The 144,179-nt window shown below is 35.2% G+C and overlaps 6 protein-coding genes and 1 long non-coding RNA gene across 10 annotated transcripts in view; 4 read left to right on the top strand and 3 right to left on the bottom strand.

The window, feature by feature from the left end:
- The window catches only part of LOC108346219 (uncharacterized), a 4,326-nt gene extending 3,169 nt beyond the window's left edge, over positions 1 to 1,157 (bottom strand). For all 3 annotated transcript variants that reach the window (XR_001833784.2, XR_001833785.2, XR_001833786.2), the window contains exons 1-4: positions 843 to 1,157; positions 374 to 463; positions 172 to 291; positions 1 to 6 (exon numbers count right to left, since the gene is read on the bottom strand). The exon at positions 1 to 6 is cut by the window's left edge and continues 23 nt beyond it. This is a non-coding gene — a long non-coding RNA (uncharacterized LOC108346219). The remainder of the gene's footprint in view (positions 7 to 171; positions 292 to 373; positions 464 to 842) is intronic.
- Positions 1,158 to 2,711: 1,554 nt separating this feature from the next.
- On the top strand, positions 2,712 to 3,682 carry LOC128193961 (uncharacterized). Its single transcript, XM_052868164.1, has 2 exons — positions 2,712 to 2,931; positions 3,345 to 3,682. The coding sequence occupies exons 1-2, from the start codon at positions 2,712 to 2,714 to the stop codon at positions 3,680 to 3,682; spliced, it is 558 nt and encodes a 185-aa protein (XP_052724124.1).
- Positions 3,683 to 12,935: 9,253 nt separating this feature from the next.
- On the top strand, positions 12,936 to 15,607 carry LOC128194102 (disease resistance protein RUN1-like). Of its 2 annotated transcripts, none has more exons than XM_052868852.1 (4): positions 12,936 to 13,466; positions 13,570 to 14,653; positions 14,815 to 15,090; positions 15,181 to 15,607. In XM_052868852.1, exons 1-4 carry the CDS (start codon positions 12,943 to 12,945, stop codon positions 15,523 to 15,525), a joined length of 2,229 nt encoding a protein of 742 aa, XP_052724812.1. In that variant the 5' UTR covers positions 12,936 to 12,942; the 3' UTR covers positions 15,526 to 15,607. The 2 variants fall into 2 exon arrangements, with proteins under 2 accessions (XP_052724812.1, XP_052724813.1); XM_052868853.1 differs by having other exon boundaries at positions 15,251 to 15,421.
- Positions 15,608 to 23,798: 8,191 nt separating this feature from the next.
- LOC108346291 (uncharacterized) lies at positions 23,799 to 28,396 on the bottom strand. Its single transcript, XM_017585331.2, has 5 exons — positions 28,023 to 28,396; positions 26,821 to 26,981; positions 26,498 to 26,534; positions 25,840 to 25,942; positions 23,799 to 24,161 (listed from the first exon to the last, which is right to left on the bottom strand). Exons 1-5 carry the CDS (start codon positions 28,305 to 28,307, stop codon positions 24,055 to 24,057), a joined length of 693 nt encoding a protein of 230 aa, XP_017440820.1. The 5' UTR covers positions 28,308 to 28,396; the 3' UTR covers positions 23,799 to 24,054.
- Positions 28,397 to 72,863: 44,467 nt separating this feature from the next.
- LOC108319209 (uncharacterized) lies at positions 72,864 to 75,198 on the bottom strand. The gene is made up of 2 exons (XM_017550257.2): positions 74,990 to 75,198; positions 72,864 to 73,336 (listed from the first exon to the last, which is right to left on the bottom strand). Exons 1-2 carry the CDS (start codon positions 75,110 to 75,112, stop codon positions 73,061 to 73,063), a joined length of 399 nt encoding a protein of 132 aa, XP_017405746.1. The 5' UTR covers positions 75,113 to 75,198; the 3' UTR covers positions 72,864 to 73,060.
- A 26,337-nt stretch (positions 75,199 to 101,535) lies between these two features.
- Positions 101,536 to 102,858, top strand: LOC108319211 (uncharacterized). Its single transcript, XM_017550260.1, has 4 exons — positions 101,536 to 101,684; positions 101,797 to 101,943; positions 102,399 to 102,536; positions 102,624 to 102,858. The coding sequence occupies exons 1-4, from the start codon at positions 101,558 to 101,560 to the stop codon at positions 102,707 to 102,709; spliced, it is 498 nt and encodes a 165-aa protein (XP_017405749.1). The 5' UTR covers positions 101,536 to 101,557; the 3' UTR covers positions 102,710 to 102,858.
- Positions 102,859 to 114,684: 11,826 nt separating this feature from the next.
- Positions 114,685 to 115,734, top strand: LOC108319210 (uncharacterized). The gene is made up of 3 exons (XM_017550258.2): positions 114,685 to 115,037; positions 115,321 to 115,382; positions 115,474 to 115,734. Exons 1-3 carry the CDS (start codon positions 114,962 to 114,964, stop codon positions 115,654 to 115,656), a joined length of 321 nt encoding a protein of 106 aa, XP_017405747.1. The 5' UTR covers positions 114,685 to 114,961; the 3' UTR covers positions 115,657 to 115,734.
- Positions 115,735 to 144,179: the final 28,445 nt, after the last annotated feature.

Genomic DNA, 144,179 nt, shown 5'->3' with positions numbered 1-144,179 from the left:
AATATCCTGTTTGAATAAAGTAGCATTTAATCATTAGTTGATCAAAAGGAACAGTAATTCAAATCATTATTAGATCAATAATACATATTCAGAAAACATATGATATGTGCAGTTATGCACTCGAGTAAATCTGCCAAAAGATTGTTCAAGTTCAGTAGAAGTTTATTACACCTTCACAAGTCGATCTAAGAGATGTGCATCACTTTGTACATTGGCATCTGAGTCTGCAGAAAGCTTGCATAAGGCATCAAAGATCTGGTTGAAGAATATAATAAAATCTCCTCTCACAACCTAGCATCAAAACGTGATGACATTGGAGAATTGTACATTAGAGTATTGACGGATTATATAGGTAAACAAAATTGATCCCCACCTTTGCTATGTTGTATAATGCTTCACAAGCATAATAACGAACTCTGCTATCTTGATCGGCAAAGGAATTTAATACAGGAGGTACAATTAGCTGTCAAAAATGTATACACACATCAATTTCATCATTCTAGTTTAAATAATAACTTTTGGTTTATTTAACCTCATCCTAAAATTTTGACCCATGGGAAGATCAGCTTAACCATAAAAAAGAGAACTAGCATTCAAAAGTAATTAGCATGCTTCGTGTCAATAACTACAGTGAAGCACCTATTATATTTCATTTAGTGACATGCTTGAAATTGCAGTTTCATAGTGTTGTGGTTTTCGAAGTGCCTAGTGCTACAGATGCTAGAAAAATGCCGACTAAAGAATGTTTAAAACTACTGCAAAAGGTCATCATATCTGCTTATGAATAACAGAAGTTACTATTACACTCATGTTTATTTAATTGCAGTATTTCAATTACTTACAGAGAAACCTTCAATTACATATCCTGAAGCTGCTTCATGCTCACGAGGATCTCGTCGACGGCATCGCGGCACTAGAGGCGAAAGTCAGTAAAAACCTCATCGTTCCTACTCCGAGCGGTGTGGAGCTTCTTCGCAGGCTCACCGATGTTCATGTGCACGTCCTCTCTATCAGCTCTCCAATTGAACTCTCCATTCTTAATGCGCCTCTCTATTTCCTCCAAACCTTCGATAATGGAGTCTCTGTTGCTCGCGCTTATCAAACCCTAAACAAAGAACAGTGAGTGTTTCGCTGAACGTTGAATTGGAAGAGTGAAAGATTTCGTGACTGACCTAGTGAGCTATTATATTAATAATTTATATTGGTTTATGTAATTTAAAGTATAATTTTAATGTAAGGATTCTAACGTGATGATTATTAGAATATTAAAGTATTAAAGTTATTGGGATTATTTTAGAGTTATTAAAATTAATCCCTCTCTTCTCACTTCAAAAGGGCATTTTGATATTTTATTAAAGTTAATTAAAATATTATAAAAGAAGAAAAAATTTTACTTCATTAAGTTTTTTAAGAGATATAGAGAACGGAGCGTTCTCAGGAAAGAATAGAAACTGACAGAGAAAACCATCCTACAACTTCTATATCATCCAGAAGGCATTAAAGTGGAGTAAGAGGAGAGAGAACATTTGACAGGAAGAGACATGAAGAAGTGCACAATGGATCCAGGTTAGTTCTCTTTTACTGTGTATTGTGGGAATTGTGAGTATCATGAAAATTCAAGATCCTGTGTGTTGTTTTCATTTAATTGAAAATTAAAGATTTGCTTACAAGTGGTATCAGAGCACGGTTCTGAATTTTATGATTCTCCTTGAATGGTAATATTCCCTAATTTGAAACCCTAATTTTGAATTATGAAATTTAGGGATTTTAAATTTTCAGATGTTTAATTATTTTATTGGCATGAAAGAAAATCGATTCTCTGGAACGTGAATTTCGTTTATTATGGAAGCCGCAAATTTTTTATCCTTGATTGTTATTTTTACTGTTACACGTCCAGTGCAATGTGAATATGGCAAATTAAATTCTGCATGGTTGTTTCAATTCACTGTAACACGTGAATTTCATCCAGGAAGCTTTTCATTATTATTTGATTATCGCATTAATTTTTTTTTGATCTGTGCACAATTAAAGTTTTGAAATTGAAAGCCGTACAAAGTAACCAAATTAAATGTTGCATGAAAGAAAATTCAATGTCTTGAATTTAACCCCTGAAGCCGTGCATATAAATGTTTTAATTTGGTTGTTAAAGCATAAAAGCAACTTTATTGTTGCATGACTGTAACGTGCACATGTTTTCACAATAATGCAATTTATTGTTGCAACTTATATTATTATTATATTATGAACATAGTTATTGTTAATGCATTGAATGAAAATTATATGTGAATTAAAAGTTGTTGTTTATAGTATTGTGAAAATTATTCATAATATAAAAGATGTTTAATTATGAATATATATAATAATTAGTCATTGATGTAAGGATGTTATGGATTACCCAAAGGTGAACCATGGTTTATAATTGATGACATTAAAGTGAAACATTTCATGTACTTAGTATATGTTTGTATATCCAAAGATAGCATACATATAGTCTTAAGTATGATTGATTGTTTATTAAAGTATATATATGGAATTTGTCAGTTTAAGAATCACCCAAAGGTGAACTTAAATGAATGACTTAATTGGCTACCTATCAGTTTAAGTGTCACCCAAAGGTGAGCTTAAATGTATGACTAGTGTAGTAATTTGTTTGAATCCATTAAATTTAATCAAAGCATTGATGTATGAGCTTGTGTATTATTCCAGCTTACATGAATTTAGCAGGTTTGAGCAACAATGTCGTCAAGTTTAATGGGCTCAATTATGCCGATTGGTCAGAACAAATCCAGTTCCAACTGGGTGTTCTAGACTTGGATATGGCTATTATGATGGATGAAATGCCCGCAGCCATTACAGAGACCAGTACAAGTGATGAAAAGTCTCTTTATGAGGCTTGGCATAGGTCTAACAGGTTGTCATTAAACTTGATGCGTATGTCCATGGCAGAGAACGTAAAGTGTGACACCCGGGCACGGAGACGAGGGCGGGGAGTGACGCCGGTGCAAGAAGCATGGTGCAGGGGGCACAGACAAGGAGCGGCTCCTGGTAGCTTCGTGTGGAAGGGGTACATGGACGAATCGGACATACACCGGAATGAGAGGGATCTGGAGACTGTGTAGGTATGGGACTATACAGTTGAAGGATAACTTAAAGGAATTGATTTGGCTACTCATATCACCAAAATGCATTTACTTTTCGGTAGCCTGACTCATAAGAACTCCATGGTTAAGCGTGCTTAGCCTAGAGTAATTCTGGGATGGGTGACCTTCTGGGAAGTTTTCCCAGAAAGTGTGCGAGTGAGGACAAAGCACACTGGAAAGCCTCGTGGTGATCTGTGGGGGCAGTCGATGGTCCCTGTGAGTTGTCGGGACGTTACATAAAGCCTTCCATGCCCAAAACGGAAAACGCAAAGGAATTCATGAAAATGATCAAGGAGTATTCACAATCAGACATAACTGACAAGTCTATTGTGGGAACTCTTATGAGTGAGTTGACTACCAAAAAGTTTGACTGGTCACAGCCCATACATGAACATGTAACTGGAATGGCTAATATAGCAGCAAGATTGAAGTCAATGGGAATGGAGGTGAATGAGTCTTTTCTAGTACAGTTCATCATGAACTCTCTTCCTCCTGAATTTGGCCAGTTCCAAGTGAATTATAACACTATTAAGGATAAGTGAAAGTGAATAAGGGCGGTATCCAGAAGGACCAGAAATGTTTCTTTTGCAAAAAAGTAGGTCACTTCAAGAAAGATTGTCCGAAAAGAAAATCTTGGTTCGAAAAGAAAGGTACTTTTTATGTTTCTGTAAGTTTTGAAGCAAATATAGTTGAAGTGCCTAATAATACCTGATGGTTGGATACTGGAGCTACTACTCATGTTTCTAATATTATGCAGGGATTCCTTTCAATCCAGCCCATAAAAGAAACTGAAAAGTATTTATATATGGGGAACAAAATGAAGGCACGAATAGAAGGAATTGGGACTTACAGATTGATTCTAGACACTGGCTATTGTCTGAATCTTGAAAAGTGTCTCTATGTTCCTGGTTGTGTTAGAAATTTGATTTCTGTTGCAAAGTTGGATTGTTTAGGTTTTAACTTTAGGATTGAAAATGATATTTTTCATTTGTATAAACTTTCGTACTATTATGGTTCTGGTACATTATTGGATGGTTTATACCGTTTAAATCTTGATGTTAATTTTTCTGAATCCCTGTTTAATGTTGAACATGTTGTTGATAGAAATTCTAGTGCAGGAAAGGAATGTTCTGCTTTCTTATGGCATAAAAGATTGGGTCACATATCCAAAGAAAGGATGTTGAGGTTAGTAAAAAATGAAATTTTACCTCAATTGGATTTTGATGACTGGGATGTATGTATTGATTGTATTAAGGGTAAACAAACAAAACACATATCAAAGAATCCCGCCACAAGAAGCAGTCAACTTCTTGAGTTAATACACACTGATATTTGTGGTCCTTTTGACACTAAATCTTGGAATGGTGAAAAATATTTTATCTCCTTTATTGATGATTTCTCACGTTATTGTTATATATATCTATTGCATGAAAAATCTCAATCAGTGAATGCCCTTGAGGTGTTCATAAATGAGGTGGAAAAGCAATTAGATAGAAAAGTAAAAGTGGTGAGATCTGATAGAGGTGGTGAATATTATGGTAAAACGGATGAGAGTGGACAATATCCAGGTCCATTTGCAAAGTACCTTGAAAGTCGGGGTATATGTGCACAGTATACAATGCCCGGTACACCACAACAAAATGGTGTAGCAGAAAGACGAAATCGTACTCTTATAGATATGGTTAGGAGTATGTTAAGTCATAGTAATATCCCTTTATCTTTGTGGATGTATTCATTAAAGACTGCTGTATATCTGGTTAACAGGGTTCCTAGCAAAGCAGTTTCTAAAACTCCTTATGAACTATGGACCGGAAGGAAACCCAGTTTAAGACATCTTCATGTTTGGGGTTGTCCAGCAAAAGTAAGGTTATACAATCCACATGAAAAGAAACTTGATGCAAGAACCATTAGTGGTTACTTTATCGGTTATCCTGAAAAGTCAAAGGGATATAGATTTTATTGCCCTAACCATAGTACAAGAATAGTTGAGTCTGTAAATGCTCAGTTCATTGAAAATGGTCAATTTAGTGGGAGTGAGGAATCACGAATAGTGGACATTCAAGAGCATACTGATAGTGTTTCTTCTGAAGTTGTTATCCCTCTTGTTGTATCACAGTCACACAACAAGCAGAGACAACAAATTAATGTTCCAATCCCACAAAATGAACATATAAATGTTGAGCCAGTTGACAATGAGCAAGTCATAAATGAGCAATTGATAGAGGAACCACAAGAAGCAGCATTAAGAAGGTCTGTAAGGGAGAAAAGACCTGCTATTTCGAATGATTATGTGGTTTACTCTGTTGAACATGAATGTGACTTAAGCATTGATGAGGATCCAATCTCTTTCAGACAAGCCATGGAAAGTAATAATTCAGAGAATTGGTTGAATGCTATGAAAGAAGAGTTGAAATCAATGGATGACAATAAAGTATGGGATCTAGTTGAATTGCCTAAGGGTTCAAAAAGAGTCGGTTGTAAATGGGTCTTTAAGACTAAACATGACTCAAAAGGCAATATTGAAAGGTATAAAGCTAGATTAGTCGCCAAAGGTTTCACTCAAAAGGAAGACATTGACTACAAAGAGACCTTCTCTCCTGTTTCTAAGAAGGATTCTTTGAGAATTGTTTTGGCTTTGGTGGCTCATTATGATTTAGAGCTTCACCAAATGGATGTAAAGACCGCCTTTCTGAATGGTGACTTAGAAGAGGAAGTTTATATGGACCAACCAAAAGGTTTCACCATAACAGGAAAAGAAAATCTAGTGTGTAAATTAAAGAAATCAATATATGGACTAAAACAAGCTTCCCGTCAATGGTATCTAAAATTTAATGATATCATAACTTCGTATGGTTTTGTAGAGAACACCGTTGATCGGTGTATATACATAAAGGTCAGTGGGAGTAAGTTTGTTATTTTGGTTCTATATGTTGATGATATTCTTCTTGCTGCTAATGATATTGGTATGTTACATGATGTAAAGAAGTTTCTCTCTAACAACTTTGAAATGAAAGATATGAATGAGGCATCTTATGTGATAGGAATAGAAATATTCCGTGATAGATCACAAGGATTGTTAAGTTTGTCTCAAAAAGGCTATATTAATAAAGTGTTAGAGAGATTCAGAATGGAAAAATGTTCTCTTGGAATAGTTCCAATTCAGAAAGGAGACAAGTTTAGTCAAATGCAATGTCCCAAGAATGATTTGGAACGAAAGGCCATGGAGTCTATTCCTTATGCGTCAATGGTTGGGAGTTTAATGTATGCTCAAACTTGTACTCGGCCAGATATCAGTTTTGCTGTTGGAATGTTAGGCCGATATCAAAGTAATCCCGGAATGGATCACTGGAAAGCTGCAAAGAAAGTTCTTAGGTACTTACAAGGTACCAAAGAATACATGCTCACTTATAGAAAGTCAAATAATCTCGAAGTGATTGGCTATTCGGATTCAGACTATGCTGGGTGTGTGGATTCAAGAAAATCCACATTTGGGTATGTCTATCTTTTGGCTAGAGGAGCAATTTCTTTGAAAAGTGCAAAACAATCAGTCATTGCTACTTCCACCATGGAGGCTGAATTCGTGGCATGCTTTGAGGCCACAGTTCATGCTTTGTGGTTACGGAACTTTGTATCGAGGCTTGGTATTATTGACAGTATAGCTAGGCCGATAAGGATTTATTGTGATAATTCCGCAGCCGTCTTCTTCTCTAAAAATGATAAGTACTCAAAGGGTGCTAAACACATGGATTTGAAGTACTTGTCAGTCAAAGAAGAAGTGCAGAAACATAGAGTGTTGATTGAGCATATTGGTACGGATTTGATGATAGTAGATCCGTTAACTAAAGGACTACCGCCCAAAACTTTTATTGGCCATGTTGAAAGTATGGGCATTATGGATAAGTCAATGTTAACATGATGTTGTTATCTATCTATATAGATATGTATAGTTATATGCTTGTACTGTCATGACACTTGTGAATTCAATTAAAGTTATGTTTCTCTTTATTCTATTGTTATCCACATTAAATTATATACATGTATTATTGATTGTGGTGACATGATAGGTCTCCTTTAGAGACATGAAAGTTATAAGATTGATTAAAGTTATGTTGAGTTGTTTTGATTATGTGATACATGGAAGGAATCTTGTCGATCATGACTTTTGCCCGCCATGATCCGATTATTTCAATTCATATAAGGATGATGACTTGATAATTCTAATAAATGGTGCGCACTTAAAGTTTATTTTAGATCTTCAAGTCATCACATGAACCAAGTGGGAGAATGTTAAATTATATTAATAATTTACATTGGTTCATGTAATTTAAAGTATAACTTTAATGTAAGGATTCTAATGTGATGATTATTAGAATATTAAAGTATTAAAGTTATTGGGATTATTTTAGAGTTATTAAAATTAATCCCTCTCTTCTCACTCCAAAAAGGCATTTTGGTATTTTATTAAAGTTAATTAAAATATCATAAAAGAGGAAAAAGTTTTACTTCTGAGAACACATTAAGTTTCTGAAGAGATATAGAGAACGGAGCGTTCTCAGGAAAGAATAGAAACTGAAAGAGAAAACTATCCTACAACTTCTATATCATCCAGAAGGCATTAAAGTGGAGTAAGAGGAGAGAGAACATTTGACAGGAAGAGACATGAAGAAGTGCACAATGGATCCAGGTTAGTTCTCTTTTACTGTGCATTGTGGGAATTGTGAGTATCATGAAAATTCAAGATCCTGTGTGTTGTTTTCATTTAATTGAAAATTAAAGATTTGCTTACAAGCTAACATCGACGTATGCGCTATGCTTCCCTTTTATGTCTTGCTTGTAGAGCTGCTTGTCGAAGGAGATGGACTATGTAAACCTCTTCACGGCGTCTGTTACGCCTTCCTATAACTACTTCCATCGCCTCTTCACGGCGTTTTTTAAACCGATTATATTGTGTGTAGAAAAAGTTTTTCAGCATTATATTTTTATCATACCATTACTTTTATACTATAAGTTTAACGGACATAAAAATTTAATTTTTTTATACCTATTTTGAGTATAATCGGTATAAAATTTTTATTTCTTACTTTAAAATTGGTATAAAAAAACTTATTTTATTGTTATCATATCACTTTTTATACCGAATGAATTTTAACAGTAAAAAAATTACTATAAAAAAATATATTTTACGCTGGTGATTATAAATATTTAGTTCACGTATCACAAAACAACATTGGTGGAAGTTATATTTTACTCACCTCAAAACTTCCTTTTCATGTGTGAAACCCTCCAAGTATAATTTAGTTTATTGAAAATAACTTTCTTAAAAAATAGGAGTAAAATTTTATAATTTAATTTAAAATCAAACACAATTTTTCATTATTACTAGTTTTAAATTCATGTATGCACACAAGTTGTTAGCTAAAAATCAAACATATTCACGTAAAAGAAACCTTAATGATATCCATTTCAATAAATTGTGAGTGATGAATAATTTATTGTCCTTGGTTATGGTTGCACAACGAATGTTTAAAGGATAGGTTCAATATTTTGCCAAGACATTAAAGGAAGTAGTCTCAGCAAACATAGATATGTTAAAAAATAGAACGCCATGAAACAACAAAACAAAGTAACGGATTTTGAACTTAGGAGTGTAAGGAAGGAAGGATGAGTAGTCCTGAATGATTAAGAGCATATGCTTTGTGTAGACTAATTATGTGTCAAGTGTTCATCTTTGATCTACACAAGGCAAATTTTTCTTTAATGGATTTGAGTTAGGGACAAACAGCCACTTTGAATTTGATTGAAATATCATGTTTAAACCTTGTTTTGGAAAAACACACCGAGCTTGAAAAATGGAAAAATATGGAAAAATATGTGTGTGAATTAGAAAGAAATACGTGAACCATAAGAATAAGAAAAATCTAGTCAAAATGACTAAGTGAAAAAGTTAACATACCATAAAGATAGAATTATCTAATAAAGATGGGAAAATGTACAACAAAAATTCTTGAAATTTTAGATAAAAAATAAATCCATCAGTAAAATTGAATTATCGACGAATTTTATCGATGAATTTTAAAATTTTAACTACTAACTGACTTATTATCAACAAATTTTACCTATGGAAATTTTTTCGATAATACATATTTTATTTGGCGACAGATTTTTTTCAAATGTAAGATTTGCCTATAACTTTAAACCTTAAAATTCGTCAATAATTTAAAATTCCTATTACTGATGAACTTTTTCATCAATAAATCTGTTGATAAAAGGAATGACAATTTTTTTACCCAAATATGCAATGTGTATGAAAAGCTGGACCTAAAACGTTCACCATTTTTCTTCAAGATATCACATGTGGAGGTTCAAAGATTAATTTCAGAGATGAAAAGCTAAAAGAACGAAGAAGGAGAGAGGAGGAAGAAAGTGAATCGGTTCGAAACATTTACTGATGAATTTTCCTTTTGTAATTACCGATGAATTTTTCCTTTGGTAATTACCAATAGATATAGATTTTCGTTGGTAAATATTACCGACTGCATATTTACCGATGAATTTTGGCTTGTCGAAAAAATATCGTGACAGACATATTTTTAACATTTTCAACGTTATAGAGATTATCCTAGGTTGTAAAGAGGTAAGCAATAGAATGAAAAAGGATCAAGAAATTCAATAATTTGTTGCACATACAATATGTGATATCCTTTCTTTTTAGTGAGTATTGCTTGTCTTGAAAAACCAAATTCACTTGACAACCTAACTACTTTACAAGCCATAAAAACTCCTTAATGATCCTTGCTTCTTTTGAAGACGTAGTGTTTTCTATCTTCTCCTAGTCAGACTCTTCCACGACTCGATACAACAGTACAAAGTTGTTTTTTCCTTTACTCGCATTTTTCTCAACACACTAATGCAGGTAAGGGCTTCGACACTGATTATTTTGGAGATTATACCTTGGTTCTCTAACCGAAGCATATTCAGACAAGGTAAAAAATGTACAATTTTAGGCTTCGGGTCTTAATCGAAGCATATTCTTTAATTTCTACTTTAGTTCTTTATTGAATGAAGCCTATTCCCTATATTTTTTTAAAAACATTATTGTTTCATTTTCTTCTATCCTCACTTTCTTAGTATTTTTCACCCAAAACCACTGTAGAGCCACTATGCTCCCCACCAACAAATAAAGTCACCACCACCTTTCTCACCCTCACATTAAAAATACCTACATTAGGAAGAAATAATTATGAAATAGAAAAAAAAAAACAAGACGAGAGATTGAACCTTTAGTTTTTTTCGAAATGGGAAGGAAAGGGAGGCTCGTGACAATGTGGTGACACACGTTGCATTGGCTACGAGGAAGGGAAGGGAGGAGAGTAGCAGTGAAAGTGGCGACATGGAGGAATGATGCAGCATGAAGGAAATGGGCATAATGGCTCTACAATTGAGGAGTAGTGCAGATACACAAATTCAAAAGCCAATAACACATACATACCTTAGAGTAAAAAACATGCATACACAAAACCCAATTACATGCATACAAAAATTTATCAACCAACAAATGTCTAACCTGTAAAGTAGATTCGAAACGAAAGGGAGGAAAATCGAGGAGGGAACGACCTAAAATGTCTAAGCTGTAAATTTATCAACCAACAGACGTCCGTCCCCCATCCCCACGGACGTTTAAGGGGCTGAAGACAATTAATTCTTCAACCACCCCTTCAGCACCCTAAACGTCCGATATGGGGGGTCGGACGTCTATAATATTATAGACGTCCGAGCCCCTCCTGCACGGACGTTTAATGGGCTGGCAGGGGAGTTGAAACATTTATTTGTTTTAGCCTCTTAGACGTCTGTGCCCCTCACAACGGACATCTAGAGTTTCACTTATTTACAAATATGCCACCGGTCAATTATTTACGTTGGGGCTTTTGTGGACGAACGTCTATGGGGGGACGTTAAAAGTCAATTCTGCACTAGTGATTTGTAACCGACTTTGAAAAATATCTACCAAACTAATTAATTAAATAATGCATAAAATCCTCCTAAAAATAGGATAGGAATATATTTTTATTTAACTGATTTGACTCTTTGAACCATTGAGTCACAAAATTCAATAGTTCATACTGTTTCTCTTGTTTTTTAATAATGTGTTGTATTGTTGCTTGGTTTATACACAATAGATTTCAGTTTCTTGTATCATGTTTTTAAATAGTCATTTTTTAACAATGCTTAAAGATGGAGAATTCATTGATTTAAGATGGATTTTATGGAAGCAGTTTGGTATCTAACAAAGATAGTTTCTTCACGTAATTAAAAAAATGATAAGCTCCTTGACACAACTTCATAAGAAACGTAAAAAAAAAATTTATGAAGTACCTAGATCTTCCATTAAAATTTGTGTTAGAATGAAAGAATAAAGAAAGCGAAAAACTATGAATTCTACACAACATCTAATGTTTACCTCTAAAATCATGATTAAATATTTTTTAAGTGTTTCCTTTTGTAAATCTTTTTAATAGTTTTGATTAGAGATGTTAAAACGGGTAACCCGGCTCAGCTCACTACGAGTTGGTGAGCCAACCCAACCAGGCTCACTTATTAGCGAGCTGAAAAAATTCGAACTTGGCTCGACCCACCACGGGTTGGTGGGTTAAACGGGTTGACTCACTAGCTCATTTAATTATATGTTTTTCTTAAAATAAAAAAATTACAATTTTTTTAATTCAAATTTAAATAAACTTCACACTAAAATGATGTTAAACTCCAAAGATAATTCAAACTAAAAAAAATCATACAATCCAAGAGTTATCCAAAAAATTGTACAAAAGGCGAACAAATAAATTTTTAATATTGATAAATTTTGTATAACTTGTCTATTTATAATATTAGAGTCTTAAATAGATAAATCTATAATATTTTTCTTTGTTGAACCATTTTCTTCTTTATCATCATCTACAATATAATAAAAAAATATTACCTAATAATATTGAAACACAAAATTATAAATAATTTAACTAAATTAGGTGGGTTGGTGAGCCAACCCGACTCACCACAGGTTCAACCCGGATGGACCGGGTTCCAAGTGAGTCGTGTTGAAAACTAATCCACATAAAAAATTTATATTTTTTTCAAATCCGTGATAAGCCGGATTGGCTCATGGGTTACAACCCATCTTGACAACAGAGTTTTGATAGAATATCTTAATTTCTTTAAAAATCTTACTTAAACAACATAAATATTTTAATAATTAAAATCTTCATGTGAAAAAGTGTCTTTCTAAAAAGTGTCTTTTAGAATATTTAACATAAATCGTAATTGCAACTCTTAAAGTGTCTTTCAAAAAAGTTAACGCGCGCAGGTCGCAAAAAAATGAAGTATGAATAGCGAGATGGGTTCAGGATGAAAAATATCAAATATAAAGGGTTAAATATGTTTTTAGTCCCTAAACTATTGGTCGTTTCTGGTTTTCGTCTCTCTTTCAAAATAAGGTACAATTTGGTCTTTATTCTTTTCAAAATGTTGGTTTTAGTCATCGAAAACTAGCACCGCTAAAAATTTGGTCCTCGTTTAGTCAACAAAACGAGGACTAAAACAAAAGTTTCAAAAAGAATGAGGACTAAATTGTACCTTATTTTGAAAGAGTAACGAAAACCAGAAACGACCAATAGTTTAGGGACTAAAAACATATTTAATCCAAATATAAATGATATTTTGGGTGAGTGATAACGCAATTCAGGACTACATATAAATCATATTAATCTTTAACGTTTGTTTTATCTTTGAAGAGTTGACTTCAATTCCTTCGATGGAGTTTGCATCTTCTTCTTTATCATCATCATCATCTTCATCCTTCTTAACATCAGAACCCCATTTCATACACGATGTGTTCATCAACTTTGGTGGAGAAGAAATCGGTAGAAGATTTGTTTCTCATCTCCACTCTGTCCTTTTACAAGCTCAAGTCAAAACTTTTATTAGCCAGGAGAATCTGCGAGAAGGAATGAAGCTGGAAGAGCAGCTTCGAGAAATAGGAGGCACTAAGATTACAATAATTGTTTTCTCCAAATCTTACGCTGAAACTACCCGCTGTCTTCTTGAGCTTGAAAAAATCATTGAATGCCACCAAACTTTTGGCCAAATAGTTGTGCCCGTATTTTACGAGATTAACCCATGGGATGTATGTCATCAGATGGATGATTTTGGGAAAGCGTTGAGAGAAGCTGCACACAAAAGTTATTCAGGAGAACAACTGGACCATGCGTTGTCCAAGTGGAACCGTGCACTCACCACAGCTGCAGTTATGACTGGTTGGGAGCTCAGAAATTTCAGGTAAAAAAATGAATCCTTCCTACTTTCTTTGGTTTGACAGTGAATGAAGCATATGTTAAGGTTGTGATTTAATTTTGGTAACACATTATCATTCAACTTGAAGGCATGATGCTGCACTTGTAGAGCGAATTGTTATCCACGTTAAGACATTACTGGACTATAGAGACTTGTTTATTACCGAATATCCTGTTGGATTAGAGTCCCGCGTAGAAGTGATTAAATGTATTGAAAATCAATCCAGCAAAGTGTGTATGATAGGAATATGGGGAATGGGAGGATCAGGTAAAACAACCATAGCCAAAGCCATCTACAATCGAATTTATCGTGAATTCATTGGTAAGAGTTTTATTGAGAATATTCGTTATGAAGGAGGGTATGTTGCTTTGCAAGAAAATCTTCTTTCTGATGTCCTAAAATCCAAGTTGAAGGTGAAAAGCGTTGAGATGGGAATAATAACTATGATCCAGAATGGATTTTCTCGAAAAAAGTTGCTTATTGTGCTTGATGACGTGAATGAGTCTGCCAAATTAGAAAACCTATGCGGGAGTCGTGAATGGTTCGGTCAAGGAACTGTGATAATCGTTACTACTACAGATTTTCACTTGCTGAAACAACTCAGAGTTAATTATGTTTATAAAATGCATCTTTTGAACGAAAATGAGTCACTCGAGCTTTTTAGTTGGCATGCCTTTAGAGAAGCAAAACCAAGAAAAGAATGGAGTTTACTCGCAAGAAACGTCGTTGATTATTGTGGAGGACTACCACTAGCTCTTCAGTTCCTTGGTTCCTTTTTATGTGATAGGACAATAGAAGTGTGGGAAAGTGTATTGCTGAAACTACAAAGAATTCCCCCGGGTGAAATTCTGAGCGTATTAAAAATAAGTTTTGAAGATTTACGTGATACGGAAAAGGATATATTTCTGGATGTATGTTGTTTCTTTATTGGCAAAGACAGAGACTATGTCACAGAGATATTAAATGCATGTGGACTACATGCTGATATTGGAATAACGGTTTTGATTGAGCGGGGCCTCATAAAAGTTGAAAGGAAAAACAAGCTTCAAATGCACTGTTTGTTACGAGACATGGGAAGAGAAATTATTCATCAAGAATGCTCAAAGGAACCGGGAAAAAGAAGTCGATTGTGGTTGCAGGATGACGTAAAAGATGTACTGAAAGAGAATTCTGTAAGAACATTACTTATATAATTTTGAAACTTCTTTTGAAAGTGTTTTCTTTTTAAGTGTAATGCATGTGTTGTTAACTTGTTAAACTCAAGGTTAAGCATCAATAATCAACAATTATTTATGGATTTCTCAATTGTTTATCTTTGCTATATTCATCGCAGGGGACAGAAGCTATCCAGGGATTGTACCTGAAACTGCATTCCAGCAGTAGAGATTGCTTGGAAGCTCGTGCTTTCAAGGAAATGAAGAGACTAAGACTGCTACAACTTGATCATGTACAACTTAGTGGAGATTATGGGCACATTTCTAAACAACTGAGATGGATTTGTTGGCGAGGGTTTCCTTACAAATACATTCCAATCAACTTTCATTTGGAAAATGTAATTGCAATTGATTTCAAGCATAGTCGTCTCCAACTAGTCTGGGAACAACGCGTGGTATTCATTCCTTTTCTTTTTATTGGTTCTATTTATAACTAACGCATATTTTATCTTTCTTAATCTTTTGTCGAAAAACTATGGCTGCAGGTTTTAGAGCGGTTAAAATTCCTTAATCTTAGTCACTCCAAATACCTGATAGAAACACCTGACTTTTCAGGACTACCAAGTCTTGAACAGCTGATTCTAAAAGATTGTCCAAGTTTGATCAAGGTACACAAATCCATTGGTGATCTCTCCAATATAGTATTGATAAATTTGAAGGATTGCAGAAGTCTAAGGTATATCCCAAGAAAGGTAAAGAGGTTGAGATCTTTAAAAACTCTCATCCTATCTGGTTGTTCTAAGCTTAGGCTTGGAAAAGATATAATGCAGGTGGAATCCTTTTCAACTATAATTGCTGAGAATAGAAAACTGAAACAAGCATCCTTTTAAATTGTAAGCTCAAAAATTATCAGATATAAATCCCAACGTTGAATTTGAAGGATTATTGGTAAATATTTGCTTTTATACTCCACTTGTCATCTTTATTTACTTTATTTTTTTGTTTTAGTTGTTGAATAAAGTTTTAGTCAAAATAAATGCTCCTAAACTTCGGGAGAATAATAACAGTAAATTAGTTTGCGAGAATCTCAATTAGCTTTTTTGGTTTCTGCAAGTATTATAAGTAATTGGCAGTGCATATTGAAAATAATAACGATCACTTTTATTTCAACTGGTATGTTGTATCTCTTTCAGAATTTTATTTCCTCTGTTTTGTTTTGCTACCTAATATTATTCTGTAAAACTGCAATTGGTATCATAAGAACTCAACCTTATTCAGAATGAGATGAACCAATATAATTACTGTTGAATGATTGAACTTTTTCTTAGATATATGTTTTTTTTAACCATGAAAAATTATGTTTAGTTTCTTAACTAAATTATAAAATATCTAGTTCATGTATCATAAAACATTGGTGGAAGTTATATTTTAGTCACCTCGGAACTTCCTTTGTCATGTGTGAAACCCTCCAAGTATAATTTAGTTTATTGAAAATAACTTTCTTAAAGAATAGGACTAAAATTTTATAATTTAATTTTAAAATCAAACACAATTTTTCATTATTACTAGTTTTAAATTCATGTCTGCACACAAGTTGATAGCTAAAAATCAAACATATTTATATATACGTGAAAGAAACCTCAATGATATGTATTTGAATAAATTGTGACTGATGAATAATTTATTGTCCTTGGTTATCGTGACATTGCACAACGAATGTTTAAAGGGTAGGTTCAATATTTTGCCAAGACATTAAAAAAAGTAGTCTCAGCAAACATTAATATGGCCAAAAATAGAACGCCATGAAAAAACAAAACAAAGTACCATCCAACATCCTTGATATAGAACGGATTTTGAACTTAGGAGTGTAAGGAAGGAAGGATTGTAGGGAGGTTCAACACACACATACACATAGATCTCCATAGTAGTAAGATATTGTCCGCTTTGGACAAGCTTTCACGGATTTGCTTTTGGTACCACTCCAAAAGGCCTCTTACTAATGGAGGTATCTTATATGTATATAAACTCATATCCATCTCTTATTTTATCCGATGTGGGACTTTGTTTGTACCCAACATCCTCTCCTCAAACAAAGGATTATGGTTCTCCTACCTCCACCTCCCCTACAGTAGAAGTCTTTTCTTATCCTCGAGTACACCATGGTCAACACTGAGCGTCTCCTTGCCCTCTTTCACGATCCATGGTCACAACATTGAGCATCTCTTACTCTCCACCTCTCATGATACATTCGGCCACCTTTCAGGCTTCACCTTATTATGGAGAGACGTACTCGTCTAAGCCCGGTCACCAAACCTAAACCATGGGCTTTGATACCATTTGTAGGGAGGGACAAGACACACACACACAGATCTCCACACTGATAAGATATTGTCCGCTTTGGGCAAGCCCTCACGGATTTGCTTTTGGTACCACTTCAAAAGGCCTCTTACCCATTGTTGGGAATCCAAGTGTGAGTTTAAGTCCCACATTGGTTAGAAATGAGAAAGTGTTGATGGATCGGCAAGTGTACCGAATCGCACAAGTAATATAAAATGGTAAGACCAAGTATCGTATCCTAGAGGACTCTCGACACTAAACAGTTGTGTGATAACCCAATTAATTAAGACTTTTAGAAAACGAGATCATTGGTTTAAGATGCAAAGACAAAAAATTAAATATGAATACAATTGATCAATAGCAGAGTAACACAGAGATGAACGAATGTTGTTTATAAAATGAGATGAATATGTTGTTGGGGTTAGATTTCACTAAGTTCTCTCTCATGTATATAAGAATTCCTCTTTATGCATTAATGTTAACATCACTCACTACATTACTTAGGACCCAATCCCTAGGCGCAATAAGCCTGCCTTAATTCCTAGTTTGTGCAATTCCTAACGTTCTTAGAAAATTAAGTCTGAAGATCGAGAGCTTAAGACGACCAAGTACTGATACCCTCATCCCTGAGAAATATTACCCTTGGGAGAATTCAACAAGAACCTGAATTGTAAGGAACCTCCCGACACTTATGCAATTCATAAATCATGCAACTAAATGAGTTAAATAGAGTAAGCATTGAAACATATGAATTCCCTAACAATTAATGAATAAAGCATATAAAATTAAGAATTAATTCAAATACATGAGAGTTCACAAGGTTACATCATTCCCCAACAAAAAATAGAGTTTAGTTCCCCATAGACATGGAAAAACTAGATGAACAATGGAAAAGCATGAGATAGCAAAACCCTAAAAGTCAAGGAGGAAGCTCCCGCCCCCATATCTGCCTTCAGAGAGTAGAAGAGTGTGTTGTTGTGTTGCTCTAGCCAGAGATACAAAACTTAAAGCACTTGGGTCCTTTAAATAGAGTTGGAAAAGAGTAGAAACATGGCTCGTTCCAAAAGAGTCGAAACAGAGCAAAAACAGGACCATATCTGCGACGCACGACACTCGGGAACCCCATTTAAGGCGCCCGGGCGGTGGACGATCTCATGTAGGGCTTGAGCTTCAATTGGTCGCCCAGGCTTCGGGGTCCATCGCTCGGACAGCCTAGGAGGGCGCCCGGGCGACGGACGTCGATTTTTCCATGCTCAAGCGTCCTGCAGGTCGCCCAAGCTTCGTGCGGTTCCCCTTTCTAGTGTTTTTCCAAGCCTTTCTAAGCTCTATCTCCCTAGCACTTCATCTCTGCTTCCTGTATTAACTCATTTTCTATCAAAACAAAGGGAATTAGTCATAAAATCATCAAATTCAACCTCAACTCTCTTATTCACACAACTTAATGAAAAAGCACGAGTCCAAACAAGTTTTTAAGTTAAAAAGGTTACTTTTAGTATCAAAATCACATTACAGATAACTGTATTTTAAACCGTTATCCGAAAGTAAAGCAGTATATAAAGTTGAAAGACCCATTAACCAATTGCCTTAAGGTTTTGGGTAAAAAGTGGTATCGATCCCTTATATAGTTGGCTCAGATGTTATTGGTGTTTGTGTAACCCACAGGGAACCTCCTCCTCGATAGACACAACAAGGATGAGTAGTCTTGAATTATCTTTTTCAATTATCTGACTCATGCTTAAAATATTATTTTTTAGTTCGAGAACATGGTAAACGTCACTCATCCATCCTTCTCCATATGTCACATTGTTCCATGCCCTTTCACGGTCACCTTGACACAAATTTGGCCTCCACCTTGGTGAGTTTATAAAAAAGTTCTCGTTTCCACACATTGATTACTTTCTGCAGTATCTAAATACCATACTAAGTTGGTAGAAATCTCCTCAACTTTTGATTTCAAGCATGGTCCAATATGCAAATTCTCCACCTTCAACTCTGAGATCTTTGACGTCAACAGAATCCCCATATCTTCTTCATCTTCTTCTTTCGTAAGAAGGTTTCTCTCACTTTTCTTCTCAGCTCGACAAAATTTAGCAATGTGACAGGACTTACCACAATTGTAGCACTTTCTCGATCTACATTCGTTTGCATAGTGACCGTGATTGCCACACTTAAAACACTTCACTCCTAACCGATCTCCTCAATCTTTTCCTTGTCTTGGGTCGCGCTAATTCTGCTGACTGGTTTACTCTTCACTATCATTCTCAAAATTACCTCGGCCATGTTGTTAACTCAATTGCAAGTGTACCAAATCGTTCAAGTAATATAAAATGACCAAGTATTGTTTCCCAAAAGACTCGTGTAATACTAGTTAATTGTACTATTAACAACTCATATAGACTCAAGAACAACATATGAATTGAAAAACAAGTGCAAACAAGATAAAATTTCAACTATACAAGTTTGGACTTTGGTGTTTGAAGACACTTAAGAATGGAATAGACTAGAAATGATATGAAATGACATTGCTAAGGTTAGGTTTCACCGATTCACTCTTGTGCGTACACAATTTCATCTCCTTTCCATCAAATTACTAAAGTCAGTCCACAAAATTACTCCAACCCTAATCTCTTAGGTGAACGAGCCTAGCTTTCACCTATTAACTTTCAATGCCTTGATTAATTAACAAGTAAAACCCGCATTAAGAACTAGGATATAAGACAACAAGTGAATCATCTTCCATTCCTAGAATCCATGAACCACTAAGACTCTTGTTTCAAGTCTAGAATACACAAGATACATTCCCATAACCATGAATCAAAGATCAAACCATGAACATCTCTATTACACACAAGCTTTAAGATTAGAAACAAGAATACTAACAACTGATAGAAAAGGCATAGATATATACATATATATATTCGAATCATTCAACAAATACATAAGAGTTCAAAGGTTATATTTATCCCTAACAAGATGGGTTTGGCTCTCTATTTCCATGGAGAGCCTTAGAGCTTACAAAATAACCATGGAAGAAGAAGAAGTACCTAAAGAGGAACAAGGGAGTGTTCCCACAAACCCTAGCATCCCTCCAAGCTCTCCTCTCAGTGAAATCGTGCCTCTAAATCACCAAGACCCAAACCCCTTCATGTTTTAGGTTTAAATAAGCTCAAACTGCCACATTAGTGAAAGTGGCGCTCAATGCCCCTGGGGGGCGCTCAACACGAGCTACGCAAAACTGGATGGCACTCAACACCCTGGATGGGGCACCCAAGTAAGTTTGCGAAGCAAATGGCACTTAGCGCCCTTGAAGGGGCACCTGGGCGCGAATTATCAGCATTATGTGCAGCAGCAGGAAGAGTGGCGCTCAGCGCCCTTGAACCAGGGGCACCCAGCTTGAAAAAATCATGTTGTAGTGGCGTTCAACGCCCTTGAACCACGGACGCTCAGCGCCCTTAAACTAGGGATGTTCAACTTGACTCTGTTGCACTGTATATTTTTCTCTTTTTCTACAGATTTGCTTGATTTTGTGGTTGGTTCAGTCCTCTACATTGTTGGAGATTCTTCTGAGCATAATTTTAGCAACAAAATAAGGCGATTAGTGATGAATTTATATTAATGTAGCCCAAAATATAAATAACATTAAAACAAGATAAAAGAGAGGATTTAGGCAAGTAATAAGCTAAAGGGGAGCTGATTTTGTCTCTAAAATAAACCTTAGATAATGGTAAGAATTATCGTCTACCTCATCCACGGTCTCTTCGTCCTCTGCCTCCAGGACCTTGACTCTAAGTATTCTTAGTTCAATTCGAGTCAAAATGTGTTTGATCGTTGGGTTCTCTCTTTTTCTTCTTCTTCCTCAGTTCATGGGCCTTTAATGACCTAGTTAACTCCTCCACAATGAGAGTTGACAAATCCTTTGTCTCCTCAATAGTGACCATGATACTTTCAAAATCATCTGTCAGATTTCTCAAGATCTTTTCCAGAACCCGATTAGGAGGAACCTCTTCTTCGTTCATTTGGAGTTGGTTGGCCATCTTCTGCACTCGAGTTATAGACTCAGAAACTCCTTACTTTTCATCCATATCCATATGTTCAAACTCACTTTTGAGAGCTTACACTCGAACTTGCTTCATGCGGATATCTCCTTTGTATGCTACCTTCAAAATTTCTCATGCTTCTTTTGCTGACTTTGCATTAGCTATTTTCTCGAATCCCTATTCATCCACTACATTATACAGAAAGTACAAAGTCGATCTGTCTTTCACTCGTGTCTTTTTCAGTACAATAGTCTGGTTCACTGTCTGATGCTTATTATCCGTGGGTTCATTATACCTGTCCTCCACTATGTCCCATATATGTTGGGATCCAAGAAGAACCTTCACCTGTAAAGACCAATTGTCGTAATTGATTTTTTTTCACAATTATGGCACACTCATTTCGTTGACTACCTTTGTCATCTCTCTCAGAAAAATTCAAACACTCATTTTTTTCTCTTACATTATGTGACTCTCCTCTCTCTCTCATTTTTTCTCGATACTTAGAACATAAGACTCTGATATCACTTTGTTAAAAATTCCTATGCACACACTTAATGTTTTCTGTAAAATTGAGTCTGCTCTTTCTATTCAATATTGACAGCTTTTAATAGCCACGTAAAATGCCAAAGCCAAAGACCGTTTTACATATAAAATAATAACTAGAAGCATATCTATAAACTCATTTATTCACTCAGATTTACAAAATAATAACTACACCTAACAAATATCACGGTTGACCAAATATATTAATAAAAAAATATATAATTATGTTGGGAATTCAAGTGAAAGTCCAAGTCTCACATTGAATAAAAATGAGAAAGTAAAACAATATATAAAGGTAAAAGTTTCATTAATCCATTGTCTTAAGGTTTTGGATAGAAAGTAATGTTGATCCCTTATATAATTGAACTCATATCTCATTAGTATTGTATCTCCCAGATGAACCTCTTCCTTCCTCTAAAATACCATCTCGTCTGACACCATACTCATCTAATAATCCCTATTAGATGAATTCATCTTGTCTAGTTCTCCACTAAACAACTTCATTCTCTTAGTCCTTTAGGTGGAGCCAACCATGAATAATTCAACATTTTAGACTCTTCTTCACGAATGCTTCGTGTTTAACGAGTATTAGGCGTTCTAATTTTCCTACTCTTCCTCGTATCTACTAACTCTTTCTTGAGTTTAGCTAATAAACGTCTAGTATTCTTAAAATGACTAAAATAATTTCACAAAACTAATACCATCTCTTTCATTCATGTTTTTCTTCTATTATTCCAAATGCACTTATCTTATAATATTCTCTTATAATCCCTCCTCTGATATATGAACCTTAAATATTATAGAATCTTATCTTATTTATAACACTTTAATAAGTTTTTACTAAGATAAACTTAAATTAAATGTCTGATTTACTTCATCTTATTACTTATTATTAACAACATCATTTCAAATAACATCCCTAAGATAAATGAATCAATTATAGTGGTTAGTATTTTTCCTAACTTTCTTATCATTTAATTATACTATTCTAAGAAAATTTTATTCAAACAAACCTAATCTTGGTTCATTCATACAATATAGTCTACTTATATATTTTATAACTGAACTATTATTCTTCTACAAACTTTAACTTTCTAGTTTTTTCGTTTCATATTTTACCATCAACTCTTTGTTGCTGTGTATCTTGCTAATTTCTTAGATTTAAAAGAGAATGATAACGTGTAAAAAATGTTTAAAAACTAAAACTAAAACAATATCATTTTATCACTATTCTTTTCATAGACGTTATCATTTTGACTTTACTTTGTTTTTCCTACTATGTTTTATTATATGTCCTTACTTAATTAGAATTTTAATGTGCGAAAATCTAACAAATTGATAATAAAATTTGTGAAAAAAAAAACGTACAGTAATGATAATTGAGTGATGAGGTATACCATTAAACCTATGACGATCCTGTTTGTTTGTATTTATTTATTTAAAAAAGGTTTGTTTAACAAAATAAACAAATTTGTTTTCTAGATTATATATTCCGAAAATTTTCAAAATATTCCGAAAATTTTCAAAATAAGTTTTCTAAAATTTCTTTGAAAAGAATTTTAGAATAAAATTTTCTAAACGAATGATTTGCATTCTAAAATAAGATTGCTGGAATAAATTTTCCAAAATACATATAATACTACTAAACAAATTTTCGGAATATGAAATACATTTTAGAAAGTTTTTCGAAATAAGCTTTTTTTTCTTCTTTTTTTCAGACTTTTTTCTTCTTCCTCTAAAACGTTCTCCTTTTTTCTTCTTCCTCAACAGTGAGGATGATGAAAGGGACAACGGTGAAAATGTGGAAGAAATAGTGTGGTGAAATGATAAGGGTAATTTAGTCTTTTTCTACTAATGTGAGGGTGCAAGAAGCAATAGCCATTTATCTGTTTGTATAGTTTTCAATCCACGTGATCCAATCCAAGATCACTCTTGTCAATAGAGTGGGTACTCTGTACAACAGCAAGAGAGAAAAATGAAAATCAGAGAAAAAGTATTGTATAAATTGTTATCAGTTGTATGAATGATACAACTCTTATTACAACTTATAGACTGAACGAACATAGTTATTAGAAAAAAAGATGCATTAACTAAATTATAAAATTTAAGGTGCAGACTAAACCATAAAAAGTAAATAATCACTAACATCACCAGGAAGAGGATTGTGAAGTATGCACGTTTTATCAATTAAGCCACAGAGAGGTGTGCAGAAAAAAAATATATACAGATTAAATGAGTTTATCAGATAAAGAATTTCACCAGCTTCATTTTCGATAACCTTCTTAGAGTCAAAACTTTGAGAGACACAGAAGTGCAGGGTAAATGTCAGTGCACTTATACATTACATCTGTTCAGAGCACAACTCCTACATGAGCTTTAAACCAAAACAAAAAACGTTTTCCTCACTGTAAACACTTCCTGGCACTAGTTATATTGGCAGCATCATATATAGCATTGAGTTAGTGGGAGAAAAACTACACTATCCCTTACAATATTGTTCTTTCAACGCCTTTCTGTTTGGCTAAAATATCGATCAGTATCTAGCGGTTGGTTCCAACGGTTAGAATCATGAGAGTCAGGAACAGATCCTCCATGCATGGGTGCAAATGCTGCCATGAAGTAGATAGTGATAAATGATAACTGAAGTATATATGTATAAAGAGAAAAGTACTGACAAAATTGAATCTAACAACCAACAGAACACAATTTGCAGCTTAAGCAGAAGATAGTTTGCTTGAGATTTTTCACACATCACACGGTCATTTCTAGCGATAGTTAAAATACGTGATTTGAAAGAATAATTTCTTCGTTACCAATTGCTAGATTTAAATTTTGATGACTGAGGATTTACAGCACATATAAAAGGGTGAAATAGGCTTGTAAAACACACTGACATCACTGCTATGTACAAACATAAGAATATATTGGATAGTGGTATTCACTTAAATTGCTCCTCCAGTACAAAATTTGAAGCACAAATGATATGATTGTTTCAGAAAAAGAATTATATAGAAAACTATTTTTGGTCTCTAAATTGCTATTGACAATTAGAATACCAAGAAAGAGATTTAAGCATATTCATAGAGATGATTTTTCTCATATTGACCAGCTCTCTTAAATTAAAAATAAAGCCTAAGTGGTGAGCATCAACCAAGGAACTGGGACCTTAAAGCGCTAAGGACTTGGTAGACCAATGACGAGGGAAAAAGTACTAAGAAAGCAAATAAATCCACATTGGTTCAAATTCACATATAGAAGAATTGAAGTCCAAATTGGTCAACTACTTAATTAAACTACTTAATTAAACTTGAGGAATAAAGATGATGGATGGATTGATTTGCAGGACAGCCCATTTTCTACTTTTCCTTTCAAATTTTGTATGTAATTATTTCATGACTTTTGGTATGTTTTGGGTCAGCTTTTTTTTTTTCTTTTTTTCCACATGCTTCATGAGCCATTATAATAGTTAGTGGGGTTTTATTCTGGTGGATAATTAATTCCCACTAAATTAAATATCTAAAAGGAACTAATTCCCACTATCCACCAGAATAAAAGCCCCACTGAACACTATTACATTGGAATAAATAAATAAAACTGACCCAGAACACATCAAGATCCATATGAAGCTATTACATTGGAATAAATAAAAATGCAAATCAAAAATAGAAAACGGGTCTTGTCTTGTAAATCAGTCCATCCATCATCTTTATTCCTCAAATTGAATTAAGTAGTTGACCAATTTGAGCTTCAAGTCTTTCATATGTGAATTTGAACCAATTTGGGCTTCATTGGTTTTCTTAACGCTTGCCTTTGTCATTGGTTCACCAAGTCCTTGCTGTGCTTCAAAGTCCGTGTTCCTTGGTTGATCCTCATCAGAAGGAGAACAAAACATAAAACAACTATCAGACAAAAAGCCTAAAGCTCAATTTACAGGCTGGTAAACAAGAGTCATGTTGTTTGAGATACTTCTGTCTTCTACTAGATTCCGTTAAGGATTGGCACTAACTTGATTTATGGCACATTTAGCAAAACATCCCCATTAAACTCAACCCACTGACTGAGCTAGCTGAAAACTCACATACAGAGTATACTCAGGCACACTGGCTAGTTAGTCTCTCAGCATGTTCAACATTAAAATATCAAGAAATAGAATGGTTCTGCACCATGATGAGGTAAAAGATACCGGTGCTACTGTATAATGCGTTTTCCATTTTAAAGAATTTCACAAAACTATTTCATTGAGGATTACTAGACTTCAGAATGGTGTGTAACCGTCTAGAAACTAACCTTTTTCTCTCATTCTTCTCTCTCGGTCATACTCAAATTTATCCCGAAGAACGCTAACTTTCTCCAAGTTATCAGGTTGTCTGTTTCTTCCAAAAGTCTGGTCCTGAATGAGAATCCAATAATCAAAGAGACAGTATCATAAACGTATACTAAACATTTCAATCTTAATGATTACAGCTATCTCAAACAAATAGATCTAAAATGGGAGATTGAGTTAGAGTCAACTAAAAGCAAAGTGAAAATCAAATGATGCAGAAGATAATAACAGTGTTTTAATATCACAGGGGAACTTGTCCCAGTTAACACAAAAAAAGATGGCCTGTGTATCATTCCTTAAAAACTGGATACCAACAAGAACAAATTTATAATTTATATAATTCTTTTCCCATCATGGATTATGTTAAATAAGATCCCTCAACTCTCATGCAGGCTTTTTGAGTTGAAATTCCAACAGTCAAAGCCTAATAATCGGCAAACTTCAATATAGGCAAAAGAATTTTTTTTTTTTATGTAATACAAAATGGCAACATGCAATTTATTTCTGATGGCACTTTATTCTGCATAGCTCACTAATGGTGGAACAATATCCTTAGAATCAAAGATATATACAAAAGCACGACAAAAAGGCAACTTCTATACTATATTTATATCATTGTACCTTACTATAATCCATCTGAGGCTGAGGTCTTCTACTCCTGAAATGCCATATAGCAGAAAACACTAATATTAGACAGCATCTCCCTCGCCCCCCACAATTTTGAAACAGAAAATTCAGAACCATAATAATATAGCTAACACAAAAATAGAATCTTCAGAATCTTCAAAGAATAATTGTTTGAATAAAACTGTGCAAGATGACCAGTTCAGTCCTCAGCTTCATGCAAGTGACAGTTCAAGAAAAATATCATTTTCCCAAGACAAAAGCAGTCATAGGTCTTGGCAAGCAAGGAAAAGAGGAAAGAATCAATAATGGAGGCAAACCTGTATGGGGAGAAATCCCTATCATCATCTTCAGCAGACTCATAGTTCGCATGATCCTGAGCAAGCTTTTTGGAGTAACCCTCATCCCAATAAAGCCTCTCCCAGTTTTCTCTAAGTTCATTATACAGTTCCATGTACCTTTTACACCAAGGATCATGCTCCTTTCAATACAACGCAAGCTAGTTAGACAACAATCATGATTTTGAATTTTACATTTCTTGTTCATAAAAAAAGCATAAACTGACAACAACTACCAAGTCAACAATGCAACATAATTATAATATCCATCACATTTTCGCTCATATTAAGCAAGACAATAACCATGTAATGCAACTTATTATAAAAATTCATATTGAAAAACACAAAAATACAAATGGGATAACAATGTCTTAGGTTTAAATACGTTGATGGTCTGCGAAAATATCACAATATCTTGTTTCAATACCTATAAAAAAAATTATTCATTTTCAGTCACTACATTTAACAAAATGAAATGATTTTTTTATTTCATTACACAAGTTTTTAACCCTTCATATGGAAACTAAGGGTTTGTTTGATTCATTTCTCACCTGTTGATTTTAAAAACTACTTTTCCAAAATAATGTCAGACAACTTGGCAATCAATCTCTCATCCAAAATCTGTTAAGCTTTGCACATTGCTTCCAAAAAAACAAAAACAAGTGTTCAGAAAACAAAACAATAGAATCAGCTAAGAAATATTCTCTCACTTTTGGTCTAATTTCATCGAATTCAACCTCTCCCTCGATTCCACTCCTGCTTTGTGTCTTGCACCACCCTCCACTAACTATCTAGCAACTTGTTTAGTAGCATTTGAAAAATTACAAAACAGTTTTCGGAAGTAAAACTCAAATACACTCTAAACCTACATTTTAAAACAACTGACTTGGGTTGCAACATCAAGGCTTCTGAAGTCTCCACAACCACAATATCTGTCCACAATGACAAAATTGCAACCAAAGTTGAGACTAATATTTAAAACCATGAGTGTAAGAACTAAAAATCTTGTAAAGACCAAAACACAAAAAAGTAGCAAAACCTTGGTCTTAATCTCTACATGGAGTAACACACTCTGCAAATATCCTAATGCTGCACAATCCTTCTCAACAAAACTATTTTATCCTAAACAAAATATAATTATAAAATAAATAACAGAAAATCGAGAGAAAGGGTAAAGGACTAACGGATTCCTTAAGAACGAGGCGTGTTCGGCGCATGAATTGTTCTCTGAGCTGCTTGCGGCGCTTGTTGGGGATATTTTCTCGGGGGATCACGAAGCGCTCACGTAGCGGCACGTGATCGCCGATCTCGTGCATTTCGCCGTCCACCGCCCACCACTCCGACCGCTCCTCCGTCTTCCTCAGTGCCACCGGTGGCGACTTTGGTCGCGTTCGAGCGTACCGGAGCTGCCCGAGGAGAAACGGCGTCGTCAGTGGCCGAAGCTGAAACCGTTTCGCGACAGAGAGCATCGAAACAAAACCAAAAAGAGCAAAGAAAAAAATAAGGTTTAGCAACAATGGCTTTCTTTCTAGTGTTGTTATTTAGTTCGGTTCAGTGCAGGAGTGGTATATAGGTTCTTATTACTTTTTGCATAATTGTTGGTTAAATTACTTCTATAATACCGATATTTATATAATTTATTTAATTTCATTTTATATTTTGTAAATTAAAATCGATTTTATTCTTTCTTGTCACTTGGAACACACAACTATTTACAAAAGATTAAATCGATATTAAATTGGAAGAATTTAATTAGAGCTTTTAATAATATAAATATTTTGCCTCCCATTTGTTGTTGTGTTGAGTTCCAAAACCTTTCAACTTATATCACAGGCTTTTAGTTCACCATTTACCACCCTTTGAAGAGGAATCTTCAAAGAAATTCTCTCATAGACGAATATGTGAAAGAGGCTCTCTATTCTAATTTTCAAACCTCCCCTGAAAGGTCCAATTTTGACACAAAAAACAAGCACCCTTTAGCCTCTCCTTCAGAACCCAATTTCCATTTTTGAAACCAAACTTTCATCGAAGAACTCTCTGAGCTTATCTTCTAGCTCTCAGAAACATGCAACATGAGCGAGAGCTTCTCTGCCACCACAACCACCGCTACAATCATAAGCGAGATGAGAGAAGACGAAGCAACCAGCAAAGTCTACAAATGGAATCAGTCTTCGTCCACGACCCACGCCCCAGATAGCAACCTCACTGACAGGAGAAAGAGATCGTAAGGTCAAGTCTTCAGCAAGGAAGTCAGAGCCATCACGAAGGAGGGTGGAGAGAAGAAAACTACAAAAGAAATGAAAAAAAAAATAGAAATTAACAAGTAGTTGTGATTATGAAGTGTTTGTGATTGTAATAATGTGAAATTGATGTTCTATGTTGTTATGAATATGTGTGATGAAGTTGTGTTGCTGTTTGAAATTGAATTCAAACTGATTGTGATGAGAAATGGTGAAATTATTTGGTTTTATGCCTAGAATGGGGGGTTTGAAGGTGTGAGTTTGAGAATTTGGAGTTGATGTGAGGAAATTATTGTCTAGGTGTTGTCATGAGGTGAATTGGGACTTGTTAAGAAGGTTAGATGGTTGAAAACTATTTTGTAGCAAAAGGAGAGTTCCTTGTTGAAATTTACGAGGTTTTGAGTAGTGAGATTTTGGAGTAGTGAGTATAAACTATTTTAGCAGGTTGGAGGTCTATTGTTATACCTATTAGGATTATTTATGTGCTAAAACCAGTAAAATATATTATGAAAGTTTTAATGGCTTCATAAGTTGAGTTTTAGTCCATTTTAGGGATTTTAAGGGTTGGAAATGGAAAGTAGGATAGTTAGGATGAAACTAAGGTATTGGAGGGTGCTAACAAGTGTATTTAGACTTGTTTATGCATGTTGTAAACTGGTATGAAGGTTTAAAAGTGCAAAATTGAAATTAAGTAGCTTGTAGGAATGATTTGGGGTTTTAAAGTGCCAAATTGAGTTACAACAGAGTTTTCAAAGTTTTCTCAAGGTTTAAAGGGTTCTAGAGGTCTTTAGAAGTTGGGGGTAAAGAGTTCAAAGTGAGAAAATTAAGTCTTGATCTTACTGATAGCATTGAGCGCCCAAATTTGGGCGCCGAGAGCCTATTTCTAGAGGCGCTAGGCCCTGGGTGCTTGACCGATGCTGGGCGCCACTTCACCTGTTTTAGGGGGTTTTCAGGATTCTAGATGTCTGTTTTTTACGTTCTTTAGGTCATTTTTTGGGAGTTTTGAACCCTTCTGGAGTTGTTGGTGATGGTTTCAAATCTGTTTTCCTTTCCTAAGTATGAGTTTGAAGGGGTTTTGTGTTGTTTAGTGGTTCTTCTTGGAATATTCTTGTGTATTAACGTATATGGAATGGTTTCAAGTGTTTTCTAATGATTTTTTGTTTGGTTGTTTAATGTCTTTTATGGTATGATTAAAGATGATATATGTTGGTATTCAATGTGAAAGTAAAGTGACATATGTACATTTAAGTTGAATATGAATTATTTTTATAGTATTGAAAATCTTCACTAGTTTACCCTTTACTTTTGTAGTTTTATGATATTCACGTGTAATGATCATATATTATAAGTGAATATATGATCCTATAGGTGATAGTGAAAAACAACAAGTGAGGCTAAAAGTTCTTTTTGGTTTACATTGTGAAAATGTAATTAAAATGTATATTTTACATTAGGTACTTTTGTATGATGCAATACTTCTTGGATATGCCTAGAAAAGTTCTTTTTGGAAAACTTTCAAATAGAATGTAAATATTTGTATAATTGCATATTTAATGGTACTAATTATAAAATTAGTGGTAACATTTTTGCTAATTAGAGTCCTTATAATTAAAAATATTAAAACAATAATTTTTATAGTATAAAATAAACTAAATATATTAAATGACCAATGACACATTTTGGGTTGATTTCTTTTCGGTTTGTATTAGACAAAAATGTACTAATTAAAAACAAAAATATGTGAGATCCATGATAAAAAAAAGGTTAAATATGTTTTTAATTTCTAAACTATCAAGAAAAATTGTTTTTAGTCCCTCTTTCAAACTAAGCTACATTTTGGTCATTCTCCTTAAAGAAACCTTAATTTTTTATCCTCCAAAACCAATGGCATTCAAAAAGAAGCTGAGTTAGCTAACAGTGTGTGACACGTCATTTTTTTTTTCTGACACTGAGTAATTTTTTGCCTCCCTCATCCAATGCTTCTCCACTTCCCCCTCCGCCATCCACGACCTCCTCTTCGACCACGTCACCCACCTTTCCACCACACTCTTTGATGACTCTTCCTCCGCCGTCCCCACCGTCCTCGTCATCGTTCCTCTACTCCCCCTCTTTCCATAAATCCTTAGGCGTTGTCATCCCTTCCGCCCTCCACCATCACTCCTTCATCATCGGGTGAAATAAAAATTTTGATAGCAAAACACACAATTACTACTTACACATATCTCTTCTACTAATCTATAGGTAAATTGTGAGTTCAAGAACTCTACATACATCACATGAAACAATAGACTCAACTGGAAATGCAAACATCTATAACTCAAATGCACACAAGAACGATGATGTTCCTAATGTGAAGTCCGAACACATTTAGTCATCAATGAACTGTTTTGTATAAACATGGTGCCCCTGCTCCCTTGCATAGATGACCCAGAAGATCAAAGACAACATTACAGCGGCAGATACCAAAATCAATCCAATATAAATCAATTCATTATTTGTCTACAGGCCACGATAGTGATCGTTGTTGATGTCTGTGAATGTTTTTCGCACAAAAGTGATTATAGAATGAGATTGCGATCATCCTCGCTCTTTGATTCCAAAATTTGCCACCGGATGTTTTGCTTTTGTGGTCACGGGTTCTAAAAAAGTGAGTTAGGGTTTTGATGCGATCAATCTCATTAGGTTGTTGGCGATGATAGCGGATGAGGGATTCAGTTACACATGGTTCTTGGACGGTAATGGTAGTGCCCCCGATGACGACAAGTTTTGCATCGATCTAGAAATCGTTATGAGCGTTCTTGACGAGGACACTAATCCCTCTGAGGTATAGTTTTGTGCTTGCAACGAGAGTATAAGTGTGCGCCAACGATTTCTCCGAATTTTTCAATGCTGTGAAGGAAAATTATTGTGAATTCTGATCGGATCGAAGACGAGCGAAGAATCACCCGAGGACGGAGGAGTGAGGGTGGAGGGTGGAGGGCGGAGGGCGGAGGAGATGATAGTGCCTAAGGATTCATGGAAAGTGGGGGAGTAGAGGAAATCGGTGACGATGGCGAGGAGGGTGGGGACGGCAGAGGAAGAGTCATCGGAGGGTGTGGTGGGAAGGTGGGTAACGTGGCCGAAGAGAAGGTCGTGGATGGCGGAGGGGGAAGTGGAGAAACGCTGGATGAAAGAGGCAAAATATTACCTAGTGTGAGAAAAAAAATGACATGACACACCCAACTCAGCTTCTTTTTAACGCCGTTGGTTTTAGAGAACGAAAAATTAAGATTTCTTTAAAGAGAATGATTAAAATGCAGTTTAATTTGAAAGAATAACTAAAAACAATTTTTCTTGATAGGTTAGGAATTAGAATATTTAATCCTAAAAAAAATAATGTTCTTAGTATTCTTTTAAATCATGTTTGCTATCACCGTGTAATTATATTATTATTATTATTATTTGTTTTTTGTTTGAAAATATGTTATGCAATATTATCTTTAATAAAAATAATGATAATCATAAATAAAAAGAACCGGTTAACTTTCACAATAACAAATTATTTAGAATGATCTAAAAACATGAATGGTGATAAATATTTAAAATCTACTTTTATTAAACAATTAGACAATATTACATAAATAGTAGTGATAATCGTTGAATTTCAAGCTAAAGTTAAATAATATTTACCGATTAATTTTATAAACATCATTTTAATTGAATCAATTAACTTATAAAGTTTTAAAATTTAAATCAAAGGGCATTACATTCCATATTTCAAAAATTTAGAAAAAAAAATGTATTCACTAAATGTCATAATGGATTATAATGATTGATTTTGTATTACAATCAATAATGCTTGATGCTTAAATAGAATTGAAAATAATTAACTTTTCAATTTTGCAGGGACTTCTTATCTTATTTCATTTCCGCTGTAAACGTTGACAACCTATGTGCAATATATGAATATACTCACAAATTTAACCACATAGTCATATATTTGAGTAAAATTCTATAAACTTAAACGTAATTTTTGTTATTATTTATTATTATTTTAATTTTTTTAAATAGTTACTTCATAATCAATTATCTTTTAAATTTTATTCACATTCATTATTATCAAATTACCATAAAAGTATTTCAATAATTTATTATATCTTCTAATTTAAATATTTTATATTATCACATTACCTTTCCACCAAAGAATCTTATATATCAATTTTTCTCCTTATTTTGCTTTTCTTTATCTTATTTTTGTTTTTCACTTTCTTCCAAACGATTTTTTTTCTCACATAGCACACATTTCTCATTACGCATACATCATACTGTGTCTTATATTTACACAGATAACAACACACTTTTCTTTTAAGTAGAGAGTTCGGTTTGCGGGAAACCGAATTCTAAGTTATATTTTATTTTTCTTTTTATATTCTTAGGTCAGACTTATATATATTTATTTATATTTTTAGGTTAGAATTTTATATTTTTAAATTTTTATAAAAACTTTTATTTTTTAAGCATTTATAAGAAAGCATTTAAATGATTTTTTTTCGTAAATAATTCAATTATCTAATATGTTCATTAGTGTACTAAACATCATTTATGACTATTAAATTCACTCATCCATCTAAACTAAGAAAGATGAAACAACAACTTGTAAACTCATTTATGAAGTTTAGAAATATGTTTCTTTTGGAAAATTAACTGCATCTTATAGAATGGTCTAAAACTTATGGGTTTATAGTCATTTAAAAAACGTTATGAGCAAAACAACCACTAAATGTCAGAGTTAACATATAAACCGTTAACTTTAAGAAATTAACTACACCTAGTATTTCTCGCAAACTGAATTCTCAACTTAAAAGAGAGGTGTGTTATTTATGTAAATATAAGGCACAATATGTTATGCTTTCTGTAAGACCCATGAAAAATATTTACCTTAATAGTAACAATTTTATTATTAGTAGTAATAAATTTCTTTGTGAATGGAAAATATAATAAGTTTATAAAATGTGGAAAGATTAATAAGAAATTTTGGTAGCTTAATTGGTAGAAAATTTTGGTGTTAGGTTCAAACTCTTTTATACCTTTTTGTAAAAAAAAGTAAAATTAAATTTAAAATATTGATAATGGAGAAAACATTCATATTTGAAGGCATAATTGAGGAATCCATTATGTAAGTGATAATTAAGAAATTAATAAAATATATATATATATATATATATATATATATATATATATATATATATATATATATATATATATATATATATATATATATATATATATATATATATATATATATATATATATATATATATATATATATATATATATAAAATTGATGAATAGTAAAATTTGTGGACTATAAATAGCCATGAAGGGGGAGGCTCTTTTACACAAAGAGAGGAAGAATCAAGTGAGAAACCTTAAGAAATAGAGAAGAAAGAGTTAGGAACAAAATTTTAGTTGCAAGAAGAGTAGAGCCTCTGTAGGGTTTTCGGGGAAAACAAATTCGGAGCAAGAGAAGTCTGGAATAGAGGTAGGGGAGCTAATCCTTCTTATATATGATTTTTATACATGTTATGATCATGAATATGAGTTATGAACATGTTAAAATTTTGGTAATGGTAGTTATCTATTCACTTGTATAAATTTAGTTTTCATTGTTATAATTTTCTTATTTTCGAATTACTATGGTAAAACCTTCCTTTTGATTGTTTTTACCTTTGGATTTAGCTAAAAGTTTAATATATGAATCCTAAGACCTATTTCTTCACTTTGACCATTCGGATCATCAATTAGAAGTCTATACTCGGAGAAATAAATCCTACATGTTTGAGTAAATTAATTACCCTTATAATTTCTGAGTCCTCTCGGTAAAATATAGATTATGACCTATTTGACCGTTAGATCAACCTGCAAATTGGATATATGATTCTTAGGATATATTAATACACTTTGACCGATCAGATTTGTAATTGGAAGTCTATGTTTTGAGAAAGTAATTTTGAAGGTTTGAAAAATTTGATGAACACTATATTTCTGTTCTTAAGTTATCATGGTAAAAACTTCAGATATATTTCATTTACCGTTAGATTGAGCCCAAACTTTAGTATGTAGTTCATAAGACATATTAAGTCATCTTGACCGTTCAAATTTGTAATTAGATGTATGTGCTTAGAGGAATTTGTTCCGCATTGTGAGTATAACCAAAAACCACTTAAAATTTTGTCCCTGAATTACCTCGGTAAAACCTCAATATCTATCTAGTTAACCGTTGGATCAACCGGAAAGTTTAATATGTAGTTTTTAACACATAGTGAATTACTTTGACCGTTCAGATTTGAAATCGAAGTTACAGATTTAGAGATATTAATTTTGTATCTTCTTAGGGATCTCAATATTGCTTAATTTCTGTTTTTGGATCATTTATACAAAAATTATGAATTATAATTGTGATGATTGTATTTTATTATATTGGATTTGAATTTATGCGTCTGAACATGATGTGATTTATGTGGGAAGTATGTGAATGTATGAGATATGTTGGATTTACTGTGATAATATGATGGTATCTGGTTATTCATGTTTTGGGTTAAGTTTCAAAGTGACAGTATGGTTCATGTACGTAATTCCATGATCCTCAAGGAGAGGATACATGGTGGTGTCCTGGTAGTGTTTAGAATGAAAGTAGGAGCTCAGTTTTGAGGGTCATCCTGAAACTCCAATGGTCTTTCTTCTCATGTAGAGAGGATTGAACCATGTGGTGAGGAGTAGCAAGAGGTCCTAGTCTTGGGTGCTTCCAGTATGATCCAAGGTGAGTGATGACGGACTAACCTTATGAGTGTGGTAGGGTGGGGGAGCCCAAGTTTCATAAGCCACCACGAGTGTAAGACCCGCCATAGCTCGACTATCATTCTAGTCCGGACGAGTCGGTTTATAAAGTAACAAGTCTTGTGATGTCATTTTACCATGTGTATCAAAGTAATGGATGAGTATCTATGATGTGATTGTTGTATGATGATATGAGTGTGTCTGACATAATTATTATGAGGTTTGTTGAGTGCATCAAAGTAAATATGCATGTTTCATAAATGATTAGTTGCATGTTATCACCCTACTTGTTTGTGTTTTGTGTTTGGGTATGTGCGATGATCGTATAATTCGTTATACGGAAAGGTCGTCTGACTCAGTGTAAAAGAAGAAAGAGATAAAAAAATTCAAGTTATAGTTTTATAGTTGAAATCTAAACTTAAAACATGTAATATTACAAATACATAAATCATGAATTTTTAAGCATGAGAATCTGAGGTGCTATGGCAGAAAAAAAATCTCTTCCAAACAAAGCTAAGACTTTGCTGGGATTTTGATTTTTGCACTATTTTTCAATGTATAATTGTAATGACGTATAGATTTGTAATTTGTTTCATCCTTATTTGCTTCGATACATCAATTAGTTCTGAGCGTTGTGTTATGTGACGTCGTTTTCGTCGTTCTGTTTGGATCATCATATTGATCTGTCTCAATCCATCTCATCAATTGGATTTTCACAGTTTAACTAATAAAACTAACTGATTAATTCAGAAATCATAATTCTGATTTATAAATTTCGTAAATTAATAGATTACAAATATCACTTATACATTGTTAAATAAAACTATATTTTTGTTTTACTTTTTATATGTTTTATATTAAACTCGATTTATATAACCAATTTATTTTTAAGAGAATGAGCTGAGAGCTGAGTTCCTATTATCTACAAAAGATAATTTATATTATTAAAAAAATTATAAATATAAATATTTTTTTTATCTTTTTTCTGGCACAAAGTAAGTTTAATTATACTTTTTTTTTCTTTTATTTCTACAACTTATTTCGTATTAAAAAAAGTTTTATCTTTAAATATTTATCAATCGTTTTCAAAAACAAATAATAATAAAAAATTATAGAATAAATCATTTATAAAAATTAGAGAAACGCATAACACAATTAAAAAAAAAACTCCATAAAAATACAATTTTTGATAATGCAATTTTCTATGTTATTAATATTGTGATGTACGTAAATATAAATGTAAAAGTCAAACAAAATATATTATTATTTATCTACAAGTATAATTTTTTCTTAATTAAAACAAATAATAAAATCACATTAAATTTTCCTTCTAAATAATCTATATATAACATCTTTAACTTATATTTTTAAAAATTATATTTTTGTTATATTGAATAATTGTAACATTCCATTTTAGTTTTACTAAAAATACTACTAAAATTAAATTTATATATATGATAATGCAACCTCTATAATAAAACAAACATATGGGAGTCAAGATTTACACTTGTAAAATCATCTGACTTCCCAACTGTTTCACCCTCACTTCTTGCTGGAACAACGATAAAGAATGTCTCCCTAAGCTCACACCATTAAGGTGATCATCACAATATATATATATATATATATATATATATATATATATATATATATATATATATATATATATATATATATATATATATATGAACATTTAAACTTCATACAGAAGAGAAACATATTACACCAAAATAATAAAACATTTTATGCATGACCATGATTTAACTGGACTATCCAGACTTAGAATGAATGTAGAGCTATGAAAGGTTGTGTATTTGTGGTGACTTCTACTGTTTTGCAAAGTCATTGTCAATAAATTTCACCTATTTAACCATAACAATACAATTTAAGTCGGTAAATACATAAACTTTTTGAATTTGAATGTTAATAATTTTTATAAGTTCAATAAGTTATTAAATTATCTAGTTATATGTTGTTCTTAGCTAAAAGACGAGCTGCGTTCCACATTTTTTTATTGCATTTGGCACAAGATCGGCTGAATATTTTTCACATATTACTACCTATTTTCCACACGCAAGATCAGATCAATATTTTCTTTTATTTACGACACGTGATTGACCAAGATTGACACAATGTGTAGCACGTTTATTAATTGTTTGCTTTTGCTGTTTGAAATATATTTATAATAGACTTTATGTATGTTCATGATTAATATTGTGTTTGATTAAAGTGATAATATGGTTGTGGGCATGTATTATGATGGTGTTGAAAGAATTTCAAGGAGAAATTCTTTATGGTGATGATCTATAGTGTATGCGTTAACATATGGGAGGTTAGTAAAATGATATCCTGAACTCTAATAACTATTCAAACTCAAATAGAGTAGAATGAGTTATGTGGTGAGAGTCATAGGAAGTCTAGCTACTAGACAATTTAGTCTTATGCACCAAGGGGACTAATCTTGTAAGTAGTAGGGTGATAATTCTTTGTTTATGACTATAGAGAGCATAAATACTACTACAAGTACACACCTACATTAAAGTTCAATGTCAAAGACATATATATGGATAATTGAGTCTAGTGTTAATTATTTGTGTGAATATATACGAGTTATTGTATTTTATACATGTTTAATTTATAATTGATATAATTAAATAGCTTAGGACAATTCTTTTTGTTATTTTTTGTGTTTCTTATGTTTTATTTTTTTCTTTTACTATATTAGTGTGAGTAAAGAATTAAATGATGATATTCCTTGCAAGACAAAATTACCACTAAGTAGTTTTATAATTGGTTTAATTCCTATTTTGGTCCCACTTTTCGTAGGGTCTGTTCAAATTGGTCCTACTTTTTTTCAAAAGTTCACTAAGATCCCACTTTTCGCAAAAACGGTGCAAGTTAGTCCTTTTTGGTTACGGCGTTAAAAAACTAACGGCACAGCTGCCCAGCTGGAAGAAAACTGATGAGGTGTACATTTTTTTGTTGACGTGGCACTGTGAATTGGTGATTCATCCTGAGAGCAGAGGATTCATGGCTGTTTTACCCAAATTGAAAAGCAAAGTTAGGGTTCTGAAATCTAAAAGCAGGAGGTTTCAGCAAAGTTAGGGTTCTGAAATTTAAAAGCAGAGGTTTAGGGTTAGGGATGAATTCATCACAGAGTTGTTCTTCCTGTTCGAAGGCAACCTCTAAAGGATTTTCGCAATCCTCACACGGTGTTGTTTCCAGGGGAGTTCGGATAACCCCTATTTGTCACTGTGGTGATATTGCTGTAATGAAAGTTGGTAGAACGTCAAGGAATGCTGGGATATTTGGAAGTAGTGATATTATGTTGTGATATTTGGAAGTAGTGATATTATGTTGAATTCTTATTAAGCACTTTCCTTCATCATGGGGTGCCAAAACATCACTTCCCACCATTGAAACACCAGGACCAGCCTAAGAAAAGTGCAAAAAGTGCTTAAAACTCACCTTTTTGGCCAATAGTGACCCCAGTTTACCTGACTGAGTACCTGTGTTGGACTTTCTGTACAAAATCCAGTTTTCTCTCGGGTAATCGTTTACAGTGTCCTTGTAATCGATTACAGTGTCAAAAAAGGTGTAAACTTGATTTCTAAGGCATAATTCGAAAGGTCTTTGAGTATAGATTCCAACAAAACAAGAATCAACTCATTTGGAGTTCGATGGAGAAAGTTATGAGCAAAAGAACAAGCAAAGGTCAGAGTTGGCAAAAATATATGAAACGCTAACTTGAAAGAATAAACTGTACCAACTCAGATGTCCAAAAAATACAAATTAGTAGTCATTGGAAAGATTTTTGAGTCTAGTTTCTAATAAAAAAAAATCACATCATTTGGAGGTCGGTGGGAAAAGTTATCAGTAAAATAGCCAGCAAAGGTCAAAGTTGACAACATGTTATCTCACCCAAGTTGCTCATCTCATAAACATTGTTTTTTTCCTCCATCATGGGGTGCCAAAACATCACTTCCCACCATTGAAACACCAGGACCACCCTAAGAAAAGTGCAAAAATGCTTAAAACTCACCTTTTTGGCCAATGGTGACCCCAGTTCACCTGACTGAGTACCTGTGTTGGACTTTCTGTACAAAATCCAGTTTTCTCTCGGGTAATCGTTTACAGTGTCCTTGTAATCGATTACAGTGTCAAAAAAGGTGTAAACTTGATTTCTAAGGCATAATTCGAAAGGTCTTTGAGTATAGATTCCAACAAAACAAGAATCAACTCATTTGGAGTTCGGTGGAGAAAGTTATGAGCAAAAGAACAAGCAAAGGTCAGAGTTGGCAAAAATATATGAAACGCTAACTTGTGTGTGTTGAATTCTTATTAAGCACTTTCATTGTCTATGTTGAATTCTTATTAAGCACTTTAATTAAATATCTTATTATAGTTGTACTGATATTATGTTGTGATATTTGGAAGTAGTGATATTATGTAATTATATCTGTTTTTTGCCAGGTATCCTTAATATGTATTACAGTAATATACGTAAGGGACCACCTTCAACAATTTTTAAAGGAAAAAGGGACCACTGTGAACAATTTTTAAAGCAAAGGGGGACCACATTTAACATTTTTAAAACAAAGGGGGGACTAAAACGAACTTTATTGCACGAACTCAGATTGTTCACTCATATTACAACAACTGATATTACATCAACAAAACATGATGTTAAACACCTAACCCATTACATGAACAAAACATAAATTGCACATTGCACACCTAAGATCAAGCTAAACACAGCCACAATGTCATAATGTTCAACACAATAACTGTTAGAAGTTTGTCTTAAGAAGTCCCACATCTAAAGTGGGCAAAGACTTCCCTCCCTCATTTGCATATAAATAGAGGTGTAAGGGAAGGTGTAAGATGCACCAAATTACTTGTATCCTCCTTACTCTAAAGAGAGGGTGTTGTAATCTCTTCTATCTAGTAAATATTTTTCTTGACTTTGCCCTTGGTCTTGTGTTAGTTATAAATTTTCTCATCTTTAATTTTAGTTGTGTGTGCTTGTGTTGTATGACTGATACCCAACAGTGGTATCAGAGCTATAGGTTTGTATTCCGCTGCTATTGTCATTAAAATAGTGTTGGTAAAATTCTGAGTATGCTCTGTGGTTGCGGTTTAATCCGATCTTCCGCATCAGAAAAGAGTTATTACTGGAAACTTTGGTAGTGTGAAAGTGCGGTCTGAGAAAGTTCTGGCTAGGAAAGACTTGGTACTTAAGAGTGTCCGTTTGTGACTGATAATGGTAATTTTTACCATTATCTTTGAACCAATTCTTGTACCAAATCTACCCTTTTTAAGCTTGAAACATGTTTAATCCTCCCTTTTTATCTAAGTTTGCGAATAAGTCTAGCTTAAGCGTTATATACAAGTTTTCATCATTAATTCCTCAAATTTGTAGGAGAATTGCAAGGTGTTAGAGAAGTACTGTATTTACCAAGAATGGGAGCAAGAAAAGGATTCAAAAGCAGGATCTGATGGAGCAGGAAAGGAAGTTCACGCCTAAGCGCCCAAGAAGAAGGAGGCAGGATACATTTTCTGCGCAAGCCTCGCGCCCGGGCGCGACCAAAAGGGCGCCTGGGCGCGACCATCTGCGCGAGCTCCGCGCCTGGGCGCGACCAAGAGGGCGCCCGGGCGCGACCATCTGCGCGAGCTCCGCGCTTGGGCGCGAGAAAGAGGGCGCCCGGGCGCGACCTTCTGCGAGAGCTTCGCGCCTGGGCGCGACTGAGGTGGGGCGCCCGGGCGCGACCTCTGCTGACCTGGAACCCTAGATCTATTTAAAGCATTCTGTAACTGAGGGTGTTGGGATCTTGGCGGCTGAAGCTTGGAACACCATTTTCGGACCTAAGGGAGCTGGTTTTGGGCAGTGGAAACTCTCCATCCTTCCTCCTTGGATCTCCATTCTTCCATTTTTCTCCATTGTAAGCTCAAGTTCTCCATGACTATGGAGAACTAATTTCAATTTGTTGGGGAATGATGTAGTTACGAAACTTTCATGTAAATGCACTTGAGTTTAATGAATTTAAGCTTCTTTCATTTGATTGTGAGTGTTTAATTTCCTTCTCTTAAAGCTTGTTGTGACTTGATCAACCATAGCATGATTCTAAGATTTGCTAGATATTGGAAAGTATTGTGTGGATCTTGAACTGGAATTAACACCTATAGGAGATTGTATCTAGGAATGGAGCTTGATCCTTTAGTTGTCATAAACCTCTAATTGTAATGCAGATGAACTTTCTAGGTTACCAAGGAATTGGGACTGCAAAAGTGAGTCTAGGCTTTTTCTACCAAGGAATTGGGTCTAAGTATAGTAGGAAGGTTGACAAACGCAATCAATTGATGAAGTAGTAATGTGCATTTGCATGATAGCGTAGTAATTACAATCATTCTCCAACATCTCATCCATATTGTTTCATCATCCATTAACCATTTTCAATCTTTTAGCCTCTAAGACGTTCATTTTATCACATATTTATGAATGTAAATTTTATTACACTTGAATCATACCAAAATGATGTTATTCTTAGTCTAAGTTAGTTAACTTATTATACGGTTTTAAAGTATTACACGAGTCTCTTGGGAAACGATATCTGGTCTTACCGGTTTATTACTTAGAACGATTTGGTACACTTGCCAGAAAGTTAACAAGTTTTTGGCGCCGTTGCCGGGGACTCGGTGTTAATACTTTACTGTTGTGTAATTCTCAACCAACTTAGGCTTTATTCTTATATTCTTTATACTGTGAATAAATTTGTTTTAGTGATCTTAAAGTTAATCTTGTGCTCTAGTATTGTTGTTTCTAGTGAATGCAGAGAAAAATTCGTACTAGAAGCACACCATCAGTTGAACCTCTTCTATTGGATCCTGAAGTTGAAAAGACAGCAAGAAGAAACAATAGCCGAAGAAGGAGAGAAAACAGAACTTCGAGAGACATTTCTCCCGCACCTGTAATCTCTGAGCAACCAAACTCTTCCACAGCTAATCAGGAAATGGGGGATATGGGTGACGATATGAATGACAATGGTGATAGACAAGCAAGGCGCACCTTGGAAGATTACTCTACTTTCGCAGGACCGCTCCACTTTAATAGTATTGCTCGACCACGAGTAAATGCTGTGAACATGGAAATGAAGCCTGCTCTCATCCATCTGGTGCAAAGTAATCAATTCAATGGCCTATCACACGAGAATCCTTATAATCATTTGGCAACTTTCTTGGAAATTTGCAACACTGTAAAGATCCATCAAGTGCCAGATGAGGCAATAAGGCTCAGCTTATTTCCATTCTCCTTGGGAGGTAATGCGAAGATGTGGCTAAACTCTTTCCCTGAAAATAGTTTCACTACTTGGGAGGAGGTTGTGGCAAAATTCCTCAACAAATTCTTTCCACAGTCCAAGGTTAACAAAGGGAAACAGGAGATTTCATCTTTTCAGCAGGATGTTAATGAGACTTTGAGTCAAGCCTGGGACAGATTCAAAGGGCTACTGAGAAAGACACCCACTCATGGGTTTGATGAACCTACCGTTCTCAACATGTTTTTGGGAGGATTGAGATCCCAAACCAAATTGATGTTAGATGCCTCAGCTGGAGGAAATATCCGTTGGAAGACACCAGAAGAAGCTCATGAGCTAATAGAAAACATGGCTGCAAATGACAGTGAATTGCAGAATGAAAGGGCTCAGCAAAAAGGCGTTTTTCAACTACAATCTCAGGACGCTCTATTAGCCCAAAACAAGATAATGACCCAACAGCTTGAAGCGCTCATGAATAAACTCTCTCAATTGCCAAAAGAACTCCAGAATGTTTCACAAGCCCAACATCAAGGGTGTGAATTGTGTGGTGGAGAACATGCTAATGGTCATTGTGCTATGCAGGTCAATACCCAAGAAGACGTGAACTATATGGGTAATCAAAACCGTAACAATCACTTTAATCAAGGATGGAGACCGCACCCAAGCATGGGCCAAGGACAAGCTGGACCTTCAAACAGACCACCTCAACAACAATACCAACCACACCCCTCTTTATCAGACAGGACCTCTAAATTGGAGGACACTCTTCAACAATTCATGCAAGTATCCATTTCCAATCACAAAAGCACGGAAGCATCCATAAGGAATTTGGAGATACAAGTTGGCCAACTGGCCAAGAAGCTAGAAGAAAAACCTGATAAGAGTTTTGGAGCTAATACTGAAACCAACCCAAAGGAGGAGTGCAAGGCAATCACTACAAGAAGTGGTAAGTTGTTAGTGAGTGGAGAGAAAAAGAACTCAGAAGAGAGTGATGAAAGAAAAGATGAAAATGAGACAAAGAGTGAGAATAGAAAAGAAGAAGAGAATGAGAGAAAAGAAAATGAGAATAGTGTTAGTGGAGAGAAAGAAAAAGAAGAAGAGGATGAGAGAAGAAAAAGAAAAGAAAAAGAAGTTGAGAGGCCCCTTCCCTATCCACAAATATACACAAGAAAGGATAAAGAAAAGCAGTTTGGACGGTTCATGGATATCTTCAAGCAATTGGAGATAAAAATACCATTCTCAGAAGCACTACAACAAATGCCGGCCTATGCAAAATTCATGAAGGAACTCCTCACTAAAAAGAGGAAATACATTGAGGAAGAGACCATTGAAGTTCAAGGTAACTGCAGTGCCATTATCCAGAAGCTCCTCCCTCCTAAATTCAAGGATCCTGGTAGCTTCACCATTCCCTGCACTATAGGTAAGCTAGCTATTGGAAAAGCATTGATCGATTTGGGTGCAAGCATCAATTTGATGCCTTTCTCTTTATTTGAGAAAATTGGAGAGCTTGAACTCAAACCTACTCGGATGAGCCTACAATTGGCAGATAGATCCATCAAGTATCCACTTGGTGTAGTGGAGGATGTTCTTGTACGAGTAGATAAATTTGTGTTTCCAGTGGATTTCGTTATCATGGAAATAGAGGCGGATGTGGAGGTACCACTCATCCTTGGAAGGCCATTCATGAAGACGGCAAGAGTACTCATTGATGCTGATGATGGTAAGCTCAAGGTGAGGGTGGAAGATGAAGAGGTAAATTTCAATGTTTTTGAAGCAATGTCTCACCCCACTGATGAGGGAGCTTGTTTTCAAGTTGATGTGCTTGACGAAGCCTGCATAACGGTAGAAAGGGAGATACATGTGTCGTCCCCGCTGATAAAAACACTCATAGATGCACGTGAATCTCTTAATGAAGAAGAAGAGAGAATGATTGAAGAACGTTTAACAGATTTGGATGTGCTGAAGGAGATCCCATCTCATGAGGTACAGATCGAAGATATAAAGACTGATGTCATGATGGAAGAGAAGAAGCTTGAACTAAAAATTTTACCCTCTCATTTAAAGTATGTTTTTCTAGATGAGGGTAACAACAAGCCTGTGATTATCAGCAGCTCCTTATCATCTGCTGAAGAGAAAAAGTTGATCGAAGTGTTGAAAAGAAACAAAGGAGCTGTAGGATGGTCTATCTCTGATTTAAAGGGGATAAGTCCAACCTATTGCATGCACCGCATTTTTATGGAAGATGATTTTAAACCAGCAACTCAACCTCAAAGAAGGCTAAACCCAGTCATGAAAGAGGAGGTGAGGAAAGAGGTTCTCAAGCTTCTTGAGGCAGGGATCATTTATCCTATCTCTGATAGCACATGGATAAGTCCTGTGCAAGTGGTCCCGAAGAAGGGCGGCATGACAGTTATATGTAATGAGAAAAATGAGCTTATACCTACACGAACTGTCACTGGTTGGAGAATGTGCATTGACTACCGGAAGTTAAATAAGGCCACAAGAAAAGACCATTTCCCCCTCCCCTTTATGGATCAAATGCTGGAGAGATTAGCAGGGCAAGCTTTCTACTGCTTTTTGGACGGTTATTCTGGCTATAATCAAATAGCTGTCGATCCAAAAGATCAAGAAAAGACCGCATTCACGTGCCCCTTCGGTATATTCGCTTATAGAAAGATGCCTTTTGGGCTTTGCAACGCCCCTGCCACCTTTCAAAGATGCATGCAAGCTATATTCTCCGATCTTGTGGAGAAATGTATAGAAGTCTTCATGGACGACTTCTCAGTGTTTGGAAGCTCATTTGACCTATGTCTGGCCAATTTAGAAACAGTGTTGAAGAGATGCATCCAAACCAACCTCATTCTTAACTGGGAGAAATGTCACTTCATGGTAACGGAAGGGATTGTTTTGGGGCATAAAATTTCATCCAAAGGAATTGAAGTGGACATAGCAAAAGTGGAAGTCATTGAAAAGCTTCCACCACCAACTAATGTAAAAGGAATTCGAAGCTTTCTTGGGCATGCTGGCTTTTATAGAAGATTCATTCAGGATTTTTCCAAGATTGCTAAGCCTTTAAGCAATCTCCTTGTAAAAGATACACCATTTAAACTGAATGAGGAATGCTTGAAGGCATTTGAAGCATTGAAAGCCAAGCTAATTTCCGCTCCGGTGATCATATCTCCTGATTGGAACAAAGATTTTGAATTAATGTGTGATGCTAGTGACTATGCTATTGGTGCAGTGCTTGGACAGAGAAGAGAGAAAGTGTTCCACACAATCTACTATGCAAGCAAGGTCTTGAATGGAGCTCAACTAAAGTATGCAACCACGGAAAATGAGTTTCTTGCCATAGTGTATGCATTAGAGAAATTCAGACCCTATCTCATCGGATCAAAGGTGATTATTTACACTGATCATGCTGCTATCAAGTATTTGCTTACCAAGCCTGATTCCAAACCAAGATTGATAAGATGGGTTCTTATGTTGCAAGAATTTGATTTGGAGATATGTGATAAGAAAGGAAGCGAAAATGTCATTGCTGATCATCTCTCAAGACTTGTCAATGATGAAGTTACAACTAAAGAAAGAGAAATCCGTGAAGAGTTTTATGATGAGAACTTGATGATGGTCCAACAAAGGCCCTGGTTTGCTGACATAGCTAATTTCAAAGCTGCGGGAATCCTTCCAGATGATCTTTCATGGCAACAAAAGAAGAAATTCTTAAATGATGCTAAGCAGTTTGTTTGGGATGACCCCTATTTATTCAAACTAGGAGCTGACAATCTCTTGAGGCGGTGTGTTACTGAAGAAGAATCAGCAGGAATCTTGTGGCATTGCCATAATTCACCCTATGGAGGACACTTCAATGGTGAAAGAACAGCTGCCAAAGTCCTCCAATCTGGATTTTACTGGCCTACTATATTCAAGGATGCTTATGCCCACGCCAAGCGTTGTGATAAATGTCAAAGAGTGGGCACTATCTCAAGAAGGCATGAAATGCCACTACAAAGCATCCTGGAAGTTGAGGTTTTTGATTGCTGGGGTATTGATTTTGTCGGTCCCCTACCTTCATCTTATACTAATGAGTATATTCTGGTTGCAGTAGACTATGTTAGCAAATGGGTGGAAGCAGTAGCATGTCAGAAGAATGATGCAACCACTGTGATTAAATTCTTGAGGAAAAATATATTCTCAAGATTTGGGGTGCCAAGAATTCTTATCAGCGATGGAGGATCACATTTCTGCAACTATCAGCTTGAAAAGATACTAAAACACTATGAGGTGAAACATAAAGTTGCTTCCCCATATCATCCTCAAACCAATGGGCAAGCAGAAGTATCAAATAGAGAAATCAAGAGGATTCTGGAGAAAACTGTTTCTTCTTCCAGGAAGGATTGGTCATTAAAGCTGGATGATGCTCTGTGGGCTTACAGGACTGCAATGAAAACACCCGTTGGGATGACTGATAATGACCAATTTTACTTCATTATCCAACATCAAATTGATGGAAATTGTCAACTCTTCCTTTACTTCTAGTCTTGTTTAACTCAATTTCTTGTTATTTGTAAGTGATTACATCATAAGTTGTAATTAGCCCTTTTGATGGCTAATCCCCATTCAAAGAAGCTGGGAGAAGCTACCTACCAAAGAACATTGCCAAAACCCAAGAAAAGAGAGAAGAGTAGCTGAAAAGATGAAGAACCCAGGCTGCTGCAGAGAGTCACGCCGGGCGCCTACTGACCTAGGCGGCGCCGGGCGTGACAATGCTGACCGAGAGCGCGCCTGGCGCCTGTCTGTCGGGCCGCCGGGCGCCACTTTTGCTGATCTGGCAGAAACAACTTATTTAGTTCTGGAACGCGAAGGGGTTTGCATCTTTGGCATCCCAGACACAAATTCTCTCAATTGGAGCGTCCAGAGGCGAGCTAGGAGCTGTGGGAACAACCCTTCTTCATCCTTGGGTCCTCCTCCTTCTTCCATTTCCACCTTTGTTGTAAGATCAAGCTCTCCATTCATGGAGAGCTAGTTTCATTATTGTTGGAGATTGATGTAATCACGGATCTCTTATGTAAATTACAGTTGTTTTGAATGATTATATGCCTCTTTGATTAATTGTTAGTGTTTAATTCCTTTGCTTAAAGCTTGTATGATTGATTCAACCATTTCATGATTTTAGGGTTTGCTTGATATTGGGAAATATTGGGTGAATCTAGAACTGGATTAAACACCTAAAGAAAAGTGTATCTAGGGATAGAACATGGACCTTTGGTTGTCTTGAATCTCAATTCTTAAAGCGGATGAACTTGTTAGATTTTCCAAGGGATTGGAGTTTAAGAAGTAAGTCTAGGCTCTTTCTACCAAGGGATTGGGTTTGAGTAAATTAGAAGATTGACATTGGCTAATTAATGAAGAGGAAGTGATTTTCTATACATAAGAGTGAAGTAGGTGAAATCATATCCCCAACAATACCATTCCATATCATTTCTAATCTTGCATTTCCTAAGTGTTTGCATTATCAAAGATCATTTTTACACTTCATGTTTTATCTTTAATTTAATTGCACTAAAACCACAAAAACATGGAATCATTCTTTAGTCTAAATTAGTTAGATATTATACGATTGTCTAGGACACGAGTCTCTTGGGAAACGATATCCGGTCTTACCGGTTTTATTACTTGAACGATTTGGTACACTTGCCAAAGTCACAACAAGTTTTTGGCGCCGTTGCCGGGGACCCGTGTTAAACTAGACTTTTGTGTGATTTTTAACCGATTTAGGCTTTATCTTTGTGTATAATTTTCTATTTTGTTGTAATTATTATCTTTATTTTTGGGCTGACTTGTGGCACGAGTTTGGTTGTTTTCTAGTGTATGCAGGGAAACATCCGTACAAGGAGGACTGTGTCATCTGAACCACTCCTTGTGGATCCTGAGATCGAGAAAACAGCTCGTAGAAACAATAGTGACACCAGGAGACAGCGAGCTCTAAGTCAACAAGCTGCCCCGCAATCTTCATTTCCTTTCAACAATCAAGTCATAGAATCTTTTGATTCTTCTTCTGTGAACGGGATGGCTGGCGCAGGACCACCTCCAAGGAGAACCATAGGGGACTCAATAACCTACACAAGCCCGAGGAATTTCTCAAGCATTGTGAGGCCCACTATGAGTGACAAGCTGGCAGAAATGAAGCCTGCTCTACTCCAGCTCATCAGTTCAAACCAATTTTCTGGCCTGGACAATGAAGACCCTCATGCGCACTTGGTCACCTTCTATGAGTTATGTGGTACTATGGGTGTACAAGGGGAGGATGAAGAAGCATTGTACATGAGACTCTTCCCATTCTCGCTGAATGGCAAAGCAAAGGCTTGGCTCCAGTCACAGCCTAATCAAAGTCTTACGAGCTGGGAGGATGTCGAATACAAATTTCTAGCACGCTTCTTTCCACCATCAAAGAGCACAGAGGTGAAGGCTGCCATTGCTACTTTTGTACAAGGAGTAGAGGAACCACTATGTGAAGCCTGGGAAAGATTCAAGTCTTTATTGAGAAAGTGTCCCAGCCATGGATTCAGTCTAGAAATGCAAGTGCAAACTTTCTGTAATGGTTTGCAACCTCATACAAAGATGATATTAGACGCATCCTTTGGTGGTTCAGTACTTTTTAAGACTGCTGATGAAGCCATTGCTGTGATAGAAAATATGGCTTCCACTGATTTGAGGAGCCAACATGGGAGAATTCCAGCACAGAGGAGAGGAGTGTATGAACTGAGTGCCCAGGATGCTTTACTTGCACAAAATAAGATTCTGGCCCAACAAATGGAGCTCCTGACTCAACATATGGCCAAGCTTCCTCAGCAGTTACAAGCAATGCAAGCTCAACCTCAACCACATCATCAAGTAATGAGATGTGATTTCTGTGGAGATAACCACCCCAATGGCCATTGTCAAAGTCCTAGTAGTTCACAACATGAAGAAGTCAACTATATGGGAAATCAAGGACGACAACACTTCTTCAACAATCATTTCCCTAATCCTTCCAATCAAGGGTGGAGACAAAATCAAGAAGCTTCTAGCAGTAAAAATCCGTATCAACCTGCTCAGCATTATCAACCTCAAAATGATCGGACTTCAAAGCTAGAAGATACCTTGCAAATGTTCATACAGCAGTCCATCCAAAACCAGAAAAACACTGATGCATCTATAAAGAATCTGGAAGTACAAGTTGGTCAATTGGCCAAGCAATTAGCAAACCAACAAGGTGGACAATTTACTGCAAATACGCAAGTCAATCCCAAGGAAGAATGTAATGTCATATTCAGTAGAAGTGGGAAAGTGGTTGGAAGAAAAGAAGAAGAAGAAGAAAAGCCAGAAGAAGAAAATCAAAAAGAAAATGAAGTAGAAGAAGAGATTGTTGAAAGAGAAGAAGAAAATAAAAACTGAAAAAGAGAAAAACCAAAAAGAGAAGGAGATAGTGAAACAACTTCCTTACCCAAAAATCCCATCTGCTAAAGGGAAGGAGAAACAATTGGCTCGGTTTAAGCAAATATTTGATCAACTTGAGATTACCATGCCATTGACCGAAGCACTGCAACAAATTCCTGCTTATGCGAAGTACATGAAGCAAATCCTCAGCAAGAAGAAATACTTAGATGAGGAAACAATTGAAGTACAGGGAAATTGCAGTGCCATCATGCAGAAGACTCTTCCTCCAAAATTTAAAGATCCAGGGAGTTTCACCATTCCATGCACTATTGGAAACCACGAGATAGGTAGAGCTCTCGTTGACTTGGGGGCTAGTATCAATCTGATACCCCTATCTATGCTTAAGAAGATTGGTGGTCTTGAAGTCAAGCCTACGAGAATGATGCTGCAGCTGGCGGATAGATCCATCAAGTATCCGTATGGTGTCGTGGAAGATGTGGTGGTCAAAATAGATAAACTCCAATTCCCAGTGGATTTTGTAGTTATGGACATAGAAGAAGATGTCGAGATACCACTCATACTTGGAAGACCTTTCATGAAGACAGCTAAGGTTGTCATTCATGTGGAAGAAGGAACAGTGAAATTGAAAGACCAAGATGAGGAGGTGACTTTCAACGTCTTTGGGGTTGAGCAGCAAAATCAGGAAAAAGAGACTAGTCTTGAAGCTACAGATGAACTTCTATCAATTACTAGTCTAACAGAGCAAGCTGCCAAGTTGGTCAAGAGGAGCTTCAGCTGTTTATCCCCAAGAGTAAAGGGAGAGGAAGAAGAAAAAGAAGAAGAACTAGTCCACCAAAATTCTGTGATAGAAAGCGATGAGCCCAAACCTGGAAAACCAGTGAGATTCAAGAATAGGTTATGGGTCATCAAGAACATAAAGATAAATGGAGTGCTTGAGATAGAGGCTCCATATTCTAGGAGAGTCAAGGTGGTGACTAGGAAATTGCTGAGAGGATGTTGGTGTCATGACAAGAAGAAGCATTCCAACATCAAAAATCAAACTTGAGCTTAATGGTGTCAAGCTAATGACGTTAAACAAGCGCTTACTGGGAGGCAACCCAGCTTTCTACCCTTTTCTCTTGTTTGTTTTTAATTTTTGAGTGTTGTTTGATTGTTTGATTGTATGTTTTAATGTGTAGTGTGTTGTCTTTGTTTTGAACCATGCTTGTGTGAAGAACAACCAAGGTGAATTTTTGAGTTGATTGTTAGATTGTTGAAGGATATAGTGCATTGATGTGAATTAGAGATGTGAAACTGTTTTGGCTGTTTTCTGGGCTGTTTTAACATGTTTTCAAAGTGCCTTTCTTAAGCCAATAGCCAAAAATGTTGCCTAACTTGTGGAATTTCAAAACTTTGAAAGAATGACTTCAATTTTCAACTTGAGTGCTCCAATTCAATTCCTTGGGTTTTGAACAAGTTTGTTTAAAGATAATATATGATTCTGGAGCATCTCAAGTGATTTGAAGTTCAAATTCTCAAAAACCCGAGTTAGGTAGCTTAAAAAACCAGTTTCTGCATAATTCTGCAGAAACTCACGCCCGGCGCCTCCTATACTAGAGGGCGCCTGGCGCCAGCTCGTCCAGCCTGACCATTCCTTCTCTGATTCTGCATTTGGCTGGGTCACAACACCACGCCGGGCGCCGCATGACCCATGTGGCGCCGGGCGCGACTTCTGCAGCAGATTTTTTCACTTAAGTCTGAGTTCAGAGTGGGCTTGGCCCATCAAATTCTTTTAACCCCACACTCACCCTAACACTCCTCTCAGTTCCGAAACTCCTCACACACACTATCACTCCTTCTAATTCTTCTCCACTTCACGGCCTCATCTATTTCTTCACTCTCCACCACCACACTCACTCCATTATCATAAATTTCCAGCACACACACCACATTGCTGCTGCCACCACCGTTTGGACCCCTTCATTCTTTCTTTGCTCACTCTCGGTCCATCTCCACCCAAGCACTCTCCCAATTCAAAAACCCACACACCAACCTAATCACATTCTCTGTGCATCAAGTAAGCTTTTCACTCTTTTCTATTGTTTATTCCTTCACAATGCTTAGCCTTGGTTGTTCATCATGTACATGGTTTGAATTTGACCTAGGGTAGTTTAATTTCAGTTCTATTAGAGTGTTGTATGTGATAGCTGCTGGTTAGGATTCAACTTCTTGCTTTCATAGACAAATTCGAACACACACACACAATCACAGTGGCTGGAATGCAGAATCTGGGTTTGCCCCAATTCTGCATGTCGCGCCAGGCGCCTGCTGACTGGTGCGGCGCCGGGCGCGACTCCCTCTGCCAAAGTTTAGAACTTTATTGTGGTGTGTCCTGCAGCTTTTGTTTGTTGTTTTAATGTTGTTTTTGATGAATTTTTGACTGAGCTGTGATTATATCTGAGTTTGACCTATATTAAAGTAGCAAAAGTGTGTTGATTCATGGAGTTTAGCTTGTGCCTTGGCTATTGATGATTTGTTTTCCCTGAGTTATGCATCATTACATCATCTAAACTTAATCTCATACACTCAAACTGAGCCAGCAGCTGAGAAGCCAAAAAAAGCTTGAATCTGCATAAAATGCTGTCACGCCCGGCGCCTACTGACTTGTGCGGCGCCCGGCGTGACCACCCCTGACTGCGATCAGAATTTTTGTTGTTTTGCTGCTTTGGCTTCATTTCTTCAATGATCAGGGCTTGTCTTTGATATGTTTTGACTCTGTGGTTTGTGTGCATACCATTGAAAGCATTTGGTACATCATGATGTAAGCTAATGATGAATTTACTCATGAATCTAAACACATTTATCCTCTTGAACTCTACCTTATTTTGCAACTATGGCTTCTTCATCTGGGTTTAAGCGAACCAAGACTACTGCTGGTCTTAGGGAAAACAAAAGGAAGGAGAAGATATATTCTGCTATCTTCTTAACCCCAGAACATAAGAAGCACTTCTCCAATGTTCAGAGCAGAAAACTCTTAATGGAGAGAAAAGTAACCCTCCTCCCTCAAGATGTGCCAGAATTCTCCAATGAGATTTTGGAGAGGCAATGGAGCTCCTTATGCACGTACCCAGAGCCCGCCAATATTGCAGTTGTCCAAGAGTTTTATGCCAATGCAAAATCCTTCTCTCCGGACTCAGAACCTTTCTGGAGTTATGTGCGTGGTCAGCGGATCTCATTTAGTGCTGAAGCTATTAATGAGTCCCTAAACACAGAGTGGGAAGATGATGATGAGCTATGCGGGTACGCCGAGCTGATGGCGACTGAGTTAGATCATGAAGAGATTGAACAGACCCTATGTATTGCAGGAGGATCATTTCAAAGAAATAGGCAGCAGCAACCTCTTCATATCAAGAGAGTGCACCTGCATTCTCTCAGCCGCCTATGGATGCCTCTGGTGCATTCCAACATTTCACCGTGCACGCATGTCTCTGACGTCACGGTCAACAGAGCGGTCATCCTTTATGCCATTCTCACTGGACGCTCTGTGAACTTGGGGAAGCTAATCGCAAATGAGATACGCAACTGTGCGAATTCCACAAAAGCTCCCCTTGGACATCCCTCTCTTATCACCCATCTCTGCAAACAAGAAGGAGTGGACATCACTATTCCACCATTCGAGCATCCTAGGAGACCTATTGATATGGGGTATTATACCCAATTTTGTCTGGATGCAGATGATGGAACTGCCAGTCCACCACCCAGATCGCCGAGGATACATGCTAGACAGCGCCCTATCCCCAGACGTCCTCAGACACCACCACCAGCACCTCAGTCCGATCCCTACCAGATGATGGACATGAGACTTGCACTGATTGAATCCAAGTTGGAGGCGGTGAACCGGATTGGCCAGGCCCATGCAGAGATGATGAGACATGTTTATGCAGCATCCCATCCAGGTTTCATGACTTCGGATCAATACAGCGCCTTCGTTGCTTGGCCTGGGGACCAGTCCTTTCCTGCTGGGGGGGGTAGACCTCAGGCTGGCACTGCTGCTATGGATGAGGATGACGATGACGACGAGGAGGAGGATAATGACGATGACGAGGTAGACGAGGACGAGGACTCAGACTGACTGATGGCCATCACAGCAGGAGTCGTTTTTTCTTTATTTTTTTCTTCTGTTTTCAGTCTTTATTTTACGTTTAGGTTCTTAAACATCTTTTATGCATTTGGTTTGACAGTATGAGTTGATGTGTGAAAATCTGGTTGTTATGCTTTCTGTGTGTGATTGAACGTGTGGAAATAGCTTATTTGATTGAGCATTGATTGTTGATGTGTTCACTGAGTTATGCTAATGCTTGGGGAGTCGATTGCAGTCAAAATTCATGACATTGTGTTTAGCAGAGTGTGGAATCTTAATTAACAGGGTGAGATTTAGTGCCTCATATTCTTTTGCTGTGTGATTGCTATCATGCTAGATCACAATTGACTTTGCCTGAGTTTCTATAATTTGAACTATCTACTTGCTTGTTGAATTTGATCAAGGCATTCTTTTCTCACCTTACATACACATTAGCCATTCAACCACAAATGTAAAAAGATCTTTCTTCTTTGTACCTTAAGCTTATTGAAAATTCCCTGAACTTTTCTACCTTGAGCTGAATAGAACATGCATCTGCATTACAGGAGAATAGTCCAAGTTTGGGGGGAAAATATGGTGTATTGAGAAAAAGACAAAGATGGAAAAGTAAGAAAAAGAGAATAAGAAAAGAGCTTAATGAAAAAACAGTTGGGTATAAGTTTGAAATTGGTAATAGTACATGAGGAGCAAAAGGAGAAGTTTATATGCATGAAGTGAATTACTTAATCTCTCAGCTCAAGATCCTTTGAATTCCAGAAAAACCATGATTCTTTCTTAGCCCAATCACAATTCAAGCCAAACAAAGTCCTTGTGTTATCAACTTGCTTGTGATGTGTTTGATTTGATTGAAACGAAAGGCAAAGTTAAATTGTGTGATATTATGACTGCAGAGTGAGCTTTATACACCCCTATACACCATTGCTTTAGAGCGAAACACTTTCCAGGTGAGGATTGATTCCATACATCTTGTGAAACACTCTGTCATGTTTGTTGATTTCTTTTACACCCTTTGCATTGTGATCATAATTGTTGATAGGTGAACAACACTGTTGTGCTTGATTGATGAAAGCTGTATATATCCATTTTGTTCTTTCCATTAGATGCAAACACATGATTTTTACTTCATGAGCTTAAAGGATATCTCAAATTTGAAACCAATGCACTTGAATGATTGTTTTTTAGGATTGTTTACCTTTTTCTTGAGGACAAGCAAGGTTCTAAGTTTGGGGGAGTTGATAATGACCAATTTTACTTCATTATCCAACATCAAATTGATGGAAATTGTCAACTCTTCCTTTACTTCTAGTCTTGTTTAACTCAATTTCTTGTTATTTGTAAGTGATTACATCATAAGTTGTAATTAGCCCTTTTGATGGCTAATCCCCATTCAAAGAAGCTGGGAGAAGCTACCCACCAAAGAACATTGCCAAAACCCAAGAAAAGAGAGAAGAGTAGCTGAAAAGATGAAGAACCCAGGCTGCTGCAGAGAGTCACGCCGGGCGCCTACTGACCTAGGCGGCGCCGGGCGTGACAATGCTGACCGAGAGCGCGCCTGGCGCCTGTCTGTCGGGCCGCCGGGCGCCACTTTTGCTGATCTGGCAGAAACAACTTATTTAGTTCTGGAACGCGAAGGGGTTTGCATCTTTGGCATCCCAGACACAAATTCTCTCAATTGGAGCGTCCAGAGGCGAGCTAGGAGCTGTGGGAACAACCCTTCTTCATCCTTGGGTCCTCCTCCTTCTTCCATTTCCACCTTTGTTGTAAGATCAAGCTCTCCATTCATGGAGAGCTAGTTTCATTATTGTTGGGGATTGATGTAATCACGGATCTCTTATGTAAATTACAGTTGTTTTGAATGATTATATGCCTCTTTGATTAATTGTTAGTGTTTAATTCCTTTGCTTAAAGCTTGTATGATTGATTCAACCATTTCATGATTTTAGGGTTTGCTTGATATTGGGAAATATTGGGTGAATCTAGAACTGGATTAAACACCTAAAGAAAAGTGTATCTAGGGATAGAACATGGACCTTTGGTTGTCTTGAATCTCAATTCTTAAAGCGGATGAACTTGTTAGATTTTCCAAGGGATTGGAGTTTAAGAAGTAAGTCTAGGCTCTTTCTACCAAGGGATTGGGTTTGAGTAAATTAGAAGATTGACATTGGCTAATTAATGAAGAGGAAGTGATTTTCTATACATAAGAGTGAAGTAGGTGAAATCATATCCCCAACAATACCATTCCATATCATTTCTAATCTTGCATTTCCTAAGTGTTTGCATTATCAAAGATCATTTTTACACTTCATGTTTTATCTTTAATTTAATTGCACTAAAACCACAAAAACATGGAATCATTCTTTAGTCTAAATTAGTTAGATATTATACGATTGTCTAGGACACGAGTCTCTTGGGAAACGATATCCGGTCTTACCGGTTTTATTACTTGAACGATTTGGTACACTTGCCAAAGTCACAACAATGACTCCCTTTCAACTAGTCTATGGCAAATCTTGTCATTTACCGGTAGAGATGGAGCACAAGGCTTATTGGGCCCTGAAGTTCTTGAACTTTGATTCTACCTTGTCTGCAGAAAAGAGGAAGTTGCAATTACAGGAGTTGGAAGAAATGAGATTGACAGCTTATGATAACTCCAAGAATTACAAAGAGAAGGTTAAGTTGTATCATGACAAAAAGCTCTTAAAGAGAGAGTTTCAACCTGGCCAACAAGTTTTAGTCTTCAATTCAAGATTCAAAATTCTTCAAGGCAAGTTGAAATCAAAATGGTCTGGACCGTTCATCATAAAGGAGGTAAAGCCCCATGGGGCTATTGAGTTGGTTAACCCTGCAGCAGATGATCCAAACAGAAGTTGGGTGGTAAATGGACAGAGGCTGAAACAGTACCTAGGCGGTGAAATTCAGCGTCTCACCACAATCATTCATCTCTCAGATCCTTGAGCATCAGTGTGTCAAGCTAATGACGTTAAACAAGCGCTTACTGGGAGGCAACCCAACTTTCTAACCTTCCTTTTGTGTTATTTTGTTTTGAAGTGTTTTTCTCTTCTTATTTGAGTGGTAGAATTTGGTTGTGTGAAAGCATGTTAGTGTGTTTTATAGCTTGAAATGTTTACTGGGTGATTCTGTGTTGTTTGAATTTGAATTAGCTTGTTTTGGAGAATGTTGAAAATTTGTGAAATTGAACACCTTCAAATTGATTCTTCAAGTGAATTTCCCTTATTGGAGATTTAAGCAAACGTGTTTGATAAAAATAAGGTGTTCTGGGGTGCTTTGAGAGCTAGAGAATGCAAAAATCAGAAAATGGTACTGTGAGTTGAGCCATTCTGCAGTCTGCTGAAATTCTGCAGAATTCACGCCCAAGCCCCCCTGACCAGCCGCGCCCAGGTGCGAGATGCAGCAGCGTGCTGGGCGCGCCCTCCACATGAGGGGCGCCCGGGCGCGACTTATGCAGGCCCAATCCAACTGCTTCTTAAGTGCACAGTGGTCAGATTTTGCCCATTTTCAAACCCTAATTTCCAGCCCTCTCTCTCTCTCTCTCGTGCCTATTCTCTCCAAAACCCCAAAACCACCATACCCTGCCATCTAAGCCACACAAACTGCCACCACTCAACAACCATCCCACTCACCATTGTGAACTCTCTCACTTGGTAAACCTATTCCCAACTCAACCCACCCACTCAACTTTATCACTTACACATCACACCCACTCATTCTCCTCACCAAATCCGTTTTCTTTGGGCAATCACGGTCAAGCTCTCAACTCTCTCAAGATCCCCAATTTCCAAATTCAAATTCCATTCTCCAAATCAAGTAGGTTTTATTTTCGTTTGCTAGTTTTGAAAATTTCTTTTGCTTTCATGTGTTGATTGTTGTTTGAATTAGAGTAGGTTTGTTCAATTAAACTGTGTGAATGCGGGTTTGATCATGGAAAAGTGGAACCAAACCACTGTCACTGAGTTCTGCACTCTGCAGAAACTCGCGCCCGGGCGCCCCTTGAAAAGTCGCGCCCGGGCGCGACTGGCTCGGCCAAGATTGGCCCATGCTTTGATCTTCTTTTGTTTTTCCACTTTTTATGTTTCATCCATGTTTTGACTGCTTTGATTCAGTATGTGTTGTTTAATTGAAGTGCTTGCATGATGGATTGATTTCTGAAAAAGTTCCAAAACTCACAAAAATAGGTAGAGAAGAAGGAACCATTCTGCAGAAGTCGCGCCCAGGCGCCCCTTGCAGGGTCGCGCCCGGGCGCGACTGGTTCGGCCAACATTTGGCCATGGTAGAGTTTTTCATACGTTTTTTTTTTTTTAATTTTTGTCTTTTGATTTCCTTGTGATTGTTTGTGAGTGAGTGTCCTAATTGTTTGTGTATGCTCTTGAGCCATGAATGCACAACCTTTGCACAAACGTTACATCTCACTTTGATTTTTCTGTGTCTCCTCCTTACAATCACAATGCTTGCATGTTTTTGCAGAAATGGCCTCTGTTTCAGGATCAAAAAGAATCAAAACCATAGCAACAAAGAGGCAGAAGCAAAAGAAGAACTCAAAACCTCAAACCTTCCTCTCCCAGAGACATAAGAAAAATTTTGAGGAGTCTCAAAACAGACGGCTCCTTATGGAAAGAGTAGTAGAACAGCTACCTCGGGAGGAACCACAATTTGCCCAAGAGGTGTGGCGTCGACACTGGAGCAATCTTATCTCCTTCCCTGAACCGGCTAATATTGATGTAGTCCGGGAATTCTATGCCAATGCTCGCAGCTATTCAGACGAACCACAGCCGTTCACAAGTTATGTGCGAGGGAGGCCAGTGGCTTTTGATGCAAATACAATCAACTCTTTCTTCAACACTCAGTGGCCAGGGGGCAATTCAACATGTCATTATTCAGACGCAAACCGGACTAATTTTGCAGGGATAGACTATCAGGAGGTTGAGAGGACTTTGTGCCTCCCCAGAGGCCACTTTCATAGAAACAGACAGGGACAACCATTGCATATCAAGCGTTCCTTTCTTACCCCTCTCTCCAAATATTGGATGGCATTCATACATGTAAACATATCTCCATGCTCCCATATGTCTGACCTCAATGTGAGTAGAGCACTTCTCCTTTTCTTTATACTGCAGGGTCAGCCAATCAATGTGGGTAACATTATTGCACATGAGATCAATGACTGTGCCCATACTGCACTGAGCAACACTCCACTAGGCCACCCATCTCTGATCACTCACCTATGTGAGATTGCTGGGGTTGACACTTCAATGCCTCCATTTGAGAAACCAAGGAAAACCATTGATCGGTCCTATTACCTGCAATACTGCTTAATTGATGAGGAGGGTCAAAACATTCCTGCACCCCAGCCACCAAGAAGTCATAGGAAAAATCATCCAGAACCACCTGCACAGCCTGAAGAAGACGGCCCACAAAACCCCTTCAATATGGCTGACCTCAATGCTAAGCTGGAAGCACTCCACAGGATGGGCCTTGCTCACGCAGACATGATGCGTCAGGTCTACGCCTCCTCTCACCCAGGTTTCATGACTTCTGAGGAGTATGCTGCAAGAGTAGCTTGGCCTGGGGACCAGACCTCTACTGATGGGGGAGCTGGAACATCCTCTGGAGCTCAAGCAATGGAAGAGGATCAATCTGAAGAGGAAGATGAGGAGGAGCAATCTGAAGAGGAAGAAGAAGAGGAGGACACTGAGAGTGATTCTTGAGGAGACAGATGAGACAATGAGACGGGCAACTTTCATCTCTTTCATAAACAATTACTACTTTCATGCTTTAATTTCAGCACTCGTACTTTTGGTCAAATTTTGAACTTGGTTGAATGAACATGTGATGAAAATGTTTTGAACTTGACTTGATTAGAAATCGCTTATGTTTGCTTTTACTCTGCGAGACTTTGAGAAATTAGGATCGAGTTGGGTAGTTTTTTTCACTGTGGTTACGCTCGACTGAATGAATTTCATGCGCTGTTCTTCTTGTGATTAATATGCATGGCATTGTGTTTGAAAACAAATATGGAACCCTAAGTAACCTAGTGAGATTTTGTGCTCCAGAATTATTGTTGAATGAATTCACTTTAGAAGCACAATTGAGTTTTGCCTGATTTTCCCTGAAGTGGATCATTTACTTGTTCAATACACATGATCAAGGTTGTCTTGTTCTCCCTTTGTTGTCTTAAGTTCTTGAACCCAAAGCCTATTGTAACCTTATGTAGCCCATCCATGAACCTTAAAAAGCAATCCGAAAAATTTGTAATCCCTCTACCTTAAGCTAAGATGAGCATTCAAGTGGGGTACAAGAAAATGGTTCAAGTTTGGGGTATTTGAGGTGACATGAGAAAAATGACATTAAGAGCCAAAATGAAAAATGAAAAGAAAAAGGAAAAAGAACAAAAAAATCAGAAAATACTACAAAAAGGGAAAAAGAAGTAAGATTTGCTTACAATTGGTGGAAGTACGCGAGACTTTGTTATCTTGTGCTAAAATGAATGCTCTCTTAGTATTAGTTTTGCCTAGAAAAACCAAAGCTCCTTCTTAACCTAACCCTTGTAAAGCCTTGAATGTTCTTGTACTTCAAATTTATAGGTAAGTGTGTTCATTGTAAGGGAAATGAAAGGCAAAGTTCAATTGTGTGATATTGTGATGTTTGAGTGAGAGACACACATCCCCATACACCTGTGAAAGTGAGTGAAACAGTTTCTTTTCAGAGGAAGGGTTCCATGTTAGTTAAGAAAATACTTTTGCCATGTGTGTTGGTCCCTCATAGAACATAGCTGATGTTTAAATTCTGTAATTTTGTGAGTACCACCAGTGAAAGTTTCACCTCTTGTGACAAAAATCTAGTCAACATGATGAGCAAGCATGATTGAATTTTACTCTTGTTGAGTGATGAAGCATTAAAGTTGAGTTGTTTGTTCAAACCAGTTCATTTGTTTGCTTTTCTGCTTGAGGACAAGCAAGATTTCAAGTTTGGGGTTGTGATAACGATAATTTTTACCATTATCTTTGAACCAATTCTTGTACCAAATCTACCCTTTTTAAGCTTGAAACATGTTTAATCCTCCCTTTTTATCTAAGTTTGCGAATAAGTCTAGCTTAAGCGTTATATACAAGTTTTCATCATTAATTCCTCAAATTTGTAGGAGAATTGCAAGGTGTTAGAGAAGTACTGTATTTACCAAGAATGGGAGCAAGAAAAGGATTCAAAAGCAGGATCTGATGGAGCAGGAAAGGAAGTTCACGCCTAAGCGCCCAAGAAGAAGGAGGCAGGATACATTTTCTGCGCAAGCCTCGCGCCCGGGCGCGACCAAAAGGGCGCCTGGGCGCGACCATCTGCGCGAGCTCCGCGCCTGGGCGCGACCAAGAGGGCGCCCGGGCGCGACCATCTGCGCGAGCTCCGCGCTTGGGCGCGAGAAAGAGGGCGCCCGGGCGCGACCTTCTGCGAGAGCTTCGCGCCTGGGCGCGACTGAGGTGGGGCGCCCGGGCGCGACCTCTGCTGACCTGGAACCCTAGATCTATTTAAAGCATTCTGTAACTGAGGGTGTTGGGATCTTGGCGGCTGAAGCTTGGAACACCATTTTCGGACCTAAGGGAGCTGGTTTTGGGCAGTGGAAACTCTCCATCCTTCCTCCTTGGATCTCCATTCTTCCATTTTTCTCCATTGTAAGCTCAAGTTCTCCATGACTATGGAGAACTAATTTCAATTTGTTGGGGAATGATGTAGTTACGAAACTTTCATGTAAATGCACTTGAGTTTAATGAATTTAAGCTTCTTTCATTTGATTGTGAGTGTTTAATTTCCTTCTCTTAAAGCTTGTTGTGACTTGATCAACCATAGCATGATTATAAGATTTGCTAGATATTGGAAAGTATTGTGTGGATCTTGAACTGGAATTAACACCTATAGGAGATTGTATCTAGGAATGGAGCTTGATCCTTTAGTTGTCATAAACCTCTAATTGTAATGCAGATGAACTTTCTAGGTTACCAAGGAATTGGGACTGCAAAAGTGAGTCTAGGCTTTTTCTACCAAGGAATTGGGTCTAAGTATAGTAGGAAGGTTGACAAACGCAATCAATTGATGAAGTAGTAATGTGCATTTGCATGATAGCGTAGTAATTACAATCATTCTCCAACATCTCATCCATATTGTTTCATCATCCATTAACCATTTTCAATCTTTTAGCCTCTAAGACGTTCATTTTATCACATATTTATGAATGTAAATTTTATTACACTTGAATCATACCAAAATGATGTTATTCTTAGTCTAAGTTAGTTAACTTATTATACGGTTTTAAAGTATTACACGAGTCTCTTGGGAAACGATATCCGGTCTTACCGGTTTATTACTTAGAACGATTTGGTACACTTGCCAGAAAGTTAACAGTGACCCACCTCTCTTTCCTGGGAACTTCTTGGTGCTTTACTTCACAGTCTACCTGTACCGTACCAGTAGACAATACTATTCATAGTGAGAAGTGCATAAGCCGGTTCAAGAGTGAAACCATGACAGCAAAATTTGAGATAGAAAAGTTCAATGGAAATAATTTTTCTTTGTGGAAACTGAAGATAAGGGCAATTTTGAGAAAAGACAACTGTCTGGATGCAATTGAAGACAGACGTGCAGAAATTTCTGATGAAAAATGGAAAGAGATGGATGACAACGCGGTTGCCAATTTGCACCTAGCAATGGCAGATTCAGTTCTGTCTAGTATAGCAGAGAAGAAGACTGCAAAGGAGATTTGGGATACTCTCATTAAACTGTACGAGGTCAAGTCACTTCACACCAGAATTTTCTTAAAAAGAAAACTCTATACTCTTCGAATGAGTGAGTTCACGCCAGTGACGGAACACATCAACAATCTGAATACATTATTTGCTCAGCTCACCGCGTCAGATTTCAACATAGTAGAAAATGAACGTGCAGAGCTACTACTTCAGAGTTTACCAGATTCATATGATCAACTCATCATCAACATTACAAATAACAACATTGTTGGTCGTTTATCCTTTGATGATGTTGCTGGAGCTATTCTTGAAGAAGAATCTAGGCGAAAGAATAAGGAAGACAGGACAGAAAGTTCGAAGCAAGTAGAAGCTTTAACGATGATGAGAGGAAGATCAACGGAACGTGGCTCCAGTGGGAGTCAAAATCATGGTAGATCAAAGTCTCGAGGGAGAAAGAATTTTAAATGCTACAATTGTGGCATGAGGGGGCATCTGAAAAAAGATTGTTGGCACAAGAAGAGTGGAGGAAAGAACTTCGAAGCATCAAGTTCTCAAGGCTATGTTGCAAAAACTTCTGAAGATGGAGAAATCCTGTATAGTGAAGCAGAAGTTAGTTCTAAAGGCAGAAGACAACTTTCTGATGCCTGGATAGTAGACTCAGGCGCGACATGGCATATGACTTCACACCGAGATTGGTTTCACACTTATGAACCTGTCTCAGGAGGATCTGTGTTCATGGGGAATGATCATGCCTTAGAAATTGGAGGGATTCGTACCGTCAAAATCAAAATGTATGATGGTACAATACGCACTCTTCAAGGAGTTCGACATGTGAAGGGATTGAAGAAGAACCTCTTGTCTATTGGACAATTGGATGACCTTGGGTGCAAAATTCACATTGAAGGCGGAATCCTAAAAATGGTGAAAGGTAACCTCATTGTGATGAAAGCAGAGAAGATCGCAGTCAATCTATACATGTTGTTGGGAGATACGTTGCAAGAAGCAGATGCATCAGTTGCAACAACAAAAGAAGAAGAAGCAACGATGATGTGGCATTACAGACTTGGTCACATGTCAGAACGAGGCTTAAAAATTCTTGCTGATCATAATCTCCTGCCGGGGCTCAAAATAGTTAACTTACCGTTTTGTGAGCACTGTGTGACTAGTAAGCAACATAGATTGAAGTTTGCTAAAGTGACTGCTAGAAGCAAGCACATACTTGACTTAATCCATTCTGATGTATGGGAATCACCAGAAATATCCATGGGAGGAGCAAAGTATTTTGTATCATTCATTGATGATTATTCCCGGAGATTATGGGTGTACCCAATCAAGAAGAAGTCAGATGTGTTTCCAGTATTCAAGGAATTCAAAGCACAGGTGGAACTTGAAACTGGAAAAATGATCAAATGCTTGAGGACAGATAATGGAGGAGAATATACTGATGGTGATTTTATGGCATTCTGCAAGCAAGAAGGTATTAAGAGGCAATTTACAGTTGCTCATACACCTCAACAGAATGGTGTAGCAGAGCGGATGAATAGAACTCTTCTAGAAAGGACAAGGGCCATGTTGAAAACTACAGGATTAGCCAAGTCCTTCTGGGCAGAAGCAGTCAAAACTGCTTGCTATTTGATAAATCGCTCACCATCAACAGCAATTGGTGTAAAGACACCAATGGAAATGTGGAAAGGAAAACCAGCTGATTACTCTTCTCTGCATGTATTTGGTTGTCCTGTGTACGTGATGTACAACTCCCAAGAAAGAACAAAGTTGGACCCAAAATCCAGGAAATGTATATTCTTGGGTTATGCTGACAATGTTAAGGGGTATCGCTTGTGGGATCCCACTGCCCACAAGATTATTGTTAGCAGAGATGTAGTTTTTGCAGAAAAATTGCAAAGTGAGCAGAAAAATGTCAGCACACCAATAGACATTACTTCAGTACAGATAGAGGAAAAGTCAAAAGATAATGATTCCTCTGAAGCAGAACCAGAGCACGATGAACAAGAACCAAATGAGGTCAATCATGAAGATGCTCGACGAACAACACGTCTGATGAAGAAACCATCTTGGCACTCAGACTATGTTATGGCAAACCATGATGCGTACTGTCTCTTAACTGAAGAAGGAGAACCTTCAACCTTTCAAGCAGCGTTGAGGAGTTCAGATGTTTCTCAATGGATGACAGCAATGCATGAAGAAATAGAAGCCTTACATAGGAACAAGACATGGGAACTTGTTGAACTTCCAAAAGGTCGAAAAGCAATTGGAAACAAATGGGTATACAAAATCAAACGAGATGGCAATGAACAAGTGGAGCGATATCGTGCAAGACTGGTGGTCAAAGGATATGCTTAGAAAGAAGGTCTTGATTTTAACGAGATATTCTCACCAGTTGTTAGACTTAACACTATCAGAATAGTGCTGGCAATGTGTGCTGTAGATGATTTACATCTGGAACAGTTAGATGTAAAGACTGCTTTTCTTCATGGAGAACTTGAAGAAGAAATATATATGCTCCAACCAGAAGGTTTTGAAGAACAAGGCAAAGAAAACTTGGTTTGTAGGTTGACCAAATCTCTGTACGGTTTAAAGCAGGCGCCAAGGTGTTGGTATAAGAGATTTGATTCTTTCATTATTAGCCTCAGATACAACAGATTAAGTTCAGACCATTGTACGTACTACAAGAGGTTTGAGGATAATGATTTCATCATTTTGCTGTTGTACGTGGATGATATGTTGGTGGTAGGCTCCAACAAAGTTCGAGTCCAAGAATTGAAGGCACAATTGGCTAGGGAATTTGATATGAAGGACTTGGGACCTGCAAACAAGATTTTAGGGATGCAAATTCACCGAGACAGAAAAACCAGGAAGATTTGGCTTTCACAAAAGAATTATTTTCGAAAGGTCTTGCGGCGCTTCAACATGCAAGATTGCAAGCCAACTTCTACCCCACTTCCTGTTAATTATAAATTATCCTCAAGTATGTGTCCTAGCAATGAAGCAGAGAGGATGGAAATGTCTCGAGTTCCGTATGCATCAGCAGTGGGAAGCCTAATGTATGCCATGATTTGTACAAGACCAGACATTGCACATGCAGTGGGAGCGGTTAGTAGATTTATGGCAAATCCTGGTGAAGAGCATTGGAATGCTGTTAAGAGGGTCCTTAGATACATCAAAGGAACCTCAGATGTTGCGTTATGTTTTGGAGGATCAGAATTTATTGTCAGAGGTTATGTTGACTCAGATTATGCAGGTGATCTTGATAAAAGAAAATCTACTACAGACTATGTGTTTAAACTTGCAGGAGGGGTGGTAAGCTGGTTATCTAAACTACAAACTGTTGTAGCTCTATCCACCACAGAAGCTGAATACATGGCAGCTACTCAAGCATGCAAAGAAGCAATCTGGATTCAAAGGTTATTGGAAGAACTCGGGCACAAGCAAAACAAAATTACTGTATATTGTGACAGTCAGAGTGCTTTGCACATTGCAAGAAATCCAGCCTTTCATTCCAGGACAAAGCATATAGGGGTTCAATATCATTTTGTCCGAGAAGTAGTAGAGAAAGGAGATGTAGATTTGGAAAAGATCTGTACCAAAGATAACCTAGCAGATGTAATGACAAAGGCGGTCAATACTGACAAGTTTGTATGGAGTAGATCCTCTTATGGTCTATCAGCAACGTAGCATGAAACTGACAAGGAAGACAAAGTATTGTGAAGACATGATTGATTCAATCAAATCTTCAAGTGGGAGAATTGTTAGAAGTTTGTCTTAAGAAGTCCCACATCTAAAGTGGGCAAAGACTTCCCTCCCTCATTTGCATATAAATAGAGGTGATGCACCAAATTACTTGTATCCTCCTTACTCTAAAGAGAGGGTGTTGTAATCTCTTCTATCTAGTAAATATTTTTCTTGACTTTGCCCTTGGTCTTGTGTTAGTTATAAATTTTCTCATCTTTAATTTTAGTTGTGTGTGCTTGTGTTGTATGACTGATACCCAACAATAACAGCAAACACAACTCCAAGTAAGAACTTTATCCTTCTCTGCAACTCTTTGACATTATTTTCCAGATCAAATATCCTGTTGCTTTGTCTCACAATTGTACCATCTCTATCATCAGCATTGTCCTCAGAACACCACTTGAAAATATTACATGACATCCCACTTGATATCCCACCCTATTATTCACCAAGAACACAAAAATTTTAAAACAAATAAAATCCAAAACACATGGAAGTGGACAGTACGCTATTCAAAACACCTTGTAATGGCGACATCCCCAAAATTTCCTCCCAGCATTCCTTGAAGTTCTACCAACTTTCATTACAGCAATATCACCACAGTGGCAAATAGGGGTTATCCCAACTCCCCTGGAAACAACACCGTGTGAGGATTGCGAAAATCCTTTGGAGCTTGCCTTCGAACAGGAAGAACAACTCTGTGATGAATTCATCCCTAACCCTAAACCTCTGCTTTTAAATTTCAGAACCCTAACTTTGCTGAAACCTCCTGCTTTTAGATTTCAGAACCCTAACTTTGCTTTTCAATTTGGGTAAAACAGCCATGAATCCTCTGCTCTCAGGATGAATCACCAATTCACAGTGCCACGTCAACAAAAAAATGTACAGCTCATCAGTTTTCTTCCAGCTGGGCAGCTGTGCCGTTAGTTTTTTAACGCCGTAACCAAAAAGGACTAACTTGCACCGTTTTTGCGAAAAGTGGGATCTTAGTGAACTTTTGAAAGAAAGTAGGACCAATTTGAACAGACCCTACGAAAAGTGGGACCAAAATAGGAATTAAACCTTTATAATTTTCTTGTAGTTGTTTTATCACTAGTGTAAAATAGGCTTTTTATAGCTACTGTTTATACCTGTTCAAATTTATCAGGTATAAAAAATGATGTAATGGTAATATCGTAAATAAAATAAATTCTTTTACACCGATTATATTGAAAATTGGTATAAATAATACTTCTACACCGGTTAGAATAAAAATAGGTATAAAAGTTCATTATTTATAACGACTACAACTTTAAACCGGTGTGGAATATTTAATATTCTGCCGGCGTTTTCCCTCTTCACTTCCTCTCCCCGCGTCTTCACTTTCACGCTGCACTTCTTCTCCTTTGCTTCTAAATCGCCAAATCAATCGTGAAAACCCTTATCCTACTGGACTGCAACTTCTCTCTTTTGCTATATTTGGGAGATTAGGGTTCCGTGACTCATCTAGATGCGATTGATGCTGAAATTGCGGCCATTCTCGATGAGGCTCGAACATCATACGCCACCCACAACCGAAAGCTCATGTCACTCCTCCGAGCCAAATCCTCTTCTTTGGTCTTCTTTACCGCCTTCTTCAGAACCCTAACTCCTCTCATTGATTTCTAGAGGCGCCTTGCCTCTGTTGAACGCGTCGTCTCCTTCGTCCATGCCCTTGCTGCCTCCGCCTCCGATGAGTTCCTCGATTGCTTCCTCAAGTTCCTCCTAGCTGCCGCTACGACATCCAACAAAACAACCAGATTCCGAGCGTGCCAGATCGTCTTCGAGGTAACTGATTCTCACAATTTCCAAGCACTATTTAATTGAGTTTTCTGAACATTACAGAATTTTATATATATCAGTCACTGAAGGGATAGTTTTATGAAGTCTGATACTGAGGTGAAAAATGCTTACAATTTCAAGATTTATGATTGCACGGAAGATTGTTAAAATTAGAGCTAATATCTCGGATTTGTTGAATTTTAGATAATATTGCGGCTTCTAGATGACGCAGAAGTGAGCAATGAGATATGGGATTAGGTGATTGAGTGGATGATGGTGAGGGTACGAGACAAGATCCCTGTGGTGCGTAGTTTTCCCCTCATGTCATTAGCTAATGAGTGTGCCAAATGCCATGGACTAAAAATTGGGAAGGCAGTTGATGATGATGATGATGTGGGGAACTACTTTGTGCTTGCAATGGTGTTTCCTGCTAGTAAGGTTTGTCGTGTTACTATTTTTTTTTTCATAAAATTGTTTCTTACGAGCTATATTTATAGGAGACCCTCTTTTATATCTAAGTGTCTGTATGTATTTATATTTATAATAACTATGCGGCATCTATCCTTACCAAACTTGACCATATATGTAGTTGCATTTGCCTATAATTAGCTGTTATAACACTGCATAAGGAGGCTTATGCTATATGATTGTATTTGTATGGTCTATTGGCTTACTTACTGGATGGCTGGATTATTATTAAGTGACATGCTCATATGTTAGTTGTGAATTTTCGGCAGAATTCTTCAATGTATGAGGAGTTTGAGTGAATAACTTTATTAAGCACTTAGGTAGCTCTTATCACATTAGAGATTATCTCAAATTTGACTGTAAAAACAATTAAAGAAGCAAGTTAGAGATAACTTGTGTTGATAAACTTCGCCAAAAAGCTTATTTAAATAAGCTAAAAGGTGCTTATAAGGGTAGAGGCCCACATAATATTTGTGGAAGCTCTTACAAATACCTCCTAACATGTGTTGAAATTTTATTCTTTTGTCCATAATAAATTCAGTGCTAATCTGCAGTTATAGAAATTAGATGTAAATGCTACAAAGATAGTTTGGGTTCCAGAACTTTTGTTTCATTTTTACCAAAGCCTTTAGACTTAACCCGTAGAAACTATCTGAAAGTGGAACATTTGGATTTACTAATTTATTACTCAAAAATGTTTGGTGGGGAGAGAGGGAGGAATTGGAATGAAAATGTACAAGGAAAAAGTTGAAAAATCCGAAGTCCAAACTTGGCGAGTTATTTTGAGAAGTTTCAGATTTGATTTCTATTGTTTTTAATTCTGTATGTTGGCTATATCTTGATTTTATTAATAGCATATCAATCCCACAATCTCAGGCATTTGTTTCCTAGAATAGGCAGTGCTTGTTTCCAAATTTATCCAATTACATATGTATATCATATGTATGTAATGAGACTATAAATTATTTTCTTCTAAACTTGAGAAAACTTTCTTATCTTGAATGGTAGTAAGCTGGGTTGAAAATAGGATCAGTAAAACCATATGGATTTTAGTTTTACCAGTTTCCCTATATTTCAAGCTCTCATTGTACTGTCTATGTTCATATTTTCATTTTATTTCTGTTGACATATTTTCTAATGCTAAAAAATGGAATTTATTTCTGACTTGCTAGAAAGTTCTGTTTAATCTTGTTGAAAGGATGTTCTAATTAGCTTATATCATTGTTCCTAGATGACAATTGATGAGGTGAAGCGCACTGCACAACAAATGAACAGAGCATTAAAGGATCATGCCAGGTTATATTCTCTGTCTTGCTCTATTATGTATGTGAGACACAGGGAAGAAACTGTTCTATCACTCATTTATAGGTGCTGATTGGATCCTCTTAGAACTAACGATGTACAAATATTCATTCACTATTATAATTAGTACTTTTAACTACCTAAAATACTTTTTTTTTCTGGGGTAAATAAGTTCCACATTGTTAATTTCTTTATGATTCTTTTGTACTATTCATGCACATAAAAAGATTAAACAAGATATTTTCTGGTGACAGGATCAAATTAAGGTAGCAATAATTTGACTTTGAGGGGTGGCCACTCACTGTGAGTAATTCTGTTTAATTTGTTTTTTTATGTGAATTAATATTACCTATCCTAGTGAAGGCCATATTATGTCCTGTTGAATGTGATATCATATTTTGACAATTATTTTCTATTAAAATCACATGATTATAAATTTATGTCCCTGAATTTGACCGACTTGATTTTTGTACCATACAAAGAGTAGTAAATAGGTTCCTAACATGATTATTTGAATGCACCTTCAGGTTTAAAAAAAACAAATTGGTAACTTATTATTAAGCCATTAATATTATAATTAAGATATTAAGCCATTAATATTATAATTTGATTCAAAGTATTCATTGTGTAGATATTTGATGACATATTTTCAATGGAGCAACATGTCATAAAGGATGTTCGGGAGCAGTGGACTGCATTTTTTAACCATTTGTAAATGATTAGATGTTTCAATATTACATTTTGAATTTAGGAACTATTTTATGTGTAACTATATTAAGTAACTATGTTAGGTAAATATATTTATGAACTTTGTTAGGTAAATATTACATTTTGATGTGTTAGTAATTGAAATAATATTGATTATTTTACTTGTTATTGATTATTTAAACTGTATTCTGTGATTGAATTTTATGCAGGTCTGAATATGGATAGTAGTTTATACAAATAAAATATTTTTAAAAAAACGTCACTTTTTACACTGGTTAAATCTATATCAGATATAAAAAGTCTTGTTTTTTCACACTGGTTGTAGTACCAACAGATATAAAAGTGAGATTTTTATACCTATTATAGCATCAGCAGGTATAAAGAAAAGTTTTTTTCTCTGGTGTAAATATCAGACTTTTATACCTATTATAAACAAAACAGGCATAAAAGTAAAACTTTCTACACCGATTCTAAAGTAGGTATTAAAAATCGAAAACTTTCTATATCCCTTTTTCTATACCTACCAAAAAATAGATATAAAAAACCTTTTTTAAGAGGTATAAAAAACCTTTTTTGCACTAGTGTATATAGGAAATCTTTTTTAAAAAGAAAAACTATGATCCACATATGGTTTGTATATATTTTATTATTATATTTATTATTTTGTAATTGTTTTATATAAAAATTTTTAAAAAAAACCTCATTTAATTATATATGATTTTTTATATATTTTATTATTATAATTATTATTTTGGATAAATATATGAATTTAACTGTTTTGGTTTTTCAATTTTATAGTATTTTATTTAGTAATTTTATAATGATATGTTACAATGAAACTCCAACTAAATATTGATAAAATTATTATTTCTAACAATATTTATACATATTCTTCATTGATTAAATTAAATTTTCATCTTCAAATTGCTTTTAATATTTCTCTCTTAATTCATGTATCCTTACATTATATTCCGTTCTTAAATTATATATATTTATTTTGTCTTGCATTCGTGAATATTATATTATAATTTGCTGCAAAATTTCAATTATCATATAATAATCAATAATAAACACTTTACGTACTTATATCATATAAAATATCTTTCTAAAAATCGTGAATATTATATTTATTACATAATAAACATTTTAAATGCTTTTTAACAAAAATAATATTTAACGAAACTTTTATAAACAATAAACATTAAATAAGTATATATTTAATTTAAAAATAACACAAAAATAGTTTTTTACCCTCCTATTTAAAAGTATCTTATCTAGGAGAATTGTTTATAACTTTTATCCTAAGGTAATTTGTAACAAACTAAAATCATAAAAAGGTGAAATTGAATTCTCTTAAAACATGTTCAAAAGAAAAACACAGTTCAATAATATTCAATATGCCAAAGGTAAGAGAATAAATTAGTACCAAAACAATCCAACAATAATAGCCTCCACCCTTTATAGAAGAACATATACCAAAACCACTTTCCCACTGTTCCTCCCAAAACACAAAATGCAATTTCATCAAACACCTTCTAAATTTTCATCTTCTTTGGTGCTGATTGAAGGCTCTTTTTCAGAAACTTTTTTAGGGTATTTAATGGCATTCAGTTCAACCTTTCTCAAAGCAGCTTTGCCAAGATCAACACCACACATGTCAGAGAGCCTCACAAGATAAAGCAACACATCTGAAAGTTCTTCTCCAAGATGAACCTTTTCTTCTTCTTTCCAATCTGGAAGACCCTTTGGAACCTCTCCTTTCCATTGAAATATCTCACACAATTCTCCCATTTCACCCACCTGGGGAATCATTACAAAGTCAATCAATAAGATAAAATTGAACTTACCCTTTTTTGGAGCAAGGCAAACTTTGAAATTTCAACTTAAAAATCAAATTTTTATTTTTATTTGGTTCCCTTTCAATGAGGTGATCAAAGAAAGAAAAACACTAAATAAATAAAGACTTTAATACAGTTTTGGCCTACCATTATGTTGAATCCATAATTTTAATTTTGTTTAATTTTAAAATTCAATATGTTTTTTAAAAAAATCCACAATTTCAATCTATCTCTAAATTTTGTTAATATATTTCATTTTCTTGGTTCAATTATGTTATAATCTAAAACACCATAAAAATGGTTTAAGAAATTATAATGTAAGAAATAAATATATAAAAATATTGTGGGATTAACTAAAATTACAGATTTTTTAAAATTAAAATTGAAATGTCTCAAACTTGAAATAACAGCTTCAATATACATGAGAGTCCGAATTTCATTTATATATTAGAAAAGCATATTTATTCATTTTTTTTCCTTTTTTGCCTAATATTCCATTAGTCTTTTTGACACATTAATGTACCATGTGTGAAGAATGGCATGGAATATATTGTGTGGGTTTCATCTTAGAAGTTATCAATGTGATAACAGCTTGCAAAGTGTGATTTTACTAATCTTGGCAAATATAAAAGAATTCTTTTAAAAAGAGGAAAGAAAACATATTTTATTTTATTCAGTTAAAATAGAAAAAAAAATGATTATTTTAATAGTATAATAAATCTTTTGAATTTAAAATTCAAACTTCTATCACCATCTTTCTACTATGTAAAGTCTCAGAGTAAAAGAAAAAATTCCATGCCACAACCAATTTAATAAATCTTTTTAACCTGGAATATATGCACCCTATTCATAAATGAAAAAAAAAATTAAATTGACAATGAGATTAAAAGGTGCAAACTTTATCAAAATACAATGTTTTCAAATTAAAATGCATAAATAAAGATCACAAACATGATCAACATGCAAACACCCAAGATGAAGAATAAAAGAGATTAAAAGAAACCAACTTTAAGAAAAAAAAATTCAGTGGTTCAAAATGCAAACGCCCATGGTAAAGAACAAATGAGATTAAGAGGATCTAATTTAAAATAAAAACAGAAATTTTTCCAAATGCTTAACTTATGATCATAAACATTCTTTGGTGGGTCAAATATTCAAACACCCATGATAAAAAAAAAGCACAAGATAAAAGGAACCAACTTTAAAGAGAAAAAAAAAATCAAAGTTCCGAAATGCATGAATGAAGCTATAACAAACAACCTAAGCTAAATCAATGTTCAAACACCCATGATGGAGAAAAAAAAACATTAAAGGGAACCAACTTCAAGAAAATTTCAGTGTTCTCAACCCAAATGCATAAATGAGGAAAACAAAAATCCTCAATACTCAAACACCCATGATAAATAACAAAACAACACAAATTTGATAGAAACACAGTGAAATCCTCAAGAAAATAACATTAAAAAAGTAAAAATTTTGGGATGAGCTTCTTGAAAAATAACACAAAAGTTGACATGGGTTGGTTGAAAAAGAAGAGAAAGAAACAGTGTTCATGCAAGGTGAAATGACAAGCAGCATGAAAGCACATTTTTTTTGTTGAGAAAGAGAAGCATACCAAAGCCAAAAGGAGGTTCCTTGGGCTATGAAACTGCTCCCAATCCCTCTCCTTTGCAAACTCACTCATAATCTCCTTAAGCTGATCAAGAGAAACAGCTGCTTTTTCAGAAACCCCAGTCATGTTTTCAGAGCAGAGAGAATGAAAATGATGATGAGAACAGAGAGAGAGAGAGATGAGAATGAAGAAATGAAAACAGCTAGCACCTCATTATATAAGAAACAGAAGACAAGAAAATGAGTGTGGAAAGCTTTTGTTTTTCTCGGAAAGAGTATTGAAGCAATTGAGGTGGATGTTGCAGCAGTGTCATTTTCGGGAATTGATGGACTTTTTTGTTTCTTTTTTTTTTTGAAATTCGTACAAAAAGAGAGAGTGAAACCCGTGGGGTGGACCCCTTTTTCTCTCCTTTTTGTAGAAATAGGTAAATTAATTATTTCTTTTTGTTTTATCATTTTAAGAAATATATAAAAGAAATTCAACCTTAATTAATGAATTACGAATAAGTTAGTATAACATATCATTTTATTATTTTTAATCTAAAAACTGAAGATAATATAATCATTCTATCTAGAGTAATTGATACAACGACACACCTTTACCTTTATATCATACATATTATAAAAATAAAATGGTAAAAATATGTAAATTTTTGTATTATTTCAATAAAGAAAGAATGAAAAGTAAATAAAAGTAGTGTAAATGTAGGTGTGAAAATATTCTTTACTCTTCTATTTATATATTATATTACACAAAGCGTCTAATTTATTTTGAATTCTTAAGTGTTTTTATATTAGAATATTTTAATCTGCATGAAGTTGTTTGATATTTAATTATTTATTTAGTTTAATGTTTAATTATTTATTTGGTATTTATAGTTATACAAACTCTTTTTATAATTTTTGTTAGAAACCTGTTTTCTTAATTTATATATACATGTATGTCACTTTTAATTTTTTATAACATATATAAGGATTAAGATCACTTCTCACTTCTTAACTTAAGAACATAAAAACCAGAGAGAAAAATAAATATAAAAAAATATTTTTTTCGTAAATTTAAATTATGAGACTTGGTATAAATTAAGTTTAATTCAAAAAATGTTGTTATATATATATATATATATATATATATATATATATATATATTAATATTTAGAAATAATTACTAAAAAATGGTCAAAATATGTTCTAAAATATTAAATGTTATACATTTATAGTTAAAAGAGATTACTTTAAAAAAAATGTTAATTCATTAATCTTACCATTTAATGCTCTATTTTTTTCCTTTAATATTTTAGATCATTTAATATGATTTATTTTTTACTTTAATATTTTGGTTCATTTAATATGCTTTAATTTTCTCCTTTAATATTTTCTTTTAATGAAGATATAAAAGTATTCAATAAGCATTAATTTATTAGTTTTAATATGTATATAACTAACGTTTTATCTTTGAAGAAGTTACATGCGTATTCATTAACTGTTATGAATTATTAATTCCCACTAACTTTTTAAGGTTGATTTTGCAGAAATAAAAAATAGTTGTATAATTATTTATTTTACTTTTTTTTATCTAATACCAAAATTGTATATGTGAGTTATTTAAAAATAAAAAATACATAAAAATATAATTAATACTAATTAATGTGATATTGAATTTTGTAAATGATAAATAAATAGAGACAAACTTAAATATTTTAAATTTTAACGTTTCAAAAAGAAAATTTTTATTTTCTAATTTTAAATGATATGTAAAAAAAGTTTTATTTCTTAATTAGTCTTTTGATTCTAACTTTTGTTAAAAATTTCAAAGTATTATTTTAACATATTATTTCAAAATATATAGTACTAATATAATTATCTCAAAAAATAAATATTCGTAAAATAAAATGTATATAAACTATCTGGAGTTTTGAAAACTTAAAGATAATTACTAAAAACTAATGAAAATGACTCATCATCACTCTTTTTTACCAAAGGCACATCAACACCTATCCATTATCTGCTCACACTGTGAAGTGATCACCGTAAAAGAGATAAACAAAACACAAAAAACACAAAAGAAACGACAAAATAAGCTAGTGTGTAAGAGAATTGTTCTAAGACAATTAAATCATATCAAATATAAGCTAAGCATGGATCAAATATAATAAATCATATATAGTTGACATTAGACCTAATTATCTGGACACATGCCTTTGACATTGGGTTTCACTTTAGGCGTGCACTTGCAGTAGTATTAATGCTCTGTAGAATCATAGACAAAGGGGTTATCACCTTACTACTCATAAGGTTAGACTTCTTCACGTTTAGAACCAAATGGTCCAGTATCATGGACCTCTTGCGACTCTCATCACATAACTCATTCTGCTCTATTTGAGTGTAAATAGTTATTAGAATTCAGGATACCTCCTTACTGATTCCCATATGTCAATGCATACGCTAAGATCACTACCATAAATAATTTCTCCTTAAAATTCTTTCAACAACATCATAATACATGTCCAGAACCATATCATAACCTCAGTTAATAATAAAAAATATTATAAACATACATCAGTTTCATCACAAATCTATTTCAAATAGTGAAAGAAGACAACAAATCAAATCAAAGAACCTGGTGCTTAAATGTGGCACTTAGCACCAAATCATCACAAAGAGTGACGATCAATGACAATGTTGACAATCGTTGTCATTCTTCTTACAAAAGCTTGCGCTTAGTGACACTTTTTGTCACTCAACGTTATGTAATTATACTGCTCCAGCCTTGGAGTACAAAGATGACGCTTAATGATATCCTACTACTACTTGATAGGTGTAAACTTTACTTGCTTTTGTTACTTAAAATGTTGTGTTTTTGAGTAAGTTTTAGTATTAATTCTCATGAAAAGTATATAATTGTTGATGTAAGTATAGTTTGTAATGTTTAAATGTGTTTTGATGCTTTTGTGTGTTTATTTTTGCAATAGAATAAGGATTGGATAATATCAAAGAGACCCTGTGTGCATCAGTGGCCCAGCCAGAGCGCACCAGAGGCCCAGCCAGAAGTGAACCAGTCGCCCAACGACCAGGAACCAGTGGCCCAGCCAGAGCGCACTAGTGGCCCAGCGACCAGGAACCAGTGGCCCAGCGAGCCAGTCGCCCAGCGAGCTGGAGCAACTCGCCCAGCTAGCCCACTCGCCCAACGAGTGGATTCCTTTCGCCCAGCGAAAAGTCACTTACGACTTTTCTCTTTAAAGACGCGATCCAGAGGCAGAAAGAGGCAGTTCTGGAGGGGAGGAGACCAGAGGACGCTGCAGAGCTCGTTTTGGGTGCTTCCAAGGTGGAAAATTACCAATTTCCACCGTCCAATCCATGCTTTATCGCTTCTATGATGTATATGTGTAGCTAGAACTCCATTTCACTGGGGTTGAGAGTACATTTCTGAAACTCTTTGTAATTTCTATATTAATGCATGATCTTGTATGAATTTTGTGTTCTATCTTTATTATTCATGCCTATGATGAGAATCTGAGCTATTTGAACGGTTAAATCATTGAGAAATGTATGAGACCGCGGACCTAGGATAGAACTGCTAAAGGATTTCGAGTCCTAGACATAGGAGGAAATTTTTAGTCATCTGTGACATTGTGATTAAGGCAAATCTGATAACTAAATTATCTAAGAGATTAGGATTTAGTTTGAATGATTCTGAACGGTCATCTGAGAGATCAGGACTGCATGCGCCTAGGATGTTGATGCTTAATTTTGAGGAATTGTGTTAGTAGAAATATTACTTGAGTGATGAACTTGAAAATCAACCCCAGTGAACTTTAATTCATCTGTTTTTACCACTTTAATTTCATCTGTATGCAAATCTTACTTGTGTTGTAAAATTAATCGCTAAATTAGTAAACTTTAATCAATCTGTGAATCAAAACAAATCTCTTGGGAAAACGATTTCCGGACTTACCGGTTTATTACTTGTACGATTCGGTACACTTGCCGAGGTCTCAACAAGTTTTTGGCGCCGCTGCCGGGGATTTGTTTTTGTTTTCGTTGATTGTTTGTTGTTTATCTGGTTTAGTTGATTTTAGCTATCTGTTGTTTAAGTGTGTATTGTGATTATATTTGAATTCTTGTACATAATTGTTATCATCTGTAGAGATTGTGTATTTTTGGATTGTTTTCTTTTAGTTTGTGTTTTGTATGAGAAGCAGAGAACAGGTTGAAAATCTGCTTTTCGATCCGGAAATTGAAAGAACTGCTCGAAGAAACAACAGTAGAAGGAGGCGACAAAGTAGAGAATCCAAAGAATCATCTGCTATCTCTGAAGAAATTCTAGACTTTTCATCAGGGCAAGAAAAAGAAGAAATGGAAGATAATCGCACTGGAGAAGGTTCTGGGCAAGGAAGACGTACTCTTGCAGATTATAATACTTTCTCAGGACCTCTGCACTTCAACAGTATTGCAAGACCGGTGGTGAATGCTGCTAACATGGAGATGAAGCCAGCTCTTATTCATCTGGTGCAGAACAATCAGTTTCATGGATTATCTCACGAGAATCCATACACTCACTTGGCTACTTTCATGGAGATTTGTAATACAGTGAGGATTCATCAGGTTCCAGATGAAGCAATTCGACTCAGCTTATTTCCATTCTCATTGGCTGGTAATGCAAAAATGTGGCTGAATTCCTTTCCAGAGAATAATCTGACAATATGGGATGATGTGGTTGCTAAATTTTTGAATAAGTTTTTCCCTCAGTCCAAAGTCAATAAGGGAAAGCAGGAGATCTCTTCTTTTCAACAAGATGCTGATGAAACTCTAGGTCAAACATGGGATAGATTCAAAGGCCTACTGAGAAAAACTCCTACTCATGGATTTGATGAGCCTACAATGTTAAATCTGTTTCTTGGAGGGCTAAAATCTCAAACAAAGTTAATGTTAGATGCATCAGCTGGAGGTAGTATCAGATGGAAGACGCCTGAAGAAGCACATGAACTGATTGAAAACATGGCTGCAAATGATAATGAAGTTCAGAGTGAAAGAGCTCAATTTCAACAAAAAGGTGTTCTTCAGCTTCAATCTCAAGATGCTTTACTAGCTCAGAACAAGATTATGACTCAGCAACTTGAAACATTAATGAAGAAGTTATCTCAGCTACCTAAAGAACTACAGAATGTTTCTCAAGCTCAACATCAGACGGTTCAAAGTTGTGAATTGTGCGGAGGAAATCATAATAATGGTCAATGTGCAGTGCAAGGCATGTCTCATGAAGAAGTAAATTATATGGGAAATCAAGGTCGTCAGACGAATTATAATCAAGGCCAAGGTTTTAATCAAGGATGGAGACCTCATCCTAGTATGGGACAAGCAGGTCCATCCAACAGACCACTTCCACAGAACTTTCAGCAACAACCTACTCTGACAGAAAGAACTTCAAAATTGGAATAAACTCTTCAGCAGTTTATGCAGGTATCAATTTCTAATCATAAAAGTACAGAAGCCTCACTTCAAAATTTGGAGATTCAGGTGGGTCAATTAGCTAAAAAGTTGGAAGAAAAACCAGAGAAGAAATTTGTGGCAAACACTGAAGTAAATCCAAAGGAAGACTGTAAGGTTATTACTACAAGATCAGGAAGAATTCTGGAAGAAAGAGGGAATGAGAAAAAAGAGCAAGAAAGAGATATGGTGAGAGTTAAAAATTTGAGTGAAGAAAAAGATGAGATGAGTAAAAAGGGAAATAAAGAAAAAGAGAAAGAGGATAGAGAAAGTGAAAAAGAGAGAGAGGGAGAGAAAAAGAAAGAACATGTGTACGAGAAACCTCTTCCATATCCAAAGGTTTTCTCTAGAAAGGAGAAGGAAAGACAGTTCAAGAGTTTCATTGATATTTTCAAGAAGTTGGAAATCAAGATGCCCTTCTCAGAAGCACTGAAACAAATACCTGCTTACTCGAAATTCATGAAAGATTTGCTCACAAAGAAGAGAAAGTATATTGAGGAAGAAACTATAGAAGTACAGGGCCAATGCAGTGCTATCATTCAAAAGTTGCTCCCACCAAAGTTTAAAGATCCAGGTAGTTTTACAATTCCATGCATCATTGGTAAACTGGCTATTGGGAAGGCGTTAATTGATCTTAGAGCCAGCATCAATCTTATGCCTCTGTCAATGTTTAAGAAGATTGGAGAATTAGAGTTGAAGCCCACACGCATGACTCTACAATTGGCAGACAGATCGATCAAATATCCGCATGGAGTAGTAGAAGATGTTCTGGTAAAGGTAGACAAATTCTTATTTCCTGTGGATTTTGTTGTCATGGAAATGGAAGAGGATAAAGAAATTCCTTTGATTTTGGGAAGGCCATTCATGAAGATTGCTCGAGTGTTGATTGATGTTGATGATGGAAAGCTTAAAGTGAGAGTTGAGAATGAAGAAGTAAATTTCAATGTTTTTGAAGCAATGTCTCACCCAAATGATGAAGATACATGCTTTCAAACTGATGAACTTGAGGAAGTCTGCATGATTACACAAAAGACGATGCATATATCATCACCTCTTGAAAGAACTCTTATTGATGCTTGCGAATCCTTACATGCAGAGGAAGAGAAATTAATTGATGAATGTCTATAGAATCTAGATTCTTTGAAGGAGATTCCACCTGATGAAGTGGAGATTGGAGAATTAAAGACTGAAGAAGAGATAAAAGAAAAAAAGCTAGAATTGAAATTGTTACCTTCACATTTGAAGTATGTTTTTCTTGAAAAAGATGATAATAAACCTGTGATCATCAGCAATGCTTTATCCACTCTGGAGGAAGAGAAATTAATTGAAGTCTTAAAAGTGAACAAAGGAGCTGTAGGTTGGTCAATTTCTGATCTGAAAGGAATAAGTCCTTCTTATTGCATGCATAGAATATTTATGGAGGATGATTTCAAACCAGTAGCTCAACCACAGAGACGACTTAATCTAGTGATGAAAGAAGAGGTCAGAAAAGAAGTTCTAAAGCTTTTAGAAGCAGGTATCATCTACCCTATATCTGACAGCACTTGGGTGAGTCCAGTTCAAGTCGTGCCAAAGAAAGGTGGTATGACTGTGGTTTGTAATGAGAAAAATGAACTGATACCAACAAGGACAGTGACTGGGTGGAGAATGTGTATTGATTATAGAAAGCTCAACAAGGCAACCAGAAAGGATCATTTTCCACTTCCATTCATGGATCAAATGCTAGAAAGGCTATCAGGTCAGGCTTTTTATTGCTTTCTAGATGGATACTCTGGTTATAATCAGATTGCTGTAGATCCTATGGATCAAGAGAAAACTGCTTTTACCTGTCCTTTTGGAGTTTTTGCTTATAGAAAGATGCCTTTTGGACTCTGTAATGCACCTGCTACGTTTCAACGTTGCATGTTAGCCATATTTTCTGATCTGGTTGAAAAATGCATAGAAGTCTTCATGGATGATTTTTCAGTTTTTGGTAGATCATTTGATGTATGTTTGTCAAATCTGGAGACTGTTTTGAAGAGGTGTGTTCAAACAAATCTTGTTCTTAATTGGGAGAAATGTCACTTCATGGTGACAGAAGGAATTGTTCTTGGGCATAAGATATCAGCCAGAGGTATTGAAGTGGATAAAGCTAAGGTAGAGGTTATTGAAAAGCTACCTCCGCCAATGAATGTGAAAGGTATCAGAAGTTTTCTTGGTCATGCAGGATTCTACAGAAGGTTTATAAAGGATTTTTCAAAAGTGGCTAAACCATTAAGCAATCTTCTTGTTAAAGATATTCCTTTTGTTATGAATGAAAATTGTTTGAAATCTTTTGATTTGTTGAAGAATAAGTTGATTTCTGCTCCTGTTATTGTAGCTCCAGATTGGGATAAAAATTTTGAACTAATGTGTGATGCTAGTGACTATGCTATTGGTGCAGTTTTGGGCCAACGAAGAGAAAAAGTTTTTCATGCAATTTACTATGCTAGTAAAGTGCTGAATAGTGCTCAGCAGAATTATGCTACCACAGAGAAAGAATTTCTAGCAATTGTTTATGCACTGGAGAAATTTAGATCATATCTTGTTGGGTCTAAGGTGGTTATATATACTGATCATTCTGCGATCAAGTATTTGTTGAACAAACCAGATTCAAAACCACGGTTAATCAGGTGGGTATTATTGTTACAAGAGTTTGATTTAGATATAAAAGACAAGAAGGGAAGTGAAAATGTGATTGCTGATCATCTTTCTCGTCTAGTTAATGAAGAAATCACAAGTAAGGAGAAAGAAATTTGTGATGAATTTGCAGATGAAACTCTTATGTTAATTCAGAAAAGACCATGGTTTGCTGACATGGCAAATTTCAAAGCAGGTGGAGTTATTTCAGATGATATCACATGGCATCAGAAGAAGAAATTTTTGCATGATGCTAAGCAATATGTGTGGGATGATCCTTATTTGTTCAAAATATGTAGTGATAACCTCTTGAGAAGATGTGTTACTGCAGAGGAAGCTGAAAATATTTTGTGGCATTGCCATAATTCGCCATATGGTGGACATTTCAATGGAGAAAGAACGGCTGCCAAGGTTTTACAATCTGGATTCTTTTGGCCCACTATATTCAAAGATGCTTATTTTCATGCAAAAAGCTGTGACAAATGTCAAAGAGTAGGAACCATCTCCAGAAGACATGAGATGCCACTGCAGAATATCTTGGAAGTGGAGGTTTTCGACTGTTGGGGAATCGATTTTGTTGGTCCTCTCCCACCATCATTCAATAATGAATATATTCTGGTTGTTGTTGATTATGTCAGTAAATGGGTTGAGGCAACACCTTGTCAGAAAAATGATGCAAAAACAGTTATTAAATTTCTCAAGAAGCATATTTTCTCAAGATTTGGTGTTCCTAGAGTGTTAATTAGCGATGGTGGGTCTCATTTTTGCAATGCCCAATTAGAAAAGCTCTTGAAACATTATGAGGTAAGACACAAAGTTGCTTCTCCTTATCATCCGCAGACAAACGGTCAAGCCGAGGTTTCAAATCGGGAAATCAAGAGGATTTTGGAGAAAACTGTATCTAACTCGAGAAAGGATTGGTCAATAAAGCTAGATGACACCTTATGGGCTTACAGAACTTCATTAAAGACACCAATTGGATTAACTCCTTTTCAACTTGTTTATGGCAAAGCTTGTCATCTGCCAGTGGAAATGGAACATAAGGCATTTTGGGCTCTGAAGTTTTTGAATTTTGATCCTAATTTATCTGCAAAAAAGAGAAAATTGCAAATTCATGAATTGGAAGAATTGAGATTGACAGCTTATGAGAGTTCCAGGGCATACAAAGAGAAAGTCAAATTGTATCATGACAAGCATCTTCTACATAGAGAATTTCAACCAGGTCAGCAAGTACTACTCTTTAATTCGAGGTTAAAAATCTTTCATGGCAAGCTCAAATCAAAGTGGTCAGGACCATTTCTCATCAAAGAAGTAAAACCATATGGAGCCATCGAATTAAGTGATCCTTCCTCTGATGATCCAAATCAAAGTTGGGTAGTAAACGGTCAACGTTTAAAGCATTATCTGGGTGGTCAAATTCAGCGCCTCACTACTATCACCCACTTTTCTGATCCTTAATCATAACAGGTGTCAAGCTAAAGACGTTAAACAAGCGCTTACTGGGAGGCAACCCAGCTTTCTAACTCTATCTTAATTTATGTTTTCAGTTCTTTTGGTTGTATGGATTGAATTTGAATCTGTTTGGTTGTGCAGATTGATTGATGTTTCTGCAATGATTTTATTGTGAATTGTTTGATTGAAGTTTGGATAAGTTTACGAAGCTTATTGTTTTATATAATTTGAAATTATTTGAGTGGTAGTTAGAATTGGTTCAAGAAATTGCAGATATTTAAAATATGTTGTAGTTGATTGTAAATTTAGATTTTGTACTCTTTCATGTTGTAGATATGAAGAAAAATTCAATTATTTGTTTTTTTTAGAAGTTGTGTTCAAAAAAAAAAAATTTATTTTGACCACGTTTGACCTACTCGCCCAGCGAGTAGGATTTGGTCGCCCAGCGACTGAACAAAAGTGGGCTGGATCAGCCACTTTTTCTGCGCGTCAACACGGGCCTGCCACTTGGCACTCGCCCAGCGAACCATGTGGACTCGCCCAGCGACTGGGCTCGGCCCAAATTTTTGAAATTTTAGGGTTTTAACCCCTTTCTCCTTCATCCTTCATTCCAGCCGCCCCCCTCCCTCCCCTTTGCTGCCATTGACGCCGTGTGAAGCGTTTTCTTCTCCATCTATTTCAAAAATTTTCCTGCTCCTTTGCTTCTCATCTCAAGTCTAGTAAGTTGTCTTCAACTTACACTCTTCTTTATTGGGTTTTAACCATTCTTTTCGTTTTGGGGAATTAGATTTTGGAATGATGTTGTGCTGTAGTTTTCGTTTTCTGTTTTCTGCATAATTCATCTTTGTGAAACTCAAAAAGTTGGTCGCTGGCTGTCTACCACGCGAGCCGTTCTTCTCGCTGTCATCCTCGCCAAGCGAGTTGGCTCGCGGCACTGTCACAGCTCGCCCAGCGACTGTGCCAGCCGGCGAGCTCGCGAGCCCCTTCTTTGGTGGTCGTGAGCCACTGCGTTCTTGGTACGAAAATGCACAGTTTTGGTTTCCATTTCTGCGACTATACTTTGCTGTGCTAATGCTTGAAATGTTGACTCTGTTGTATTATTACAGTGTGTTGGTTCTTGTTTGCATTAAATTTTCTCTTAGTTCCATTGGTCATGACACATTGTTGATCTCAAATTGGTACATGCTATGGCAATGTTGAATTTATTGACCTCTTATATGTTGTAATTTCTTCAATAATTTATATATATATATATATATATATTTATATATATTTTATTTTTATTTTATTTTTTTATTTTGTACTATTTTTATAAATGTTTGATAAAATTAGAATTTTGTTATTGTATGTATCAGATGGCATCCCGGAGACCTCGTATCAGAAGACGAGTTGAGACTAATGATACTGATGATGATTATGTCTTGAACTTTGATCAGACGCGATTCCCAAGTGAAATAGCTGCTAACAGGTTCACTACACTGAGAAATCGAAAGTTAATTGCTGAAAGGAAGGTTCACTTGAATGAAGGGGAATTTGCTAACTTCAACAATGAAATAATGAGAAGAAATTGGCATATGTTCTTAGCTAATCCTCCTGATGAGATTGATGATACCCTGGTCAGAGAATTTTATGCAAATGCGTATCAAGTTGATAGAGATGGTGACCGTCAGAGCATGGTTAGAGGAGAAATTATACACTATGATAAGCAAGCAATCAATACTCTTCTGGGAACTCCATCTACACCTCCAGGCGAGATCACTAACTATGGAGCATTCCGGAGAGGTGCAAAAGACCATGATATGATTGCTTCTTTGCTCTGCACCCCTGGTCACAACTACATCTTAGGGGTTAATGGCACTCCAGTGCGCATCCTGAGGAAACATCTGACCTCTTTAGCACAGATGTGGAGTGCATTTTCCTACTCCAACTTAAGTCCAACCACGCATACATCTGATATTAATTTGGAACGATCTTATCTCATCTATGGGATCATCACAGGTATGGATATTGACATTGGAGCACACATCTCTTTAGAGTTATCAAATATTGCTGATGCTGCTAATGTTAGTCTGGGTTTCCCTGCTCTGATTACTGCCTTATGTAAGGCCAGAGGAGTCACTTCTGATACTCCTGTTCTTTTACCTTTGCAACCACCAATTGATGGCCGCTTCATTCGAAAAAACTGCTTCAACAGGTCACATGAGCAACCACCTCCAGAACCAACACAGACACAACATGCTGAACCTTCACGCCCACCTCGTGGTACTCCTAACCTTTATACAAATCCTTCTTTTCAGGACGCCATGATGTATATGTATGCACAGAATGATGCATTACGCAGAGGGCAAATGTGCTTGATGGATAACATGCATAGACTATCTCTTGGAATTCCTGATTTCCCTGATGACAGCGTTATGACTGCTACTCAATTTGAGGAGCATGTACCTTGGCCTGAGGACAGGCCAACATTTGTGAGGGGAAGGGAAAATCAAGCACCACAACAACAACCAGATGAAGAAGAGGCTGACCAACAAGGACATGTTGAGGAACAACAAAGACAGCCTTCACCGTGGAGACTATGGCCACATCAACCATGAGTGGTTATTGTTATTTCTTTTAATTGCAGTTATTTAAATTTTAGTTTATTTAAATGTTAGTTTTATTTTTAAAGTAAATGAGGATTATGATATATTGTGTCTAAAATAATGAATTTTGAATTCTGTCCATGATAACTGGCATGATTGTGAGATTGTTATTGAAAAATCTGAGTTTTAGAACTTGTGTTATGATTATATATGAGTTGTTCTTGAATCTGATTGATTGTGACCCAGAATTTGAATATCTGAGTGTACTGAGACAGCTTTGAAAGCAAGTGAGAAGTTGTTATTGCTATGAAATTGGTTTTTGCATAATTCTTATTATTATAGATGCATTCTGGTTTAGAAATGAGAAAGGCAGTTGTTTGTTTTCGAAATTAACTACTTGGCCAGATGACTACCCATATGTGAATATTCATCCATTGTTATCCTGTTGAGCCTTATATATATTTGTTGTGAACCCTGAGCTTCTCACAGAACAATCTACCTTATCCAACACTCTAGAAGAAGAGAACAAGAAACATATTTGTCAAGATATAGGTAGAAATTAAGTTTGGGGGAAATCATAATCAGTTGAGTCTTAAACTGATGAAAAGCAATCTGAAAAAAAAAATAAATAAAAAATATCAAAGTTAGAGAAAAATTCAGAAAATGTGTTATGTGATGAATGAAGAGGAAGTTGATAAATAAAGTTTCAATGTTGTTATGTTCTTGTTCTCCTCTTCTCTAGTGTTGGTTTGTTTCCCTGTAAAACCATGTTTCTTCTAGCCAAGCCAAGTTATAACCTGAGAAAGTCCTTTTGATTTAAATCAGAATGTTTGAATTGTATATGAGATGACTTGCAAAAGTTGATGAAGTAGTTGATGACACTTTGAGCGTGAATTTGAGTGTAAACACTTGCAAGTTGAGGTAAACACTGATTGAGCACATTTGTACTATTATTTTTCTGGTTGTCTTATCATTTTGGATTCAAGAACTTGTTAATATAAAAGTTATAACATTTGATCTGAATATTTGGAGGTGTAGGTACAATCCTTACTTTTGTGACAGATATTATGTGATGGATCACTAACTGCTTTGTTGGGTTCGTTTTTCTGTTGATATTGTTTATTTTCATGAGGACATGAAAATATGTAAGTTTGGGGGAGTTTGATAGGTGTAAACTTTACTTGCTTTTGTTACTTAAAATGTTGTGTTTTTGAGTAAGTTTTAGTATTAATTCTCATGAAAAGTATATAATTGTTGATGTAAGTATAGTTTGTAATGTTTAAATGTGTTTTGATGCTTTTGTGTGTTTATTTTTGCAATAGAATAAGGATTGGATAATATCAAAGAGACCCTGTGTGCATCAGTGGCCCAGCCAGAGCGCACCAGAGGCCCAGCCAGAAGTGAACCAGTCGCCCAGCGACCAGGAACCAGTGGCCCAGCGAGCCAGTGGCCCAGCCAGAGCGCACCAGTGGCCCAGCGACCAGGAACCAGTGGCCCAGCGAGCCAGTCGCCCAGCGAGCTGGAGCAACTCGCCCAGCTAGCCCACTCGCCCAACGAGTGGATTCCTTTCGCCCAGCGAAAAGTCACTTACGACTTTTCTCTTTAAAGACGCGATCTAGAGGCAGAAAGAGGCAGTTCTGGAGGGGAGGAGACCAGAGGACGCTGCAGAGCTCGTTTTGGGTGCTTCCAAGGTGGAAAATCACCAATTTCCACCGTTCAATCCATGCTTTATCGCTTCTATGATGTATATGTGTAGCTAGAACTCCATTTCACTGGGGTTGAGAGTACATTTCTGAAACTCTTTGTAATTTCTATATTAATGCATGATCTTGTATGAATTTTGTGTTCTATCTTTATTATTCATGCCTATGATGAGAATCTGAGCTATTTGAACGGTTAAATCATTGAGAAATGTATGAGACCACGGACCTAGGATAGAACTGCTAAAGGATTTCGAGTCCTAGACATAGGAGGAAATTTTTAGTCATCTGTGACATTGTGATTAAGGCAAATCTGATAACTAAATTATCTAAGAGATTAGGATTTAGTTTGAATGATTCTGAACGGTCATCTGAGAGATCAGGACTGCATGCGCCTAGGATGTTGATGCTTAATTTTGAGGAATTGTGTTAGTAGAAAAATTACTTGAGTGATGAACTTGAAAATCAACCCCAGTGAACTTTAATTCATCTGTTTTTACCACTTTAATTTCATCTGTATGCAAATCTTACTTGTGTTGTAAAATTAATCGCTAAATTAGTAAACTTTAATCAATCTGTGAATCAAAACAAATCTCTTGGGAAAACGATTTCCGGACTTACCGGTTTATTACTTGTACGATTCGGTACACTTGCCGAGGTCTCAACACTACTCAATGTCAAAGCATTCACACAAAGTGGAGCTCAACGGTACAACTTATCGTTCAACATCTGGAGCTAAAATGCTCATAGACTTGACACACAAATTGGCTCTTAATGTCACTCTAATACCATTGTGCGTCGTATCAATTAACAACAAAATAGATTTTGTGATTTTAAGTAAACTTTGACCTGATTAGTTGCTCAAATTGGTACTTTTTTTCTCAGTGCATTGATTGAAAACAATTTTAAACATGAAAACTCATACCAATTGCTTAATTGCTCAAATTATAAATTCTCTGAGTCACACAAACCCAGGCACAAACAAGCATAAAAATCGTGAACCAATCATTCAATTTAAAACAATAATACGCATAATTTAAATTCATCAACATGCAACACATCAAATTATCAAACTCTTGTGCACCAAAAAACCTAGTTTCCCTTACCTGACCTTACAGTTCACAAGACTGTAACCAACGAAACTCCTCCCAATTTGCATGATGTTTTATTTACACATAGAAACATCACAAGAACGATTAAGACATACCTTTAAGATCACTAATTAGCATAGACTCATATAGATGATTAAAAAGATGCATGTAACTAAAAGAAGGCTTACATGCAACATCAATCACGAGGATTTACGAGGTATAGCAAGTAGACCTATCGTCCACTTTCATTCTCATCAATCACATACTTAAATACACTCCAATACTCACTCATGCTCCAATCTCAACCATAAGTCAAACCTGACCCTAAACATAACCATTAATCTCATTCTCTGATTAGTATCACATTCCACTACTCCTCAAGCTTGGTTCTCGTCCATTCTTCATCAAAACACACTATGTCTAGTGAAAACACTTTAGGATAATCGATTATCATAAGTAATAATCGATTATTCCCGAAACACATACATATACATAAAAAATCAAAGAAAGGATGCACATGTTTTTCTCCTTCTCTTAATCACTATTTTATATCTACAAATTTCACCTTCAATGAGTTTTCCTTTTATTTTAACAATCGTTCTTGTTTTGATATATCTCTTTCTAATACTATTAATATTCTTATTACTTGTACTCCTCCAATTATGCATAGTCCACCAGGTGTTTCTCAATAACTACCAAGTGACTCAATTCAAGTGACAACTACCTTGTCTCCTTCGGCTCTGACAATTGAGCCTACCCTTCTAATTGCCCTCCGAAAAGGTATACTTTCTACTTGTAATTAGAGCTGTCAAAACGGATAATCCGGTCCGACCAACCCGACCCACAACGGGTTGGTCACTTAGTGAGCCAACCTAACCCGACTCATTTATTAGCGAGCCGAAAAAATTCGAACCTGACCAGACCCACCACGGGTTGGTGGCTTAAACGGGTTGGCTCATTGGCTCATTTAATTAACTTTTTTTTCACTCTCTTCTTCTAAGATTCTTATAACATGTTACTTTGATCGATCAAATTGAAACAATAATAATTGGATCAATTGATATAAAAGAAAATGAAATAAAAGAAATATATTGTTATATATATTCTAAGCTATCAAGCATAAAATTTTGCCAATTTAGTTTAATAAGACATACATAACTGTTTGACCAAGAAACTACATATAACCGTTAACAAAAATATATAGTACAAGATAAAACTGTCATGCTTGTAGATAGGACTAAAAACAAGATAAAACAAATGATATATTCCTGAATTATCCAATCTATAATATTATCCATCTAATAAATTGGAGTCCTGAATGAATAAATCCATAGTATTATACTCTCTTGAAGCATCTTCTTCTTTATCTTCATCTACAATACAATAAAAAATAGTGTTAACTAATAATATTGAAACACAAAGTAATAAATAATTAAAGACATATGAGAATAACAATAATGTTACCTGTTAGTTCAAAACCATGCAACCAATTTTGAGTTAAATCTGTTGCTAAGTAAAGGTTGTGCGTTTTGAATAATTAATTTAATTAATTTGATTTCAATAAAAAAATAGAACTTGAATAATTAATTTAATTAATTTGATTTAATTAAAAAAAAGGTGGGTTAGTGAGCCAACCCGACCCACCACGGGTTCAACCCGTGTGAGACGGGTCAAAATTGGCTCGCATAAAAAATTTTGGATTTTTTTCCAACCCAACCCGGCTCAAACCTGTGGTGAGCCGGGTTGGCTCACGGGTTTCAACCCATTTTGACGGCACTACTCGTAATCCCTCTCCATATTATATTGCTTTATGTAACACCCAAATATTTTAAAGGGTATTACTGATAGTAGAGACTAAATTAATTTAATATCTCATATAAACATTCAAACTTTATTTCAATTACTCCAAAGTACAATACCAAACATACAAACTTTAAACAATATAGTCTTCACCATTGAAATTTCAACTTATAAGTTTTACACAACATAATCTTCCCAATACAAATTTATTCTTTTTACAAAAATTCCTGAAAGTTTTTCCCCGCATCTCTCTCATCTCTAAGCTTTTTCAACCGCATCTGCAACATTATCTAATCACATATAACATGAGTTATATGATCATAGTACAAACAAATAAGGGTAAGCCAATCATATCATAAAATCATTAAACTTGTAATAAAGATATTATAATCATGTATTTTTGCAATTGATAAAATATCATTATTCCGATGTCATTAATTCATCATTATCAAAATCATCTTCCTCATTCCCATAAATCTTACAAGTGTACCATGCTTACTCATGAAGCCTTATGGTCAGACCGCTCTCTGCCTGCTTCCTTAAGCCTCACTTATATACTATGTCTTACTTTCTGAAGCCTTGTGGTCAGACCCCTCTCTGCCTGCTTCTATAAACCTCAATGTTACTTTGTTCATACCAAACTCTCATGGTATAACTCGATCATACTACTCCCGGTAGTAACATCATTTCATAAGTAATGAATTTCTCATATCCACCCCAACATTTCATAAAACCAACAATTCATACCCTCTTATCCACCTAACTCAATCATGTTCATTCTTTAATCATGAATTCATAATAACCCGTTTTGGTATCAATAAATTAAACATATTGCCAAATATCATGCTTCATATTATAAACTCATTTTGCCCATAACGAGTATAACTCAACATATTTTCACCAAACAAAGATTATGGATCAACAAAAATATATCAACATATCTTAGGAACTACATAATAAAGTCTGGGCTCAATGTAATAACAAATAAAATATATATGAAGTTTTTACCATGATAACGTTATGCATCTACAATTGACTTATTTTATTTTATTTTCATCCTATTAGAGATCTTTCTTTACCCTAATTGGTCACCGGAGAGGACCCAGATGTCTGAACGCATCAAACTCACCTTCGACGCCAGTACATATGACTAGTCACAACTGACTGGACCAGGCCAGGGCTGCTCTATGATCAGGGATGTGCCAACTCAGGTTTTTAAGGTTCCTCTATCCTACCAACAAAGGGAGGCCCTTAATAATTTACAATTTATTTATTTAATTTATCTACCTTGTTCTCTTATGCTCTAAATCTAAAATACCTAATTTTAATATTTTACTTCCTCTCACAACAACCTCAAACAGTATCTGTATATTTAATACCCATATACAAGTTATTACAAAACCCTTTCTCCAAACCTTCCAACAAGATCAATTTCAGCCAACAAACTCATTCAATAAATTCATCATAATAAACATCCATAATAGAATTCATACAAGATAATTATAAATAATTAACAATAATAAAATATTACTATAAATGGTCATAGAAGAATACAATATTTGACAATCATAAAAATAATCTTAATATAAAATTTTATGGGGAAACAAGAAGTTGAATCTGGCAAAGCCGGTTAGACAACTTCTAATCCATCCAACAATACAATATAATTAAATAACAAGAACAATACATGTTTGGGGAAATAAGAAGTTGAATCTGGCAGAGCCGGTTAGACAACTTCTAATCCATCCAACAATACGATATAATTAAATAACAATAACAATACATGTCTGGGGAAATGAGAAGTTGAATCTGGCAGAGCCGGTTAGACAACTTCTAATCCTTCCAAAAATTGCAATAAAATAAATAAGTAAAGCAATAAATAGTTTGGGGAAACAAGAAGTTGAATATGGCAGAACCGGTTAGACAACTTCTAATCCTTCCAAAAATGTAATAAAATAAGTAAGGAAAGAAATAAAAAAATTTAGGGAATCAAGAAATTGAATCTGGCAGAGCCGGTTAGACAATTTCTAATCCTTCCAAACTACAATAAAAATAAATAAGGAAAACAATAAAATGTTTGGGGAAACAAGAAATTGAATCTGGCAAAGCCGGTTAGACAATTTCTAATCCTTCCAAATTACAAAAATAAACAACTAATAACATACAAATGGCATAACATATTCAACATCACAATTTACAACTATCACACTCGGATATCAACACAAAAGCATACTCTCATTTAAATTCAAGATCATACATAAACAAAATATTCCATATTCAAGATTTAAGATCAAACAAAAGCAAAATATAGCATATTCAAGACTCAAGATAATATAAAAGGAATTACTCAAAGTTAGCTCCCCTTACCTCTATTCCAGACTTAGTTTCCTCTTCTCAAACCGTTCTCCGGAAACTTCCAGAATTTCCCCTCTTCAACTAGAATTTCCTCCAACTCTCTTCTCTCACAATTTCTCTAGAATTTTGGTGTAAATCTTCAGCCTCCCCCCTTGGCTATTTATAGCCAAAAATTTTACTATTCATTTTTACTATTCATTTTTACTATTCACTTTTACTATTCATTTTTACTATTCAAAAATTATTTTTTTATTCACCATTCTTATCTCTGAATGATTAATTCTACGTGGAGTGTTCTCTTCCACAATTTATTTTAATATTTTTTTTTTTAACCATTCAATATTCACTATTCACTATTTACTATTTACTATTTACTATTCACTATTCACTATTCACTTTTCTAAAAAAAATCCTAAATAAGTTATCAAAATTTTGAAGCTCTCCCTCTAGAATTACTATAATTTTATATCCAAAAATTTACATTTTTCTATCCATTAAAATTATTATTACTAATAAAATGCTAAAAATTACTATTAGAAATATATATATATTATTTATGGGTCTTACACTTTAGGTTATCATAGAATGTCTTAACCTTTTTACACTCACCTTTCATCTATTTCTTCTATGGCCATCCTAAAATTTGTTACTAATACCTTAGTCCATCCTGGTTGACGTTAGACTATGCTAGATGAACTAAGTGCTTTTCAAAATAGTGGAACTTGGGAGATTGTCCCATTATCTTCGTGAAAATCTCTTGTTGGTTATAGGTGGATTTTTGATATCAAAGTTGATCCTAATGGAACTATTGATCGCCTCAAAGCTTGTCTTGTGGCCAAAGGTTACACAAAATGTTTTGGGTTGGATTATTATGATAGTTTTCTCCAGTGGCAAAAGATGACATATGTTTGTTTATTTATAGCCATGACGAATCTTCAACAATGACCTCTTTATAACCTGGATGTCAAAAATACATTGGAACTATTGATCGCCTCAAAGCTTGTCTTGTGGCCAAAGGTTACACAAAATGTTTTGGGTTGGATTATTATGATAGTTTTTCTCCAGTGGCAAAGATGACATATGTTTGTTTATTTATAGCCATGACAAATCTTCAACAATGACCTCTTTATCATCTGGATGTCAAAAATACATTCCTTAACGGATATTTGCAAGAAGAAATTTATATGGAGCAACCTCTAGGATTTGGTTCTCAAAAGGAGTCTTCTGGGTTGATATGTCGTCTTCGCATATCCTTATATGGCCTAAAACAATCTCTTAAGGCTTGGTTTGGAAAATTTAGTAATGTTGTTTACCAATTTGGTACGACTCAGTGTGAGGTAGATCATTTCAAGATAGCTACAATAAGACAATAAGGAAAAATATGAACAACACAAAATTTAAACACAAAGATAGAGTCAACGATATTTAGCTCTTGAAGAACCTAAACTTTGATACCAAATGGTGGAAATCTACTTAGCTAGGTTGGGCCAAATCTAAAGAAAAATCCATGGTGAGGGGTGAAGGGTGAAGGGTGAGTGTTTGCCGAAGTTAGTGGAAATGAGAGCTAAGCTCAAGGTTTTGTGTGGTTAAAGATGATGAAGGGGATGCTTGATGATTCACTAAGAGAGGTTGGGCCAAATCGTGGAGGAAGGTGTCTAGAGGAGGCCACTTGGGTTTCTCTAGCCTAGGGTGACCTAATAAGAGTAGTATGACACAAAATAGGCAGCATAACAATACTCTAAATCAAAGGTGAATACAAGAGTGGGAGACACCTCTATTTATAGGCTAAGGGTGCTCCTAATTTATGAAAGTTATACCTAAAAACCCTACCTTTGCTAACTTAGAGAGCAAGGAGAAAATCTTTTCCATTAGGAGAAGGACAATGGCAAAAATCATCTCCAATGAGAGGGGGACATGTGGCCACTACCTTTGGAGAATCCTTTCCATTCTTAGAATGACATGTGACCACTAACTAGGAGGAAAATCTCTCTAAAGGGATGATGAAAAATGGCATGGACAACCCACTCCTCCTTGTCCACCAAGTCAGATGAAACTTTGATCCCTTGGTCAACTAAGCCAAATTTATATCCCACTTTGCTCAACATTGGGCCTTGGCCCTTTGTTGAATTAAGTGGTCAAAACCCTATTCTACTTGGCCCAAATTATAAGGCCCAAAATAAATCATACACTACTAGGCCCATAATACAAAGCTTAAATAAATCCTAGACTACTTGGCCCAAAATACAAGGCCTAAAATTATTCTTACTCTAAAAGCTTCATGATGGCCCAAGAGATAGAGTCTAGGCTTATCTTCCACAGATGACTTCAACTCTTCTTCAAAGTGGTTGCCCATGGCTAGGGGGTATGCCATCAAAACTGGGTTGATGAATTCAAAATCTGTCGACACACCCATAGATCCTAATACTAAACTTCTACCAAAGTAGGGGAACCTTTGTCAGACCCCGAGAAATATAGAAGACTATATAGTTGGAAAATTGAATTATCTTAGTGATGTAAGCTTGACACTAACTAGAGGTAGCATTGTGGACCAGTCCAACTCGTTTAGGCTCGTTTCGCACTTGACCAACAAAATATGGCTAGACTAGCTTGTTCCACATGTCAAAAACTAGCTCAATATCATGACCGACCCTATATCCTTCGTGGTCCATGGGTTGGCCTAAATCACTTTAGATTATTTTTTAGAATTGTATTGTCTATAATGTTAAAGGCTTTAGTTTTGCTAGAAGAAAAACAAATGCTTAATTTATCGAGATCAAAATCTCTATTAACATCATGCTAGAAGAAAAAACAAAACTTAATATCACTTATGGTCTCTATTTTCATCGACTTTGTTTGATGTGAGACTCATTTTTTTCGAGTGTTCAATGTGGTTTCAATTTTTGTAATTTAGGTTCAATTTAGTCTTTTTTTATGATAATGTCTAAATCATTAATGGTAGATGAACCGCGTGTGTCACGTTCGTGATTTCTTATTCTTTTGTAAAAATTTTAAAAAAATTTCTTAATTTAAAAAAATTTGTCCACATATCATGTTAATATTGTGCCATTATTTCTTAATTTTTTTAAAATTTTTGAAAATTTAAAATTTTTCTTAATTTAAAAAAATTTGTTCACGTATCATGTCAATATTGTGCCACATATCAAGATATAGTGTGAGAAGGTTAATTCTTCATTATTTTTAAAATTAAATGAAATTTTTTTCATTATTTTTAAAATTAAAATGAAATTTCTTCATTTTGTATAAGTTAGAAGGAAAATTCTAATTTATTTCTTAAATTATAATGAAAATTCTAATTTATTTTTTAAATTAGAATGAAAATTCTTTATTGCTTTAAAATTAGAGAAATAATTGTATATTATTATTATTAAATTAAAAAAATAAAAAATTAAAAGAATCACACATATAATACACATTATTAATTTATTCTTAACTATTTAGATTGTGTCATAAAAAATTTAAATTCAACATAAATTAAAAGAATTAAGACTAGATTAAACAATAAAAGAAATTGAATAAATAAAATCGACTAAAGCAGAGAAAAAAAAAATAATATTAAGTCAATTTAATATAACACTACCATAAACTCATTTGTATCATATCGAAAGAGGACACATCTCCATCACCGGAGCATATTCAATTTAATAAATATTGAAAATCAATAAACATTTTAATATCAATAAATCTGAGCAAGGAAAAGCTGAAGCGTTTAGAGTATTACGATAATGTGGTCGTTGTCTGGCACCTCGAGTGCGCATTTGAAGCAGGAAATCAGAATGGAAGGAACATTAACAACAGATGGCAAAAGAATGCTGCAATTGGAGCTAGCTTTAAGCTCTTCTTCGTTAATGTGACCAAAAATTAACAGACTCGACGTCGCTGGTGTAGAGGCGCTGCGAGACCACTGTTATGCGATGCATAATAGAAGATAAGCTCTTGTTCTCTTCAATATGTAAAAATTAGTGCAAGATTTGATTGATGCGACAGATTAAAATAATTTATTTTCAAATTTATTCTCATTTATTTTCAAATTTACTTAAATAAACAACAAAAAAATTTATTTTCAAATCCTTTCCTATCCATTCAATCACTTTTCCACGAATTCAGAAAAAGGCTTAAATGAAAAAAAAAGAATAAATTTAAATTGTTTGATTTGATTTTATAAATTTATTTTAGAAATTAGTTTTCCAATAAACTAAAGAAGAGAAGAAAAAGAAAGTCAATTTGAATTTTGAGAGAAAAGTAGAAAAACAAACCATTTATAAAACTAAAAAATTAAGCAAATAATTTTTGTATGTTTAGAGCATAATTAGGATTATACATATGCTATCTGATAAGCTGCAAACATGAACCTAAACGTTAGCTCTAATATTAGGTCCATAATTTTAATTATAAAAATTTAAAATGAAAGAAAAAAACTTAAATTTGTATTAGCCTATATAATAAAATTAACAAATTTAACTTAACTTCAAAAATAATAAAAAACAGCAAAAGACTTCAAATCTAGCCGTTCATATTTCTATTTTTAGGCTCCATAATACAGAATTCAAGGTATTTAGAATCAAATAAAAAATATTTACAAGCAAATTTATGGTCAACATAATAAATAAAATACATATTAGCTGAAAGTAAAAGATTAAAATTATATTTTAATTTAATTCAATTTATCATTATTAAAGAAAACAATTTAAAAACTACAAATAAAATTTATTAAAAGTATTTTCAACGTATAAGAGAAATATAAATGCCCAAAATATATCTCATTAAGTTGTCCAAATAGTATTATATTTAGTTATCATCAAATTTAAAGATTTTATACATTCGTTACAAAATATTAACATTATTTAATTAAAAAATTTACTTATAAATCACAAACAACTTTTGAATATAAGCATCTAATGCGTCTAATAGTTACATTTTGAAAGCTTTGCTAAACAATGCTTTATTAATGAGTTGAAAAATGATAAAATGTTTTGAACTGACAATACAACATAACTTTTATCAATGTTCAAAACTTTAAATGCATGTGCGATAAAGTGTTTTGATGTTTGTATACCTTGTTCTTGATATTTGTGTAGATCATAAAAGTACAAAGACTTTATCAGAATCACTACACATAAGATAAAGATGTTAAGAAATATGAAGAACATTCTGGGAATGTTTCCTTGAAGACTTCTACTCTAACACATCGTACGAGCTATGTTTTGACAAAAGCTATCACAAAACACTATACCTCTGCAATGTAGACTTGAGTCTGACTTTTCACTTAAAAAGGCTACCAACTCCACGTGAAGTCAACCTCTTTGTCTAATAGACATTTCTCAATGAAAGTTATAAATAGATGGACGCATGAGAGAAGACAAGACGAATAACATGGAGAACTCTTGAACGCTCACATAAGCTTGTTATTACTTTGTCCATATACCGTCTAAAGCTAAATTTCAAAGAGAAAGAACCTTTGCAAAATCGTAGATTTCTTTGTAAGGTTTTTATCCTCTCTTTGAGAGTTACCAAACTGTATTTACTCTTAACATTGATTGTATTGGATATTCTTAAGAGAACTAAAGCACTTAATGTTTAGCTCAATTGAGTTAAGTAGTCTAGACAATTGTCTAGGGTTAATACCAAGATTGGTTAAACTCAAATTAGTCGTGTTAACTAGGTGAACCAGGAATGGTGTGAATGTTCGTTGTAAATTTGAAGAGATAAACTTGTGTAATCTTCTTAAAGATCAGTCGAACCTCTTAAGAGTTCTTAAAGAAGAACTTATTGTAGTTTAGGATTGAGTGAACTAGTATAAAATTTGTGTGTTATTGCTTTGCTTCTTAAAACATTTTTCTATATATGCCTTTTATAAACACCAACGTCTAAACATCTTTTTGAATCATATATCTCTTACAAACCCATTAGATGTTGTTTTGCAAAAAAAATTTAAAACACTACTCATCCCCCTCCCTCTAGTGTTTTTTTGTGATTTCAGAATAAACAGAATTTTAATCTACCCACAACCCCAATTGATTTTAGAATTTGAAAGTTGTTTACTCTAACCTTGGGAAGCCTTGCTGAAGGTGAGAAGATGTGAGCAGTTGAGGCAGGCAATGGACCTTGGCAAGGGTTTTGACCTTGTATGGACCTTGGCAAGGGTTTTGACCTTGTATGGACCTCGACAAGGGTTTGAACATAGAATGAGTGTGAGCATGGGAGAGTTTCTTTGCAAGAAGAATAATGAACGAAGAATGAAGAATGAAGGGTTTAAGTGAGTAATTTTGGAGTGAGAGAGTGATTTTCAAGTAAGTAATCGAGTTGTGAGGGTTTGAGGAGTGTGAGAACGAAAATTTCGAGTCAGACAGTGCACAAATATCTCGTGAATTTTATTTTAAATAATTAATTATTTTTAAATTCGTTTGTAAAATTAGTAGGTAAGTTCTTTTTTTCAATTACATATGGATCTTGTACCATTATCTACAAATACTATCCTTCGCAAACATTCTTCCCTAACGCACCAAATATACATATGAAATTTACATACAAAAAATCAATAAAAAATATTTTTTTCATTACTTACGGAAAATTTCATATGTAACTTAATATTTATATTACCTACGGACTCAAATTTGTATGTCAATATCAGTGGATAAGCCATATTTTTCTTATAATGTTAAATGTTATTGCTAACAATTTTAGTTCTCACAAGATGTTTTATCTAATATAAAAAATTTGAATTAAAGATTTGATTACATCTTCATAATTACATAGAAATAAATATTCAATGAGTTATTGTGAGACACATGCAAGCCTACACGTGGCTCAAAACGCCTAAAAAATGACTAAAAAAAAGAATTACTATGTTTTAAACTCTAATCAATTAAATGTGTAAAACACTCAACAACAATTTTTTTATATATTCTCTTATTTCAAACAAATGAAATATGAAATAAAAAAAAATTAAAAAAACAAAAAAAATGTTTTAAATAGATTTCTTCAAAACTCAATTAATTGAAATTTTATTTATAATCTAACATTTTAAATAATAAAAATATTAAACATCATCTTTTAAAAATGACTTATACTTCCTACAATTTTCTGGATCATGTAACTGTAATGTGCATTCAAGATATACTTCAAAATATTCGGATATATTAAAAACATTTTGAATGTATTAATACTTTGCCTCCACAAACATGCAAGAAAAACTTTAATTTGTTTTCTCTTTCTTCATTTACTATTAACATCTTTTTCCTCTATCTTCTTTTTAACTGCCATATATGATGAAATGCCTCCAAAAGTTTTCTTGAAGTTGGTGATGGCAGATACCAACAAAACTCAAGTTAAATTTAATCTTTTTCTTTTCTCTTTCTCCATTGATATTTTTCCCTTCATTTCATTGAGATTGAACATCTAATTATCAAACCTCAACCTGTTGAAGATGCTTCTGGATATTGATTTGAATGCTCCCTATGAAAATTCTCATTCTCTTCAAACTGTAACACCTGTCATCAACGGTAACAAACCACTTCCTAACCATGAAACACAACATGGTTCAAACAATCAAGGTGCTGTAACTTTTTAACGTTTGTTCTATACTGTTACTTTCTTTTGTTTTTTTTTATTATGTGCCATTTTCAAACTCTTTTTGAATGTCTCAATTTTGTATACCTTTGTCAGTGCATGCAAAATTTCCAACCTTTCCTTTGGATATTGATCTCAACATCCCTTACAATGAAGCATCCATGGTGGATTCCAAGGAAGATGCAACCCAACATGATTCAAACCATGGAGGAAATAAAGAAGAATTATTGACAAAAGTAACAGGTAACATAACCAATTATCAACAATATCATATCTATCCAAAAAGCTCATCAAGTAGGTAAAATTTTTATTTTAGATCTTAAAAAAAAAAGTCTAAATTTTTTTTAGTACCAAATACTTTAGCCTGAAAAAAAGTTTCAAAATTTATTTTTAATACTAATTACTTTAGATGTTAAAAATGGTTGAGTTTGCTGAGTTTATTTTTGGCCTCCAAACCTTTGAACTGCTATTACTATAATAACATTATTTAACAAAAAAATTTACATTAAAAAATAAATCAAATTAAAGACATTCATAATATAACAAAACTATGAAGTTATCCCAATCAAAGATCAAGAAAACTATTTTTTTTTACTTGAAAAATTAAATTTTCATTCCTAAGAAGAAAACACATGTATACATTTATCATAATTTTGTTATGTGTTGAGTACATACAAACTTTTCAATGTTTCCTTTAGATTTTGATCTCAACATTCCATACATTGATTCCACTGTGAATGACAACGAAGCATCCAACAAAGGACTGATCAATGGTGGAACCCAACATGTCTCAAACAATGGAGCCAATGAAGAAGATAGAGACAAATTCATTCAAGGTCTTTGATATTTTGTTGAAATATATCTTCTATATGCAGCATATTTGTCACTTTTTGAATATATATATCTTTGTTTTTTCTGTTCAGGACGTGCAAACCTGTCATTCATGCCTATAGACATTGATCTGAACACCTCATATGTTGATAATGAAGCCTCAGTGATGGACGAGTGAGTGATGTGTTACTCATGAACATGAATGTGTATGAAGATGTCTCTAGAATTCAGTTTGAAGATTTTGTTTTGTTTTTTTTTTTACAATAAGATGAGACAACAACATGCATGTCTAGATGAAGTTGACACCTTGATTAATTTATGTGTGAACTTCACATGGTTTGAAGAGTTTAGGAAAAAAAATGAAATTGACAACTAAAAAAAATTATTTTTATTTTTATTTTTGGAAGCCAAAATGATAAGAATAATAAATGATGCAAAATTTACTATACATTAATTCATTATAGGTGTTAAATCATTTTAATTTGAACAAATGGTTGGTAAAGTATCATAACTATTGATTTATTTTATTTTTAGTAACAAATAAATTTTCAAAATTTTTAATTCTATTAATTTTTTTTTAAACTCGGATAATAATTGGAAAATTAAACGCTTAGTTTTTATTAATTGTTATGTGTATTTATTTGAGAAAAAAATAACTTTAAAATGCAGTAAATATTTATGCTTTGTTTTGGGTTTTATAAATTTAAAATCTTTATTAAATTTTTTAAAGGTTTCACATTAATATTTAATTTTAATTTAATTAATAAGTACATGGGACAATTTTATAAAATCTCACATGTTCCCCAATTATATTAACAGTTAACCGATTTAAAAAAAAACAATAATATTAAAATTATTGTATAGTTTATTTTATTGTATTGAAAACAAAATATATTAATACTTTAATATAATAAATAAACTATTTATTTATTTATTTTTCTATTAATTAGCATGTGATCTAATTAATAATCAACAATGTAAAAACTCATTCCATCATAAACACTTGAAACAAGACTGACATTTTTTAAGGATGAAAATTAAAAAAAAAAAACTTAAAAGATAGTTTCTCTATTGCTTATACTAATTTATAATATTATAGAATTAATAATGTATGAATAGTTATCATAAAGGGTTTGTAATATACTTTGAATTATTAAAAGTTTGTAATGGACTTATTATTCTTGTTATTTAAAATTAAAGATTAATTTAAACACTAATTTTGATAACTAATGTTATAGATAAATTTAGAATCCTCATTTACAAATCAATTATAATTGTATTTATGATAAAAACTATTTTAGATATTAATATTTTTTAATTTATAAATATTGATATCTAAATTAGATTAATTATTTTTTGTCTTTAAAATTAGTTGATATTTAATGATTTTCTTATAATCATAATATTTTACTTTGAATCTTATTTAATATCTATTATCAATTATATTTTATAAAAGTGATAGTTTTAAAACCATTCACTATAAAATGAATAATTTTTATTAACATTTTTTGTTTTTCGTTTACATTAAACCGTTAAATGTCAGGCCTTGTTAAATACACCCAAACCCCACCTGTTTAATCACAATTAATGCACCCAAAACCCTCCTCAGATGCATTAAAAACGCACTTAGAAACCCCTCTGACCGGACGCCAGGTGTCAATAAAAGAGGATCCGAAAATCAGTTAATGGGATGCAGGTGTCAGCAGGAGAACGGACGTTCGTTTTTAAACAAAACTGAACTTTCTGAAATCCGCGTCACTCTTTTGCATGCACCTTCTCCATTCCAAACTCTGACTTTCCATTTCTCCTTCTTCTCTCTAGAAAACCCTCCCTTCTCTCTACCAAAACTTACCATTTTTCCCCTCCGATCACATTTCAGAAACCGTAGAAGTGCTTCCGGCGGTATAAGCTTCAGTTTAAACCGATCCTTTCCGCGTTCTGAAACTGGTAAGTCTCTCGTCCTTAGTTGTTCGTTCATATGAGCATGCAAGCCAAGCTTTGGTTGCACGTGGTCACCTTATCTAAACCAATCTTGGTTTTCTGTAAATTGTTTAGTTTGAAGAGTTTGTTTGAGCGTTGTGGGTAGAAGAAATCGTATTTCTACGAACTGAGTCTTAGTCTGAAGCAAGTCCGTTCACTTCAAGAGGTAAGGGAAGCTTATTTGATTTAATTCGTATGTTTGTCTTGTACTGTATGAACGTTATGTGTGTCGCATGAAGTATGATCTGGATTATTTGATTTTTGGTATATGATTATGATTATGAGTTGATGTATGAGAAAAATGAAATGGACTATGATATGAGTATTTGAAAGTATGAAAGTTTATGCTGAGAAATGATTTTAATGTAAATGAAACTTTGAATATGAATTTCCTATGATAATGAACGTTCGTCATTGAACGGTCCTTGACCGTTCGGTGCTGTGAGTAAACTTCTTTGAATTGAATTCTTTCATTTGGAAAGATTTCTAGTTGAGGACGAACGCCCTCTTGTATTAAGTGCTACGTTTGAGCGTTCGGCCAAACGTAGATACCCTGAGTGTTATGTGAGAAATTGAGAAGCCTGTAAATATACATTCGTAATCTTAGTCATTCTTAAAAACCTAACTTCCCCATCTCATATTATATTAATTTTTATTTCTATTATCAGTTCGAATCAATGATGGGTCTCGACCCAAAGCGTACGTTATGAGTGGCGCTCGGTCTTATACCGAACACTCGTCCTTATCTTTAATTACCAAATGGGTGGAAATAGCGTTCGTCCAAATTTCAGTAACTCCGTGTACCACGTTCGGTCATTGACTGGCAGTCGGTTTCTATAATTGAATTATTCTCGATATGGTCATTTAATCATCTTGAGGTATCTTTATCCATTTGGATTCGGCCTAGAGCCTTTGTACTTAACTTATTTTGAGTATTGATCAGATCGTTCTAGAGTCAGTTCATTCAACTGATTCGAATGGTAATGACGTTCGTCATCTGATATGTGTCGGTTTTATTCTATTCTGAAACGAGGATTTCTCGGTCTCAGTTTTAACGTTCGTCCTCGTTATCAAGAGGGTTGAACGCTCGTCATTTTAAGAAATTGGAACGGATGATGAAAATGATATTAAAGTGAAAAATTATAAAGAATGAACAGTATATGAGGTGAAATGATGGTTGTGGATTTTGAACGAGCGTTCCAGGGAGGAACGACTCTTGGATGAAAGTTGGAATTTGTAAAGTATGAATGTGGACAAAGCTTAGCTAGCGATTCATCCTAATGTTCCGTGAGTGCTCGTCCTCAAGTAGAGGGGAGTATGTCATGTGTGGGAACGACAGGAGGTCTTAGTCCATAAATGTAATTTGGACGGAACGGACTAACCTCGGGTGGCAGCTGATGAGAATTCCAGCTACACCACCTGGGTGCACGAACGTCGTAGCTACACAAAATTCATACAGTCCGGACAGTCAGTCTAGTATCAGGAATTGATTGAGTTGTATATTGGAATATATGTGATATGTTTGATATGTTGAGAAATGTATGTTATTACTTGAATTAAATTACATAAGCGTACCCTGTATTTCCTTGTGTTGTCTTGTTGTACGTTCGTCCTTGTCGTTGCAATGATCATCCGTGTGGATGTGAGCAGAAGGAGATGCACTGCTGGAAGAAGCTTTGGAAGAGCAATATCTGGAAGAAGAGAATTTGGTGGACGTTGAAGTTAAGACCGAACAGTAGGATGTTCGGTCAGTAGAGTAGTTTTGGTGATGTGAACGTTCGATCACCCTTGTCTTCCTTTCTTTTCTATGACCGTTCGGTGTTAGTTTTGTAAACCGTTCGGTCAGAACTTATGTTCTGATGTACAGTTTTGGCTTGAATTTATGTAAGGTCGTTCGGCCATAACCGTACTCACTTTTTAATGTTAAGACGGTACTGAATTATCATTAATTATAATTAATTCTATTATATGGTGTTACATTAAAGCATTTCCGTTAGATTATTTTAACCAAGAGTATTAGTTATATAATTTTAATATTTATATCTTTTTATAATTAATGTTTAATTTGAATATCTTATAATGAATTTTTGGTGTTTTTATACTCTATCTTTTTTTATGTGCTTTTAACTTACTGCATTAAAAAATAGTGTGCTACAAAACAATGTGCTTACTTGTGTTTTGTATAATTATCCGAAATTTCCATAAATTTATAAGATTTTGACTAAAATCCTCGTTTTGTCCTAATTTTTGTTTAAATCATTTAATTTAATATTTTTATTTTTGTTATTTTTCAATTAAGTGTTATATTTTTTAAAACGATTTAATTAAATTATTTGTATTATATTATTATTATTATTATTATAAATTAACAACTAGTTATTTTTTTTCTCGTTGATATTTAATAATTTTACTGTAATGGCAATATCTTACGTTGAATCTTATTTAATATTTGTTAACATAAAAGTGATAGTTTTAAAATCACTCACTATAAAATGAATAAGTTTTAACATTTTTGTTTTTCTTTTACATTAAACCGTTAAAAGAATATAATTTCCGTTAGATTATTTTAACCACAACAATTATTTATATAATTTTAATATTTATAAATTTTTTATAATTAATGTTTTTGGTGTTTTTATAACGTGCTCACCTGTGTCTTTCTGCGTATACTTGAATGAGATTGTGAGATTTTGGATAAAATATATTGTCATTTTATCGTGATTTTCTTTCAATTATTCTATTTGGTTTTCTTATTTTTGTTGTTGTTCAATTAATTTTTATTTTTTTTTTCAAATATTTAATTAGATTATTTTTTAGATTAGGTTAACGCGGTTACAAGTTGTAATATTTTTATTTTTAATTTTTGTTTTACCTTTTAACTTTTTTATATTTTTTTTGTTTTTTAAGTTTTTTTTTTGTTATGCGTTAGTTCATGTAATACTAGTTTTTATACTTGAAATTTTGACAACTTTTTAAATAGAATAATATTGTGACTAAATCTTATTACAATGTATATATACATATTAAAATATTTTTAAAATAATTTATAATTAAATAAATTTATTGATACTAATTTAATTTATTTTAAAAAGAATTGAACAGTCAAAATTTTAAATATAAAAATTAAATTGAATTCAAAACCCGGTTAACATTAACTAGTAACTAACATGTGTCATCGTCCTAAGTGACACTGATATAATTTCCGTTAAATTATTTTATTCATGAAAATTATTTATATTATTGAAATATTTTGAATTTTTTATAAATATTGTTCAGTTCGAATATCTCATAATTGAGTGTTTTTGTATTTTTAACTTATTATGTTTAAAAGTGGTGTGCTAAAAAACAAGGTGCTGGCTTGTGTCTTTCTGCATGTTCTTGTTAAATCTTTATTAGTGTAAGTATCTTTAGACTTCGTTACTTTTTTTTCTATCGGTTGAGATTATTGTAACGATGATACTAAAACAATTAGTATTTAATAACTTGTGATTAAAAATAAATATCTACAAATAAAAATAGGTATTACCAATTGTCAATATATCCATTGAAAAATGTTAAAAATTTATTGGTAATAATTTCTTCAATAGATTACCGATGGACTACAATCCGTTACAAACAAATGTTATACAAATTCATATAATTTCATAACCTGCAAAAAAATTTATCATCCCGCTTTTATTTATTATTCTGCTTTGCTTTGTTTTACAATTTTATTATCACCTAATTACCATTATCATTACAACAATTTCATACAATTTCATACTTTCTAGAAAGCCATCCTAGCAAATTACTTCACCATAAATATAAAGAAAAAAATATAGGAAACGAGAAGTGGGATTCCAATGCATGGTCCAACGATGATGCATGGTGGTGGCGGTGTGTGGCATGACGACAGTGGAAGAATAGAAGCATCATCACCCACTTGCACGTGTTAAAGAAGAAGAAGATGGAGCGAAAAACTCGATGCTCGATGACGTTGGTGGCAACAGAGACGACAGCTGGCTCAACGAAGATGGAGGCGCATCAAATGGGATCCTGCAACTATGGTGGTCTCAGTTGAGATGGGAGAAATAGGGAAGATGATGGAACGAGAACTGAGGTTTGAAGTTGGGAAAGAAGAAGAGAAATAAGTTTGGAACGAGAGAGAGAGAGAGAGAGAGAGAGAGAGAGAATAATAATGTGTGGTTTGTAGTGAGAGAGAAAGAGTGAGCGGGAAATTTATCTCTCTTTTTATCGACTAACTTACCGATAGATTTCTCCGTTGATAAATGGAATATACATTACCGACAGATTAGTAAATTAAATATATATTACTGACGAATTTTTCTACAGTAAATAAAATATGTATTACCGACATATTTATTGATGAAAAAATTCGTCGATAAATGAAATATGTATTACCGACAGAAAAATTTGTCGGTAATTCAAATTCTAAAAATCCATTATTAAATTTATCGATAATTCAAATTTACCAACATATTTATTTTCGTCGATAAAAGACTCTCGATAATTTTAATAATTTTTTTAGAAAAAATCATTATTAGATATTGTTAGATATTTTAAAGATTATGTGGATTTTAAAAAGATTTGGTGGTTGATGATATTTTAAAAAGTAGTTGAGAGAGAATAAGAGAGAAAATCTTAGTGATTTTAGAGATAAACTGAGAGATTTTATTAACATTAAAAAAATAGAGATAAAATAAAAGAAGATAAAAAATAGAAGAGTAAAAAGAGATTTGGATTTTGTTACCCTTAAATCAAAAAACGAAAATTAGAAAGATAAAGGAGAGAAAAGACGTTTTCTAGGAGAAATGAGGAAGAATTATAGAAAACCTTAGTTCAAGGGAGGATTTATGGTGTTTTTGAAGTAAGATAAAACCCTAGTATTGGCCAAGGTATGGCGAAGCTTACCATTGTTTGTTGTATGCTATGCATTCTTGATTTACTTGCATGAAAATACTTGTTTGATATGTGTTGTATGATTATGATTATTTGTTGTTATTGTTGGGCAAGAGTTTGTGTGTGCATGAGAATATGTTTTGGTAATATTTGTGATGTGTTTTTCCTATGAATGTATTATGTATGTTTTGTTGGGTTATCCCAACAGATAGTTTGATGTTAAGAGAGAACAAAGTTATAATGTTTCAGAGTTTTCATGCAAATATATGTTGTAAGTGTTCGGTTATTGGACTCCCTTCCTATGTGGAGAATAGGTCAAATAATGTGGACTATTATGTTTCACTTTGTTTTAGTGGAGATGGGTCAGATTAGTAGGGCACATTAGAGTCATTTGAAGAGAGGGAAAAGTCAAATGAGAGAGAAAGGAAGAGAATAAGTCATTCTCGCATAACATAAAACCTGCACCGATGTTTTTTTTTTCGTTGTGAAGTTGTTCACCGTTGGATCAGACTGATTTTTGGACATTGGGTTCCAAATGTATGATTCTTCATTCTTACCATTCGGATCGTCAATCAGATGTCTAGTTTGGGAGAAAACAACCTCGCATCAACAACTTTGTTTTGGAGAATTTTCATCTTCTTGGTTCTCATTTGTAAGCATTATGCTTAGTTACCTTAGCTTATTGAAACCCATTTGATGTTTTTATCGGAGACTCTTTTGCATCTTATTATTGATCATAGGAAATTTTTCTTTGGTCTGAACGACTCATGATTTTTACCCTTCCATTGAAGGGTTTTGAACATTAAAAATTGTTGATGTCCCTTTGTGCTTTGGATTCTATTTTTTCTCTATTTGTTTGGTGCTCCTAGCAGATTTTCACAAGAAGGGGGATTGAATTCTCGCTATGTTATTGCTCTTTGTTAAATTGCTATTGTTTTTTGGCCTTTTTTCCCATCAGTAAGGGTGTGGTAATAATCATATGCAATATAATTGAGTTTATTGGGGGTATAACATGTCAATGATTGGATTTGGAGGATTCAAGTGATTTATTATATGCGTTTGAGTATGTGGACATGTGTATGTAATGCTTGAATGCATGTACGATGTGTTAAGTATGTTTTCACGTGATCTAGGATTATGTACGTTTGAATGCTTGAATAATGTTCAGGATGTGTTTCAATTCAACAATAATCGATTAGCATTAGTTATAGTCGATTATCTGCGTTTTGATTTTGAGTGTGGTTTCGGGAATAATCGATTATCCTTTCCTACATGACGTTTTTGATAAATTTTACTAAGATAATCGATTATCTTAAGTGATAATCGATTATCAAAGTGCATTTTGGTGAAAAATGGTGAAATTAATGAAGAATGAACGTGGACTAAGCCTGATGAGTTGTGGAACATGATGATAATTAGAGATTAAGGTTAGTGGTTATGTTTACAATTAGTTTGACTAGTGATTGAGAATGGAGCATGAGTGAGTTTTGAGATGTATTTGAGTATGTGATTGATGAGCATGAGAGTGAAGGATAAGTCTACTTGTTGTACCTCGTAAATCCTGATTCTATCTGCAGATAAGTGCTTCCTTTTGCCTTATGTGCAGTAGAAGTGTTGTTCAAATATTGAACTTTCCTTGTGTGGGGTAAAGGTGTGTTCCTTGTCCTTGTGTGACAAGACTACATGTTCCTGAGCTGGATTGTGGAACTACTCGAGCATATCTATAGGGGAGGCTACATATGTCCTATAGGGGAGGCTACAGGTGGGCTGTAGGAGCGGCTACAGTCAGTGAGGTAGGGTACATGAATGAGATAGACTCTTTCCACTATGATGTTATGGTATGGTGATATTATAGGGAAAAAAACTCCATACCAAATGGAACCACATCCTATAACAACTATCTCAATAAAAAGTACACTCTACATCAATTATAAATACTACATAATACTATGATAGCAACTAAACCTCTGGAAAACACCACATAACATTTAAACAAAGAGAATATAGATTATATGCCCACTAAACAATTGGTAGAAAATCCATGGCAACTGCACGCACCTAACTAACTTAAACCCTTGGTCACATCATTTTACATTATTAACATATTACAAATGCTAAGACTGACATTGGAACCCAGCAAGTTTTGGACCATTTAATTAATAAGAACCAAGGAAGCTTAGATCACCTAGACAACACCCTAATAGGGATTAAAACTACAAACTACGTTTAGAAAGGAAAAAGATAAGGAATAAATGAAGTACCTAAAAAATACTAAAGGTGGAGGGGGGTTGAATAGTGTTTATGGAAAACATTTTTCGCAATCCTTTTGATATAGTACTTTGTCGAGTGTATGAAATATTTTTTTGAAGGCTTAGACGCTCGACTTGAAATATATATGCTTGGATAACATCGTCGCACTATTAAGAATTTTTCTACTATAGTGTTTGTAAGAACTTCCTTTAAAAATAAAGGACCGTGTAGCTTGGAAGTTCTTATATTTTGAAATATAAAACTCAATTGTAAGTTTTCTAAGAGGATTGTTTAGTAAAGAGAAGAGAAAATAACACACGAGATTTTATATGGGTTCGCTCCAACTGAGTTACGTCCAGTCTCCTCTGCAAAGGGTTCTACTATAATCTTCACACGATTACAAATGAGTATTAGCACCACTCTTGGTATTCAGCTACCTCGCCGAGATTTCCTCTGAGTATTAACACCACTCCTGGTACTCAGCACCTTGCCGAGATTTCCTTGAGTATTCGCATCATTCTTGGTACTCAACTCCTTGTCGAAATTTTCTTGAGTATTCGAACCACTCCTAGTACTAGACTACTGCGCCTAAATTCCTCAACTCAAAAGAGTTTAGTTGTAAGTATTTTAATTCTTTGTAGAATTGCAATCAAAGATTGCTTACAAGTAGTTCGGACTAAATCTCTCTACGAGAGGATTTGATTACAATACAATGCAGTTCAAACACTCGCAAGTGTTTCTCTATACTCTCTTACAATAGTAAGAAATTTGACGCTTAAACTCGAGAGTATCTCTTTCTCCTTTTCTCTTCTTTTCTTCAGTTCAGATGTATTCTTTTCTTTGAGCTCTTTTGTCTCTTTTTCTCTTTAGGATGGATATGTCGCTGTAAGCTTTGTGCTCTTTAGCTATTCTCTATTTTATCTCTTGATTTTCTTCTTGAGAGATCTTCTATATATAGGCTTTATGAAAATTTATCCTTTGGACCACGTTTGCAGTTCGTAGTCTTGATGCTTGTGTTTTCTCTTTCTTCTTTTCACAGAAGTCGTTGTGTAAGTCAACTTTGTTAGAGCAAACATTTTTTATTTCAGATCTTATCTTAAAGCAGGTTGTACGATCTTTTTAGACTTTGCTTTAAGTAGGTTGGTCTTATATTTCTTTAATTAATTGCATCCTTAGATTTTTAGATAGACTCAATGTTATCTCTTTCTTTAAATCAACTTAACATTGATTGCAAAGTGACATGTGTGAGAGTTTAAGTTATCTTTTACTTAACTCTCTCTAATTTATTTTTAGTTTTTTGGTTTTTTGTTTTTTGTTTTTATCCTCAACTTTCATCTGTCATCCTCACCTCTAACCACCTCGTACCACCTTTCTTCATCATTTACAAGGAATCATCTCATCTCATTTCATCTTCCTAAATATCACCAAAAACCTCTTTAAACACGTCGTGTGCATCTTCCACAAACCCAAATTTTAATAAGTAATAACAAATTCATTGTCAACAAATACATCAACTCCATCCTAAGTTCAAACAACAATCCATAAATCATAAAAATCCTAAGGGAGAGAGGAAGGGAAAAGGAAAGAAAAAAAGTGAGAGAAGAGAGGAGGAAAAGAAAAAAGGATGGTGGAAGGTGAATGTTGGAGAAAAAAAAGCTGAAATTGAAGGTGGGAAAAAGACACAAAATAAACAACAACAAAAATAAAAAAAATTACAAATCTAGAAGATAATTTATATTTTGACACTTAACACGAATATAAAAAAAACAAACGACTATTTTCAAAAAAAATAAGAACTCATTTGAGTGAAAAAAAATAAATTACATAAATAACTAATAAATCAAATAAAAAAACAAGTTATTAATTAAACCTTGAAAAATCATAAAGAAATTTTTGAATTTTTTTAATTTATACAAAACTATGAAAAGTAGAGTAGACTTATTAAACTGCAATTTTGACTTGGGTCTAGCCAATTTTTTTATGGTTAAAATGAAAACAAACTAGGACAAACTAAAATAAGTCGAAGTTATTATCCCTACTGGTTAACACCATATAATGAGAGAATCTTATATGAGCAAAGTTTTAAATTTATGACTACAAAATAAGATATATGTGATAAAAATGTCTTCCATAGGTCATAACAGTATTATAAGTTTAAAACATAGAATTTAATAAAACATTGCCATTTATGTGCTGGTATGACAAAATTAAAATGAATTATAGAAAAAAGAATTATCTTGAAATTAAATGTTCTTACAATAAATTTTAAAAAATATTACTAAAACAAAAGTCTTACAAAATTTTGGCTGAGATTTAAAAAAATGGAGGACATACTTAAAGAATTGAGTTTACTGAAGTGGTAAGTGAAGTGGAAGAAACAAAATTCAGAAACAGCATCTTCCGAAGCTCGTATTTTGTGCAGTTACTTATTGTGTGTCGGTTTATGGAAAATGGAACATTCATAATTTAATGTTTTAGATGACAACATCAAGTTGACCAAAATTCAAGTATAACAGTGAAAGCCATATGATTTGTGAATATTAATGTGACTGCATCCCAAATTGATTCTTTGCAAATGCTTCTGTGCATGGATTTTATAAAATTTACCCTTCAGAAGTTAATTTGATTTTACATAAAAAAGAGAGAGTAAACTTATACTATGATGGAATTGTCTTCAAAGAAAACTATGGTAGAAGGAATTTTTAAATACAGAATTCATATTTCTCTTTATTATTGTATTCTTTTTTATTAAACATATATAATTAAATTTACACCTAAAATTAAAAAAAAAAATCTTTACATTTATTATAAATTAATTTTATTTATGTGAATTAAATATTTACAAATAATTTAACAACAATTCAATAAAGGTGTTACAATAGGATAAACTTTATTAAGAATATTTAAGATATAATTTAAAACTCTACAATATGAAATAAAGTGTGCTCTTACTTGAATATTACAAATTAACCACATATCTTATCCACAGTACAAAAAATATTTATATCAGTAAAATAATAAAGCATATTTTTTTTTTCACTTGAAAAAGTCAAATGTAATTATTCAGTAAGTTATGAGATGGGCAATCTAGTAATTGTAGTTGACTCTAGAATTCCCCAGGAGTTGGTGATAATGGTCTATCTGTCGGCTATGCTTTCTCTCCATATTTTCCTCTGTCAAGTTGCAGGTTTTACCCTATTTCTTTATTTATTGCCATTAACCCCACATTTCTCTCTCCTCATTCTCTCTCTAACATCTTCTCCATATATGCTTGCACCCTCTTGCACAACACAAGCACAAAATGGAAGACTTCACCAAACTAGCTAAATTGTTCTTCATACTCTTGGCCTTCACATTTGCTGCTCAACAAATACAAGGTCATACTCATCCAAATGCAATGTTCTTCTTCCGCTTATCTTGTTCCACAACTTCATTTCTTCTTCTCTTAATGCCTCCACTTGCTTATATATACTCAATTATACTCTCTGTGCTTCGATCTCTTCCTATGTTTATGTCTGTTATCTGTTTGTTGTAATGATTTTTCCTCTTGATATGCTGAAACACGCTTTCTGTTGCATGTTATTGTCAAGCATTTTTGTTTAGTTATCTCTAATCAAAAGGGTGTCATTGTCATCAAATTTCTCGCCATTGTTGCTTCAGTCAATGAAACAGAAGCATGGGTGTTGAAGTACTCGCAACCTCAAAGAGATCAAAGAATAAAGGTTAATTATGATCAAACTGAATAATTCCTTGGAAAGCTTTGTTTTTTTTTCCAAAGTGTTTGTGGTTTGAAAAATGTGGAATGATATATAGGGTGGCAATGAGGCATGGAGAATGAGGAAATCATGGAGAGCCATGATTGGATCAACAGCACCAACTTGCACTTACAATGAATGTAAAGGATGCAAGTACAAATGCAGAGCTGAACAGGTTCCTGTGGAGGGGAATGATCCGATCAATAGCCCCTATCATTATAGATGTGTTTGTCATAGATGATGGAAACCCTGGTTCATTGTTCAAGGATGTAATCGTCTATTCAGGCAGATTTAAGCAGATTTTGGTTTACCTTCTTCATCACTCATCACTAATTAGTACAATCTTCGTTTCTTTTCCAAGTTTCCATTATATCTTCTCAATCATGAGCTCAAAAAGGTGCACAGTTATACCATTTAATCATGGATGTCAATATATATATATATATTAGTGATGTATGATTAATGGTATAATATATAATGCTATTACAATATTTTTTTTAACCTTTTTATCCTATTATTTATTTATTTATTATATTGAATTTTTTTCATTTTTTAATAATTTTTTTAATATTTATAAAACCTTATAAGATATATTATTTCTATCACTAACCATAATCGTCAAATGGTTAAAAGTACGTTGATGTGATGATTCTAGTTTAGTTATAGTGATATTTTATATTTTTTCATATAAAATTAATTAGGTCAATTTCAATGTATAGAAGAATCGTCAATTTTTATTTATATTTTTAAAAATTAAAAAAATTATTCAACTTTGAAAAGTCACGTTGATTTTAAATTGAATTATTTAATTAAAAGATAAATGAAAAATATTAAGACCAAACTATAATTAAACCTATTTTTAAATGCTTCATACTCTTATTTCAATAATTATTGCATTTTGAAATTTTATAGTGAAAATTTAGAATACAATAAATGTTTTACTTATTTTATTAAACTACATATATAAAGTTAATATTCTTATAACTAATTTGTGGTATATTATGATAGTAACTTATCACGGAACAAAGTGACCGTTAATAAATTTAATTAACTTTTCATTAATATATGAATGATGATTATTACCTAATTATAAAATAGTCACTTATCATGAAATAAGTTATCATGAATAAATATGATTAACTTATCATTAATACATGAGTGATTATTAGTATTTAATTATAATTATAATTTTATATCATTATTGATGTAATTAATCATATAAAAATTTAGATTCTCTAAAACAAAAATTGTATTATAATTATAATTTTATATCATTATTGATGTGATTAATCATATAAAAATTTAGATTCTTTAAAACAAAAATTGTAATCCTTCAAAATAAGTATATTTTGAAAGTATAGTGAAAGATCACAAAAGAAACCAACTAGAAAATTTACTATCGACTATAGTTAATTTTATATATAATTAATTCTATTATGAATTATTGAAATATCTAATGGTTAAAGTGGTTTTAGTTCGACTTAATTATTTGGATGATTTTTGTATCATATGATCGATCGACTCTTGATTAATCAGTTAGCCAACTATTTCACTTTTGTTTACCTTCGTAGATCGGACTATTTTGTATAAAAGAGTGAGTAACCCATCGGTCAAACACCTGTTAATTGATCATGTTACAATTGGATACGTTTATAGGTAAAATATACTTATAAGCTTTTGGATTGTGATTAAGTTAACCTTAATTAAAACCTCATTTTAAAACATATAAATACGGGTATAAGGTAAAACGTTACTTGTATTTATTGCGAATTTAAGATTTTACTGTGCTAACTAGTACCGACTTGAGTGTCAGAATTCATTTAGCAGGTACACCCATGCACGACTTGGAGAAGGAGTATTAAGGATGCTATGCAAACCACGTTAGGATGCTTGCAGAAAAGTGTGAATGAGTGTTTCAATTATGATCCCAGACCCCACACTGGAACTGTACCGTACGGTCTCCCGGCACCACCAGACTAGGTCGTCCTCAGACCAGGTCGACCATCCAGGACGATCAACGACCAGGCTGACCATCAGGCTGACCGACCATCCAGGCCTACCGACCATCTAGGACAATCAACCACCAGACCGACCATCAGGCTGGTCGACCACCCAAGCCGACCACATGGTTAGATTATAAACGATAATAACTCATTAAAACCCTAATGCATATTAAGGTGTGATTGGACCGTCATTAGGCTAGCGAAACTTGGACAAGGAGAAGGGAGAACGGACAACGTAACTTGAAGGACGGAAGACAACCAGGAGTGCTGAGCAGCAAACGTCCGATCTTCAAGACAACCTGGAGTGTTAAGTAGCGAACGTTCGGTCTTCAAGACAACCTGGAGTGCTAAGCAGCGAACGTCCGATCTTCAACACAACCGGGAGTGCTTTGAGCAGGGTCCGTCCGATCTTGAAGTCAACCTGGAGTGCTTTGAGTAAGGGACTTCAACCCTATACCCGAAACATTTTGGCGCACACCGTGGACATCAAATGTTCAACTATTCAGATGTCCATCCTCAACTATCCGCCCTCCCATGGCCTACTCGGCCTTCCATGGCCTCAATAATGCTTCGCCAAATTTGTCAACAAACGTCCAACTATTCGGACGTCCGTCCTCAACTATCCGGCCTTCCATGGCCTCACAAATGCTTCGTCAAATTTGGTAGCAAACGTTCAACTATTCGGACGTCCGTCCTCAACTATCCGGCCTTCCATGGCCTACCCGGCCTTCCATTGCCTACCCGACCTTCCATGGCCTCACAAATTCTTCGGCAAATTTGGCAACAAACGTTGAAATATTTGGATGTCCGTCCTCAACTATCCGGCCTTACATGGCCTACCCGGCCTTCCATGGCCTCACAAATACTTAGCCAAATTTGGCATCAAATGTTCAACTATTCGGATGTCCATCCTCAACCATTCCATGGCCTACTTGGCCATCCATGGCCTTGCAAGTACTTAGCCAAATTTGGCATCAACATTCAAGCATTCGGCCATCCGGCCTCAATTGCTCGGCCGTCCATGACCTGACTGCTTGGCCTCCCATGGCCTCACAAGTATTTAGCCAAATTTAGCTTCAAGCATTTAACCATTCGGCCTTACATTGGCCTCAACTTCTCGGCCTCCCGTGGCCTCATTCGTCCGGTCATACCTTGACTTCTCAGATACTTTCTTAAACATGTCCTCATAGGTATTCGGCCAACCATTTAGCTTCAAGTGTTGAGCCTCAACCGTCCGACTCAACTCGGCCTCCCGTGGCCTCACATTCATCGAAAACCATTCGACCATACCACAAACGAATCCTAGCCAACCTCACCGAAGGTCGGCGACTGTGGATCTTCACGAAAGAAATCTCGGCCAGCCTCACCAAAGGTCGGCGACCGTGGATCTTCACAAGTACTACAAGTGTTCAACTGTTTGGCCATACCCCAAAGGAATCTCGGTCGGCCTCACCGAAGGTCGGTGACCGTGGATTTGCATCGAAGGAACCCCGGCCGACCCCATCGAAGGATCTCACACACAAATTATTTCCTTAATAATAAAAATATCGTACAGTATTACAATCATCCACTTCTAAACATCACACTCGAAATACATATTTTTTTTTAACATCATTACAACACTCCTAAAATTATTTATTTAATTCTTTAAACTACTCTTCATTTTTCTTCTGCTTCTTCCTTCACTTGTATTGGTTCGGATGTCGTTCCGGCATCTGCTCCCGTATAACATAAACGTTATACGATCATCGCAAAAATAAGATTTTCCGGCACAAACAAAACAAGTAAGAGTGAGCTACCATGCAAAATTCAAAGAAAAGCATTACACTATTATTATATGCAATACATTCACCATAAATTCATGTAAGATGCAATTATCATACTAGACTCTATTATCCGGATATAATGTTGATGGAAGTCTCGGGTGGTCATGCACTTGTGGTGACATCTACAACACAGTTATGGCCAAAAATAATATATCACATCACCCACAAGGTTAGTCCATTAACGTCTATGAACATATACTAGGACCTCCTACTACTCTCACCATATAACACATTCTTCTCTAATTGAGACTGAACAATTATTAGAGTTTTAGGATAACCACCAACAACAGGACCCTCAACATCAACATATACACTAATACCATACCAATATAGAATCTCTCCATGAGACTCATATCATGCTCATATTCCTCAACTCATATCATACCATTACAAAATCTCCCCACAATACTCATATCATGTTAGATGCATAATTTCATATCAACATCATAAAATACATTCAACACAGAAATCATAGAAGATAAATATATTACAAACAAATTAACAATAATAAAATGTTATTATAAATGGTCACCGGAGAAGAATCAAATGTTTGACAATCATTAAAATAAACTTAATAAAAAATTTTGGGGAAACAAGAAGTTGAATCTGGCAGAGCCGGTTAGACAACTTCTCATCCTTTCAGGAAGATGCAATAAAAATTAAATAGAACAATAAAAGTTTTGGGGAAACAAGAAGTTGAATCTAGCAGAGCCGGTTAGACAACTTCTTATCCTTCCAAGAATACAATGTAATTAAATAATAAGAATAATAACAGGTCTGGGGAAATAAGAAGTTGAATCTGGCAGAGCCGGTTAGACAACTTCTAATCCTTCCAAAAATAAAAACGAATAAGGAAAACAATATAAAGTATGGGGAAACAAGAAGTTGAATCTGGCATAGCCGGTTAGACAACTTCTAATCCATCCAAAAATACAAAAATAAACAACTAATAACATACAAATGGCATAACATAATCAACATCACATTTTACAATTATTACACTTGGATCTAAACACGGAAGCATGTTCTCATCCAAAATTCAAAATCATACAGAAACAAAATACTTCACATTCAAGATTTAAGATCAAACAAAAGCAACATATGCAAGACTCAAGATAATACCAAACAAAAATGTAACTCCCCTTACCTCTATTCTAGACTTAATTTCCTCCTCTGAAACAGTTCTCCGAAAACTTCCAGAATTCCCCCTTTGCAACTAAAAATTTCTCCAACTCTCTTCTCTCACAAATTTTTCTATAAATTTGGTGTAAGTTTCAGCCTTCCCTCCCTTGCTATTTATAGCCAAAAAATTTTACTATTCATTTTTACTATTCATTTTTTTACTATTTATTTTTACTATTCATTTACTATTATAAAAATCTTATTTTAATCACCATTTGCTAAATTCTTATCTTTGATGTTTCAATTCTACGTGGAGTGTTTATCTCCACAATTTAATTTTTTTTTTTACTATTCATTTTTTTTTTACTATTCATTTTTTTTTACTATTCACTTTTTTCTTAAAACCTCTAAAATTACTCCAATCCTTTATCTTAAATTGTTAATTTTTCTTATCATAAATTTTATTATTAATTATATTTTCTACCTTTAAAATTATTACTACAAAAAAAATAATTGATATTATTTATTACAATAGATAACATTTTTTTTATTGGACTTTACATTCTCTCCAACAACAAAAATTTTCGACCTCGAAAATTCAACACTTCATAAAAAAAGATGGGGATAAGAATGTTTTACATCATCTTCTAATTCCCATGTAGAGTCACTTGTTTTCCTATCCCAAACTACCCTGACTAAGTTGATAGTTTTCCCTCTAAGCTCCTTTGTTTTAGTGTCTTCTATACTAACAGGTTGCACTTCTACGGATAGATCATCTCTGATTTGAATATCTTCTACTTCTAAGATGTGAGAAGGATCATGAACATATTTTCTTAGTTGAGAAACGTGAAAAACTGGATGGAGTTTGGCTAACTGAGGAGGTAACGCCATCTCGTAAGCGACTGGTCCAATTCTTCTCAAAATTTGATATGGACCAATGAACTTAGGAGATAGTTTCTTCGAACGAAGAGCCCTTCCTACTCTTGTAGTTGAAGTCACCCGCAAAAAGACATGATCTCCGACTGTACTATACGGTCTCCCGGCACCACCAAACTAGGTCGTCCTCAGACCAGACCGACCATCCAGGATGATCAACCACCAGACCAACCATCTATGCCGACCATCCAGGACGATCAACCACCAGGCCGGCTGGCCAACCATCCAGGATGATCAACCACCAGGTCGACCACCCAGGCCGACCACATGGTTAGATTATAAATGATAATAACTCACTAAAACCTTAGTGCAGATTAAGGTGTGATTGGGTCGTCATTAGGCCAGTGAAAGGTAAAGGCCCATCACAACTAGTATAAATAAAGGTCTCAAGTATGACTTTACGATCATGATACACAATATATGCATTACTTGTTGTGACAACTACTTGGTTACATTACTAACTTGAGCGTTAGAGTGCCTTTGATAGGTACCCATCCACCCGGCTTGGACAAGGAAGAGGGAGAACAGACAACGTAACTTGAAAGACGGAAGACAACTAGGAGTGGTAGCAGCGGACGTCCGATCTTCAAGACAACCTGGAGTCTAACAGCGAACGTCCGGTCTTCAACACAACTGGGAGTGCTTTGAGCAGGGTCTGCCCGATCTTCAAGTCAACCTGAAGTGCTTTGAGTAAGGGACTTCAATCCTATACCCGAAACAGGAATCAATTTTTATTTTGTGGGTTGTATGTCATCCCAATTTTTAAAAAGCTTCAATTGTGTCCTAATTTTTTTAAAAAGTGTCTCAATTAGGTTTTTTTGAAAAAAAAAATAATAACAACATTAACAATATGTCACGTGTCAATGTGATTTTTTTTAATTTTTATAAATTTTTTTAATTTTTTAATTATTTTTTCTTCTAAATATTTTGTTGTCACGTATCAAGTATCTTGTGTCAATGCCACATGACAGATGTCTTGATTTCAATTTAATCCTCATATTTTTCTTATTGATTCAATTTAGTCTTTTTTTTTTCAAAATGGAGCAATATGGTCCCTCTACAAATTATGGCAAAATTTATTATATGTATAAATATTATATTGATATTTTTATTAAAAATGATTTTTTAACATATTACATTATTATATATTATTAATTTTTATAAAATTAAAACTAATATTAAAAAAAAAAGGATTAAAACATATACTATTAATTCATGTGTTTTAATAAAAATAAATTAATTAATATCATTTATATAAATAATAAATTTGGTCTTCTTTTAACTAGGACCAAATTTCTTATTTGCATAAATATTAATGTTTATATTAAAATTTAATGATTAAAATCATGATTAACAAATCATGGCTTAATAATATACAATAATATAATAGGTTAAAATGTCATTTTTAATAAAACAATATCAATATGATATTTATACAAATAATAAATTTTATCTTAATTTAGAAAGATAATATGATTTATTTTTAAAAAAATTAAAAAAATTAAATAAAAAAATTAAATTAAAACTAAACACTCACACGTAACACTTACAATAATATGTGTCATACAAAGAATATGACACAGACAATAATTTAAAAAAAACAGTTAAAAAATTAAAAAAAGAATTAGAAAAATTAAAAGAAATTACATATTGACACAAGTTCTTAAGTGTGTTACTTTTTTTTAAATAACTTAATTGAAATATGTCAGACCCACTAAAAATCCACCCAAAACCCAGTTGAGTGGAAGACAAGTGTCGAGGAAGGAGAACTGGAAAACAGAAAGTGGAAGACAGGTGTGAGTAGTGGAGTGGACGTTCGCTAATGACGGTATGAGTAAAATTTTGGGTTTTCAAAAGTTCACGCCACTTCTTCATGCTTACCTTCTTCTCCAAATCTCTGAAACCATTTTCTCCTCCTTCTCTCTAAAAAGCTCTTTGTTCTCTCTAAGAAATCCTCATTTTTCCTTCCTCCGATCACCACTCAGGCACCATTTCTTCTTTCCCAGCATCGAGGGCGTCCGTTTGAACCGATCAGTTTCGGATTCTGGACTGGTAAGTTCATCTCTCTCAGCCGAGTGATTTTTCTGCGCATGCAAGCCTAATTTTGGCTGCTTGAATTGATCACCTTTCCATATTTAATTCTGATAGTGTGTTGGTCCTTTACTCTGGTATAGTTTTGAAATTGGTGAGCTTTAAGGGTAGAAGAAACCATAGTGGTGAACCCGTATTCTGCCTCTGTGAACGTTCGGTCACGCTTAGAGGTAAAGGAAGCTTATATAATTTGATTAAGATTCTTATTTTGAATGAATGTACGTTCGTTGATTTCTGAATGAATATGAAGTATGAGTGTTGATATGTTTTGACTGTATGAAGTGTGAATATTTACTATGATATGGATGTATGAATGTATGAAGATAGATGTTGAGAAATGTATTGATAAGATTATGAATTCTAAGTCTAGAGTTTTATGTGAAAATTGATGTTCGTCACTGAAGATCTTTGACCGTTGGGTTTTCCTGGGGACTCGGTTGGAACTGGATTCTTTCATTTGGAAAGAATTCTAGTTGAGGACCGAACGTCTTCTTTCAGTAATATCTGTATATAAGCGTTCAACCAAGGATATTCGTTCCTTGGTGTTTGATGATAAACTTAAGTATATCTATATGTATTTGTATATTTCATTCGTTCGTAATCAATATTTAAATGGTATCTTATTATATTTATCAAGCCTTTCTTCTATAAGTTTAGTAGTGCTCGGTCTTACACCAAGCGCTCGTACTAAGTAGTGCTCGGTCTTACACCAAGCGCTCGTACTAAGTAAGTGCTGGGTCTTACACCTAGTGCTAGTTCTCATTTCCGTAATCTATCTTTATAATAAGAGCGTTCGTCCAAACTCAATAGTGTTCGCTCTTTACAGTGTCCGGTCTTCGACTAGCATTCGGTTTCCTTGATGTTTAACTCATTAAGAAGCTAAGTATTTATTGGTGTTCGGTTTCTTCATATGATTCCGTCAAGTGCTATTATTTGATGTCCTACAATATATGTCTTAATTGGTTTCGGCCTAGAGTCTTAGTACTCGGCCTAGGCTTTACGGTGTTCGGTTTGAACTCTCAAGAGTCAGTTCATTAAATTGGCTCACTTGGTAAACAACATTCGATTATATTACTCTCTGAGAAGTATTATTATATTCGATCCTTTTCACAACTAGTGAGTAACTCTCTCAATTTGATTATGTTTGAGTTGGAGACATCTCGGTCTCACTCCAAGTGTTCGGTCTTGTTCTAGATTAAAAACTAACGTTCGGTATTTGGCATCCTACGGGGTCTTTATTCAAATTGGTTAAGTTGAAGTTTTAATGATGAAAGATGATGGAATATGATATGGATGAAATGACTTTGATTATGAAAGAGTATTCCGGGGAGGAATATCTCATGAATGAATATTGGAATTGGTAAAGTATGAATGTGGGCACGCTAAGCTGGCGGATCATCCTGATATTCCGTGATTACTCGTTCTCACGTAGAGATGGGTAAGTCATGTGTGGGAATGGCAGGAGGTCCTAGTCCTTATAGTTAATTTGGACAAATAGGACTAATCTCGGGTGGCAGCTGTTGAGGGTATCCCAGTTACTACATCACTCGGGTGCACGAACGTCGTAGCTACACAGAATTCATACAGTCCGGATAGTCAGAGTCTAGTATTAGGCTTTGCATGAAGGAGTTAATGATTTATCTTGTTTAGTTGATTGTGTGAAATATTTGTTGATACATGAATTAAATTACATAACCTTACCCTATTTTCCTGTCTTGTCCGTTTTGTACGTTCGGTCGTTTGTCCTGTTGCAATGATCATCCGTGTGGATGTGAGCAGAAGGAAAAGAGATGCTAGAAGAAGCGCTGGAAGAAGAAAGTTTGGTCGAGGTAGAAGTTAAGACCGAATAGTAGAACCGTTCGGTCAGTAGTTAGTTTATTTGTACGATGACTGTTCGATCATCTTTTACCTTTTTCTTTTGTAAGACCGTTCGGTATAGGCCTTTTGTAAACCATTCGGTCTAGATTGCTTATTTGTACAGTTTTAACTTTATCGTTACTCTATAAGGTCGTTCGGCCATAAGCGTACGTCCTATCTTTTGTAAGACTGATATGTAGTATTATTAACATGTGATTGTTAATAATACTTGTTTCTATAGTTTTATACTGTATTTTTGGGATATTACAAAATACTTTTACAAAAATTATAACAATTGAAATTTCTTTAAGAAAACGAAAAGCAACTAGACATACTTTCGATAAAATAAAGACAATATGAGTGATTAAACATTTTAAATTAATATTGACTATAATAACAATTTTATATCATTATTGAGGTTTATAAATAGTAGCATTTGGTGGTAAAAAGAAAATAGTACAATATAGTACGAAATACTTTATGTGTAAAGGTGTCACGAATGACATGTTAACTAATAAAAGGACGGTAAGATAAATTGTTCCAAATAAGAGAAGAGCCGCTGCACAATCAACCGTCAATAATGAACAAAATCTGAGTAGATAGTTATAACTAAGGATGAAAAAGTAATTTTTATCTATTTTCAATGCTTATTTAGAATAGATGATGAAAACTGAGATGAACATTTTAGCGTAAAGAGAAATTATTATTCGAATTAAATAAAATATAATGGAAAAGAGATACAAAGTGAAACAAAAATTTATTTTATATACTATTTTAATACAATTTAATTACTTATAATAATAATAGTCAAATATAAAGATTTAAAACTCTTTTTACTTGAAGTTAAATTTTAGTCTATAAAATAATTATTTTTTTAATTAATTTAGAAAGAAAAATATTATAAAGAACTAGAAAATAGTTTAAGAATAAAAGTGATTTTAAAAAGTGATACTATTATTTTATTATTTAACAGTTAGACTATAAATAAAAATTTTATTTATCGAGTATCATTTTATGAAAAAAATAATTTTTGTACTGATAGGTCCTCCCGGCATAAGACACGCCCGCCCAGTAAGCCGGACGTCCGCCAAATAGTCTGGACCGTCCGTCCTTAGAAACCGGACGACCGTCCAAGGACGTCCGCCCAGGAATCAGGACCGAACGAGCGGCCAAACCATCTGAGAGGTGGACGTCCGCCCAAGGTTGGCATGTCCGCCCAAAGTGGAACGTCCGCCCAAAGTGGAACGTCCGCCCAAAGTGGAGCGTCCGCCCAATGTGGAACGTCCGCCCAAAGTGGAACGTCCGCCCAAAGTGGAGCGTCCGCCAATGTGGAACGTCCGCCCAAAGTGGAACGACCGCCCAAAGTGGAGCGTCCGCCAATGTGGAGCGTCCGCCCAATGTGGAGCGTCCGCCCAATGTGGAACGTCCGCCCAAGAGCTGGACGTTCGCCCAAGAAGTAGGACGTTCGCCCAAGGACTGGACGTCCGCCCAAGAGCTGGACGTCCGCCCAAGGATTGGACGTCCGCCCAAGCAAAGGATCGTCCGGCCAAGAGCTGGACGCCCACCTAGGGTAACATCCCTGACCGACCATCATTCCCAACCGACGCACTTCGCTGATTACACGGTTAAATGCTAATGGCACATTAAGTCCTTAATGAAGATTAAGGTATTATTGGGCCGTTTCCAGGCCCCCAAAAGGTAAAAGCCCATTACGATCAGTATAAATAAAGGTCTCAGGTATGATTTCTGGACAGATTGCTTACAACGCAACACATGCATGCATTATTCAACGCCCTGTCATATTACTGACTTGAGCGTCGGAGTGCCTTTAGCAGGTACCCGGCCCCTCCCCACTAGGAGGGTGGAGCAGCGCTAAGGAAAGGGAGGACGCCCGCCCAGCTTGGAGTTGAAAGCAAAGGATCATCCGCCTGGAGGGGAGGACGCCCGTCCAGCTTGGTGCAGAGAGCGAGCGTCCGGATTGGAGGACGTCCGCCCGGTTTGGAGCACAGAGCGATCGTCCATCTTGGTATCGCCCGCCAGTGAAGCTTGCTTCGGTTCGTGGGATCCAGTTGAAAGTGTCCGCCCGTTTCCGACGTTCGTGATCGCTCATCCGCCCGGCTCCTGCATTTGCCATCATCCGCCCGGCTCCAGCGTCCGGATCGGTCGCCCGTTCGTTCATCTTCGACGTCCGCTCGTCCGCCATCAACAGTAAGTTCGTGTGTTTTAGCATGGTCCGCCCGGATCCAGCCGAAACATTTGGCGCCCACCGTGGGGCCGTGTAACTTCGGTTACCCAAAGGTGACCACGAGAAATGAGCACGGACCACCCCATCACCAGTACTTCATAGCCGCACGACATATGTCCTCGGCCATTCGGCCTCCACATATTTAAGAACGTTCGGCCTCAGCATAGTCTCGGCCGTTCGACCTCCACATATTTAAGAACGTTCGGCCTCAGCATAGTCTCGGCCGTTGGACCTCCTCATATTTAAGGACGCTCGGTCTCAGCATTGTCTCGACCGTTCGACCTCAGCATAATCTCGGACGTTCGGCCTCAACCTATTCTCGGCCATTCGGACACATATTTTCGACCTTACAAGGTACGAACACACCCTTTAAGCTAGAAATACGATCATGTTTCCCTTATACTGCAGGTGACCAACCAAGCCGGACTGAAGCGTTCGTCCAATCCGGACCTAAGCGCTCGTCCGCCCGGATTCAAAGAGTGTTCGTCCAAATCTGGACTCAAGCGCTCGTCCGTCCAGCTTCAAAGAGCGCCCATCCACTTGGCTGAAGCGCTCGTCCATCACGCCTCATCAGGCGCTCGTCCATAAGGCCTTAACTCTCGGCCTCAACATATTATAGGCCCGCTCGGCCTCAGCGTATTGTTGATCGTTCGGACTTCGTATTTAAGGACGCTCGGTCTCAGCATAATCTAGGACGTTCGGCCTCAGCAGTCTCGGCCGTTCGGCCTCCTCATATTTAAGGACGCTCGGTCTAAGAACTATTTCGGCCGTTCGGCCTCGTCATATTTTCGGCCTCAGCCTATTTCGCCATTCGGCCTCCACCTGATTAAGAGCGTTCGGCCTCAGTACAGTCTCGGCCATTCGGCCTCAACCTTTTCTCAGCCATTTGGCCATAGCATATTTTCGGCCTTACAAGGTACGGACACATCTTTCGTTAAACTTGAAATTCGCTATGTTCCCTTCATGGTGCAGGTAACCGGCAACGATGGCGACAAAGCGAAAGACCGTCCGCCCTACCAAACTCCAAGCTGGTGAAAAAGAGTGTTCCAACGAGAACAACTCTCAGCTTGGTTGGGCGACGGAGCGAAAGACCGTCCGCCCTACTAAACTCCAAGCTGGTGAAAAAGAGTGTTCCAACGAGAACAACTCTCAGCTTGGTTGGACGACGGAGCGAAAGACCGTCCGCCCCATTAAGACCAAGCTGGTGAAAAAGAGCGTTCCAAAGAGAACGACTCTCAGCTTGGTTGGGCAAAAGGACCGTCCACCCCAGTAAGACCAAGCTGGTGAAAAAGAGTGTTCCAACGAGAACAACTCTCAGCTTGGCCGGGCAAGAAAGCAAAGAGCCGGCCGTCCATAACTTAGCCAAATCTGGCATTCAGGAATCAGCCGGCCATCCGTAACTTAGCCGAATCTGGCATTCAGAAATCAGCCGGCCATCCGTAACTTAGCCAAATCTGGCATTCAGCGATCAGCCGGCCATCCGTAACTTAGCCGAATCTGGCATTCAGGAATCAGCCGGCCATCCGTAACTTAGCCAAATCTGGCATTCAGCGATCAGCCGGCCATCCGTAACTTAGCCAAATCTGGCATTCAGCGATCAGCCGGCCATCCGTAACTTAGCCGAATCTGGCATTCAGGAATCAGCCGGCCATCCGTAACTTAGCCAAATCTGGCATTCAGCGATCAGCCGGCCATCCGTAACTTAGCCGAATCTGGCATTCAGGAATCAGCCGGTCATCCGTAACTTAGCCAAATCTGGCATTCAGCGATCAGCCGGCCATCCGTAACTTAGCCAAATCTGGCATTCAGCGATCAGCCGGCCATCCGTAACTTAGCCAAATCTGGCATTCAGCGATCAGCCGGCCATCCGTAACTTAGCCAAATCTGGCATTCAGCGATCAGCCGGCCATCCGTAACTTAGCCAAATCTGGCATTCAGGAATCAGCCGGCCATCCGTAACTTAGCCAAATCTGGCATTCAGGAATCAGCCGGCCATCCGTAACTTAGCCAAATCTGGCATTCAGCGATCAGCCGGCCATCCGTAACTTAGCCGAATCTGGCATTTAACACTAATCTGGAGTAGGAGGACGTCAGTCAACAATCCGGCCATTTGTCCTCCAAGGTACGCCAAGTCGACCACCACATGGACCCAACAATTCGGGGACCATCCGAAAAATCCCTTCGCACAATCAAATTACGCTCGGGCTTGGGGGGCTTATGTACTGATAAGTCCTCCCAACATAGACCGAGCGAACGGTTAACAAGGCCGCCCCCCAAAATGGCAATCAGGACCAAGGCCGCTCGAGCGCCACAAGGCCGAGCGTTCACCCCTGTTGAGTACCAAAGTCGAGCGCCCACCCTGGACGACTCGCATAACACAAGAACCGGACGTCTATCTAAAGTAGCACGTCCGCCCAAAGATTGAACGAGCGTCCAATCACCCAAAAAGGGACGTCCAAGATGGAACGTCCGTCCAGAATGAAATGACCGCCCAAAAATGGCAATCTGGCCGAGCGTCCAGCCATTTGGACGTCCGCCCTAAGATGGCAGTCATGACGGACGTCCAGCCATGTGGACGTCCACCCAAGATGGCATGTCCGGTCAAAATGACAAGCGGCCACCCGTGTCAAGCACCAAAGACCGAACGCCCAAACAAACATTAGTCCGAGTTTGCATGGATCCAGCGGTTTTCCAAAATGACGCCCATCCAGGCACGGACAACCCCTTCGCACAATAAAATTATGCTCGGGCTTCGGGGGCTTATGTACTGATAGGTCCTCCCGGCATAAGACACGCCCGCCCAGTAATCCGGACGTCCGCCAAATAGTCTGGACCGTCCGTCCTTAGAAACCGGACGACCGTCCAAGGACGTCCGCCCAGGAATCAGGACCGAACGAGCGGCCAAACCATCTGAGAGGTGGACGTCCGCCCAAGGTTGGCATGTCCGCCCAAAGTGGAACGTCCGCCCAAAGTGGAGCGTCCGCCCAATGTGGAACGTCCGCCCAAAGTGGAACGTCCGCCCAAAGTGGAGCGTCCGCCAATGTGGAACGTCCGCCCAAAGTGGAACGTCCGCCCAAAGTGGAGCGTCCGCCAATGTGGAGCGTCCGCCCAATGTGGAGCGTCCGCCCAATGTGGAACGTCCGCCCAAGAGCTGGACGTTCGCCCAAGAAGTAGGACGTTCGCCCAAGGACTGGACGTCCGCCCAAGAGCTGGACGTCCGCCCAAGAGCTGGACGTCCGCCCAAGGATTGGACGTCCGCCCAAGCAAAGGATCGTCCGGCCAAGAGCTGGACGCCTACCTAGGGTAACATCCCTGACCGACCATCATTCCCAACCGACGCACTTCGCTGATTACACGGTTAAATGCTAATGGCACATTAAGTCCTTAATGAAGATTAAGGTATTATTGGGCCGTTTCCAGGCCCCCAAAAGGTAAAAGCCCATTACGATCAGTATAAATAAAGGTCTCAGGTATGATTTCTGGACAGATTGCTTACAACGCAACACATGCATGCATTATTCAACGCCCTGTCATATTACTGACTTGAGCGTCGGAGTGCCTTTAGCAGGTACCCGGCCCCTCCCCACTAGGAGGGTGGAGCAGCGCTAAGGAAAGGGAGGACGCCCGCCCAGCTTGGAGTTGAAAGCAAAGGATCATCCGCCTGGAGGGGAGGACGCCCGTCCAGCTTGGTGCAGAGAGCGAGCGTCCGGATTGGAGGACGTCCGCCCGGTTTGGAGCACAGAGCGATCGTCCATCTTGGTATCGCCCGCCAGTGAAGCTTGCTTCGGTTCGTGGGATCCAGTTGAAAGTGTCCGCCCGTTTCCGACGTTCGTGATCGCTCATCCGCCCGGCTCCTGCATTTGCCATCATCCGCCCGGCTCCAGCGTCCGGATCAGTCGCCCGTTCGTTCATCTTCGACGTCCGCTCGTCCGCCATCAACAGTAAGTTCGTGTGTTTTAGCATGGTCCGCCCGGATCCAGCCGAAACAATTTTCTTTATAAAACTTTTCTTTCTCCTTTCTAAATTTTTGGTCTCACTCTTAATTCTTGTGAAGTAAGAGGTCATAGAAGTGATTCTAGCAAAGAACTCTACAAAATCATTCGACCAAGGTTAAGAAAAAGTAAGTTAATTTTTTTTTCTTTTTTTAAGTCAATTAACGTTTTGAATTGTATGTGTTGATGATTCAACACATGTGACTCAAAATAACTCAAACTGAACTTCTGTTTGTTTATGATCCTAAGGATATGTTTCAATTTCTGATTGGAGTTTTGATTATATAGTTAGATCATTCTATCAGAAATAAAGTTCTAAGGAGAAACTTTGAGTTACAAGGTTTTCTACCTCAAGTAAGGGAAACTAGTAATATTTTTTTAATTTGATTTATCTTATACCTATGTGTCTATTTTGATCTTTGATTGAATGGTTGATTTGTTTGACTTTAAATATTGCTTGATTTGATTATTGTGTAAAGTACATGGTTGTGTTAAATTTGGTATTTGATTGGTGAAAGTTTAGGGTGGATAAACGAGTTTGTATCATTAGCTTCTAATGGATCATTTTAACTAAGTTAATATTGATTTTGATTGGGTTAAGGGATAAAAACACCCATTAAAGCTAATGGTACAATATGATATGTAAATTGTGTTTTGGTTTTATGAAGGCTTACTGATCGAGCCATATTTTCGCTAAGTGAACGTTAAAAATAAGATTACAAAGACCATGAAGACCTTTCACTTGTTGGGCAAGCTTGATGTAAAAAAGCTTTCAAAGCTTGAGTCATTGAGCAAGAGTGAATTTTGAATTTGGCATAAAGGCAAAGGAGGCTTGATGGCTGAGTGAGTCTAATATCGTTATGCAAATTTATATGTTTTTTGTTTCAATGCTTGACTTGCTAGGAAAGTCACCTATTCGTTAAGCAAATACATCCTGAATGATAACTCACTAAACGAACATGTGATTTCGTGATTTCATTAAGCGAGTATGTGTTCTCAATGAGAAATATGTTTGAAATTTGAAAATTTTGATTTGGTTTATTCATGTTACTAAAGGATTATGGTTTTATAGAGATATTGTGTGCATTGTATGGATATGGTCTTTCCTAACAGGAGGAATGTCATATTGATTAGTTTAGTTTTATACATTGAATATGTATCCAAATTGTGAAGTCATTCTAACTCTGCTAAATCTTATTTGAAGAATTGTTTTTCTAAACTTTTATATTTAGAAAGACTATGGAATATATATATATATATATATATATATATATATATATATAACAAAATGGTATAATACCAATTAGAAGTAACATTTGGGATCTTTCAGAATATATGATAGTTTATGTTTTACATGTTAAGTCCAAGAATTAGGCCGAGGTTCTTCTATCTACGCTATAATAATTATGAACAATATTTTTCATAAATGCTTTTAGAAAAAAAGATAAATTTCTCCATAGAACTTTTATAAAACACCTACTTTATTTATTTTAGAAGTGTTTATAAAAAAGTTTATCTAAATTAGAAAATGACTTATACTTAACTAAAGAAGCATATGGTTAATTTGGTAGTGCTTGTGTACAATTTCCCATACCTGACATAACCATTTAAATTTTCAATTCCCCTGTAAAGAAAAGAAAATGTACATGCATGATTAAATAATAAGTGGCACATGGAAGTGACCCAAATATGAAACATAAACGACCGTCGTATGGGTAATTTGTTTCAACTCTTCATTTTCATTGCGTTGTATGAAATAACTTAGAATGTGTTTCGGTAGATATTTTTGGGACCGAGAGACTAACCTGCTGACGTGTCTGGGCCGCTCGCTCGCTTCCAAACTCCTACTGTTGGCCGATCGGTGTTGGCGCAAGCCGATCGGTCTCCTTCTTGACGAGGGTGGATGTACCTGCAAAAGATACTCCGACGCTCAAGTTAGGCGTGTGATTTGAAGAGCCTCGGCTCTTGGTTGAATATTTAGTGAATGATTATCACTATTGAGTATTTGAGAGTAGCCTAGAGTGAATAATGCGTAAGTGGAACGTACCTGGCTTTCGGCCCTGGCTTTGTATTTATAATTTACCTCATGGATCCTAAGCTGATATAAGCCCAATAAAATATAAACAGAATAAGATATAAATAGATTACCTGAATATCTGGTTGGTTGTTTGTAACCACTCGGTTAATATTTTATACTGTACACTATGCCCCCCAAGTCCGAGTTAAGCAGTTGGCTTTAGCCGTGGTTAACTATAGGACTGATGAGTTTGAGGGAGGCTGCGTTTGCGGAACTGAAAGCGTCTTACCGCTCGACCTTCAACATTAACCGAGCGGGATTTTCCGCTCGTCCTTCAACAGGAACCGAGACGAATTTACCTCTCGATCTTCAACATTAATCGAGAGGGTTTTACCTCTCGACCTTCGACATTAACCAAGCGGGATTTACCGCTCGCCCTTCAACAGGAACCGAGAGGAATTTACCTCTCGGTCTTCTACATTAACCGAGAGGGCTTTACCTCTCGACCTTCGACATTAACCGAGCGGGATTTACCGCTAGTCCTTCAACAGGAACCGAGAGGAATTTACCGCTCGGTCTTCAACATTAACCGAGAGGGTTTTACCTCTCGACCTTCGACATTAACCGAGCGGGATTTACCGCTCGTCCTTACACAGGAACCGAGAGGGATTTACCTCTCGGTCTTCAACATTAATCGAGAGGGTTTTACCTCTCGACCTTCGACATTAACCGAGCGGGATTTACCGCTCATCCTTCAACAGGAACCGAGAGGGATTTACCTCTCGGTCTTCAACATTAACCGAGAGGGCTTTACCTCTCGACCTTCGACATTAACCGAGCGGGATTTATCGCTCGTCCTTCAACAGGAACCGAGAGGGATTTACCTCTCGGTCTTCAACATTAACCTAGGACTTACCGTTCGTCTTTGAGAGGGCTTTACCTCTCTCCCGAGAGGGATTTACCACTTGGTCTTCGACCTAGGAGTGCTTCCTAGGGAACGGGCTTTACCGTTCGGCTTTGAGAGGGTTTTACCTCTGCTTTGAGCTAGGAGTGTTTCCTAGTGAACGGAATTTACCGTTCGTCTTTGAGAGGGCTTTACCTATCTCCCGAGAGGGATTTACCGCTCGGTCTTCGGCCTAGGAGTGCTTCCTAGGGAACGGGCTTTACCGTTACACTTTGAGAGAGTTTTACCTCTGCTTTGAGCTAGGAGTGTTTCCTAGTGAACGGAATTTACCGTTCGTCTTTGAGAGGGCTTTACCTCTCTCCCGAGAGGGATTTACCGCTCGGTCTTCGACCTAGGAGTGCTTCCTAGGGAACGGGCTTTACCGTTCGACTTTGAGAGGGTTTTACCTCTGCTTTGAGCTAGGAGTGTTTCCTAGTGAACGAGATTTACCGTTCGTCTTTGAGAGGGCTTTACCTCTCTCCCGAGAGGGATTTACCGCTCGGTCTTCGACCTAGGAGTGCTTCCTAGGGAACGGGCTTTACCGTTCGACTTTGAGAGGGTTTTACCTCTGCTTTGAGCTAGGAGTGTTTCCTAGTGAACGGGATTTACCGTTCGGCTTTGAGAGGGCTTTACCTCTCTCCCTAGAGGGATTTACTGCTCGGTCTTGGACTTGATCGTTAATTATGAACTTTGCTGACGAAATTGGCAATCAATGTTTGCAATAGGAGACTTCCCATTCGTTAATTGAATTCCATGATACTTTAAGCATGAAGTCCGTTTATGACAAGATCTTAGTCCGCACTTGCATAGTTGATGGCGTGGATTTTGATATATATTTCTTCAAGATGTTGTCTTGCTGAAATTCTCATGATGATATATATTATGGTATATAACCGTATAATAAATGATTCGGTTACCAGATATTATGAATTGCACCGAATAATTAACATATATAATAAACAAGGTATCAAAACCGTCTTGAGATTTTATAATATTGTTGTTGATAATTATCTTTAACACAACAATTTCTTTGACTATTTTAATCATGCCAAAAAATGTTTCGGTTATAATAATTAGATAACTATATTTATAGTTATATACTATATTATATATCATATATCATATAATATATTATGGATTATACTATATATATTTAAAATAAAAATAGTTGTTATAATATCTATTATCAATTAGATATTTTATGAAATATTCATATTTCAAAAAATACTTATCTTGTTGACGACGTCTCACATAGAGATGATGATTCATCTACTGTAGTTTTCACTTTGTCGAAAGTTTCTGGTGTTGATCTGAAATAGTGATGTCGAGACCGAACGCTCGTCTTGGTTTCTTGTGGTTTCTAATCATCTTTCTGGTGCTTTGTTGTTCATCCATGCTCCTCGTGGTCATCACTGGGTTTGACGCTCGGCCCCACGGTGGGCGCCAAAATGTTTCGGTAGATATTTTTTGGACCGAGAGACTAACCTGCTGACGCGTCTAGGCCGCTCGCTCGCTTCCAAACTCCTACTGTTGGTCGATCGGTGTTGGCGCAAGCCGATCGGTCTCCTTCTTGACGAGGGTGGATGTACCTGCAAAAGATACTCCGACGCTCAAGTTAGGCGTGTGATTTGAAGAGCCTCGGCTCTTGGTTGAATATTTAGTGAATGATTATCACTATTGAGTATTTGAGAGTAGCCTAGAGTGAATAATGCGTAAGTGGAACGTACCTGGCTTTCGGCCCTGGCTTTGTATTTATAATTTACCTCATGGATCCTAAGCTGATATAAGCCCAATAAAATATAAACAGAATAAGATATAAACAGATTACCTGAATATCCGGTTGGTTGTTTGTAACCACTCGGTTAATATTTTATACTGTACAGAATGAATAATTCATTTAATGGAAGATTTTAAAATCTTTTACATTAAAATAATTTGTTTGTATAAAGTAATTAGAAAGAAATTAAAATTTTAAGTAACTGAAACGTATTTTAAATTAATAAAATAAACGAATTTTACATATTGTCAAAAAGTACAAAAAAAAAATATGAAATTTTATATATTTTTTATTTTATTTACAAAGATTGAGTTAGTCAGTTTTCAAATAAGGTTTGGATTGAAGGTTTACTGAAATTGACTCAAGTTAAAGATCGAGTCGAATCAATTTGGATTGAAACCTCGATCGAGTTAGCTTGAGCCGAAAATCAAGATGGGTCAACTCAAATGGAAGGTTGAGAAGAGTCAGTCAGGTCAAAGGTTTAGATGAGTTGGCATAGGTCAAAGATTGAACTGAATTGGCATAGTGATATGATCATAGATGGGCAACAGTGAAGAGTTTTCCTCTCTAAGCATGTTATTCCCTATCACATAGGTCGAAGTTTGAACTTATTAGAGTCGAACCAAAGATTGAGTGGATTAGGAATAGGACGAAGGACGAGTCAAATCGATTGTGGCTGAAGGTTGAAATAAGTCAACCAAGGTGAAAATCAAGATTACTAGAACCAAGCTAAAGGTTGAGACGTGTCATCATGGACTAAAGGTCAAGACGATTTGATTGGGTCGAAGGTGAAGACAAGTTACATAGACCATAGGTAATGTTGATTCAGTGTAGGATAAAGGTTAAGCTGATTTAGTGTAGGCCAAAGGTCAAACTGAATCAGTACAGATCAATAGTCAAGTTGATTCGTCTCAAACGAATGTTGAGCCAAGTCAGTCATGGTTGAAGTTCGAGACCAGTAGACTAGTAAATCAAAAGGTTATGACAGGTTAGTAAGGGTTGAAGGTCAAGATGACTATATTTAGGCCGAAGGCGGAGATAAGTTTACACAGGTTAGTTGTCGAGACAAGTCAACAAAGTCAAAAGTCAAGACGAGTTAACTCATGTCGAAGGTTAGGCGAGTTGACTCCGACTGAAAGTCGAGTCAAGTCAACCCAAGTTGAAGGTCGACCAAAATATACCCTAGTCGAAGGTTGAGATGAGTCGATCTAGTCGAAGGTCGAAACAAGTCAGTATAGATGAAAGTTCAAGGAAAGTTCACCACACCAAAGGTTGGGATGAGTTAGTCGGACCAAAGGTGAGAATGAGTCAGTCATTACCGAATATCAAACTAAGTTAACTCAGATTGAAGAATAGAGTTGAGTTATCCAAATATTTTTAAAATAATTTTTTTCCTTTAACATTAAAATGAAATTAATATATTCAAATAAAAAAATTGAAATTTAAGATTTTTGAATTACTCATCAAACCAAGTAATTAGAAAATTAAGGAAAATTCAATTATAAATATTTCAAGTGGACATATTTACAATCAATAATAATTTATCAGATTTAATCATGAGTTAATTTATACAAGAGACATACCATCTTTCACCATAAATTTATTAAATAAATTTACGAATGTTTTTTCTCATCTCAATTGTTTTTTATCTAATGTAAAACCCTAAATTTTACACTTAAATTTCTCATACTTTTTATATTGTTTAAATTATTTGTTCTTAATAGATTTTAGTATAATTCACAATTAATATTCTATTAATTCTTGAATTAATTCAATATTTGATAAAAATGAAAAGTAATTATAACATGTAACACTCCATATTAATTAATAGACTTATTCTATTAATTAAAACAACACATAATTGGTATTATTCTAATAACTATATAATTGTAAAACTTGAGAAAATATTAGGAATATTTATAAATATATTAGTATGAATTTACCATATTTTAAATATGTTGGGCAAATGCATGTAAAACTGTATAAGTGATTGTTAATTTTTATGACGTGGGAAAAAAACCAAAAGAATTAAAAGGGGTTATAATTAGTTTTTGCGCTATATATTAATTGGGGTGCGTTGGCCTAATGGTGGAGGTGTTGGTCCTACGTGTGTGGGGACCCTTCAAATTTTGACAGCGACACTCCGAAACTTGTTGGGTTCGGTCCAATTTGGTTAATACTCACGTAGTAGTGACCCACAACCATAAATGATGTTTTTTAAGCTCTTTAGCTTTTGTTTTGAGTTTTTTTTTTAAAAGGCCTAACACGGTGAGAACCATTTAGGCTCATGGGCTAGAGGGTGACATATTTAAGTTTAGTTTAGGTGTATAAATACTAAACCAATGAGGGTTAGTCTCATAATTAAAACCTAGCCACCTTGAGGGAATTTTCAGAGAAAGAGGAAGGTTTTCAGGTTTATCACGCTAAGGTCTAGAAGTTGAAAAGGTTAGAGGTTGAATATCGATAAATGTTTGCTTAGAATAAAGGTAAGGGGAGCTAGCCTTCAATGTTTATGTTTGAGAAATTATGTGTGAGTGCATGTCCTTTTTGTTTGGTGTGTGTGCCGTGAAGGTGATGTTATGAATCATGTGAGTCATGTTAATTGTTTTAACCAAATGTCCACTAGTGCAAAAACAACATATAACGTCACATGTTTAACGTCGAACCACTAAATAGCCAAAGTTAAAAATGACCGGTGATATTTTTGTAAATAAATACAATTATTAAACGTCGTTTATAATTGTAATTCGACGTAAAAGGATATAAAACGTCGAATGTCCTAGCCTTAGACGTTAAAAGGTTAGTGAATTCAATAAAAATTTGAGCGGGAGATTGAAAATTAATTCACTTTATCTTAGCACGCCAACCCTCTTCTCTTCTCAAACTTTTCTCGAACGAAGTTTGACGACCATCACAAGTAATTTTTCTTTCATTTGATACAAATGCATGTTAATTAACTACTTTATGTATGATTTTTGTTTGTTTTAACCGATTATTTTCGTGTTCTAGTCCTTCATAGATGCATTCTTCTTTCTCTCTCACGGGTGACGACACTTTATTCCGATGAACCCACCTTTTGAAGGTTAGTTTTCGTTTTCGTTTTGAAGAACTTATTTGTTGAACTTGTTTGTTGTTTTTTTTTAACTTGTTTATGGTTGTTGTTTGGTTGAACTTGTTTGTCGTTGTTTTTTGGTTGAACTTGTTTGTTGTTGTTTGATTGAACTTGTTTATTATTGGTTATTGTTGTTGATCAAAGTTCATGCTTTATAAAATATCAAAAACTTGAAATTTGTTATTTTTCTACTTTTTAGATCTCGTAGAGTTGTTAAAAAGGATCACAATTAATTAAAACAAATAAAAAAATTGATTAACATCGAATATTGACAAAATTCGACGTTAATTTAACGTCGTTTTTTTAAAATTCGACGTCAATTTAACGTCTCCTGATATGACGTCATTCGCGAATTCGCCATTAAAAGCCCAAAATATTCGACGTTGTACGCGATTTTTGTACTAGTGGTCATTGTGTTGCATATGTTTTGTTGAGTTTTATTCATCCTTGTATTCGTAAATTATTATGAATGATTTTAGGGTTTTTACGTGTTGGATGAACATGAGACATGATTTTTTGTATTATATGATTTTATTGGATTATTGCTTTCCAAGAATGACTTGTGTAGGGGTGGTTTTGGGTTATGTGGGAATGCTATAACGTTAGTATAACATGTGTTATGGGGTTGCCTGGTTATGTATGTGTAATGACATGTTGATATATGCCTAGACTATATTGTTAAAAGACTATGTCGAGTTCTTTAGGGTTATTTTACGTGAGGTTGGTTAGCATGAGGATATGGTGTTTTAGGGATGGTTGACTTATTGTTATAGTTGATTTCCATGCTTCCGATGTTGTTGTAATTATGTATTATGATTGTAATGATGAGTAATTGGTGTGTTTCTGTTTATGTGCCTTATTTTACTATTCTAGGGACAATAGTGTGTGAAATTGGGTTGGCTAGGGTGTTTGGCCAAGTTGGTCGGGCTGATCAAGTTGTGGTTGAGTTGTCTTGGCTGTCTGGTTTAGCTGGCCGTGCTAGCCGAGTTGAGGTCGAGCTGTCTGGCCGAGTTGGTTGGGTTTTTCAGGTCTAGGATGTTTTGGACCTTGGTTTCGAGGTTCTCAAGCTTAGATTTGGACGTTTTTAGGGTCGTTTTGGGGGGTTTTTTATGTTGGTCAACCTCTTGATGAGGTTAGTTGAGCTGTTTTGGGACCTTGGTTTCAAGGTTCTGAAAATTGTTTTTGAGTGTGGTTTAGGTTGGCTTAGGGGTTTTAACACATGGTCAAGCTGTCAATGGTGTTGTTCGAGCTCTTTGAGCACTTTGCCAAGTTTTTCTATGTGAGGCAAAGTTTTGGTGAACTGGTCGTGTGTGGTGAAGTATGAAAGACGACATATAGCGATAATGATAGGTGGTGGTGACATGGTTCATCTAGATAAGAGTTTGAATTAACAATGTGTTTTGAATTGTGAAATGGTTTAATGTTATGAGCTTATACATTATTAGATAATTGTATTATTATAATTGTATTATTATGTGTTTTTGGATGTTGATGTTGTTATCTCACCTTTGCATTTGTGGTAATGGTTTCCACCTGCGATGATCGTATTTATACAAGAGGAGATGATGTTAGAAAGGATATTATTGATGATGCGATGTAGATCGAGAGGCAAGTGGGGAATTATTTTTTAGGTTTTTCAAACTTTATTTCTTTTAAATAAATTATGTTGAGGAATTTTATTAGGACATTTCAAGTTGTCTTGAGATTGTTTATTATTTCCGCGAGTTTTAATTAATTTTACACAACGTAATAAGATTTTTAAATATTTCACTATTTTGTGATGATATCAAAGTTGTATTTGTCTTAATCAAATAATATTCTTTTATTTACACGTGACATTCCTAAATCAGAGTGTTAAAATAAGTATGCTCCATGTATTATAATATTTCTCAAAGATTTAAATAGAAATTCTTTCAAAACAAAATACTTAATCAAACAGAATACAAAATAAACTAACATAAGTAGCTTCCACTATTTACATCCATCTTGGACTATCTCACTGTTGATTCCCCTCACCTCTAGTATCGTCTACTCATATATAACATATAATGATTACAGGTATATAAACCACAACACAACATAGAACAGAGGGTAAGCTAATAGTATTTTATAATATAACATATTATAACATCACAAAGATTAAACAAAAACATCATTCTACACATTTACATGCAATAGGTATTATTAATCAATTATATCTTATAATTCTAACATAACCTACTTTAGACTCAATTTTGGATTTATGCATTAAATAAATACTCATGAAGTCAGATACATATCATGTAATCATGAATAAAGTGTCGTGATTGATCCAAATTCATTAGGTCTCAATCATACATTGACAAAGTAAATTCACTTATAGTCATGCCAGAAAAGGGACCCCTAGCCCTAGATCCCATTATAAGAGCCTCCCTCATCTCTCACTACCTAAATCTCATCCTCTATATGAGTAGGTGAGTCTAGTAGAGTTAAGATGACTTCAAAATGTGGATGTCTCTAATATATCAAATGTTATCTATTAGACAAAATGACTTCAAACATTTCATACATTGTAAGTATTTTGATCTGCTCAGTGTTTCAAATAGATGATTATATTGACAAACACTTACTTCATTCAATATTGTCTTTTAGCGTAACCAATTGCTTAGACGCTACTTTTTATAAGCAATATTTCGTTGAGTATTTGTTTGATAAACTTCAAAACATAGGTTGCTAGAGATTCTATCTCTAGATGATATTGTCTCAACATAACAGAAGGTACATTTGGATCGAGGGAGTGTTCTCATTCTTTATTCAAGTAAAAAACAGTGACAACTCGTTTAAAATGACTCATTAGAAGCCAAAGATACCATTCCATAGATTCATCCATAATTTCACAACTTAGAGATCAATTTAAACATTGAAACTCATATTACTATCCAAATAAAAACACACACATAAAACCAAAAACAACAAATACAAATAAAAATTCACTAATCAAGAGTGTATAAATCATATTATATAAAACAATATTAGTTTCCCTTACCTTTGTTAAACCATTGCCTATGTCATAGTTGCTCCTTTGAGCTCTATTTTTCACAAGATGCTCTTAACTACCTATATAGACATCATATCAAATGTCTAAGCATGTCATTACAATCTAACTAAACAAAGTTTTCCTTTAAACTATTTTGAGTCACATACATGGATTCTAAAACTATGTGTGCCTCAAAATGCTAAACAAACTCAAAAAAATAAAGAAAGAAGTGACCTTGCCCTATTTGATATTTTAATCTATTAGAATTGTAGACCTCTCTATTGTGAATCCACTAGTGGTCTCTAATCGTCAAACAAATGAGTAGATAAACTCAAAAGATTAAAGAGAAGACATATGAAGATCTAAAAAATCTTGTTAGAGATGGTATTTTTAATAAACTCAGTTAATGTTAAATCTATTTGTAGTTGAACATTTTTATGAATAAAATAATTGAGTGTCATTATTAAAATAACTACTACTCTCAAACTATTTTTTAGGTCCTTAAGTTCTCTTTAACAAGAAAAAAAGTTTTTCTTGAAAATCCACCTGTTGGGTAAGAGACAAGGATACACTCTATATTTCTTCTTATAACTTTCACCTAGATTTGTTGGATGAATTACTCTACAACACTCTTATCATACTAAAAACCTTCGACTCTCTCCCCTCATAAGAATTATGAACAAATGTTTCCATAAAGACTTTTAGAAATAAAAAAGGAAAAGAAAAATTAAATATTTTTCACCATAGAACATTTATAAGACACTTATTTTATTTCTTTTAGAAGTGTTTACAAAAAAAAGTTTATCTAGAAAACGAGTTGTATTTAACTAAAGAAGCATGTGGTTAATTCGGTAGAGCTTGTGTACAATTTTACCATACCCGACACATAATCCATTTCAATTTTCAATTCCTCAATAAAGAAAAAAATGTACATGCATTATTAAATAATAATGGAAGTGGCCCAAATAATAAACATAAACGACCATCTCATGGATAATTTGTTCCAACTCTTCATTTTCACTGTGAAAACTTAGACTCGAGGGCTCATTTGGTATTTCAATTGGACATAAAAATGGTCAATCCAGAAAATTTCAATATATGAAAAGATATGAGTCAAATCATATATAAGAAACATATTATCTTAAATAATTTTAAACTTTTAGAATATATAAATATATTTCTTTATAATATGTGTCGTATTTTTATTTTATATGAAACTTTTAACTTTATATTTAAATTTCTCATATATATTTTTTTCAATTTATTTTGTAAGTTTTCCTCATGCGTTTTTTTATATTTATTTTGTAAATTATTTATTCTTTGTATTTTTAGTGCGATTCCCAATTAATATTAATTCTTTCGTTATTATTTAATTAATTCAATATTTGGTGAAAATAGAAGATATTTGTGATATATATTTTAACTTGATCAAGGCACGTTTTTAACGATTATTTTGAAGAAAAGAAAAATAGAAGATTTTATAAATGACACGTAATTTTAATTGGCTATTTAATAAAAATAAAATTCAAGCTTATTTAATTAGTCTACCCAATTAATTATATTTTTTTCTTATTTCTACTATACTTATTTTCTATTTTTAGTCTAAATCAAACAATTCTTAGTTTCACATTTTGTATACACTTTTTTTTTTCTCACAAACACAACACTAAAGTCGAAATCATTTTCTTATTACTAAAATGAAACCTTTTTGTGAGGTAACTTCAATACTCACATTGTATAAACTAGTTCCCTCTGTGAGTAGAATTTTTCATCTGTAAAACTTAAATCTGAGATCTTATTTTTTTTTTTAAAAAAAAGAAAAGAAAA

The sequence above is a fragment of the Vigna angularis genome, chromosome 9, assembly GCF_016808095.1.
Source record: "Vigna angularis cultivar LongXiaoDou No.4 chromosome 9, ASM1680809v1, whole genome shotgun sequence".
NCBI lineage: Eukaryota > Viridiplantae > Streptophyta > Magnoliopsida > Fabales > Fabaceae > Vigna > Vigna angularis.
Note: the sequence above shows the minus strand (reverse complement) of the source record. Positions and strands in the feature narration are given on the sequence as shown.

What these genes read in the sequence shown, in the direction of transcription:
- LOC128193961 (XM_052868164.1), top strand. Translation starts at nt 2,712, where the DNA reads ATGAATTTAGCAGGTTTGAGCAACAATGTCGTCAAGTTTAATGGGCTC. An exon ending in GTTGTCATTAAACTTGATGC is followed by an intron (nt 2,932 to 3,344) that starts GTATGTCCATGG and finishes CTGTGGGGGCAG; the next exon opens with TCGATGGTCCCTGTGAGTTG.
- LOC128194102 (XM_052868852.1), top strand. Translation starts at nt 12,943, where the DNA reads ATGGAGTTTGCATCTTCTTCTTTATCATCATCATCATCTTCATCCTTC. An exon ending in ATGTACTGAAAGAGAATTCT is followed by an intron (nt 14,654 to 14,814) that starts GTAAGAACATTA and finishes TATTCATCGCAG; the next exon opens with GGGACAGAAGCTATCCAGGG. An exon ending in TAGTCTGGGAACAACGCGTG is followed by an intron (nt 15,091 to 15,180) that starts GTATTCATTCCT and finishes CTATGGCTGCAG; the next exon opens with GTTTTAGAGCGGTTAAAATT.
- LOC108346291 (XM_017585331.2), bottom strand. Translation starts at nt 28,307, where the DNA reads ATGCTCTCTGTCGCGAAACGGTTTCAGCTTCGGCCACTGACGACGCCG. An exon ending in GCCTCGTTCTTAAGGAATCC is followed by an intron (nt 26,982 to 28,022) that starts GTTAGTCCTTTA and finishes TTGTATTGAAAG; the next exon opens with GAGCATGATCCTTGGTGTAA. An exon ending in GAGAAGAATGAGAGAAAAAG is followed by an intron (nt 24,162 to 25,839) that starts GTTAGTTTCTAG and finishes ACTTCATGGCAG; the next exon opens with CATTTGCACCCATGCATGGA.
- LOC108319209 (XM_017550257.2), bottom strand. Translation starts at nt 75,112, where the DNA reads ATGACTGGGGTTTCTGAAAAAGCAGCTGTTTCTCTTGATCAGCTTAAG. An exon ending in GGAACCTCCTTTTGGCTTTG is followed by an intron (nt 73,337 to 74,989) that starts GTATGCTTCTCT and finishes ATGATTCCCCAG; the next exon opens with GTGGGTGAAATGGGAGAATT.
- LOC108319211 (XM_017550260.1), top strand. Translation starts at nt 101,558, where the DNA reads ATGCTTCTGGATATTGATTTGAATGCTCCCTATGAAAATTCTCATTCT. An exon ending in ATTATTGACAAAAGTAACAG is followed by an intron (nt 101,944 to 102,398) that starts GTAACATAACCA and finishes TGTTTCCTTTAG; the next exon opens with ATTTTGATCTCAACATTCCA. An exon ending in TAGAGACAAATTCATTCAAG is followed by an intron (nt 102,537 to 102,623) that starts GTCTTTGATATT and finishes TTTTCTGTTCAG; the next exon opens with GACGTGCAAACCTGTCATTC.
- LOC108319210 (XM_017550258.2), top strand. Translation starts at nt 114,962, where the DNA reads ATGGAAGACTTCACCAAACTAGCTAAATTGTTCTTCATACTCTTGGCC. An exon ending in TGCTGCTCAACAAATACAAG is followed by an intron (nt 115,038 to 115,320) that starts GTCATACTCATC and finishes TTGTTGCTTCAG; the next exon opens with TCAATGAAACAGAAGCATGG. An exon ending in AAAGAGATCAAAGAATAAAG is followed by an intron (nt 115,383 to 115,473) that starts GTTAATTATGAT and finishes AATGATATATAG; the next exon opens with GGTGGCAATGAGGCATGGAG.